Raw genomic sequence first — 144,179 nt, 5'->3', positions numbered from 1 at the left:
GTAACTAACTGCCAATATCACATTATCAGTATTGTTAAAGCCTACCTACACTGACATAAGCCATCTGTGTTTGTGTATACGTCTGATTTGGCCATCAGGCAACTGTAATTCCACTGTACTGTGTTGTCAGCTGCCTAAGTTATTTTATATCCGATTCAAGTGAATGTGTCACAGAGAAGGAAACCATGACATGCAAAGGATATGCATCTAAAAAATAACAAACAAGCTAGTTTATCAGTTCTTACAAATCTAATGATTAAGTTTTTTTGATCATTAACTTCCAGAGGAAAGCAACCCACTTCACTCCGGGCCAGAGTCGCCTCCGTCTGCTGAGGAGACTGAGGTCCTTCGGAGTGTGCAGGGCTCTCCTCTGGACCTTTTATGACTCTGTGGTGGCCTCAGCCATCTTTTATGCTGTGCTCTGCTGGAGAGGGGGCAGCAGGGACAGGGACAGGAGCAAGCTTTAGAGACTGATTAGGAGTGCGAGCTCTCTCTGTCCTAGACTGTCCTCTGGACTCAATAGAGGAAGTGGGGGAGAAAAGGATGTTATGGCATCCTTTCCACTAGCTCGCTTCGGCTCGGCGCGCTATTGCGTGTTTCCACTAGCACGCAGTACCTGCAACCGGGATGATTTTCGCCACTCAAAAAAGATTGGTGGAACTGATAGCTGGAGGGGTGTCAGTCCACCTCCTTGTCACGGCTGAGGTGCCCTTGAGCAAGGCACCGTACCCCCATGCTCCCTGGGGGCTTCATGGCTGCCCACCGCTCCAGGTTGGCATCTGTCTCTGAGTGTGTGACCATGTGCATGTGTGTGTCAACAGGTGCCAACCTGGATGGGTTAAAAGCAGAGGACAAATTTCGTGTGTATGCATGACCAATAAATCGGATCTTAATCTTAATCTGGTTCCAAGCGGGCCGAAGCGTTACTAAAACGTGACGTCAGCCGACTGCCTTCCACTGATTGGGCGATGAGTGTCGTCACTGGAAGCGTCATAACGCGGATAATAAAAGCTAGCGTGAAAAACTGCTTACACTCCTCTATTTGTGGCATCCCTGTTAAAGAAAATGTAACATACCTGGGTATTAGTATCACTAAGAATAGTAAAAACAGAAGTACGGTATTACCAATTTTATTCTCATTCTTGAAAAGTCAAAAAAAGATTTTTAATAGTTGGCTACAGAGGGACTTGTCCCTGAGAGGCAGAGTTCTGCTCACTAAAGCAGAAGGATTATCCCGGCTAGCCTACGCTGCCCAGTCTCTTTATGTTGAGAAATCAGTTTGTAAATCTGCTGACAGAATGCTTTCCAGCTTTTTATGGAAAAACAAAACACATTATTTACGCAAATCTGTTGTCCTTAACAACGATAAGTTTGGCGGTCTAAATTTTATTGATTTTGACTCCTTTAATAACACCTTTAAAATAAAATGGATCAAAAATTATCTTAAAAACCCAAACTCCACCTGGAACTTCGTTTCACAACATGTCTTTTCACATTTAGGGGGCCTAGAGTTTGTTCTCCTCTGCAATTATAGTATTCCAAAAATACCCACTAAGCTATCCAGTTTTCACCAACAGGTACTTTTAGCCTGGTCCCTTATTTATAAACATATTTTTTCTCCACAGAGATGTTATATCTGGAACAACTCTAACATACTATACAAAAACAGGTCATTATTTTTTCAGAGGTGGTTTAATTATGGCATTATTCAAGTTAGTCAGCTATTTAATAATAAAGGCCTTCCTTATCGCTATGAGGAATTTCTAACTCAGTATAAGGTTCCTTTCACTCCAAGAGAATATAGCATTGTCTTTGATGCTATCCCATCTGGTCTGCTCATGTTGTTCAGGCATGTTGACTTTTCTTACACCCAGCCTATGAGTCCTCTTGACCGCTGTTGGTAAGCTCTGTTTCTCAACTCAATTAAAAGCTGTTAATTCCAAAATCCGTTCTTTATTCCAAGAAAATCTGGTTTCATCCCCATCTTGTGTATCTTATTGGAACTCCTTTGTGCAGAATGTTAATTGGGGAAAAATTTGGTCTCCACAAGTTTTCTCTCACTAATAAAGTCAAAGAAGTCTCTTTTAAATTAATTCATAAATTTTATCCAACTAAGCACTTTCTTCAGAAATATAAAGCTGATATTGATATTTCCTGTTCTTTTTGTAAGCTTTACCCAGAAACATCTGTTCATCTGTTTTGGAACTGTATATGCTCAAAGAAGTTCTGAAAAGACATTGTTGCTCTGATATCCAACTATATTTCCTTCTTTTCTTTGAAATTTTTTTGTTTGGTATCACAGATTTCAAGGAGAAAGATTCCTCTCCCACATACCTTATCAATCTAATATTGTTGCTTGTTAAATTTCATATTCATAAAAGTAAAATAATGCACAGGAAACCACTTTTTGACCTCTTCGTAATACAGTAGATGTAAAATTGTATCTTGACTCAATCTCGAATTAAATTAACAAAAAGGCTATAAAAACAATAAGTATTTGGAAAGACTATAACTTATTTTTGTAACTCGCATTTACTTGTGTAATTTTTTTTCCTTTTTTTCTCTCTTCTGTTCTAACAGTTTTCTATCGTTGTATTTTTTAACTATGTTCTTCTTTCATTTTATGTCCTTTGTTCATTACTGTACACTATTTCTTTCATGACTACTGTTACTGTGATATTGTGAAGATAAATAAAGTTTATTAAAAATAAATAACGGAAAATAATTAACTTTAAAAAAATAAATAAAAACTAAAAGCTAGCGTTAGCAACCGTTAGCTTACCTCCAAACGTCGTCTTTTTGAAGCTCGTAACAAAACTCTTCGGTACTTTTCAATACTGTTTTGTCTGGCGGCCTGGGGCCCGTTGCACAAAACTAAGATAAGGGATTAAGCCGGGATATGTTGGCTATCCTGGCTCAATTTATCCGTGATCCAGTTGCACAAAAGTGGGATAGAGGGAAGTGGGATATGTTAGACGTAAGTTACCATGGAGATTTATTCTGTGAAGCTAGCCTGCTCCAGACCAGGCTAAGTTCCAGGATCTATTTAATCTCATTCCATATCTCAGTCAGCGGTCGCCACAAATGGAAACCAATATTTATTCCACTGCCTAGAACATATTGTTAAAACATTTAACTATACCCACTATCATTATTGAAACATTTGTGATCATTAATTGCAATCATTTTAGATAACTGATGATTTTAGATTAACTTTCAATAATTAGATAATTTAGTTTCCCACAGACTACACATAAAGTACATCACCATATAAATATAAATACACATTAGAGAGTACCATGATGTTCCTTGAAGGCATAACTCGCATCCCGCTGAAGTTTTTTTATTTCGAGGTCCAGTTTTGTCAATGTCCTCTTTTTGATTTCTGACTCCAGCATGAGGTCTTGAATTTTTTTCTCCTGTATTGAATGTCGACCTCTGCCAGCTGTATTTGGCGCCTTAGATGTGTGGCATAGAGCTGTCTGATAACTTGTGATTTCTGTAGACACAAAACAATTAGCAAAGTGGGAATTTTGCATAATGGGAATGTCTTTCTATTAATACTCACGATGTTGCCTGGCTGGCTTTCATCCTGTGCAGCATCTGGGTCCTGTTAACAGAAATTACATTTTGTGTGGGCACCACATGATGACTTCACACCATTGTAGACTGAATGAGTACTTCCACATGCTGCACATTATACCTCAGGCCTCCTTGAGCCCAGAGAGATAGTCTCCTCATCATCAAAGTCATTATCTGCTGCTGCTGCAGCAGCAGTACTACCTGCACTGGTGCCTTCACCCTATCACATTTAAATGGGATTCATAATAAAGTCAGTAGATGAGACATGCCAGGCCTACAGTATGCCTTTGATGGAGTAGCCTACTCACTGGAGCAGCATCTTCTGGTACTGGGGGCTCCAGCAGTGTGATGGTGTTTCCAGAGACTGCAAGGCAAACCAAAGTCAGATAGTCCAAAATGATTGAATATTAATGGTTGGTTATGTCTCACATAGAGATGGAAGAATGTACCATGTATGAAGAGGGTGGGATCTTGGGGGGGGACATATATTTGTGTCTGTCCCCCCAGGGATCCCCTCCAACACAGGCCTGCCCTTGTTGAGCTCCAGTGCCTTGTCCTCTGCTGGGGTTAGGTCAGGTGATGGTGACCCACCACCTGTGCCTTGTTTGTGTTTTTTTCTCACTGCTAAAACAGTACAGGCAATGTGTGGGCAGGCAAATTCTTAGTACACTTGTTAAGTATTTGTCAGGGGACTTACCATTCTGCAGGATGTTCTTATGTTTTACTTTGACTTGCTGCCATGTCCGTTTTGGCCCAGTCATGTTAAATCTACACACACAAAAACACGCGCACACACAAAATGAAACAGTGGAGGAGCATGGAGTTACATTTAGATAGTTTCACTCACATGCAGTCAATTTCAACTTATTCATAATCAAAGTAGGCTACAAATATCTTTTCAAATATGTTAATTAACATTTTATTTGGATTGTAGCCTAATTGTGATAGTTTCAGTGGAGTGGTGAGTGTGTATTTGTGCACTACTTACGCATCCAGGCGGTCAGCAATGGTTTGCCACGCTTGCTCCCTTTGTTTTTTAACCGTGGCAGTATTTCCTTTTTGTTTTATTTTCTCCTTCACCTCTTCATATGCTTCCATTAATAGTTCTTGCTCCGCTGGGGAGAAATACGCCGCCCTTGTTGCCATGGTGAATCAGTGAATCTATGATCGATCGTGGGGTCTATTTAAGCAAGCCGTGTGCAGCACTTATCCGGGATTGGTTTCACCTGGCTTGATGAATCCGTGTCTGCTCATCCTGGCTTGGCCTTTGTGCAACCAACTAAGCCTGGGCGCCCATGTTTTGTGCAATGGGCCCCAGGAGTCTTCTCTGGCTCTCTTCTCTTGCCTTCTGTGCGACAAAAAGCCACAGGGTGAGCAGCAACGCGCAGCCGTATTACGACGACCCCGCCCATGTCGAGGAGGCATGGAAACACAACCAAACCGAGCCGTGGCGAACTATTGGAAAAGCGCCATTAGTTAAGCGAACATCCATCATGGACAACACCTCTCACCCCCTACATGACACTGTGGGGTCCCTGAGAAGCTCCTTCAGCAGCAAACTGTTACACCCACGGTGTAAGAAGGAGAGGTTCCGCAGGTCCTTCATCCCGACCGCTGTCAGACTCTACAACACCTGCACCACCTGATAATGCTGTAGTTTCTGTCTCTACTCACTACTAACTCACCATGGCAGCATTTGTACTTTTGTTTGTTTCTTCTTGTCTATTTTAGATTACTTCTGTCTGTTCTTTGTATTTTTTTTCTTTTTTTGCCCTTTCGATTTCAATTCTCTAGTGTATATTACACTTTCTGCTGCTACTGTAACAAGTTAATTTCCCCGTTGTTGGATGAATAAAGTCAAATCTAAACTAATCTAATCTATCTTTAAATGCTACTAAATTTTCAGAACACAGGGGTTATTTTGTTTTGATTTATGAGAAAAAATATTAATGCCATACTATTTATTTAAATTAAGTCTACAACACAACAAAATGCTTTCATTTGAAAGCTCTATATACGTCTCAGGTGTACTGTATTTACACATGATTTACTTTACATATTTTGAATTTGAAAATGCTCAGTGGGACCTGAGAAAGCAGCAGGGCAAGCTGCCAGGTGTTGTCAAGGGGAAAGTAATTCTCATAGCAAGAACCCTGCGAAGTGAAATTTATTTTTGTGTTGGGGGATACAACTGCTAAAATGGATCAAATACCTGAAACTGGGTGAGAATTCCAAGCATCAATAAATCTTTGGATTCCGATGCTGGCTACCTGACAGGTCAGGTTTGACTAACAGTATCTGACTGTGGTGTCCTCTGTGTCCAGCTGCTCTTGGTCCACCAGATGAACCAAGGCAGCCTTCAATGGATAGGTGACTCGGTTGTTCACTTCAGGCCACACACGTTCGATCCTGTGGTTCTGTAAAAATGCAGGTTTTTTCTTATTTTTAGGTCAGCATTCAAGATTTTTATTATTATTATAGAATATCATTCCAAGATTATCTTTTTTTTGTACATGCCATTTAACTCAAAAATTGTGGGAAAGGAAATGCAAGTCATTTCACGACCACTGTGTGATATAATCTAGTAACATGTATAGATATAGAAACACAGGAGCTATATACACAACCACCCAGACACTGCACTGTCCAAGTGCTGAAAAATACATACCCCACACACATAATATATCATGTTGAGAGAAATAATGATAAGAAAAACTTTTAAATACCTTTGTTGATGGTGTCTGCTCATATGGTGCCCTGTCTTGCCGAAACCTGTACCCTGACAGTTTTTCCTGCATATGTAGAGAGACAAAATTCTGCTCCATGGTCCAACCTCAGTTGGTCCCAAAGGCCATAGGTCACAACAGCATTCCTGCTAAATCAATGAAAAGGGAAATAAAAGATAAAAAGAACTTAACCAGCTCATTCTGTCATGAGGCCGTGTCTCAAATTCCACATCCTATCACAAGTTAATAAGACATATTTCATATTTTAATGGATTCATCAACTGGCTGTAGCTTATTACAGTGCTGCTTTAGAGTATGTATCCTTTCATTTATAAGACCACCCAAATACATTCAACCTTTTTTTTTCTTATCCTTTAACTGTGTCATGGAGTGATGGAGTTGGAATTCATGAAGGTGGAGTCCAAGATGGCCTGCAGTAAATCTTACCTGACACTCTGAAGCATGGTCATGATGGTCAGAGATACTCACCCATGCACCCATTTAGATAGTTTCACTCACATGCAGTCAATTTCAACTTATTCATAATCAAAGTAGGCTACAAATATCTTTTCAAATATGTTATTAACATTTTATTTGGATTGTAGCCTAATTGTGATGGTTTCAGTGGAGTGGTGATTGTGTATTTGTGCACTACTTACGTATCCAGGCGGTCAGCAATGGTTTGCCACGCTTGCGCCCTTTGTTTTTTAACCGTGGCAGTATTTCCTTTTTGTTTTATTTAACTGTGTCATGGAGTGATGGAGTTGGAATTCATGAAGGTGGAGTCCAAGATGGCCTGCAGTAAATCTTACCTGACACTCTGAAGCATGGTCATGATGGTCAGAGATACTCACCCATGCCCATACACACCAAATGAGAACTTGCAAGAAACGATCGTTCAAAAATTGGCTGCTGTTCTTTTTTGTTTTCTGTTCTTGAGGTTTTTTCACATGTGCCATGTTCAGCAATTTTGATGGCTTGCTGGAGGAATTACATTTCATTTTGACCTCAACAGTGCTGCCTACATCACACAGCACAGCTTTTGACATTTTCGATAAGCATATTCTTCAGGTTGACCAGTTCATAGTTAACCAAATGTTTAAGTTATCTATAAAACCATTTTGGTTCAACAAATTGTTCACAATTGAACGAATGCCTGCTGCAACGTAGCTTTGCATATGGAAACTAGCAAACTTCTCTCTTGCTAGTGAGACAACCACCAGCCTGGATAGCGTGCTCGACTCGCAATCCTATGAGTTTGACCAAAGTTATGAGGTCGCTAAACTTCGTTATTCGTTACAAATGAGTTATTCTAATGGAAAGGATGAGTGGTAGCCTACTTCAGCACACAGTGTTGGTAGAGTAGGCTTTTGAAAGACTTTTTTTTTTTGCTTCGCTTGTTAATAATATCAGATGGATTCAGTGCCACAATGTCTTTAGGTAGCTCAATTCTTTTTAATTCTGTACTGTAGCTCATGTTGATTTTAACTACATTCAAGTTTGTGAGCCAGTGCATAGTGGACCATCCCCACATACATTGGTATTTAAGTTGATTTTACTGTTCAGACGCTGTAACTCTGACAATGAAGCGAACACTGAGGGACTTTTTCAGTGGGTATGTTGAGGTCATTTTGGCAAAAAAAACCAAAAAAAAACCAGCCATATTTAATGCATTGGATTATAAATTCCTAAAACCTGTGTTTATAATTGGTAACCATCATATTGTATGCATTTAACAGTACCACTGTCAGGAGCAGCAAAGGAGTAAGTGCAGGCCCAGCTTCTAAAAATGTCTATTTCTAGAAATTCAAAATGGTAGACATGGAGAAGATTATTTTTTTCATGTATGAAAAGTGCAATTTTCCCAGTCATAATAAATACTTAGAATCTGATGGTGGTGGTGGTAAGTATTTGTGAAAAAGGTAAAAATTGTGAAAGGGCAGCATGAATTCTGGAAAGAAACTGCTAAAAATATTACACGGTGCACCTTTAAAGTTATGTTATTGTTGTGATATGTGCATATGAGATAAATAACTAATAAGGAACACGTAATGTGAATTAACGGTGTGTTAGTAGCAGTGTATTCACATAGTAGAAATGTTTTGCGACATTGACCACTGCGAGTGAAGGGCTCCCCCACTTTACAAAAGCCAATTTAAACACTGATTGAGACCTAGTCTGAAGTTCACTTAAATTTAATTTTAGTAGAATGCTAATAAAAAAGATCTTTTACAAAAAAAAGCTCAACCTACAACACAAGCTGTAAAGACCAACCAAAGAAGAATAGAACAAATACAGATCACACAGCAACCCAGAAAACCCCCAGTAAAGCTTAACAGATGTTCAAGAAATCAGGACAACAAAATACAACCTCAAAAACTCAAAAATCTTTGTAACAACACTCTATTCCATAATTTTAGCTACACAGCTCTATTATACCAGTTTTCCACTAAATAAATCCTTCTTTAACCTCTGCACTTCAGCAGTCTGTCACTTTAAGGACAGCTTTAACTTTTGTCTCTCACAAATCTCAGGCCCACTCACCAGACTGAAAGAAACAACGTACACTTACCTTCGTTTTACCTACACAATCCTTCTTTTAAATTTCCATTCAGAACTAAACATACATTAAACAAGACCATTACAACAAACTATTTCACAATATTGGCACCCCAGCTCTGTTGACCCATTTTTCACGTACAAAATCCTTCTTTTAACTTTTCCACTGCTGCTTGAAGAACAAGTTTTTCTCCTCTCACCCACAAACCAAAAACACGTCTGCCTACAAAAGCTTTTCTGATCAAGTTGTGCGTAAAACGACACAACTTAAACATTTATCGTGTCAAGGTTGTTATTTTATCTTTGAACCTGTGGCTCCCAGTATAAAACAGGTTTTTGACAGTAGTTTTTTTGTTTGTTTTTTTACGCCGAGAGAATCAATAGCCCCTTTCACACTGCCGAATAACCCGCGTTTAATCCGCGAATTTAGCGTGTCCGCTGTTGCGTTCACACTGCCGACCCGGGCTGCCGCGTCAACTCGACTCGCCTTTCGACCCGCGTCGGACCCTAGTCTTTTTGCCGAGCCGAGTTTGGTGTGAACGCAATCGACGCGGGTCGGACGTGGGCGTGGCGTGACGTGAGGAGTTTAAAAGACAGAATGGACAGCTGATTCAGAACAACAGCGACAGGTGAGGACAAGTTTCACTCTGTTTTACATCAAGTTCGAGACATTTTTGAAGATGGCCAACTGGGGAGACAAGGAGGTCCGCGAGCTCCTCAGCCTCCGAGCAGAGGACGTTATTTACCGCCACATTTCGGGGACTATAGTGCTCTTGTATTCTCCGCATATGTTCTTCGGCGGCATCCCACGTTGTAACCATCCACACCCCGTAAAATAACATCTCCATGAACTGCATATGCAATTGCAAAAACAGTCCTCAAGGTGTATTTAACCCTACCTCCGACGCATGGCTTGTGCCTACGTCATTGTACACGCCCAGCATTTTCTGTGTTTCGTGTGACGCTCTGCCACTAGGCAACTCCCCCTGAACTTGGCTTCAGGCGACACGGGTCACCAACACGCCAAGTGTTCACATTGCTCGACGCGGGTCGAAGGTGCAGTTTGGACCCGCTAAGGTAGCGGGTCGCAGTGTGAAAGGGGCCATAGTCTTTTCCAACTTGAATCGTGTTCACTAAACGATAGTTTAACAAATGACAGTCACCCAAATACTGTATTCGAACACATCATGTTTATTTATCTTTATTGCTGATATAAAAGGCTGTGTTAAGGGATTCTGATTTATATACTCAAGTTGTAAATATATTTTGTGTATCATTGCTTAGTTATAAGCAGTATTTGATCTTCACCACTATGAGGCGCAAATTCTCAGGTCAGGGACGCATGACGCGTCATTACGTTCATGTTCAGTGAGTGCGCCCAAGCCACATGAGAGAAGATGTTCAGTACCATGTATTACAAATAAAGATGCCAAAGAGGCTAAAAGGCTTCATTGGCTCCGTCATATTATTCCTTCGAGTTCAGCGTTGGTGATGCTGCAGTGCTCAACAGGTTACGGGCCCAGGAGCAACTCGAAGAGGAGTTTGTTTTGCTCAAGGGCGGACTGGCCATCGGGAGTATCGGGACTTTTCCCGGTGGGCCGGTGGGTCAGTGGGCCGGTGCGGCCGGCAAAAAGAAAAAAAAGAAATAGAGTTTTAATGTAGTTGAGCTGGCCTTTAATGTAATAACCAATGTTAACAGTTCCTCTAGTGTCTGGCTAATCAACACTGGAGGGCCCAGGGCATAAGCCCAGACATCCCAAGTCTCCTGGAAGTTCCGGGAGTCTCCCTGATATTGATAGTTAATCACGGATGCCCGCGAGTCGAATAAAATAGCCCGGATTTTAGACTATGCGAGGGAGTGTTTTTTTTGTTCTTCCAATGCGAGTGAGAGCGTGCAGGCAATACAATAACTCGTGCACCATGCACGTTTCGACCGCGCAAGCACGAGAGGGAGAGGGGTGTGGGGAGAGGTGTGAAACCTGTGCGTGTCTGTCCAAAGCGATGCTCTGTTCAACCAGCGTTCAGGGCCACTGCTTGTCAGAGGGCGCGCTGATTGGTTTAGTCAGCAAAATAGGCCAATAACGTTCGGTGTGGGAGGGCTTCGATTTACTCTCTGACAGTTACCACTCAAAACTGTGCATCCTGCGAAATGGCAGAGGGTGAATCCTCGAGTAAAAAAACGAAAATATAAGACTCATTTTACAGCAGAATATACTAAAGTGTATCCATGTCTAGTGAAGGTGAAGAATGATGACACCGTGGCGAGGTGCACTGTGTACAATAGTGACGTCAGTATTGCCCACGGCGGACTTAATGACTGTAAAAGACATGTGGAGGTAGGCTGAACGCGCCATCATCTGCATTTTATTTCTGTAGGTTAAATGCTGTTATAAAATAAAGCAAAACGTATCAAATACTTATTTAAAGTATAGGCCTATATCTAACTATCTATATCCAGCCTGTCTAAGCCTTTTAAAAATCCCCAATTTAATATGTTGATAAATAGGCAAAATTAGAGACCCCCAAAATTAAATAGGTGTGTGTGTGTGGGGGGGGGGGTTTCAATAAGCATCTCCCTGAAATGAGTTTTTGGAACTTGGGATGTCTGCATAAGCCCCTCCTCCTCTTCATCTGTCAACTCATCAATCAATCAGCAGTGCAAAAATGGAGAAGAAATGTAAAGGAGGAGCAAAAATTGAGAGAAAAGAAAAGGCACTACAAGCAGATGCGGCCACGTGTCAGAAAATTACAAATATATTTTCTGCCGGTGCATCATCCTCATCCTCAGCAGCACCTACAGCTTTTGCGTCGACATCTGGAGGAGAACGTGACCGGGAGGAGGATGCTAGTCAGCTGTAATGTGATGAAATTATTTTCTAGCTTGCTAACTATTAGCACAACGCATTTAGGATAGTTTGGCTGTAAAAACGTCATTATCATGTGTGGACTAGGCCCAGGCGTGAAACATAGATATCAAACAACATGATGTAGGAAAATGTTCAACACATTTAAAGGCATGGTTGGTAATCCTGGAGAGCTAGCAAGATTTGAAAGTAGCACCTATGCGAAGAGGGATGGATCAGTGCTCCATGGAAAGCCACGCCCCCACAAACTTGAACGCGCATCCGACGGTGGGACTCATGTCTCATTCACCTGTACATATTTCATGAAAATAACAAATCCCCCCGAAGCAAAAAAATAATTACCTGTCCAACAGGTTCTTTGTCCTCGGCCCGAGGAGTTTGGATTGGTCAGTTTTTTGTAAGTCCTGCAGCTGTCTTCACACTATTAAGCAACTATTCCAGACTATTCTAAGTAACTATGAAAACTATTATATATTAATCCTCATCAAAGCCTCAGATGAAATTATGTGTCATTATCTCTTCAATAATGTTTACATGCATATTTTTTTTTCTCCTACAATCAACATATTTGTTCCACCACCATCATCCACCTCCAGTATTCGCCACCATCATCTGCCGCCCCGGCCCCTGAGTGGGCCAGTCTGGTAGTAAATTCCAAGGCCACTTTTTTTCCCTAGTCCGCCCCTGGTTTTGATGATTCATCGCCGGAAGAAAGTTGCGACCGACAGCATGCTAATGGCTAGATAGCATCATGGATCAACGAGGAACCAGCAGGTTGCCTTGACTTATGTTTGATGGAGATGAGAGCAAGTATGAACTTTGGGAATCTAAAGTGCTTGGACATTTGAACTTATTATAATTAAAGGAGATTGTCTGATCGAACCCAACGATGAAACTGAAGTAACGGCAGACGGAAAGAAAAATGCTGTGCTGATTCAACTTTTGGATGATAAAAGCCTCTCATTAATTATGAGAGATGCACCCGATAATGGAAGAAAGGGGCTGAAATTATTGAGCGACTACTATGCTGGAAAGGGGAAGCCCCACATCATCAACCTGTATGTCACGCTGACATCACTTGAGAAGCGGAGCAATGAGACGGTTACAGATTATATCATTAGGGCAGAGACCGCCATCACGGCGCAGAGACTTAGCAGGCCCAATAGCTACTGAGTCTATTGATGGATGCAAATATGTGCAGTCATTCACTAATGATTATAGAAACGCAGTATTTGCATATTTTCCGAAGACAAAAAAGTGATATGCTGCAGGCAACAGAGAAATTTCTGGCAGATGTTGCCCCTTTTGGGAAAGTAAAGTGTATCAGGTCTGATAATGGTACGGTATTAAGCACGAGACATCAGCCCCATGCTCCCCTCACCAAAACGGCACTGCCCAGAGGGGCTGGCGTACCCTTTTTGAGATGGGCAGGTGTATGCTAATTGAAAGTGAGGTACCCAAATGTCTCTGGAATTATGCTGTCCAAACGGCAGCCATAGTACGTAACAGATGCTTTAGTAAGCGAACAAGGAAGACCCCTTACCAAATGCTGACAGATAAAAACCTAGACTTATCAAAAATGCAAAAAATTGGGTATGTATGTTATACTTACAAACAGGATAAGGGAAAACTTGATTCCAAATGTGACCAAGGATTCTGTGTTGTTTATGATAAGAACAGCCTATTTGGTATAACATCCTGACACTGAGAAGGTTCAGAGACATAGACAAATTGCTAAATTTATTATCCACAGAACATTTATGGACCAGTTCAAAATGCTTTGAAACTTTTGAGTTTTTAAAAAAAGGTAAAATAATATATTTTCTCATGCCCCCATCTTATCACTGTTCAGCTTGGCTTGCCAGTCAGTTTTGTTGACTGAGAGCATTTTTACTGACAATTATTAGAAAGATTATTGACCAAGCACAGTAGCTGCTGCATCACCAGGCTTGTCCAACCACATATTTCTGTTGAGGCCAGACCTTACATGTTCATCATAGAATATATAGATTTTTTTGGTCTCATGTTTCTTTGTACAACTTGAGTGTTTGATTCAAGAAACACCTCAGTGGTTAGCATTTGAGCTCAATATAGAGCCATTTTTTGATGGGTTTGGGGACAGCTTGTATAGTATAGTATTCCCAAAAAGTTTTGACATTCTGTACAATCACACTGACTGCATGCTTGAGCAGATCAGGTGATAGCAACACTTTCAAAGACGAGCATAAAAGAGACTAACACCCCAAAGGTGATGCGATTTAAATAACCCATTTTAATAGACATTCTGCTCAGAGGAGTTTTCTGGTAATTATCACTTGTGACCCACAGCAATTATCTTGTGCTCCCAGCAGACAAAATTAATTGAGCACCAAGCCGCAGGTATTGCGAGAGCTTGACCTTTTATTGCTGGTTTGGAGACAGTGCTGGTACTTTATAAAGCTCAAAAAGCTATTTTGAAACTGTGACAATCTGCTTTAGTTTACTAAAAAGCCTGGGGATAGAAACAAAACGCCGTATCACGTGTTTTACCAGATCTAATGGTATCTTGGAATGCCTTTTGGTTTGGTGCAGTGTTTTAATGCTGTCTCAATCATTTGGTGATAGCACCAGGCTTTCATAATCTAAACTAAAAAAAAAAACAAGACGAAATTATTTTGCCCATCCTTTATTAGTTCTGAGTTCCTTTCACTTAACTGCCAAACAATCATTTTTACCCCTGGACTATTCTGTGATATTTGATTATCAGTTGAATGTTGTTCAGCATAATGCCTCAATGAAAATGTTAATTTCTTATTTATACTTTTTTGCAAACCCCATTACTATGTTCAGTTGTTTCAAGTTTCAGTTACTTTGGAGAAAAACTAATCTAGGAGCAATAGAATGTAATAGAATAGAAAAATACTTTATTTATCCCCCAGTGGGGGAAATTCAAATTAGTTAAGTAGCTCAAAAAATATTTACAATGATTAGACAACAACAACAATTATAACTAGAAATGCACTCAGAGAGTGCAGACCTCCGCCAAGGAAGCTTTGTTTTATAAGCGCATTTTTGTTTTTATCCACCCATATATTGTAGTGAATGGTCTGAAACGATTAACGTCGTAATCCACCACGTCCGAGAGAAAGCGATGCGTCTGCTTAAAATTGTGCATAGATTCAGCTGGCTCGTGTTCCGATTGAAAAGGTTTACAAAGTTAAGATGCTATCTTTCAGATGCGACTTCTCAGAAACGGCAAAGACGGCTTCCATTTGTGTTTACCTTCCCCCCTGCGCAGTTAGTGTAAGCTTTCCCCCTGCGCACCCCCTCCTACCCCTCCCTCAACGACAACGAAACAACCAAGCCCCGCCACCTTGTGGCAGGTCGCAAGATTGCAGCACGAACAGACAAACATCCAGACAAACCAACAGACTCGGGCGATCACATAACCTCCTTGGTGGAGGTAATAATAATGATTATACTAATAATACTACGACTACTACTAATAATAATATTTATTACTAAATAAATAAATTTGAGAAGAACATGTCAGCAGTCACTGTTAAAAAGCCTAATGGCTGTGGGAACATAGGACCTTCTGAACCTCTCAGTCCTGCAGCGCAGAGAGACGAGCCTCTCACTGCAGCTGCTCCTCTGTCCTGTCAGGATGCTGTGGAGAGGATGTTTATTATTCTCCAAAACAGAATATAATTTCCTCCTCAGCTGTTGCTCCACCAGCACCGAGAGGGTCCAGCCTGCTGTCAACAACAGAACTTTCCTTTTTTCACCAGTTTGTTCGGACGTCAACAGTTTTTGTCTGTAGTTCAACTCCCCCGGCAGACAACAGCATAGAACAGTGCACTCTCAATGATAGTGTGATAAAACATACACATCATTGTACTACAGACATTGAAGACTTGAGCCATCTCAGGAAGAAGAGACGGCTCTGGCCCTTCCTGTACACTGCTTCTATGTTGGCAGACCACTCCAGTTTATTATCCAGCACCACCCCCAGGTTTTTGCAGATCTGAACAGTCTATCTCCCCTCCATCAATGCAGACTGACTGGTATGGGGTTTTGGATCTCCTGAAGTCCACCACCAGTTCTTTGGTTTTGGTAGTGTTCAGGAGCAAACAGTTATTTTTGGTCCAGCCATAGAAGGACTCCACAAGGTCCCTGTACTCCTTCTCCTGTCCACCACGCACACATGCCACAACAGCCATATCATCAGAATACTTCTGTATGTGTTGTACTTGAAGTCTACAGGGTGAAAAGAAAAGGAGCCAAAACAGTACCCTGCGGAGCCCCAATACTGCATTCCAGTGTTCCAGAAACACATCTCCCCATCCTGACATACTGTGGTCTGGCTGTCAGATAGTCTATAATCCACGATGTCAGGGAGGGGGCCACACCCATACCTAGAAGCTTGTCATTCAGTATGGGAGGCCATATGGTGTTGAAGGCACTTTAGAAGTCAAAGAACATGATTCTCACATATGAACCAGGCACATCCAGATAAGCATATGCCAGATGCAGCATGTACAGAATCGCATCTTCCACTTCTATGTTTTTCTGGTAGGCAAACTGGAGGGGGTCAAGAGCCTCAGCAACCTGCAATCTCATGTGATGAACAAGGAGTCTCTCCAAGGTCTTCATGATATGAGATGTCAGAGCCACCGGTCTGTAGTCATTCAGCTCCACCGGTTGCCCTAATTTCTGACTACTTTTTACTTTTATCTGTTACATTTTACACTAATGACTGTTCATTCTTTTTACATCTTTAAAAAAAGAGGCTAATCATCGGTTAAATTGAGCCAGGGATCTCCAAATCAGTTTGCATATCTTCACTGATGTCAGGTTTGTGTTAGGATGGAGGACACGGATGCGGACTTAAAAAAAAAAAAAAAAAAAAAAATAGGCTTGGTTTATTAAAGCAAAAAACAAAGTTCAAACGAAAGGCGCGGCAAAGCCGGATTCAAAAAACTTAACTGTGGAAAGGCAAACAAAAAAATTGGCATGGCATAGCATGGAATAAACAAATAAATACTTAGCTTCACGAAATCAAGGAACATGGAGTGAGCAGGAATCGTGCATGGATGGCAAACAGGTCAGGTAGGGAGACCAAAACAAAGATCCGACCACAAGACAGGGGAGACTGAAAACTAAATAGAGGGCTGGGAGTGATTGGAGAGTGAGTGCAGCTGGAGACAATGGACAGATGAGGGGAATGAACTAATTACCTGAGTGAGGGAAGTGAGGGGAAAAACAATGGCAAAACTAAAAACCAAGACATGAACTGAACACAAAACCTAAAACATGAAACTAAAAATGAGTCCTTGGGCGTGACAGAGCCCCCCCCTCAAGGGGTGGATCCCAGACAACCCTTCAGTCTGAGGGTGGGAGTGAGGGGCTCGAAGCCGGTCAGGCAGGGGACCAGAAACGGGTATGTGGTACCGGCTTCGGGCAGCAGGAGGCAGTGGTCTGGCGGACGCCCAGACCTCTGACGGTGTGGCAGGAACAGGCGGTGGTCTGGCGGACGCCCAGACCGCAGACGGCGTGGCAGGAACAGGCGGTGGTCTGGCGGACGCCCAGACCCCCGATGACGCGGCAGCAGGCGGTGGTCTGGTTGGCACCCAGACTTCCGTTGGCGCGGCGGCGGTCCGGTGGACGCCCAGACCTCCGTCGGCGTGGCGGCAGGAGATGGTGGTCCGGCGGACGCCCAGACCCCCGACGACGTGGTAGCAGGCAGTGGTCTGGTTGGCACCCAGACTTCCGTTGGCGCGGCGGCAGGAGGCGGCGGTCCGGTGGACGCCCAGACCTCCGTCGGCGCGGCGGCAGCAGGCGGTGGTCCGGTTGGCACCCAGACTTCCGTCTGCGTGGCGGGAGGAGGAGCCGGGGACCGTCCGGCAGGGGGGGAGCCCCCCCTTCAAGGGATGGATCCCAGACATCCCCAACGTCTGGGGGTGGGAGGGAGGGGCACAAAGAGGTGAGTCCATGGGCCGGGGCCCCATGGGCTCTGAGGCTTTGTCGGGCCCTGCTGCCTCTTTGTCAGGCCCTGTGGCCTTTTGGTCGGGTCCCTGGTCAGGTTCCGGGTCAGGTTCTGGGTCAGACTCGTGGTCAGACTCGTGGTTAGGCCCTGTGGCCTCTTGGTCAGGTTCTGGGTCAGACTCGTGGTCAGGCTTGTGGTTAGGCCCTGTGGCCTCTTGGTCAGGTTCTGGGTCAGACTCGTGGTCAGGCTTGTGGTTAGGCCCTGTGGCCTCTTGGTCAGGTTCTGGTCAGACTCGTGGTCAGGCTCATGGTTAGGCCCTGTGGCTTCTGGGTCAGACTCGTGGTCAGGCTCGTGGTTAGGCCCTGTGACCTCTTGGTCAGGCTCGTGGTCAGGCCCTATGGCCTCTTGGTCAGGGCCTGTGGCCTCTTGGTCAGGCTCGGGGTCAGGCCCTGAGGCCTCTTGGTCAGGCTCGGGGTCAGGCCCTGAGGCCTCTTGGTCAGGCCCTGAGGCCTCTATGGCTGGGGCCAGCTCGGAGACGGCTGGGGCCAGCTCGGAGACGGCTGGGGCCAGCTCGGAGACGGCTGGGGCCAGCTCGGGGACGGCTGGGGCCAGCTCGGGGACGGCTGGGGCCAGCTCGGGGACGGCTGGGGCCAGCTCGGGGACGGCTGGGGCCAGATCGGAGACGGCTGGGGCCAGATCGGAGACGGCTGGGGCCAGCTCGGAGACGGCTGGGGCCAGCTCTGTGGCTGCTGGGTCGCTGGACAATGAACCTGTGGACTGAGGTGTTGAAGAGGTGAGGGGGGATGAGTACAGCGCAGCTACCTGGTGTGGCTCCAAGCCGAAAATGTCCAGCGTTGCTGCTAGCTGCACGCTCCTGACCTCCGCCCAGATGGATGTCACTCCTGACATGTGCTAGAGGACCTGCTTTTGTAAAAAAAAGTCAATCAGGTCATTAGCAGAGTTCAGTTTCTCCCAGGAGGTGCTGCTCGATCCTGAGCGGCACCAGAAGTCCCCAACCAGCTCCCAGAAGGCTGAGTAGTCCGCCGCGTCCATTTTCTGGACGGATCTTCTGTCAGGTTTGTGTGAGGATGGAGGACACGGATGCGGACTTCAAAAATTAGGCTTGGTTTATTAAAGCAAAAACAAACAAAGGCGCGGCAAAGCCGGATTCAAAAAACGTAACTGTGGAAAGGCAAACAAAAAAATTGGCATGGCATAGCATGGAATAAACAAATAAATACTTAGCTTCACGAAATCAAGGAACATGGAGTGAGCAGGAATCGTGCATGGATGGCAAACAGGTCAGGTAGGGAGACCAAAACAAAGATCCGACCACAAGACAAGGGAGACTGAAAACTAAATAGAGGGCTGGGAGTGATTGGAGAGTGAGTGCAGCTGGAGACAATGGACAGGTGAGGGGAATGAACTAATTACCTGAGTGAGGGAAGTGAGGGGAAAAACAATGGCAAAACTAAAAACCAAGACATAAACTGAACACAAAAACATAACCTAAAACATGAAACTAAAAATTAGTCCCTGGAAGTGAGAACTACATATATTTCAACACTGTGCTCAGGCCTACATATGCAAATGTATGATTTTCTGTGACTGTTTATGAACACAACACTCGATCCAACTCGGCCCCTTCCAGACTGCCAGTACAAGTGGTCTGTTTACACCAAGCGCTCACAGCAACTTTATTGATTCACAGTGGTTACGTTTCAAAGCTCATACAAACACACCCACACCTCCACACGTTCCAATTTCTCCCAATAAGCAGTCATTATCAAAGCTGATTGATTGTATAAAGGACTTTGAATCGATATCTGGATATAAGGACAACTTTGATTAGTCTGAAATAATGACATTAGGAGATGGAGGAAGTAGTAAACTGACATACATTAAATGTAAGCCAGACAATAGTCAGACCTGAGTATTTGACACAAAGAACATTTTATGCTCAACTAAGAATTACAATGGTGGGGTGGTCCGTGGCGTAGTGGGTACAACAGGCACCCCATGTACAAGAGGCTATGGTCCTGCAGCTGACTGGTTCGATCATATCAATGCGTACAGCCACCTGACAATAGCCGCACCTGGTACAGTGTTTACTGCTCGGAAGCAGGGGACTGCTCAGTCTGCACTTCGGTTTACACAGCCCGTAGTGATACGAAGGTAGAGAGAAATAGCGCCAAGCAATTGTGAGGTCTGACTTTTTCTGGACAGCGATTTTGTGATGCAAATGTATTACTCTTTTGAACGCATATTGTTTTGAGAAGCAAGATGCTTTATTTTTCCAACCCCAGCCAACTAGCCGGACTACCTTCGTCAACGCCAAAACGAGGCTGGAACTCGGCTCACAGTACGCAGTAAGTCAATGTTCATAAATGATATTGCTAATATGGGATGTCATACATCTTCATGTCAAAAGAGGTGAACTATCCCTTTAAAGGCATAAATGCCCCAAAAAATAATTGAAAAAAAAAAAAGTTACAATGGTGGTCATGATATGGCATGATACAATTTTAGACAAAGCCTAAATTGCAGCCTAAATTTGTTTCACTAAATATTTCGAAGCACAAAGGCACTAGAACACAGGGTGTTCTCAAACCTAATCATTTCCATAAACTGTGTCCCTGTTCTGTCATTTATTAGTCTTCCCCAAACAACTGCAGACCCAGCTGCTGGTTTGGGTGTAACAGACAAGTCGAAGAAAACACAAAAATGATCAGATAAAGCAACATCGACGACATCCACATTTGAGATAACAACACCCTTTGAAATGAGCACATCTAGAGTGTGCCCTCGGCTGTGGGTAGGCTCAGTCACATGCTGAGTTAGACCAAACATTTCAAGGACAGCAGTGAGCTCTTTAGCTTGCTTGTTATGGGCTACATCCACGTGCACATTCAAGTCCCCTGTTGACTAAACAGTCAAAAGCAGTGCACACAATTGAAAGTAGTTCAGTAAAATCATCAATAAAACAATTCTGTGGTGGTTTGTAAATGGTGATAGAAAGTATCGAAGATTGTTTTATCTCATTTTTTAATTACACATACTCAAATGATGAAAATACCCCAAATGACAACTTGTGGGTGGGTATATTGTCCCTGAACATGGCACAAACACCCCTACCCCTCTGGTTTTCTCGTGTTTCAGACACAAAATTGAAGTGAGGGGGACTAGACTCAATCAGGACTGCATTTGCTGTGCAAACCAGTCCTAGACAAGACTGAGCTGGTGTTTCTCCCGGGGAAGGGTTTCCCGTTCCGAGACCTGGCCATCACCATGGATGACTCCGTAGTAACGTCAACTCGGACTGCGAGGAATCTGGGTGTGACCCTGGACGACCAACTGTCGTCCTCGGCAAACATCGCATCAGTGACCCGTTCCTGCCGATTCCTCCTCTACAACATCCAGAGGATTCGCCCCATCCTCACCGACAAGGCAGCGCAGGTGCTCATCCAGGTTCTTGTCATCTCCCACCTGGACTACTGCAACTCGCTCCTTGCTGGCTCCCCGGCTTCTACCATCAGAGCTCTGGAGCTTTTTCAGAAAGCTGCTGCTCGTCTGGTGTTCAACCTCCCCAAGTTCTCTCACACGACTCCCCTTCTCTGGTGCTAGCCTACCTAACTTACTGCACTTACTCTAGCACTAGTTATGCTTTGGCTGTTTGGTTTTGGAAGGAAATGCACTTATGATTTCTTGTGACCTGAAGTTCTTTTGCCTACCGATGTGGAACCCACTTGTTGTAAGTCGCTTTGAATAAAAGCGTCTGCAAAATTACCGTAATGTTAATGTTAATGTCGTATACAGCTGAACATACCTTCCATCTAGAGCAGTGATACTCACTATTTTTTTTCACAAGAGCCACATTGGAAGAGCCACTTTTACGACAACATACCCTTTTGCAAATATGCATTTCTACATATAAAACATCCCACATAAAAGAAACAACACAGCCAATACATTTTCAATTAAGACCACATTTACCTTAATACTGGGATGAGCGGAAGCTGGCATGCATGTCCTTGACTTTCTTCATGTTGTATTTGTAGTTTGTTGTTGTAATCATAGTGAGACATTCAAGATGAGCATGGTTTTTGTGCTGGTTTTTGCCCTTTTTTAATTAAAAACTGATCCATTGTGCCTGCATCTCGCGCTGGCTAAAGGAGCTAGCGTGCTCTGCGGTCAAGTGTGACGGTGGTTTAAGCGGGCTGCGTTGCCAGGTTTAACAGTGCCCCCTTTTGGAAACACCATTAAGCCTTAATTAATACTTAATAAAAATATTTAATACTACAAAAACACAAAATTAATAAAAATACCTAATACTGTGCTGTATTCGCTGTATTTTATTTGAAAAAAAGTATTGTTATTGTTACCATATTGTTATAAGCTACTATGCGAGTGCGAGCCACCAATTAAAGCTCGAGGAGCCGCATGTGGCTCGCGAGCCGCGCATTGAGTATCTCTAATCGAGAGCATGGTTTGTTTCTGATGGCAAACAGGGATTTCATGTCTGCCCCTGACATTTTCACCCACTGTCTATTCCCCTGGTTTCAATCATCACTATTTGCAAGATTGGGGACTCAAACTGGAGTGAAAGTTATCAGATAAATATGTTTGCAATGTGGTAACGAGAATATACTTCTATTGCTCTAGTTGACCACTCAAAGCACTGTTACACTACAAGCCACATTCACCCTTTTACACACCCACTCATACAACACATTTTAGTCTATACAAATGTACAGGCTACATAGTGCTTTTAATCTTTTCCTTTACTCTGCTGTTGACCTCATCTAAAACCAACATTGCGGGACACAACAGCAAGAATCAAATCATTGGAATTTTTGGGGGAATTTTGTTTTTGTAACTGAGCTTTGATAATTCCTGTTTTATGATCATTCCAAATAGTACATTAAGTGCACTTGTTAAAAGAGTTTAACTTTGTTATTCATTGAGTGATTCAAGATGATACAATATTGGCATCCTGAATGTCTATCAGAAGTGCCAACAGTTGCTCTTGTGATGCTATGTTGCTCCTGCACAGTCGTGCATGAAAATTTAGGTCATGAAACTTTTATCAGTGGCTGGGCGACGAGGAGTTCTGAGTGTTTGAACTAAATTTCCCCCGGGTCATAAATACTTTATCAACAGCAGAGACCTCAGCAAAACACTTCTCTCTTTCTCACTCTGTATGTGCTTCTCTCCTGCATTCCATCCCTACATCCCTTCGCCTGCACATTCTCTCTGGCTTAACAAAACTGTACTCTATAATTTAATAGTTTAAAGCATTTCCCACCTATTGGTTATTCAGTAATCTTAACACACTCTTCACCCTATTTAAAATGTTATATCATAGTCCCATGCAGAATTGCTGCACGTCCAAGAGCGTTTGGGACTCTTCATATTCACAGTAGTACGTTCACCTAACATCAAAATAATTGCTATTGACCTCATGTCCTTAGTTACTGAGGAAAGAAACCTCACACAGAATAAAGGAGAAATGCACCAATACACCAAAGCTACACACACACACACACACACACATATATATATATATATATATATATACATACAGATATATATATTAAAGAGCTATCTTTGATATCCATCTCAGCAATTCAGTCCAGCCTTCTTAAACATTTGTGTTGTTAAAGCAATACTATGTAACATTTCTACAATTGTGCGGCTAGAGTGAGTTTTAATATTACGATTGGCCTGTCTCCTATGCCCTTCGGGGGTCTGAGTTGGAAAAACTGCGCTGTGTAACTTTGCTGGACCGGCCCGGGAGCTGAGCGGAAGTACTTCGACTTGCTTTCTGGCACACCTACCGCAAGAACAAATAGACCCCTCTCACGCTCCCAGGTACATTTGATTACTCTTACCTTCTCGGTCGACATAGCTTGCACCTTCTGACTCCTCGCCGGTTCGTCAACAAACGTGAAACGTGAAAGCGAAAGGGTGTTGTATTTACGACAGTGTCACTGTACATTACCTCCAAGCCTGTAGGGGGAGCTCCATACTGGGCTTTTTGAGAAGTTACATAACATTACTTTAATATAATCAATGCAGGTTTTGCAGCGATAACTTTTTTTACAATAGTACATTTACATACACAGTTGAGTCCAGCTCGAGAGAGAGATTGACTTGGCTATTTAATTAAACCACTGTCCTCCTGTCCCAGTGTACATGCAGGGGAATTGAGGTATTTACCACAATAACATGGAGAAAACATGGCAGAGATTCTGACACCTAATTTTCTCGATGGGAGATCATTGTACAACTAAAGAGAGCTAAAGTCACTGCACAGACATGGACTTTAAATGACTTAAATTCTACGTTTTCAGATTAGCGCAACGCAACTGTCAAGAAATGCTTTAAGTAACAGCAAGTAAACAAGTAGTCAAAATGGGTGGCTTATATCTGACACATTTGTAGTATTTGTGTGCAAGAATTATACACGGAGACAGAGGCCTGAAATATCGTTGCTTTTACAAGGGAAGTAGGAACTCTCTACGTAGGCGCAGAGCACAACAGTGTACAACACAGGTACCGTATTTACTCGGATAGCAAGCAACCCTTACTGTAGTAGATATAATAACTTCAACTACTACACTCCTTTCCCCTAGATTATAACCTAGATAACCAGACTACATACTACATTTCAATGACCATTCTTTGAACTTTATATGAAGGGCTCAGTTTATAGTAAAATATCCTAAACCTCATAACATAACAGCAAGCAGTCTGAACTCAATTACTAAATTTATAACTCACAATACACAACTTTATGTGTCTCTGTCACCGTTTATAAAAGCCTGCTGATGGTTTACAAATCCCAGAACGGTTTAGGCCCAAAATACATCTGTGATATGTTCAGAGAATATAAACCTAGCAGAGCTCTTAGATCCAAGGACTCAGGTCAGCTGGTCCAGTCCAGAGTCCAGACTAAACATGGAGAAGCAGCATTTAGCTGTTATGCTGCAAACAAGTGGAACAAACTGCCGGTGGAGATTAAACTTTCACCAAATGTAGACATTTTTAAATCCAGGTTAAAAACATTTCTGTTCTCATGTGTCCATGCATGAAATCTGCACGATATCTTTTAATTTATCTGGACTGTTGCTTGTTTTTAAATTCATTTAAATTATTTTATTTGTTTCTCTTTATATTCTTTTATATATTTTTAATGCTTTTTACACTCCCCGCTGCAATGCTTTTATTTTATGTGAGGCACTTTGAATTGTTTTGTACATGTCATATACAGATACATTTGATTTGATTTGATTTATCTCTACATGAACATTTAGAGATTCAGTCTTTTTGGTGCTGTTCGCTGCCTTTCAGGATAACGCCGCTCAGGTTGAGCTTCCTGGGATGGATGAGCAGCTGCATCTTCTTGCTCTGTGATTTCTGCTTGTTCCTCAGAACTTGCTGAGTAATCCAGGAAATCACTGTCATCCATTCTGCTGGGAGGCGTTGAAGCTTTAGTTGCACGAAGGTGATCCACATGCACCTTGACTTGACGTTGACCTATTTGCACATCATAGGTCAGAGGTCCTCTTTGTTGTAAAATTGTCCCTGCAATCCACAGTTTCTTAGGATGTCTGAAATCTTGAACCAACACCCTCTCTCCCAGATTAAACAGCCGGAGAGGCTTTGCCCGCTTGTTATGAGCCTTCTTCTGCTGCAGCTGATGCTTGACCACCACTTCAGACATGTCCGGCTTCAGTAATGACAGGTGAGTACGGGGTTGTCTTTTCAGGAACAATTCAGCTGGGGTGCGTTCGGTGACTGTGTGAAGGGTGTTCCTGTATGTGAACAGGAACCGAGCAAGCTGTCAACGAGGTGACACAGACGTCCAGTCGAGTCCGGACTTTCTCGAATGTCTGTACAGCTTGTTCTGCTGTCTCCCTCTTGAATCATCCTGCCGGTTGTAACGTGAACTTTGACCTTTCTTGTAATGGCGTCTGTCACTTGTAGAATTGAATACTTTGTTAACTGCACCTTTTTGCTTCTCAGTATGTTCTCTCAATTCTCTTGTGTCCCTGTAGGCCAATTCTAAAGCAAGTGCAATGTCACAGGCCTTTGTGAACGTCAGGTCTTTCTCAGATAGTAGTCTTTTGTGATACTGCTCCCCCGTGAGGCCACAAACAAACTGATCTCTGAGTGCATCATTCAGAAATTGTCCAAATTCACAAATGCAAGGATATATTCAGAGACTGTTTCATTTTGTTGTTGCTGTCTTTTGTAAAATCTGAAGCGTTCTGCAATCAGAATAGGCTTTGGCTTGAAATGCAGTGACAGAGCTTTCGTGAGGTCGACATAGTCCACTTCCGTCACTTTTTGCGGTGAAATCAAATTCCTCAGCAGTCCATACTCTGCTGGACCCAGCACACTTATGAATACATCTGCTGTCTTCTCTCCATCAATTTCATTTGCTGCCAGCCATCTTTCGAACCGCTCCAAATACGAATCAAAATCTTCTTTTGTTCTGTCAAATTCTGGAACTTTTCCAATATATGCCATTTCTACAGTTGTTCCCTTCAGTTGTTTTCCGTTTCTCTTTAGTTTTCTTTTTTCTTTTCGTTCACTTCCTTCGTCACAGTCACTCACCACAGAGGGTGCTCTTGCTCTTACAAAAACACAGTGCCTTGCTTGGCCTCGAGAGCCGTTTCAGCCGCCAGCACTTTCAGTTTCTTCCGAACCAAAAAAAAAACAGGTGAGAACTCACTTTTTAGGAGAAGTTACACTCATCCAACATGTGGATTCACTTTATCCTCGTCGCCACTGTAGTATTTGTGTGCAAGAATTATACATGGAGACAGAGGCCTGAAGTATTGTTGCTTTTACAAGGGAAGTAGGAACTCTCTACGCAGGCGCAGAGTACAACAGTGTACACCACAGGTACCGTATTTACTCGCAGAGCAAGCAACCCTTACTGTAGTAGATATAATAACTTCAACTACTACAGCATTAAGTTGCCAATCAAAAGAAATGCCGCTAACAGTTAACTGTTTTTATTTAAAAAAAAAAAAGGTGGATGCTAGTTCTTGTGGTTATTTGTTGTTACAGGCCTCTTTTCTGTTTACTGGATGGGGACTATGGAGTATGTATGGAGCGCCTAAGTCGATTTTGTGGGAGAGAGCAGGACCTTGCCACTGTTCTCACAGAGCTCGGGTTTTGTCCACGTACGCACAAGCTATTATCAGGATGGAAGTATAAGAGGATCTCTGCTTTCGTTTGGATATTCTGTGTAAGCTGCCATGTAATATGTTTCTATTTTTTTTGGGGGGGGGGGGCTTTTATGCCTTTAATGGACAGGACGGTTCAAGAGAGACAGGAAGCAAGGGACAGAGAGAGGGGAAAAGACACCCAGCAAAGGGCCGTCCGATGCGGGACTCGAACCGGGGCCAGCTGCAGTGAGGACTATAGCCTCTGTACATGGGGTGTCGGCTTAACCCACTACACCACCGACCACCCCATGTAATATGTTTCTATGTTGTTCCTGTTAATAATTTCTCATAAGAGGCTGCAAAGATGAGTCTGACTACTCTTTTCTCCACAACATAATGGCGACCCCGACTTTGACTTCTGGAACTCTGCTGTGAGTCCTCTGTGCCCCGGCAGCTGAGATCAGTTGTGAAAGCCGACTGGCAGGTATGTATTCTTCTCACCATATAGAGCGGCAGATGTATGCTTTATATTCAGTGTTCAGTGTGATAGCTTCTGGGGTTCATTCAAATTAAGAGCACAGGAGAAGGTGGTGAGCTCGACCTCGTAGCTTCTTCTATCCTCTGCGCAGGGGGGCTGCTGAAATTATTCAGAAAAATTGTTGTGCACAGAGTAGCCTAGTGTTTGAGTTTGGACAATAATTGGGCAAACTAAACAGCATCTTGTGAGATGTGTCACTACACACACACTAATGTGGAAATTATTTTCACTATTCAAGGGAGCAGACAGGTTATGATAATTTATTTGACCTAAGGGGAAAAAAGCTTGGAGATGGAATCAATAAAGTATCTCAAGAAAAAATAATTATTCCAGTTCTATATGGGAATGTATTAATATATGTGTTTGTATTATCATTATTTCTGCTTAAAACTTTTTGGAGTTATCTTAGACCTCAGTATAGAAAATATATCAAGAAGAAAATTTGCATCATTAATTGGCCACAGGAGATATTATAAGAGGTCACAGGTGAGGCTGATGAAGCGCACGTCAGCTTCAAATATTTTAAATTTCATATATCGTCTATGACGATATCTCCTGAAAAGTAAAAGAACAAATAAAAGGAACCAAATAATTGACAGTTAATCAATGGAGAAACGATCAAGACAAGTTGGATGGCATATTCCCTTAAAAACAACAGTTTATACTGCTTCTGTTGCAAGCTCTTCTTACAGAAAACATACAAACTAATCAGTGATGGACTAAATGACTGGAAAGATTGCAGCGACGTACTAAAAACTCATGAGAACAGTCCAGAACATTGGAAGCACATGGCCTCATGGAAGCTTGAAACTCGACATGACGAGGACCAAACAATAGACAGAGTTGAGATGGCACTAATAGAAGCTGAAAGGAGGCGGTGGCGTGAAGTCCTGACCAGGTTGGTTGCCATCATACAGTCACTGGCAGAGTGAAATATTGCTCTCAGGGGAACCAAAGAAAAACTTCATGAACCAGATAACGGAAACTTCCTGAAAGAAGTAGAGCTCGTGGCCAAGTTTGACACAGTACTGAAGCAGTATGTTGCTGATGTGGAAACACAAGTTAGCCATAACTATATAGCTACAGACTGCCTATATATACTGTCTAGCTATAGGCCTAGACTGTTCGGGGGCCTCCAATGTCACACCTTTCCTCACTCTGCTCTCCTTTTTCCCCTTTTTCCTTTTACTTCCTCACATTATATACATTTGGCATTATTTTTGTCATTAACTTGTGTTTCTCTGTCTCAAAAGGGATAATTTGAATGGTATTATGGTATTGTTGTGCCCTCTTTTCTGTCCTCTCAAATCCCAGCTGGTTGAGGCGGATGTCCACCTTTCCAGAGTCTGGTTCTGCCAGAGGTTTCGTCCATGCTCTCGACGGGAGATTGGACCAAAGAGATGTTTCAGTGCAATCTGTTGGTTTCCTTTGGTAAGAAATTGTTTTTTTGAATTGGCTTTGTATGTATGAATTGGACTAATTTTGAATTTTAATTAATTGGATTTGATTGGATTATGATTACAATGAATTAGACTCTAATTGGCCAGATTTTTTCCTGAGGGCCTATACTGTAGATATAATTCTGATGAGAACTAGCAGGAGAGATTATATTTCTCCAGTTTTAGCTTCTCTAAAATAAAATTCTGAATAAAATTTAAAATTATTCTCCTCGTATATAAAATTTTTAATGACCAAGCTCCATCTTAAAGACGTAATAGTTGGATATTTTACAAACAGAGCACTTTGCGCTTAGAATACAGGTTTACTCTTTGCTCCTAGAGTTCCTAAAAGTAGAATGGGAGGCAGAGCTATCAGTTATCTGGCCTCAATCTTGTCGAACCAGCTGCCAGTATGCATTCAGACAGGGACCTTATCTTCCTTTTACGATTAGGCTTAAAACATTCCTTATTGATTAAGTTTATAGTTATGGATGGTTCAGGTGACCCTGTAACATCCAATAGCTAAGCCCTAGAGTTATAGCCCTAGGGTGCTGAGGGACCCCTTGATGCATCTTTACTCACTCTGCTCTATTTTGCACACCATGCACACATGATATTATTCTTTACATTAACTTGCCAGGTGACTTTCTCAGCAAGTCACCTGGCTTGGTGTTATGATGGTTGTTGTCCCCTCTTTCCAACCCCCAACTGGTTGAGTCAGATGGCCGCCCTTCTTGAGTCTGGTTCTGCCAGAGGTTTCTTCCTTTGAAAAGGGACTTTCCACTTTTGCCTTGTGCACACCAAGGACAGGGGATTGAATCGAAGAGAAGTTTTGATGGAATCTTTTGGTTTCCTTACCTAGTCAACTTTTGTCAAATTTCATATGTATGAATTAGACTAATTTGGAATTCAGTGAATTTGATTTGTATAGATTATGATTGGATTTCAATTAGTTGGATTGTAACTGGCATGAATTGGACTGTATCTTTGAATTGATGACTGTATCTTTGTTGTATTTATGTGCTATATAAATAAAACTGAATTGAAATCTAAACTTTCTGCAGCTCTGTGTATGGTCTCTACCTGCCTCTGACGAAAATATCTCACTCTTAAGCTCTTAAATACCCAAACTCATTCACCAGAAATGTATTCTGTGTCATACCCATTGTCATTGTCAGTGGCCAACAGTGAAACAGTTCACTGAGACTAAATGTAAAGGAAACAAAAAAAAAGCTTTTTAAAAGTCAAAGGATGCTGATTGTTTTTTTTTGTTTTTTTTTTGCATTGCCATTTGATACATTGTAATTGAAATTGTTATTGTCTATTTTTAGTATTAAGTGAGCTCTTTATGCTTTGTTTGTCCTGTCAATTATACATCACAGCAGTTTTAAAATCTTTACACTGGCTTCCAGTCAGTCACAGAATAGATTATAAAAGCCTGCTGATGGTTTACAAATCCCAGAACGGTTTAGGCCCAAAATACATCTGTGATATGTTCAGAGAATATAAACCCAGCAGAGCTCTTAGATCCAAGGACTCAGGTCAGCTGGTCCAGTCCAGAGTCCAGACTAAACATGGAGAAGCAGCATTTAGCTGTTATGCTGCAAACAAGTGGAACAAACTGCCAAAGGAGATTAAACTCTCACCAAATGTAGACATTTTTAAATCCAGGTTAAAAACATTTGTTTTCTCATGTGTCTATGCATGAAATCTGCACGCTATCTTTTAACTTATCTTGACTGTTGCTTGTTTTTAAATTCATTTAAATGATTTTATTTGTTTCTCTTTATATTCTTTGATGTATTTTAATGCTTCTTGCACTCCCTGCTGCAATGCATTTATTTTATGTAAAGCACTTTGAATTGTTTGTGAATGAAATGTGCTATACAAATAAATTTGATTTGATTTGATCATTATATGATTGAACAAGTAAAATAAACGTCATAATACATGAGTAAGTGGAGCTTATCGTCTTATATGGTACAAGTTTTAGTGTCTGTGAGTTGTTACACTTCACATACTCTAAAACACATGGTGATTCACCATAGGTCAAATGCAGACATAAACGATGGATGTCTATTCCCGCTCAGGCAATAAAAATATAGCCTTATTATCACAGCCAAAAAATATAGCCTTATTATCACAGCCTCCATTTCTCTCTCTCTCTATCCGTGCGTGTGTGTATGTTTGCAAACAATGAGGCTTGTCCATGTTTGTTTCCAGCTCCATGAAGTTGAATCTCTAATCACATTAAACCTTGCTCTCTCTAGCAGTAAGTTTGATAGAGCAGTAGGTTCTTCGGTTTAATTTCCCTTGCAAGTACTCCAATATAGGCCATGTAGCAGGGCATAGACAGACTGGCATTTAAGGAACCGCAGCTACCTGTGTTTACTGACGGTTTGAGGTCTTCGCTGCGGCTAAATAAAGGCTGTTGCGTAACAAAGCAATACGAGTTTGCCACTGGAAAGCGGACCTCCGACTGAGGAAATGGCCGGTGGGGAATTTGATAAAAGCAGAGGTGGCGTGGCGAGTGAAGATGCTCCTTTAGGCTTTCAGCACCGCGGACAGCTCCTCCTCCATGTCATGTAGCATTTGTGTGCACATGTGAAGAAGGCTGTCATTGTACACCCAAAACAACCAACTAAGATCAAATCTTTAGGCTGAACAATTCATACTCTCCCCCCTTTTATGCTGAGTTTTTTCATCTGGGGTCTCCAGCAAATTAATCCCCCCACCCTCTCAGGAAACCATCGCAAGACCACTTGAATAGCCTCCTCCTCCCATATGTTCCCTTTTTTAGGCTATATCCTTCAAAATACCAGTGTTATTTACCGTAGACGGGGTGGAAACTATATCACTTCCTCAGCGTGTTGGACAAATGAGAACAATTCGGCTCTTTTGTGTCGTTAACGAGCGTGTCAGAAATCCTCCTCCCTTTCCCCGCAGGGTGTGATGTGAATGCACGGGGCTGCATTGGCTTCACGTCAGGCACTCACTTGCACCTCGCAGATATTCAGTCGTGACGGATTCATCCCTCAACCCCACCACTCTTGTTTAAGATTCCGCAGCTGAAAAGCTCTGGCTTTTTGCCGTCAGCCGCAGCCTCCCCACTCTGGTCTTTGGATTCATTTACGAAAACGGGGATCTTTCCGGTTTTTTCTATCGGATTTTTACCAAGTTTAATTGCACGAGGACTTTGCAATGACAGCCACCAAGGAACAGCCGAACCAGAGACCGAATCAACCGCAGCAAGATGAGGTGGGCAACTGGCTTTTTGTGTGTGTGTGTGTGTGTGTGTGAGTGTGTGTGTGTGTGTGTGGGAGGGGGGGGGGGGGGGGGGGGGGGGGTTGGGGGATTTGATTTTATACTCTTTGTGGTAACCTGTCATACAATAGCTGTCTTTTGATCAATTTAAAAGCCAGTTGCTCTGACTACTTCCATGACGTGAGATGTGTAAAAGGCCATTTGTGTGCTTGCCTGTGTTGCCTCTGGCTTCTTGTCTCCAGCATCAGTTTTCTGTATGGATAATCAGAGGCTGTGGCTGTTGTTATACGGGCTTGTTGAAGTTGGGTTGCAACGAACCACTCGAATCGTGGTCAGGTGTGCAGACAGGTTATTGCAATTTTTTTTAATTGTGGGGTTTCGAAATCTCCAACAATGGGCGCGCGTGTGTGTGCCTCCTGCCCAGCTATCCAGACACCTTGAAAGACAGCACACATGAAAATCACTTCGGGTGAAGGTAATGTAAGTGTATACAGACACGCAATATTTGTGTTGCTCCCAGCCAGACAAACGTTGCTGTTTCTGTTCTCGACTCATGATGTAAACCGTTCTGGGTTCAGGCACGTTTGCACAGATGGCGCACACTGCAATGTTTATTTATTTATTTATTTACATTTTCTTATGAGCTCGGTTTTTTTTTTTGGAATGTTTATTTTGACAATCATTCATATGTTTGTACAACAAACCACTGACTCAGTGTTTGGTTTTCTCTTTTATAAATGTTTTCAATTTTCCTTCGACAAATGATGCAGTTTTTGTGCTTGTCATTTTAGGCCTTCATCTGTCGGGGAGCCAAATTAAATGTGGGTGCTCTTAATTGAATTCAGCCATGTTATTCTAAGAAATCAAAACCTTGCCTTCATAATTGAGTTTCTGTATCAGAAGGCCTCGTGAGAAATGGTTGACATATGAGAGCTCACAGAGTTCAATTCCTCCAGCTCCAAAGCTTAGTGCATGCTACACGGCCGACCTCCTGTTGTTTTAAAGTTATGGGTTAATTTTGTGGGTGAGCAGCATTCATTGATTTAATTAGTTATGACACTGTCCATTATTAATACAGCAGTAAGGAGTTGCAAATGGAGCCTGCTTCTGTTGCAGAAATGTTTTGCATTTATAAAGGTTGTGTGCTTTAATGGGAACAGAAGCTAAAAGAAAAAAGAATAATTTTTGCAGCAGGTTGTTATGTTTGCAGGCTGAGAGGAGTGCCAAAGCTTTTAGTGTCCCAGACTACTGGAGTACTGTCAACCCACAGTGCGTAAGAATAGCTTTTTGGCAGGCTCCTAATCAGGTTACTTTATGTTAAAGTTGCATCACAATACTGAAGGAATTACAAAAGGGGAAAACATGCAGAGATCTTTCAAAATAGTGTTGATAGTTTTCTTTTCTTATGTGTATGAACCTCCATTTGCTACATTTAATTACATTGTTGTTGTTGCATGAATCATTTTTATTTATTTGTTTAATGTGTTTTACATTGAATATTCTACAAATTAAAGAACAGTGGTGGTAACTGTAAGGCTTAAATTCACAAATCTCTTATTTTTTTTATTTAGTCTTTTTGTCGAAAAGTATGATGGACAATTTGTTCTTTGTTTTGTAATTGCACCAGCATCTTGAAATACAAAGAACATACACCTTCAAATGTTTCCCTTAAAAATTCTTACTAGGAAATCCTCGATCAGTAGCCAAATGGCACCGTGGGTTATGAAAACGTTTCATTTTGAGAACATCTCTCTGTATAAAAGAGAATGGGCTGGACCTAAAATTTAGTTCTGCTAGGGCCACCACACTAATACAAGCAAAATAACAAAAAAACCCAGCTATTTTTGCCCATTAGGACATGAGCCACTGTTAAAGGGATAGTTCGCCTCTTTTGACATGAAGCTGTATGACATCCCATATTAGCAATATCATTTATGAACATTGACTTACCCCCCGCTGCATCCTGTGAGCCGAGTTCCAGCCGAGTTTTGGTGTTGACGAAGGTAGTCCTTCGTAGGTAGGCAATAGACTGCACACATTTACTCATCAAAGCAGCTGTGCCATTGTGGGGTGCACTATTGGTGTGCTGAAGGCCAGGTGGGTGTGTCTCGATACAGCGGGGGACAAACTGCTCTATAGCCCAGAGAAGGCATGCCAAATTATTCTGGCATGCTGCGTTTTGCACAATATTGCCATGAACGAGGGTCTCCCACTGCCCAGCCAGAGCCCAGCCAGACAACATGCCAGAAGACCCCCCTCATGGACAACAACTGATTGCACGTCTTTAGTTTCAGTCATCGAGCGCCTGGCCATGGCGATATGTTTTTTTTAAGCTATTTTCATATCAAACCATTTCTTCTTTATGTCGGTGACATTATGAACTACAGGTGACACGGAATTAACAGCACACGTATTTGCTTCCCATTTCTTCGCTTTAGCAGGTCCCGTAATTCCACTGCTAACACTGCTAAAAATGACAGATTTTCCTTTTTGGATCTCTGAAAGCAGAACTTCAATCTCAGAGCCCGTAAAATTGTTCTTTTTGCGCCTTGATGTAATTTTCATGACTCAACACTCAGCACTTCCTGGGACAGTCTAATGATATGTTTTCTTGCCCTAATTGTGGTTTTAACTCTTACGATTTACTAGTGACATGAAAGTAGAAAAAGTATCCAATATGTGTGAGGGAAATAATTCAGTTAAATTCAGTTAAGATCAATTTAATTCAAGTAAATTCAATTAAATATAATTCAAGTCAGTTCAATTCATTTATTTTGTGTCAATGCACAACAAAAGTGATCTTGATGCACTTTTAAGAGAAAAATTTAAAAATTATAAAAAATTACAATCCAACTAATTATAAACCAACTAATTGGACCCTTTAACATTGATGTGGTGACCTATAGACCTATGGAGCTGAGCTAAGGAACAGAGTAAGGAAACAGTTACAATTCTATGATTATGGATACTTTATTGTGGATCTGCATCATTCTACTCTAGAGGTAAGTTGTAGGAATAGTTGGCTAATTGTTTATTTCTTACTTATTATTTGAGTTTGAGTGCTTGAAATTTGTTGCAGCTCACTGTAAAGTGAGTGAAATAAATTATATAGATTTTTGGTTTTCGATAGTATGTTCTAAACTCTGTGGTAGTTCAACTGAGTAAAATTCAGCATTGTTTTGTTTTAAAGGATGTCAGGGTGGCTTATTTTTCCAAAGAAATTTAGAGAAGTATGAACCTAGACACTTAAACCAGTTAGGGGACAGTTTGATGTATATCATCGAGAAGAGGTAATTGATTTTTTTGGTAGGATCATCATTTTTATAGTGGCAACTCTCCCCATAAGTGATATGGGTAAGAAGTTCCAATGTGTGAGATCGTGTTCTATTGTCTTAAGAAGCTGAACATAGTTGAGTTTTGTTAGCTCTGAAATACTTGGTGAAATGTTTATGCCTAAATATTTATTTACATGTATTTATATTTCCTGACTGTAATGGAATAGTTGATGTAATCTTGAAATTAAAGTTAATTGACAGAACTGTGAACTTAGATCCAGTTCAGAAACCCTTTTGCTGTGAGATGACACTGATAACCACCGCACCACACATACAGCCCTGACTTGAAAATGCCTTGAAAATTTAAAGGTACTTTAGGCAGCATTCTCACAGCTTTAATTGCGGTGCTGGGCCTACAGATTGTTTTTGGACTGAACTAAAGAACTGCCTCCTAAACAACCATAGCAATAAATCCAAATAACCCAAACATCCTAACAGACATACTATCTCTGATGTAATCTCTTGTTTTCATGTTTTTTTTCTGATATTATTACACAGCAAGGGTATAAAGCATATTAGATGAGCCTTATATCTGTAGATTACTGTTATATCACATTTGTCAGACTTTTCAAAAAGTTTCCTCTTGATGCAACCATGAAAAATCTGTTCTATTAACTTTTTAAGGTTAGACAGTGATGCCATATATTTCGGGAGATTTACAACATGTCACTAGTACAGTTTCTTCCTAAACATGGAACAAAATAAATCATTAATTTATTTTATTTTATTAAATATTCTCATTTTTATTGACATTATGGCTCTTGCCAGGCTTGCACTCGTCACAAGTTCATCAGCTCACCTCAGTTGAAGTGCGGTAGTGTTTCTGGTAAACAAGGTTTTCTGCACTTACAGGATTTATGGTAAACTGAAGGTAGGCAGAGATCGATTTCACTCCTGAAGTAGATAATCAAAAGCTCGTCTGAGAGGGCAGTGACACTCATTGATCATAGTCCACTATCTTTTTATTGACTCTGTCAACTGTATATTCTCTGAACAGAGTAAAAGATACAGATGCAAGTTAAGTGTGGACAGTGTAGACAGAAATGTTTGAAAATAAAAAAAGCCCAATGAATTTAATTTAAGAAAATAAATAAGAAAAGAAGTATTAAAAAACTGGATTTGTAAAACAATTAACATACATGGTCAGACACTGACAAATGTAGAAATTATATGTATGACAGTGGGAGAAAACAGTATGAAAATATTTTTTATGTCTATTAATATTAATTGAAGAGCCAATTTACCACGATAGTGGATTGGGACAATCACCTGAAGGCAGAGACGATGCGAGGTCTGCCTACCAATCCATCTACAGAAGAGAAAACTGAAAAAAAACAGCCCAGCCTGCCCAGACCCTCTTATATAGTATACATTCGTTTTGATTCCAAATGTAATATGACCCAATAAATATAGCGATTTCTCTTGCAATAAAAAAAATCTATCTCTAAAAGAATAATATAATAATAACTAAAAAAACAAAAACAAACATGAATGGTGCTTATCTTTATTTCTCCAGTGAAAGAGAACATTAAAAAGAGGTTACTCTCAGTCACACTGTAAAATTGTAAATTTTTCACAATAAATTGGGCATTAGCTGTTGTAAGTACCTTTGACCTTGCCGGCTGAGGTTGGAAATATATATATATATATATATTATTTTAGCACTGGTTGTCTTTATTTGATAGTGAGTAGAAATGAAAGGGGCAGAGAGATTGCAGCAGAGGAAATTCAGCAAAGGGCCCCAGGACAGGACTCAAACCTGTGCTAGCTGCATCAAGGAGTTGCAACCTCTGTACATGGGACACCTGCTCAACCAACTTAATATCTTCAAACTTAATATCTGTCTCTTGTGGGTTCTTTGTGCTAGATATATTAGGTTCCATGGATTCACCATGATGATTTGCACGGTGGTGTGGTGGTTAGCACTGTTGCCTCATAGCGAGAGGGTTCCTGGGTTGAATCCCAGCTGGGGCCTTTCTGGGTGGAGTTTGCATGTTCTCTCTGTGTATGCATGGGTTCTCTCTGGGTACTTTGGCTTCCTCCCACAGCCCAAAAACATGCATGTTAGGTTAATTAGTGACCCTAAACTGACTAACAGTGAGTGTGAGCGTGGATGGTTGTTTGTCTCTGTGTGGCCCTACAATGGATTGACGACCTGTCCAGCATGTGCCCCACCTCCCGCCCAATGACAGCTGTGATAGGCTCCAGCCCCCATCCCCCTAAGTTGGATTAAGCGAGTATAGAAAATGGATGAATGGACTCACCAGGTGTGTGTTCTGATATGTTGTGCTACTGCTGTAAAAACCTTTGTCTAATGTTCTTTCCTTTTATCAAGGAATGTTGTTAGATCTTAGATGTGATTATGTATTGTAAATGAGGTCAGTGTCGGACATCGGACAAGTTGTAATTGCGTTTACCTCACAAGTTACAATTGTGGCCGTATATACTGCGATCACTGCTTATTCTGAGCGAGGTATTTAGCAGACAGACTATAATTCTGTCTAAATGATAATGGGACTCCTCTCATCCAGTGCATTGCCAATGTTTGCCAGTGCAGTAATGATATAGACTCATTCTGACCTTGATGCATAACTCAAGCTTTAACTTTTTGAAAGATCTTAAAATGTTTAATCTACCAATAAACATTTTTACAATTGACTTTTAACAGTTCACCTAAATACAGTCATGGGAGAGGGATGTCTCGCTGCTCCAAATCTGCTCTGAACACTTTTGTCTAGTTAACTGTCATCTATTAATATGATGATCACCAGTCAAGTCATTTACTAACTGTTATGTCTGCTATGTTTCTGTTTTCTTTTGCACATTTCATGTTATGACTTGTCTTTCCTGTTTTGTTTTGAAACCACTAACCCTTTGTCTCTGTTCTGAATTCACCTTCCTGCACGCCCTTCCCCCGTTTCATTACACCTGCTCCCTGATTGTTCCCTCGTTTCCTTTTGTATTTTACCTTCTGTGTCTCACAGTCTCGTCGCCAGTTCATTGCACTTCACGGTCCTCGTCTCAGCACTCTTAGTCATAGTCATAGCCTGTTTGTGTACGAGCTCGTCTGTTTTCTCGTCCCTGCCTTTTGCATCTTGCTTCTCGGATACCTCTGCCAGTATGACTGCCTACCCGTGTATCGAACCCTGCCTGGAAAAAATCTGCTTTAGTCTGTGTTGTGCATTTGTGTCCACCAGTTCTGCGCTCTGAGGAGTTCATGACAGAACGAACTGGCCAGAATGGACACAGCCGACATGGACCCGGTTAGTCATGCCCTTAGAGCTCAGGTTCAGAAGCTAGCTCAGCAGGAGCAACAGCTTGCTACCCTGTGCTCTGGTCTCAATGATGCTAGACCTGGGCTCACAGTTCAATAGGCTTCTGGAGAAGCTCGACAATGCTGTCCTCACTGTGGATGCACCGAACGTCGGGCCTGACCCTCCGCCTGTTGTGGCCGCCGCCACCCCGTTGCCTGATTTAGCCGCAGGGTCATGCCCACAGTTGTCTCGGCCCCAGAGATTCTCAGGTGAATCAGGTGATATCAAGCCATTTCTTACCCAATGTGAACTCCTTTTTGAACTGCAGGCCGTAGCCTTTCCTACTGAGCGCGTCAAGATTGCTTACATTATCTCCCACCTGTCTGGACGCGCTGAAGCCTGGGCTACCACTGAGTGGAGTCTCCGCGCCGCGTCATGTGCATCGCTTGCAGACTTCACCAGGGCGCTGACGCAGATCTTTCAGCACACCTCACCAGGCGAGAGGCTGCTCGGGCGCTCATCAGACTGAAGCAAGGCAAACGTAAGGTCACAGACTATGCCATAGACTTGAATGAATGGATGAATGGATGAATGGAATGCGGCCACATTAGCCGATGCATTTTCTCAGGGGCTGTCCGGAGACATTAAAGATCATCCGGTCTCCATGGACTTACCAGAGGAATTGGATTCGCTCATCGCGGTTGCCATCACAAGCATCAAGAGGCTCACGGAACGTGAGCAGGACCGGGGTCACCGTACGTCCCGCACGTCCTCACCGGAGTGGGAGGGGCGCTTCGCCGGACCGGCCGAATTGTCTTCGCCCGCCTTCCACCTTCTTCGCCCCGTCAGTCACGGAGGAGCCCCCGCCCCCTCCTGCCATGTCCCATTTGGCTATCCTCGGACACCCCTGGTTGACCAAACATAACCCCAATTTTGACTGGGTTAAGGGACAAGTTAGGTCATGGGACCAGGGCTGTTATCAGTCATGTTTCGTTCCTCAGCCAGCCTTAGTTCACAATGATCCTGACCTTTCAGGGGTACCTGCTTGTTACCATGAATTAGCTTTGGTTTTCAGTAAAATGAAGGCAAGAGCACTTCCTCCTCACCGCCCTTACGACTGCTGTATTGACTTGTTCCCAGAAGCTACTCCGCCTAGGGGTAGGCTGTTCTCTCTCTCCTCCCCAGAATGTCAAGCCATGGAGGAGTACATCCGGGAAAGAATAGTCCCTGCGCCCCTACATCGACTAATGGGGGCTCAACGATATAACAATTAAGAACAGGTACCCTCTCCTGCTCATCTCCACGCCGTTTGAGCTTCTGGACGGAGCCAAAATCTTCACAAAACTACTTACGCAATGTGTACCATCTCGTACACATTAAGCAGGGGGATGAATGGAAGACGGCGTTCAACACCCCCACAGGACATTATGAATATCTTGTCATGCCCTTTGGTTTAATGCTCCTGCTGTTTTTCAGAACCTTGTGAATGACGTCCTACGGGACATGCTCAATGTATCTGTTTTTGTGTACCTAGAAGACATCCTGGTATTCTCCCCCGATGAGGAAACTCACAAAGGCCAAGTCCGGAAAGTGTTACAGCGGTTGCTCGACAACCAGTTGTATGTCAAAGCGGAAAAGTGTGAGTTCCACAAGCCCTCAATGTCCTTCCTGGGGTTTGTGCTAGCTGAGGGGGAGATCCAGATGGACCCCGCCAAAGTTTCTGGAGTTGCAGAGTGGGCCACGCCTCGTTCTTGGAAGGAGGTTCAGAGTTTTCTTGGTTTCGCCAATTTCTATCGCAAATTTATCAGCAACTATAGTTCCATTGCTGCTCCATTGCATAACCTGACCTCTCCTAACCAAACCTTTGTCTGGTCCACAGAATGTGACACCTCTTTTAACCGCCTCAAGAAGAGCTTCACTTCAGCACCTATGCTCACATTCCCAGACCCTCGCCAGCAGTACATAGTTGAGGTTGATGCCTCCGATGTGGGTCTCGGGGCGATTCTCTCACAGATTAATCCGGGGAACGGTAAGCTGCACCCTTGTGCATTTCTTTCTAAGAAACTTCCAGCGCGGAACAAATTTATGATATCGGGGATAGAGAACTGCTGGCGGTTAAGGTGGTTCTGGAGGAGTGGAGGTACTGGCTCGAGGGGGCTCGACAGCCATTTCAGGTCTGGACTGACCACAAAAATCTTGAATATCTCAAATCTGCCAAATGATTAAACTCCAGACAGGCCAGATGGTCTATTTTCTTTAGCCGATTTGATTTTGTTCTCTCATTCCGTCCTGGCTCCAAAAACACTAAACCCAACTCTCTCTCACGCGTGTTCGACCTGGATAATTCCAATCAGGCTCCTAAAACCATCCTCCCAAAGTCCTGTTTTGATTCGGCTTTCTCATGGGAAGTGGAGGACAAGGTCAGAGCCGCTAGTGTCGGGGTCCAGGTCCCTCCAGAGTGCCCGGGGGACAAACTGTTTGTGGTCCCAGAACTCCGGGGGGGGACATTATCCATTGGGGACACACCAACAAGGTTGCTTGCCACCCAGGGATCCATAAGACCCTATCGTTGATTCAGCAGCGTTTTTGGTGGCCTAAGATGAAGAAAGATGTTACTGATTTTGTTAACGCTTGCACTCTTTGTGCCATGTTCAAAGTGTCCCATCAGAGACCACAAGGGGAGCTTCAGCCCCTCTCGGTACCTAAGCGCCCTTGGTCGCACATTTCCTTAGATTTTGTCACAGGGCCTCCTCTCTCTCGAGTGGAAACACTGTTGTTTTGACTGTTGTTGACAGACTGTCTAAGATGGCTCACTTCATCCCACTTCCCAAGCTTTCTTCGGCCAAGGAGACAGCCGAAGCATTAATTTATCATCTTTTCAGGATTTATGGCTTCCCTCAGGATGTGGTCTCCGACCAGGGCCCACAATTTGTCTCCAAGTTCTGCAAAGAGTTTTGTGGTCTGCTGGAGGTTTTCATCCGCAGTCCAATGGACAATCTGAACGTCTCAATCAGGAACTCGAAAAGGGTCTAAGGATCACTGCATCCCAACACCCCAACATCTGGTCATCACAACTGGTCTGGATCGAACTTGCTCATAACTCATTACCCTCTGCATCATCTAGTTTTTCTCCTTTTCATGTAGTCCATGGTCACCCACTCTCTCTCTTTCCTTCCTGTTTTCTTGACCCTGCCTTTTGCCTCTTGCTTCTCGGATACCTCTGACAGTATGACTGCCTACCCGTGTATCGAACCCTGCCTGGAAAAAAATCTGCTTTTCTTTTGTCCTAGTCTAGTCTGTGTTGTGCATTTGTGTCCACCAGTTCTGCACTCTGGGGAGTTCATGACACTAACAGAGACTTGAAAAGAAGATATCTAATATTCATCAAACCACATTTTAATAGTTTTATGTTTTTGTTCAGTTAAACTTTTTGTCTTCAACAAACTCTGAGTCTATTCCTGAACTCTGAGTTGATCTACTCTGAGATAAAAAACTGAGTTTTCGGTTCCAGAAACGCTGATTTGAGGGAGTTTAGTCAACTGAGTAGTTTCACCTTGAGTTTTGCATGTGCATCACAACTTTAAAAAGCCAGCATCAATGGAGCCCCGATTCGACTAGTCACCTTGGCAACGGGGAAGAGGCGGGCTACGTTTTTCACCAACCTCGAATTGGAAATCTTAATGCGCTCATAAGTTTCAACACGTTTTTAGAAATAAGTGCAACACCGCTGTAGCAACAAAAGCGTAAGTTTAACTGTAGTCCTTTGCAATCACAATAATATTACAGGGGAAAACTGCTTGAATGGTAGCCTATTCATTTATTTTATTCAGGTGCAATCCCGCGGGGGAGAAGCGCACTTGGCAGCAGTTTAAGATGACATAACATTGGGCCTCATGCAAGAACATTTTCGTATTTTATTCTAAAATTCTCTAACTTTTTTCATACGAAGGTCTCGTACGAACACGCCACGTCAGATTCAACAAACTCTCTTAACTTGGGGAAAAGGTGTGTAAACGACCTGCGTAAATGATGAATGCCACCCGTACGTATTTAAGGGCACGTGCACGAGAATAGTAGATTTGCATACTCCACGCCCAAAAATGATACCATATAAGGCTACGCTCCCTGTCTCCTGTGCCAGGACTTGTTGAGTGTTGAGTCATGAAAACGGCATCAAGGCACAAAAATAACTACTTTACGGGCTCTGAGATTGAATTTCTACTTTCAGAGATCCAAAAAGGAAAATAATTTTTAGCAGTGTCAGCAGTGGAATTACGAAACATGCTAAAGCGAATAAATGGGAAGCAATTACGAGTGCTGTTAATTCCGTGTTACCTGTAGTTTGTAATGTCACTGAAATAAAAAAGAAATGGTTTGATATGAAAATGGCTTACTAAAAAAAAAAAAAAAAACGTCTCGACATGGCCAGGTGCTCGCTGACTGCAACTAAAGCCGTGCAATCAGTTCCTGCCTCATCATAATGGCTCTTTGATGGGGCGGTCCATGAGGGGGGTCTTCTGGCATGTTGTCTGCCTGGGCTGGTTCAGGTAGTGGGAGACCCTTGTTCATGGCAATATTGTGCAAAACGCAGCATGCTAAAATAATCTGGCATGCCTTCTCTGGGCTATAGAGCAGTTTGCCCCCCCGCTGTATCCAGACACACCCACCTGGCCTTCTGCTCACCAGTGCGCTCCACAACGTCTATTGCTCTGATTATGTTTGGCAGTCCAGCCATGGCGTGAAAGATGAGCAAGGGGAGCGCACATAACAGTGAGAAATGAATAATTAAATTAGACTACAAACATTGTTCTTCTTGTTTTTTTTTTTATTAAGATGCTAGTGTTAAAACAATACCTTTTACACTATTTGGAGGTATGTTTTCAAGACTGTCCAGAGCTGTTAAAATGGTGCCTGTTAAATCTTCTTTTTTTTAACTGTTAAGCATAATCAAGTTTGAATAAGATATCAACAATGGGGAGAAAATTAAAGAAAAAACATTAGAAATGTAAGAATTCTTACTTTTGACTTGGCTAATTTAAAAGATGTATGCACTCAAACAGCATGGGAAAAAAAAAAAAAGGAGAAAAGAGCCGATGCCGCTTTAAAACCCTTTAAGTCAGGGGTCTTCAACGTTTTTCAGGCCAGGGACCCCCAAACTGATGGAGAGTTGGAGCAGGGACCCCCCTACTATTTATATGGCATACAATTGTGTTTTATATTTAACGGGGCCTAGTGCCGTGTATAAACATAACTACTCTGTTATTGTACATTCAATACTAAGCTATTCAAATAATACACAGGTTAATATATTCATGTTTTTATTTTAAACATGTGCAAGGTACAGGGTGGCCGTGCCACTGCCATTTATAAACATCTTGCATACAACACTGAGCTATTCAAATACTCCACAGATTTTAACTTTAAACATGCATGTAGATGGGACAATGAATCCTCAAAGCATCTGTGGATGGCACACGTTTGCACACAATTTATGAGAAAAAACTGTTTGAAAAAAAATTTATTTATTTATTTATTTTTAAATCGTCTAATCAACCAAAGATTTCGCGACCCCCCTGCAGTACCTCCGTGGACCCCTGGGGGTCGCGGACCCCCAGTTGAAGACCTCTGCTTTAAGTGAACTAACAAGTCCACACCAGAGCTGCTTATATGCACCCACATTAAGGCATATCCCTTTAGGGCAACCAACCCCCTTACCTACTACAAGCATTATCTTACTTTCGAACTGGCCACCACATATTGCCCCATTTTGAAAATCAACTGATTCATTTACAACAAATATATATATAATATATTTATAAATATCCCTCCGTTGTGCCACCCTCTTCAAGAGGCACTGCACAATGGACATACATAAATAGGGGAATTCATAAAACTGTGCTGCAATCAAGCTCAAAAATTCCCACAAATACCTCACTCCACAGACATTAAAGACACGGTGGCCTATAAAAATATACAATTAATTTTTAACGGAAGAAAACTTAATTTGGCTCTCCCTGCCAGCAAGACCCCCTCCAGGGTCCGTACTTGAGATGCCATACAACTTACATTCAGCACTCCATGCAGAGAGAAAAAAGGCAGTAACCACACCAGACTAAACCCCAACCCAAAAGTTGACCACATGTTTTGAGTGAAAACAGCACCCAAAACAACTCAATCTAATAACCCTCCATAGTTCTTTCAGCATACTTATTATACAGTGATAAGTCATGCACAGTAGAATTTCTACTCACAACACCAACCAACTTAGTTGGTCAAGTCAAGTCAAGTGAAATTTATTTGTGTAGCACATTTCATGTATGAAACAATTCAAAGTGCTTTACATAAAATAAAAGCATTGCAGCAGGGAGTGGAAGTGCCATGGCTTTGCCTACTTGTCTGACCCACATGCAGAAAAACTCTCAGGAATCTGACAGCAGTTTAAGAAGTTTATTTTCTTGGTTAAGTAAATGGCTCGTGGGGGGGTCCGACTGGAAAGTCTGGTGCAATGGCTCGAATTCTCGGCAGTCACTTTGAGAGAGAGAACACAGGGTTAGATGGTTGACTTTGGGTTGGAAATACTGCTCTGAAGTGAGAAGCGACTTACAGGGGAGATGGAGATGGAGATGGACGGGGAGGGGGAGGGGGTTCTTGAGATTCTGGGAAGGGGCTTGAACTCACAGGTGGCGATAGGCAATCCTCTTCTGGGAGCGCGGTGGAGAGCGGACAAGGTTCGACCAGGAACGGAGCATGGAAAGAGGTGGTAGCTGTCAGTTGTAGATCTGATCCGGGCGTGACTGAGTTTCTTTAGAGAGGATCCTAGGTACAGGAAATCAGGCTTGGTCCGATCGGGGAGCTGGAAAAACCTTGGAGAGGTAAAACACAGCAGGTCAAAAAACATGGAAGTTACTTTGGCTTAGCAGACTAAGGCTATAAATAAAAAAAAACTAAAAAAAAAAACTAGAAGGCTGGGAGTACCACGTGTGGTTAACAGTCCGGCGCTGAAGAACTGGCAGCGTGCTTCTTAATGCTCCCTGTAATCAGGTGTGATCGACCGCAGGTGTGCCTGGTAAACAACCGGCTCACTCCAGCATGCTCCCTGACGCCACCTGCTGGATCAAAAGTGAAGGCACCATCCCCAGAACCCCAACAGGAAGAAGCTTTAAAAATTCATAAAAGAATATAAAGTATAAATAAAATAATTTAAATTAATTTAAAAAAAAGCAACAGTACAGATAAATTAAAAGATAGCGCGCAGATTTCATGCATAGACACATGAGAAAACAAATGTTTTTAACCTGGATTTAAAAATGTCTACATTTGGTGAAAGTTTAATCTCCACTGGCAGTTTGTTCCACTTGTTGGCAGCATAACAGCTAAATGCTGCTTCTCCATGTTTAGTCTGGACTCTGGACTGGACCAGCTGACCTGAGTCTTTGGATCTAAGAGCTCTGCTGGGTTTATATTCTCTGAACATATCACAGATGTATTTTGGGCCTAAACCGTTCTGGGATTTGTAAACCATCAGCAGGCTTTTAAAATCTATTCTGTGACTGAGTGGAAGCCAGTGTAAAGATTTTAAAACTGGTGTGATGTGTTCAGATCTCTAAGTCCGGGTTAAAACTCTAGCAGCAGCGTTCTGGATGAGCTGCAGATGTTTAATGCTCTTTTTTGGGAAGTCCAGTTAAAAGAGCATTACAGTAATCGAGTCTACTGGAGATGAATGCATGGATGAGTTTCTCCTGGTCTTTTTGGGAGAGGAAACCTTTAATTCTGTTGATGTTTCTGAGATGGTAAAAAGCTGCCTTGGTGACAGCTTTGATGTGGCTGCTGAAAGTCAGATCTGAGTCTATCAACACTCCGAGGTTACCAACTTGGTCAGTGATTGTAAGGTCCGGAGTCTCAAGATATTTACCAATGCTGACCCTCTACTCTTTGCTCCCAAACAGAATGATCTCAGTTTTGTCTTCATTTAATTGTAGAAAATTCTCTCTCATCCAGATGTTTACTTCCTCTAGACACTGACACAGTACGTCTGCTGGGCTGCAGTCGTCCGGTGACAGAGACGCATAAAGTTGTGTATCGTCTGCATAACTGTGATAATTGATGTTAAAGTTCTGCAATATCTGACCCAAAGGGAGCATATACAAGTTAAACAGAAGAGGTCCAAGAATTGACCCCTGGGGAACTCCACAAGTCATGGCCACTCGCTCAGATTCATAGCTGCCAATTGTAACAAAATAACCCTTCTAAGTAGGACCTGAACCAGTTAAGGACCGCTCCAGAAAGTCCAACCCAGTTTTCCAGCCTGTGCAACAGGATTCTGTGATCTACAGTATTAAACGCAGCGCTGAGGTCCAACAGAACCAGGACTGAAACATTACCAGAATCAGTATTCAACCTAATGTCGTTTAACACTTTGACCAGAGCTGTTTCAGTGCTGTGATGACGTCTGAAGCCTGACTGAAAGTTATCAAGACTTCCACTTTCATTCAGAAAGTCGTTGAGCTGGTTAAATACAACTTTCTCAATAATATTAGATATAAAAGAGAGATTAGAGACAGGTCTGTAGTTGTTCATCATAGAGGCGCCTGGAGTTCTCTTCTTTAGGAGTGGCTTTATGGCAGCTGTCTTTAGTGACTTGGGAAAAATGCCTGATGCCAGTGAGCTGTTAACTATTCATAGGAGATCACTTTCTCCTACGAATAGTTAAAAACAGTTTTTAAAAAGTCGGATGGTATTATGTCCAGAGAACAAGTTGTTGATTTCAGCTGCCGAACTGTTTCCTCTAGGATTTTTAAATCAACATTATTAAATTGTGACATAACATCAGAGTTGTTTCTAGGTTTTAGACACAGATTAGTTTTCTTGTTTGTCTGTGTTGCATGAATGTTTTGTCTAATTGTTTAGATTTTTTGGCTAAAAAAGTTGGCAAATTCGTTGCATTTCTCTGTGGAGAGGAGGTCTGGGTTTGACTGTTTAGGAGGATTTGTGAGTTTTCCAACCATAGCAAACAGAGTTCGAGAATTGTTGACATTCTTATTAATCATTTCAGATACATGCAGCTGTCTGGCCTTGCACAGTTCATAGTTATAACTACGCAGGCTTTCTTTGTACAGCTCATAGTGAATCTGAAGCTTGGTTTTCCTCCACTTACGTTCAGCTTTCCTGCATTCTCTTTTCAGGTTTTTGACCGTAGTGGTGTGTCTCTATGGTGTTTTTTGTTTGCTCAAGGTGCTCTTGATTCTTATCGGTGCAACAGCTTCCATTACATTAAAATTTTCAAGTTGAAATGATCCAGCAGTCCTTCAACCGACTGCGCTCATTATTGGTAACATAGCTATGGCCTCCCTAAACAGAGCACTTGTTTTCTCATTAATGTACCTCTTCTTAACTGAGAAGCTGGTTGTTTGAATATTCTGAGTGATCAATAAATCAAATAAAATACAAAAATGGTCAGACAAGGCCAAATCAATAACCACAACAGAAGAAATATCAACACCTTTAGAAATAACCTAATACAAGAAAAAGTTTCCCAAATCATCTTAAGGTAGCTGTATAGAAAAAAAAAAGGAAAAGAAGAATCATTTTGAACCACTTGACTAATTTTGAATTTCCCGCACTGGGGGATGATAAAAGTATTTTTTATTTTTTATTTCTATTTCTATTTTCTTCTATATGGGAATAATCTTACAAACAGTGTACTCAATATATAATATAATAATAACTTAGATTAGTCTGACTGAGCCCTTGAATGCTGGTGCGTACTGTATTCATTGTCTGCCAAAGATAAAGGGACTCTGTTTAAGAGTCTTAAGCTAAGATGCAGAAAGGTTGATCCCTGGCACTGGTATGAAGAATGCTTTCCAAAAGTCAGAAGATGTACTTCGGAGGAAAGATTAGCCAAGAGTTGATTGAAGCCATGGAATTTATTTCCTGCTTTTCAGCAATGAATTGTATAACAGAAATGCTTAGTTTCATCTTTCAGGCTTTCAACTTCTCTCATGCAAAGCACTGCTTTGAAAATCTTTCCCAATGGAATGGAATGGAATGGATTGAAAATGGAAAGCTTTCATTGACCTATCTTAAGAGATGGTGGAAGCATGATCGTGTACAGTGTTTACAGTATGTGGGCATCAGGATTAAGTGCTATTGTCAAGCTTTAAATGATTTAGCTCTCTAAGGTTAAAGATTTAGTTCTTTTTGAAGATAGCTTCTTATAAAAAAAAGTTGTTGCTATCACTCAAATTTTTGTCTGGTTTACGGTGTATGCATTGAATCTTTCAAACTTTGTTAAATAAAAAGTACTAATTTACACAAAATCCCTGCTTTGGTCATTAGCACCGAACACTTAAGTATCTTTCCATGTTTCATCTGTTTTTTTCTCTCCCCCTTCTATCTACAGGATCTGAGTGGAGCAAATGCTTCTCAGAGGAACTGGAAGGGGATTGCCATTGCTTTACTGGTCATCCTGGTGGTCTGCTCCCTCATCACCATGTCTGTCATTCTCCTGACACCAGGTAACATTCGACGGGATCTTTGTACTTTAAACTACTCTCACAGAAATGAACAATTAAATAAATAAATAAGATTAGAAAGATACAGCATTCAAAATATGTACATGACCTGTTGTAGATTTAACTTACAGACTAAGAATGACGAAGCGAGACGTTTTCTTCAGTTCAAACGTACTTTAGTTATTAACAAAAGGAAAAAACATACAGCGTGCGGTTTTGGCAAGTTACAACATGGCGGACCACAACTACCAACAAAACTCTGACGTAATCACGTCACGTTCACCTTCCTGCTCCTAGAACATCTTGGGTAGTGAAGTCATTTAAACAACTACAAATAAATTAAATTCAGTCTCCTTTTAACCACATATTCATCACATGAACTGTTTTTTATAGATATTAATGTTAACTTATATTTCAACTTGTATGAACTTATTTATTCTTCTCAAATCACCTCTGCAACAAATAAATTCTCAACATCCTCCCCCCCGATAAACCCTCAGTTTATCTAAATTTCCAAAGGATATAACAGCTGGATTGGTCTCCGTAGAACAGTCCCTGAACTTGTGCGAACTGCACATGACCTCACAAGGCCATCTCGACCTGGAAACAGTTCCTCAATTCTTCCCAGCTTCCAGCTATGCCTCGGCGCGTTATCTTCACTGATGAGCGCACCGTCCCCAACTTTCAGGAGGGAAGGCTGTGGGGTGTCACAGCGATGGGCTGACTTTAGATCCAGCAGATATTCTCTGCGCCATCTGTTCCAGAAGTTTGTCATAAGTCTTTGTCTGTAGCGCCACCTCCTAGTCGTCTCCTCCTTGTTTGCTGTTGGATGGTTAGTATCAGCTGGAAATGGCTTAGGGGGTAAGCAAGTCAGTCCCTGTCCCACCAAGAAGTGAGCAGGTGTCAGCGGCGCTGGCTCATCCACACATTGTGCACGTAGGTAAGCGGCCTCGAGTTTATTATAGCTTCAGCTTCAGTCAGAATGGTGCACATCTCTTCAAAGTTGAGTTTAGCTCTGCCAAGCACTTTTCTGAGGATAATTTTGACTGACCTTAAAAGCCTTTCCCAGAATCTGCCCCACCAGGCTGCTCTTTCAGCAATGAACCGCCAGGTGATGCCCTTCTCTGAGAAGAACTGTGTAGCTGTGGATCTTTGATGCTTTCCCAGAGCTCCTTCAGATCCTGATCAGCTCTGTTGAAAGTCTTGCCGTTGTCCGAGTAGACCACCTTGCATAATCCTCTTCTTGAAATGAATCTTTTCAGGGCTAGCAGAAAGTTCTGCGTGGACAGATCTGAGACCAGCTCCAAGTGCACTGCTCTGGTTACAGTAGTCTGTTGTCCAGCCTTTGCCCTGAATTTTTTACAAAGTGCACACCTTGACACCACTTTCTTGACTACTTGTCGTGCCCTCAAAATCCAATATTCCTCTCTTGTCTGGACTAAAGTGTTTTGTACACCTGCATGCATTATCTTCTCATTTTGATACTGAACCAGCATTTCTGTGTATCTGTGATCGTTGGGCAAAATCCATGGGTGCTTCTCTCTGTAAGAGAGATCAGAATGCTGGAGTCTTCCTCCCACACTGAGCAGCTCATCTTCATCCAGAAATGGTTTTAGCTCTTTAGATTCTGTAGTCAGTGTTGGGGCATTTTCCTGCTTTCAGCAGATCAATCTCTGAACTGAAACTCTGGTTCTGAATCACTTTTATCCAATGTTTTCCTGCTTCATTCAGCTCTTCTGCTGTCAGTTCACCACCTAATTCTGTGTTTGAGCGGGTGTTGGTGACAATTAATTTTTGCTGGAAGTTCCCAGGTCAAAATACAAACACTGGGGTGACCGAGCCTTTTCCGTTGCTGCCCCCAGGCTCTGGAATAAGCTCCCCGTTGAGCTGCGTCTTTTTTCTGACCTGGGCCTCTTCAAATCTAGGCTAAAAACCTACTTATTTAGGATTGCTTTTAATACCCAGTAGTATGATGACACTTTTATCTTATTTTATCTTAATCGAATTTTGTTATATTTTATTGCTTTTGCTGTTCTTTTATTGTTTCTATTTGTTTTTACTTATTCTTCTCTTTATGTATTACCTGCTGTAAAGCACTTTGGTACATCGTAAGGATTGTTTGTAAAGGGCTGTATAAATAAAGTACATTTACATTTACATTTACAAACCTCTTCATCCAGGCTCTCACTCGAAGCACTTTCTTCAGTTTACTGTACTTCTCTAGACCGAAAACAGGTTTTAAGAAGTTCACATCTTGATTAACAAACTGTACAGAAATCTGGTATTTGGATCTGAGTTCAGATTTTACCTCATTTTCTTGAACATTTTCCCGAGTGCTGTCCAACTGATCAGGTGACATCAGAAAACAAGGTCCTGCACAGTTAGGCCTCTGGTGGGAAAGTCAGCTGGATTCATTTTACCTTTGCAGAGAGACCATGACTGTGGGTCGGTTAAACTCTATACGCTACAAACTGTTTCCACTTGTGATTAGAACTGCGAATCCAGTGTAGCACTATCATTGAGTCTGTCCATAGTCTCAGCTGTGTCTTGTCCAGCTGCAGTGCTTTCATGGGGGTTCTCCCCAGCCTGGCTGCTATTACAGCTCCCATCAGCTCCAGACGTGGCAGTGTCATCCTTTGGAGTGGAGCCACTCTTGACTTGGATGCAACCAGGCTTATGGTCAGTTCTCCATCCTTTGTTTCTCCCTGGAGATAAGCAGCTGCGCTGTAACCCCGTTCACTTGAGTCACAGAATACATGTAGCTTTAAGGCTTGCCCGTCCTGCTGCTGCATGTGTGTTTTGTACCACCGTGGGATTGTCAGCTGATGCAGTTGAGGACGCTCTGAACACCACTGTAGCCATTTCTTTGTCAAATCAGGTGGCAGTTCCTCGTCCCACTTGAGCCCTCTTTCCCACATCTCTTGGAACAAGCACTTTATGGTGAAGCAGCCCTCTGAGGTCGAACACAAAATCATCAGGGACTGGTCTCCACATCAAGCCCAAAACCTTCAGCACGGACCCGTGTGTCTCTGGCTGTGCAGTGCAATCCATCGAGCTCTCCTGCCATTTTTCTTTGAGCTCAGGAGAGTTCGTCACCCATTTACATAGTTCCATGCCTGCAGCAGACATAATGTTCCTGGCTGTTGTTGTCACTGTATGTGCGTCTGTCACCTCACTTGCACTTGAAATGAAGTCATCCACATAAAGCGAGGAACTGATGATTTCTACCACTTGTGGGTGTTCTTGCTCATATTGTCTCAGATGTTTCTGTATGGTGGCTGCGAGTAAGAATGGGCTTGATGAAGCTCCAAACACCCCAGATAGCAAACGGACTCCGGAACGGATCCGTCCAGATTTAGGGTAGACTCAGGAACGGATCCGCAAAACGGACCTGGATCACGGATCCGGGTCGGATCCGCACCGGACCCTATCCGGATCCACACATTAAGTGCTACATCCGGCCCGGATCCGTTCATAGATCACATCATCCGTTTCGGATCCGTTTATGATACTTATAATGGAGGTGGACTCATTTGGTCCAGAACCTTTATTTATTATGAAAATATTAACAAAAGTAGATACAGATAAAAACTTGCTAACCAACTAGAAATGACTCCACCAGTTTAGCCTTATACACCGGAAAATGACTTATTGTGAAGCTGCAAAAGACCTAAAATTGGGTTATTATTACGAGTAAATTTACAGTTTTGAGGCTGCACAGCGGTGCAGTTGGTAGCACTGTTGCAGGTGTGAGAATCCAGCCAGGGGTCTTTCTGTATGTGGTTTGCATGTTCTCCCTGTACATGCATGGGTTCTCTCTGGGTACTTCATCTCATCTGCTATCCGTTGTGCTGTACTGCTCTCCCTGCCTCCCTCATCCTCCATACCAGAACAGTAACCTCCACCAACCTCCCTGGAGATATATGGGACATTATAGTATGATCCTTGTGATCATATGATTGGTTGGATACAACCAATTAAGTGGAACTGAGTTCACTTAAAAGAGCTGGCACAAACACCAGATTGACCAACACATCACTACAAGTTGCTAATAAAAATAATGGACACAAAAAAACATGAAAACATGTGTTGGAAATTCTTAAATTTATTTATAAATACTCACATACTCATTTAAATGAAAAAAAAACTAATAAAAAAGAACTGGCATAACATGTGATGTGCTGTGCTTAGACATCGTCAGCAGGGGGAACCTCGTGTGTACTGCGTCTCCTTGAGGTTCCCCTATCTGCTGCCAAGTTGAACCACCGGATGGCATGCTTGCAGACATCATGTTCAGTGGAAGCACGAGGAACAGGATTTTTTCTGACAGAATCTGTAATGACAAAAGGAGATTTTCAATTAAGTTATCATCATCCGCCATCATAATCACAATTTGTAATGTGACGGATACACATAGTGATGCACTCCAAAATAGACAATCTGTCACATACTTCAGACATAGAATTTCTAAATATAGGAATGCAGTTTAAGACTAACAAAAATAACCTGTGTATAGTCAACTTAGATGAATAAGTGATGAGTGAATGATATAGTGACCAAAACTACCAGGGTTAACTCAAATCTACATTACCTACCGGTAATATGCTATATGAGCTAGCTAACCACGCTCGCTTTATAAATGATGAATTCAGTATGTATTAATGCTTATCTAATGCTACTTATTAATGAAGAGTAAAACATGTATAACTGTTTATAAATTACACACTCATGTTATTGATATATGAATAATGCTTTATAAATGTTATATTCAGTATTTATTGGTGCTTAACTAATGCTTAAAAGTGTGTAGTTATTATAAAGTGTTAACAATTTTTTTTTAATCATGTCTTGATACCTTAAACATTTGTAAAGCAAGAGAGTGCAATTTCTTTTAACACATGACCCAATTTTGAGGTCTAGAAAACAAACAAACAACAAAAACTGGAGAATATTAATGCCAGAGATCACACTGGGCTTATGGTCAAAAATTATTTGGCATTCTACACAAAGGTGATTATTAATAACCGCACAGAATCACACACCTATACAGTGTATATATTTTGTTTAAATTATTTTATACCAATAATTTAACTGAGCTATTTGTTGTTTGTTTTTGCAGCTGACAACCAAGGTGGAAGTGACACTAAACTAACCATAGAGGATTTGTTCAAGCCTGAGTTCAAGGTCTATGACCCGGAGGCCAAATGGATCAGCAGTGAGTAATCCATATAGACTGTACCTGCTAGAATTTTGAGTGGAAATGAGTCAGATGAGTGCAACTGCAGCTGGCATGTGTACAACAAGGTTTGCCAAAAAATGGTTATGATATACAGTATATTTGACACACAAGTGTTTCTCATTTTTAGCTATTCTGCGAATGAGCTGCAATGTAGTGGAATGCAATATCTGTTCCAAATACATTTTACATTTTGTCTGAGGCCCAGCTAGACCAAAGTACATTCTCTCAAGATACAGTGAATGATATTTAAGAAATACTTTAAACAAATGCATAAGGAGGTGTATGCTTGGGCAGTTTTATTGAGATAGCTCCCCCAAGTCACTCATATTGTTGTAGGTTGTTGTACACATAACCTATTGTGTATCGGCCATAATATTTTCAAATCTATTAAATCCATCCAATTAATGCACTTTTACACTGCGAGCCACACTCACCCATTCCCAGAGACTCATACAGCAGCTTTTAGTCTCAATGGTTTTCTCCATCATGCACATTAACACACAGATGAATGCACTTGAGGCAACGTGAGATTCAGTGTCTTTCCCAAAGACACTTTAACATTTGGCCAGGGTAACCCAAGAATCAAGCCACCAACCTTCTGACTGTCAGACAACCACTATTTCCCCCTAAGCAGTTATGGGATGGGTTTTGATTGATCATCCCACAGATGCCATCCTAATGTTACTTTACACGTCAGGTTTTATGTTGTGGCTGATTTGAGCATATATGAGATTACACATTGTTTAAAGTATGCAAGCTCAGCTTCCAAAACTGTTTGGGATATTGTAAACCTTGTCATAAATTTTAGCTGGAATACATGTCCAGCAGAAAAGAACAAGGGATAATGCTCCAACTATACTCTTCATTCAGTCAGAATATGTCTATATCCTTAATCCATTAATGTTTTGGGGATGTGTTTGGTCTGCTACTGTGATCATGGAACAACCGTGATTAGCTTCAGCTAGCAAAGAAGACATATTGTGATGTTCATTTGGGTCACACAAAAATCTGGGTACTTGCAAGTTTAAGGCCTATAACAACACTGTTTTGAGACAAAATGCCAAGCCATTCAAAAATATTTTGCCATGGAGAAGCAGATGGATGTACAAAAAGGTGATAATTGACAGAGACTGACTGTGTGAAACGGAGCATGATACTGTCTGAAAAACGTACCCAAAAAAGTGCAGGATGACATATTTGATTTATGTTTATGTTTACGTATTTAGCACACACTTTAATCCAAAGCCACCTACAAATGAGGATACAACATTAAAGCTAATATCAAAGCTAACAATAATCTATGTAGAAGGAAACCACTAGTCAGACACTGTCAGAGGTGACAGTGTAGAGACAGAGTGCAAGCATAGAGGGAAGTACAGAAATAGAAAGTGCAGTAGAGGGGGTAGGGAAGTGCTAGGATAGGAGATGCTCTCTGAAGAGTTGGGTCCAGTTGACCTCTTCACCACTAACAACAATAAACTCAGGTATTCGAGAAAGATGGCAAACGAAGAGCAAGATGAAGCTACGTCCCTCTACATTTCGTTTGTGATGAGCATGGTTATTGCAAAAACGCGATGCACAATGCCGCTCTTGGTTGTGTTGATTACGGAGAAAAGATGCCGATCGATACTTGAGAGTTTAATACGGACCAGCAGGTTGTTATTGACCTTTGACACTCTGCCGCAAAGGTCTCGATGAAAATTCTAGATGACGATCAGAAGCAAAGACAGGTGGGAGAGAGTGGTTTTGACTGAATACGACAACAAGGACGCAGGATTATGGAAGGAGTCATGAAGCCTGAGGAGGTGACCGTTCGTGCACCGATACCGCTCGAAATGAGGGTCGCCATTGTTCTGTACAAACTGGCCAGTTGTGCCAAATACAGAATTGTGGCCAACCAGTTCGGTCCACGACATTGTTTATACAATTACTGTACAGTTTACGCTTGTTTCATTCCACAAATAAACAAACACTATTGAAAGTTGTAGTTAAGTGTTTTATACAGCTGGTTCAGCATGAACCGAGTCTGCTCATCTGTCCAGAAGTTGCGTCTTACATTCTCCATTGCGTTGTTTGTTTCTTTATGACGGCGGCGACAACAACAGTAATATCATCTCCTTTGACTTCCGGGTCACGACCCCGGGAAAAATCTCCTGCAAGCCCAGAACGCAAAGGCCAATTGACCGTATACAAGCATGTTTAGTGCGACTATCAACTGAGTTATCTCGGGGTCTTAATCCGACTGCGAGAGACCCAATCAGGTCCAACTTTTGGTCAGACTAAGAACTTAATAACTCAGTCTTATTGTAATTTAGCCATTGATTCGATTCTTTACAGTACCATGTAACCGCACTGAATGACGCATGTATCAAGCTTTACGCTTTAAACCAGTCAAACTCAGTACAAAAACATATTTTACTGGATGTGTCACACAATGCTGTCTCTATTGACCCATGAAGTGCTATGTTACCTGCAAGATAAAAAAAAATCCACACCTTTTCCCTTGTGTTTGTCTGGCAGCTAAATTGTGCCTTTGATGCCCAAAATAAACACTGCATTGCTGTCGTTCAATATTGGGCTCTTTCACTCATCTACTGCATTTCTGCTTTTATCTAATGTGTCACATTTGTGATTTCAAGATGTTGTCTGTTATGGTGTCTTGAATCTACTGAATAGATTCAGGATGTTTGCATTACTCTGATACTGTATGTTTTGACAGCTTCCAGCATTCACAGATTTTTGTTTCCTTTCTTTCTATTTACAGACACTGAAGTCATCTATAGGAACAGTGGTGGCCACGTCATCAAATTCAACATTCTCACAAATGAAACTGAGATTGTCCTGACAAATACAACATTTGTAAGTGTAAAGTACTTGCTCTGTAATTAAACTCCAGTAGTTAAGGTTTTTGACATTGCTATTTTTTAGTTCCCTACTGAAACAAAACTAAAGTAAAGACAAAAGCATAAGTTATAAATTTAGATAAAACAAAATGTGTAAAGTTTTAAAGTAAAGTTTTTATAAAAATGTCAATATGTCACAAATTATTACTTGTACTGCATTGTAGCATAAGTAGTTACCATTGTACAATGTAAATGTATTAATTCTTTGTTCCTTATATGATTTCCACCAGATTCATTTCAACGTAGCCAGGTATTACGTGTCCCCTGACTTGAAATATGTACTCTTCGCATACGATGTGAAACAGGTAAGTTCCTTAAAAAACACCTGTCCTGATATTGTTGTATCATTCCGAGACTCAGAAAAACTGATTATTTTTGATAGTTGACTTTAATGTAGTTTCATTCTGTTTACTTAAAATTGCACCACTAAATCACATGTTGAAGTGTCCTTGGCCAATACACTTAACCCTACGTTGCCTACTGATGTGTCCATCAGTGTTTGAATGTGTGATATAGAGAAAAAAAACACTGTGTAGTCAGTAAAATTGTACAGAAAAAGACATGCTGTGTGGGTGTAAGTGGGTGCAAAAGGCTTGTAGTGTAAAAGTGCTTTGTGTGGTAGAGAAGCACTAGAGACTAGGCTAGAGAAGTGCTATATAAGTATTTACCATTTATAGGCTCCTTCATATGTGATTGGATCTTTCGAAGGTGGGCGCAGTTTACAGAATAAATTACATTATACTTGTAAAGCAGCCTCTGACCCTTGAAATTAAAAAAATAAAATGTGTCTACCTAGATTTCTGTTCTCAATGTTGACATGAGTATGGAAATGTTAAATCTAGAAAATGTGTACTTTTCTAACTCTAACTATGTTTATTTAGCATCTAGACCCAACCATTTACATCAATTCTAACCCTCTTACCATGTACTTTAAACTCTAAGTGTTTGCAGGTGAAAAGAAAATAGAAAAAGAAGGAATAGTGAATTGGTGGGAAAGTTGTTATACAGTACATTCTGTCACAAGATTGAGTTGGTGCAGTTTAGTTTTTGAGTTATTTACTTAGAAACACTTGTAAATAAGTGAGGGGGTAGAATAAAAATCCAATACCTTAAAAGCTTAGTTATTTCACTTGATCAATATCTTGACTGTGAATAAGTTCAATGCTCAACATGCAGTTAGACAAAGAAAAATACATTTATCAAGTGAAATTAGAGCCTAAAGTGCAACATGTAACGATAATAAAAATTCTAAATACAAAATAAGTTGGTGGAAAATTAAAGGATATATAATGTGCAGATGTTCAGATAAATGTAAATTCTAGAAGGGATTTTGAAGGATTGAAATTTTCAATATTAGAAAAAAGATATTTTAAGATTTCACTGCAACAATGATACAGCAATATTTTGTAATGTCTTTAAAAAAATATTATTAGGGGGTGGTTGGTGGCGTAGTGGGTACAGCAGGCGCCCCATGTGCAAGAGGCTACAGTCCTCACTGCAGCTGGCCCCCCTCTCTCTGCCCCTGCTTCCTGTCTCTCTTGAACTATCCTGTCCATTAAGCCGCAGAGAAGTGTGGAAGAGTACAACGTTGCATCCTGGTCTCAACCCTGTGTTTTTTCTTTTTTGATAACTAATAAATTTGTCCATATTTCTAGAAATGAGAGTCGCTCCTTCCAAAGTGGGATGCCCCATCAGACCAAGTTTTCTCCAGAAAGATTGCCAATTATCTATACCAATTATCTATGTAGCCCATGTTGTTTGATGTTGTATTGTATTTTTCATTTGTAACATTAAGGGACTATGCTTCTTGCTATAACATCTGAGGTAAAATGCTGCTCACAACTGTTTCTTAACACTTCTCTCTCTGTTCTCTCTTTTAAATCCATTTTCACCATAATATCTGAAAAAAGGAAAACAAAGATTGCACATCTTTCAGTGCAAGATGTCTGGTTCCATAGTAAGTTAACATAAGATAGGTTAACATATGATTTATGCATTGACATGTGTTTTCAACAGTAAAACACCATGTATGTAAACTAACTTAAAAAGTACTCTCAAAACATGAAAATCAAGTAAATGTCTTCGTTCTCATTTTTAGTCAGTTTTAGCACAGTATACTGTAGGGAACACAACAATTTGGCAGCGTTATCAGGGTTGAACTCATGTTGACTTGTCACTGCTATTATGGATAGAATTTAGCCATACTTTTTTGGCATTGTGTTTCCTTTCTTTCTATCCGATATTTCAGGGATGTCTCGCAGGCACAAAGATCAAAACAATGTTCTCTGTATTTTTTATGTTCTTATATGCTGATTGTTTAGGTAGTGTCATTTCCTTTTTCAGAACAACAATCCCATACAGAAGTCCTTCTCCGTTTACCATGCACCAGTATCAAACAATTCTGCAGTTCAGAGTTGATGTTCAATGGCAACCTGTAGAACCAATGTAGAAAGCAGCGTACCTATCTCATAATAATGTGGACAGTCAGTGTATGGAGGCTTTGGTGGTCAATGAATGTGTAAAGCAGCTGACTGTTGTACAATAAGGCGTTATTCAGACCTTATTGTATATTAGCCACTAATTTTTTTTTAAATGTAAAGACACTCATTCCTTGAGGTTGATTATACCTTAGAACAGCATATCTGATATTCACCATTCACTTTTTGTATACTTCACTTAAGGTTTCATTTCTTCATTGTTGAATTTAATGTTCTAAATCTAAATTCATATAAATAAAGTGTAATAAATAGAAAAACAGATCATTTAAGTTAACTAGGCTGATGTGAATGATCAGTGATTTGTAAAAGCCATTAAATGAACTTGAGAAAAAAATCTAATTACTTAAATATAGATTATATCATGCAGTAGCTATAACTTATTGGCATTGGCAGGAACATATCCTTTAACCCAAACCCTTACCTGAATGAGGAAGTGCTATGAGGCTGCAGTCTGCTCCAGAGGACTAGACTAGGCCCGGCGCCCACTCCTGCATCTCACCCAGAGTCCACAAGTGGCGTGGAAGGAAACAGAAGCAGGGAAAGCACAGAGGACAAGCGGCTAGCCCTCACAAGCCGGCCATCCCAACCACCGTGCTGGCCGACGTACGCTCCCTGGACAATAAAATGGACTATATACGGCTCTTAAGGAATACTCAGAGGAATGTGAGAGACTGTTGTGTCATTGTTTTTACATCAATGACGCCTGGTGTCGGGACGCTGTTGTAGTGAACAGGCACTGCTCACCACTAGTGGAGCTCATGATCATGAAGTGTCGGCCATTCTACCTGCAGAGGGAATTTACGGCTGTCATGATCGCTGCAGTGTACATTCCCCCGAACTGCAACAACAACAGCAGGAGTGAGGCACTGAATTAACTCTACCACCACATCAGTGAGCAGAAGACAAACCACCCTGATGATCTCCTCATCTTGGCCGGGGATATCAACCATGCTAACCCCAAGACTGTGTTTCCCAAACTGCAACAGCACATATACTTTTTAACTCAGGGTAACAACACTCTGGATCATGTTTTCACCTTCCAAAGAGGGGCTTAAGGCGGATTTACAGTTGACATGTCGCTCACGGCGCTGGCGGCACGTGACGTCAAAATGACGTTTCAGGCATGGCGCTTGCCTTGAAAAGACGGCGCAGCGCGTTGTCGTGCACCAGTCGATTCTTGTAACTTGGCTGCGCCGAGAATGACAAACTGGATGGACCAATTTGAGACCAGGCTCAGTCAGGAGGTGCGTTTGTACAGGCACCTGTACGAAACTGCAGTGAAACAGCACAGGGACCACGTAAACTCCCAAAACTGATGGACAGAGATTGGCAGAACTTTGGGGAAAGAGGGAGAGTTCTGTAAGAGTGTTTGGAAGAAGCTACGGGACAGATATGTGAAGGCAACGAAGAGGGCAGAGACTCGAAGTGGTGATGCCAGAGGCTTCAGACCTTCACCTCTTTTAACTGAATTAAAAAATTTTAATTATCCAGATACTGCAGCAGTATAATTGATGACAGTATTCCTGCTCTTGCCAGTGGCATTGTTTTTTTCTCGACCAAACCAGTTCGTAAAAGTGGTTTGAGTGTGGCCAGAGGGGTCTGTAGAGGCATTTCAGGACTTCTTTAAAAACATAGACTGGGAGGTGTTCAAGCAAGCTGCTTCCCACAACTCCAACACCGACCTCCAGGAGGTCGACCTCCATACACTAACTTCGTCATTGCATACATCACCGAATACATTGATGATGTAACAGTCCTCAAGACCGTCACTGTCCGGACCAATCAGAAGCCGTGGCTGACAGGGGAAGTTTACAGGCTTTTAGCTCAGAACGCTGCCTTCAAAGCAGGAGTCCAGGTCGGCCTGAGGACAGCAAGAGCAAATGTGTGACACGGCATCAGAGTGGCTTAGAGACAGTACTCCAGGAGAAAAGCCCACCGCTTAGGTTACAGCAGAGACTCACGCAGCCTGGGGCAAGAGCTACAGTCAATCACGGACTACAAGCCTCCGCCGCAGGCCTGTGACAGCTCCACCTCTCAGCTAAATGAGCTGAATGGGTTCTTCACTTTCTTTGAGACACAGAACACCATGCCTGCACAAAAGTCCCCCCCTCCTCCAGGCAACCAGTTGATTACACTGTCTACGGACAGTGTAATGCTGCGTGTACACCAAGAGCGACCTACGCTACCTGAGCGCCGGAAATCATTATTTCTCTATGGAGGGTGAGCTAACTGGGCGACCAGAGCGGATTCGCCAGTGGCGAAGAGAACTGAGCTACCTGAGCGGATTCCAGCGATTAAACTCAAGCTAACTTTATGGTAATGAGCTATGACGCGGTTCGGCGAAAACCAATGACAATCCACAGATTGTAGGGGTCCGACAATCCGCAGGGTTCGCAGAAACAGACGTGTAAACTTTGTTTCCTATCCAAACAATAGTCGTTTAATCCTGAGACTGTTGCAATTGCCGTGTCAAGTGCTTCAATACAATAGTGTAGTAACCCCACGCATACCTTTCTCACTGCAATTAAGTTTTATTTCGGATTTAATTTCAAATTTAGTTTATTTTTCCCAGTTGCCTCTGCTATTCCTGCTCTTCTCAGGTGTACCTAATGTAGTTTGACATAATTTGTAACGTGAAGTATATCTTGTATAACAAATTGTAAATAACAACACGTTTATTTGTGTCCCTGCCCTCTCTTTCCTCATGTTCTTTTTCGCGGGGGTGCTGCACAGCCGCGGGGCCTTTAAAAATTGAACATTCTAAATGTGACGTCACGAGCTACCAAAGCTACCAAAGCAAATTCTCAAGCGAAGCTTCTCCAGCGACCTCCGCTACCAGGTAGCGTAGGTCGCTCTTGGTGTACACGCAGCATAAGAAGAACACTCAGCAGGATCAACGCCCACAAAGCTTCTGGCCCTTACAACATACCTGGCTGCATACTGAAGGAGTGCGCAGTGGGACTTGCAGATGTCTTCACAGAAATCTTCAACACCTCGCTGAGTCAGACAGCTGTCCCCATGTGCCTCAAAGCCACCATCATCCCGGTACTGAAGAAGTCCTCACCCTCCGGCTTCAGTGACTACCGTCCAGTTACACTCACCCCCATCCTCATTAAGTGCTTCGAACGATTAGTCATGTAGCACATCAAGTCTGTTCTCCCCCCCTCCTTGGACCCCTCCCAGTTCACATATTCACAGTTCACATATCCAGGTCCAATTGCTCGACTGAGCATCCCATCGCCACCGCCCTCCACCCAGCCCTTACACAGCTGGACAATAAACACTCTTTTGTCAGAATGCTGTTCATTGTTCATTCTACACGATCATCCCCAAACAGTTGATCATCAAACTGGACCAGCTGGAACTGAACACCTCCCTGTGCAACTGGCTTCTGGACTTCCTGACAGGGAGACCACAGGCAGTGCGGGTCGGAAGCAGCACATCCAGCACTATCACCCTGAACACGGGGCCCCCCAGGGATGTGTGCTGAGCCCCCTCCTCTTCACCCTGCTGATCCATGACTGCACATCGCTGCACAACTCCAACCTCCTCATCAAGTTTGCGGACGACACAACCGTGGTGGTTCTCATCAGCAACAACGATGAGACAAACTACAGGAGTGAGGTGAGCCGTCTGACCTCATGGTGCGTGCACAACAATCTCTCCCTGAATGTGGAGAAGACAAAAGAGATTGTTGTGAACTTCAGGAGAGCGCACACCCAACACCCCCCTCTGACCATCAACAGTGCTGCTGTGGAGAGGGTGAGCACCACCAAGTTCCTGAGTGTGCAGGTCTCAGAGGACTTCTCCTGGACCACCAACACCTCATCACTGACCAAGAAGGCTCACCAACGCCTCCACTTCCTCCGCAAACTGAGAAGAGCTGGAGCTCCGCCTCCCATCATGTGCACCTTCTACACGGAGACGATCGAGAGCATCCTATCGAGCAGCTGTACCACGGTATGGTACGGCACCTGCACTGCCTCCTGCCGCAGGTCCCTTCAGCGTGTGAGGGGCCAGGACCAGCCGACTGAGGGACAGCTGCTTCCATCAGGCTGTCAGAGCACTCAACTCCCTCCGTGCTCTGCCCCCATTTCCCCCACTGCCCCCCTCACACACAAACTCTGGACTGTGACACCCCCTTTAATCTGCCAAACAGCCCTTAGAGCATGCAGGTGGAATGTCGGCCATTGCATGTTGAAGAAACCAAGTCGCTTGAAAACATTCTTGAATTTCTGATTGACCTTCAAAAGTTTTCAAGCAATCAGCAATTTCACCTCTGCAGTTTTTTGTGTTCCTTTTCAATTTTCCTCCCAATGTCATTATACTTTGCACTTCTACTTTCCTTGAGAAAATTCCAGACAGTTATCTTTTTTGTTGCAGGTTTACCGCCACTCCTACATGGCCTCCTACAGCCTCTACAATACTCACACGCGGTAAGCATTCTGTAGCGGCTGCTTTGAAGCAACCTGTGTGGTAGAAACACCTGTTATCAGTAGTATGGTTTGCAAATTTTTATATCATAATTAAAAGTTAAAACTGAATATGTTAAACATAGCTCATTACTATCTGTTTGGATGTGACTGAGATGTGCACAAAAAGGCTGATATTTGTTGGATTGTTCGTATTGTTCCAAATGTCAGCTAACTCGTGAATTTTCAGAATTACAGACTTGGTGGATTTCTGCAAGAATGTGTCTTGTTATAAAAGATTTGCCTACACATCTAGCACTGTGGACAGCACTACCTAAGGATAAAAGAAATTTGATGATACAAACGTTCCCCCCTCAGCAAGTGTCCACCCACTACTGAGTCTATCCTCCCCTACAAAACAAACCCATAAATAGTGCAAGTAGCTTACAATGGCAGTTTTACTTGCATCAAAAGAGATCTAGACAGGGAAAATTTATGTTACATTCTCATTTAAAACTGGTTTCTTTTGAGCATGACTGTTCCATAATATCAACCACAATTTTGTTGGTGTAACAAACTGATGTATACATCACCAATTTACAAAAAAACTTGATTTCTGATGACCCAATGAGTCAGTTACTTATTACAACCAAGAAGTTTCAGTGATTTGTACAGTTCTATATCAACACCTTAATCCACTGGATTATGGATGTTTCATGAAATGTTTCCTATTTTTTTTTTTTTTTTATTTTTTCAGTGAGGTTTGGGAGCTTGACCCCCCTGAGGTGGTAAACTCTGTTCTGCAGTACGCTGCCTGGGGAGTGCAAGGTCAACAGCTGGTGAGAACACACCAACAAAAATCTCAAACACTTTTTAGTCCTGCCTCACACAGCATATATTACTTTTAATACATTTCTGGGTTAGTTCTGATTCTGTAGGTTTTAGGTTTTTTAATAACACAACTGCTGAAGTTAACAGTAATGGAGTTTTACAAAAGAATGCTTCTTTTTTGTCATTTGATGGCAATAAATTAAATATTTTTCTACCTTCAGTTCCTGATGATTTTTGTAGTTTAGCATTAGTCTGACATCTAATCAGCAACAAATTCTCAAAAACACTGGTAAATACCATATTTTGAAAAACCTGTTGAAAAAATGACTGTCCCACAGAATAGGCACTTATTTTTGTCTCCAGCTGCAGACCACTTTATAACTTATGTGAGAAGATACAGTGTCACAATACTTTCTAAACTACTTGAAACAGTCTTTGCTGCCATTACTAATTCAGAATTTCCTACCCAATGCAATATGTGATCTGGTTCACATTTTTAGGGACCCTAATTAAATGCAAAATTTCTCCTGTACCTGCACCAGTCATCTGATGACAAAGCTTTTTATTGACAGCTATAGGCTTAAAGGGCATAGTAGAACTGTTATATCCATGTTTGCAAATTTCAACATGGAATATCTGCATGTATCAAACATATCTCCATTCGGAAGTCATTTAGGGATATACTAGGATGGCAGATGGAAACATGAGAAAGTTTTGTACCTCTTATTTGGCATACACAGTATCATAAGCTTAAAGTGCATCTTTTAAAACAGCAACATAACTTATGTTGTACTAGACTTAAAGCCTAAAAGGAAGGCGTTTCATTTAACTTTTTAAACAATGGGTCATTTCACAACTTCTAAAGTCAGCATAGACCAGAACGTTGTGGACTTACTGCCACAATAACTGCTAAAGGTCCACATAGTATAGTGTTCAGTACGAAAGTAAGTCTCACTTTATGAAAAACCTTTAGTGGTCGATGCTGGTTTGTGACCTGCACTGCTCTATATGATGTTTCATGCTGACATTGGAATAGACACTCAGTACATAAAGCTCCTAAATAAATGAAGTACAAAAAATACATCTTTCCACACAGTTACCACCACTTATTCTTATCATTAAAGCACTTTTAGTTTCAACCTTTATGCATCATTCTTATCTTTTAAAGTTACCTGAATTTCTTTAGTTAGAGCTATTACTCAAAGTTACATTAACATCAACAATGTTATTGCAGTGGGCTTAGCTGACTGCTACCAAAAAATCAGGGAAGATGTTGTAAGAGATGTAAACTTTTTAAAATTACTGTGTGGCAGGTTGACACCAAATGCTGGCACAGAAGCAGAGAACAACCTGAAATCCAAGGTTAATTACTTTAGAAACAGGATCAAAATATAGCCACAATCAGTAATTTGTGGATTCTAACCCCTTCAGATTTGTTGAATGAACCAGGTAATTTGGCCAAAATAACAGGGGAGAGAAGCCGTGTGCAACAAATTTGTTTAAATTAAGTCGTTTTTTTTAAGTACATGTTTGAGGCGATTCTAATGCCCCCTGTAATCTAAACTGTAATGGTTCGACTGGCTTATTTTCAGGAAGAACCCAAATATATTTACAATATTTGGACTACATTTAAGTTATGACAATTATGATTCATTTCGTACAAGGCTCTGCCCAATACAAGGACATTTTGGTCTATGACAGCCATGTTTTTTAAGTGATTTGGCTAATGTGTTATTGAGTTGTCGGGGTCAGTCCCAAAATGGGGTTTGCGAAATTTGACAATTCTAAGATCAATATACGAAAACTAGATATCCATCCCATCCATTTTCTATACCGCTGAATCTGTCGGTCGGGTCGCGGGGGGCTGGAGCCTATCCCAGCGGTCAATGACCGAGAGGCAGGATACACCCTGGACAGGCCGCCAGTGAAAACTGGATATATGTTATGCAATTTATATAGTGGCTGAGAGAGTTTCACCGCTCAACACTATGAAACTTCGTAAAACACATGCAAATTAAGAAAAAAAAATCTGCATCAGTATTACAGTGCATGTCCTGCAAATCATTACAACACTGAAATCAAAGTTATTGTAAATGCTCATTCCAGTGTCACAGTTCAAAATATTTTGGTTCCATGTGTTACACCATGAGAGATTGAAGTTATGACTGCATGTGCTTTGTCTCTACAGATCTACATATTTGAAAATAACATCTACTACCAAACTGATGTCAAGAGCAACTCCCTAAGGCTAACATCCTCAGGGAAGGAGGGAGTTATTTTTAATGGAATTGCTGACTGGCTCTATGAAGGTATTTACTTTTTAACACAATCCAAGAGCAAAACCAGTCAAGACTGCAAGTGTACCCTTTCGGCATATCTAAATAAATCATTCAGAGAAGCTTGATGACTGATAGAACTTACTATTAGGGCTAGGCGATATATCGATATTTAAGATATATTGATATATTTTTAAATAAGATATGGAATTAGACCATGTCGCATATATCGATATAGTTCAAATATCGGAGACAGGTAATCTCAAGCTGATGTTTAAAAACGTTTTTCTTAAACTGAGCACTTTATTATGTTATCTCTTTATATATAAATGCTGCCCATTTTATTTTATAGGCCAATTTTATTTAAGATATTTTTTTTATTTAAATGTGCACCTTACGGAGCTTTGTTATACAGTGTTTATGTTTACATTTTATAGTGAGTTTTCAATAAATCTACTCGTATTTGGCTTTGACTTTGACTGAGCATTTAATTTCACAGCTCTCACTTTGCGGAAAAAATATCGGGATATATATCGTATATTGATATTCAACCTAAATATATGACTTTTGGTCCATATCGCCCAGCCCTACTTACTATCAGATAATCATTTATTGAGAAACTGCCCCCCACAGGGTTTTAGATATAGTAAAGAACAAATAACAAAATCTACAATAGCTTCAAGTCCTCATTAAACTACAAATGCTGCTGTTTAGAATTATCATGGCAAAATTAGACAGCTATTTGTAATATTTGTTTTAGTGCAAATATATCTACAGTGGCTGTGAAGAAGACAACTTATGTCCTTATACTTATGTGCAAAAAAACATGAACAGCATATACTCAACCACTTTTGCCCATCTTTTGGGAGAAATCTAAAAAGGCAAGCCATTCTCATATTTTGTTGTCTGTTTCCTCTTAGTGTCATTTATAAGTATTTTTTAAGTATCATTACATAGCAATCTGAGATTGGCATACCCCAAATTAGAACCTAGTTGAGTCCCTTTTTTTGCACTGGAAGCTCTTTTTTGTATATTAGGGACTACAGAAGGCTGCATCTACAAGACTCCATATTTTAATACGTTTAAATCTTTTTCATCACTCTTACAAGATAAATTATATGATGTATGCTTTAGGTTACTGTGGCACTATTATTTTTATGAGAATATTTAACTGTTAAATTGGAACCGGTTATAACTTTACTGAATATTGTGCTCAGCTGAGGATAGGTTTTATTTAAAAATGCAAACAATATCAAAATAGACTCATAGTTACTTTAACTATTCTTTCATATGCTATTTATTTCGTAAAATTCTTGTTTTTTGATCTGTTAATCTAAAACTTTACTTAAGGAAGATTTAAGAGCTTAGTTTATTTTCAAACAGAGGAGATCCTTCAGACCCATGTTGCTCACTGGTGGTCTCCTGATGGAGAGAGGTTGGCCTTCCTTGTTCTCAATGACACTCTGGTGCCAAATATGGCTTTACCTCGCTTCACTGGCATGTCATACCCGAAAGGAAAACAGTACCCCTACCCCAAGGTAACTTATGGTTTCTTTGTAATATTTTTCGTAACATGTAGGATTTCATATATTTTTTAAATTATTGCATCTGTTTTTAATTACATTGTACAGAGCTTTAAATTTTTTTTTCATAAATAGGATTGTAGAGTTTAAAACATTTGATTCCCTTTGTGTCTTTCTCCGTGTGTGCATACAATATTTTACAACACTAGCTTTTTAAATGTGCTTCGTCTAGCTTCTTAATTTTTTTTTTTGTCATAGACTCTCAGATGCAGATTTGTCACTCTACCAGTGTTCAGTCATACTGTGAAGCAGGAAAGGAAGTTTACACTGGCAACAGGATTACCTGAAAAGAAGATCATGGTTGCTATGGTGTCTTGTGTATGTGTATATCCACACTCACTCTACTTGAGGGGCAGTCCTGCTTTCACACTTGGGATCTCTACCAGAGGCCTGGGACCTAGAGGGTTTTTACGCAGTATCTTAGCTGTTCCTAGAACTGCACTCTTCTGGAGAGAGATCTCTGATGTTGTTCTTGGGAAATGTTCGAGCCACTCTCCCAGCTTTTGTGTCATGGCCCAAAGTGCACTAAGTACCCTACGACCATTGCCTTCTCTTTCCACATCATTTAAACTTCCTCCTTTAACACTTGGTATTTTTTAAGCTTTTCGTATTTCTTCGTCTTGATGTTGCCTTCACTTGGAATTGCTACATCTATCACTACTAAATTCTGTAGTTTGTAGTTTCTTCTGTAGTTTGTCAACTACAACTATGGCTGGTTGGTTAGGCATCATCCGTTTATCAGTCCGGATCTGTAAGTCCCGCAGGATCTTAGCTGTCATTCTTCACCACCTTTGGAAGTAGGCTATCTCCCACTGTGAGTTTGGACCGGACTTCTGACCCATACCCGGCACAAATGATCCTATACACCATTCCTGCCACTTCGTTATGGTGTTCCATGTATGCCTGCATCTTATACACTGCTAGTATGTGCTGGACTGTCTCGGAAACCTCTATAAACCGCTTGCACCTATCTGATGTGGTGGTCTTGTGCTCAGGACTTGTTCTTGAGCTGAAGTGATTTACGCCACTGCAATGTCTTTCTGTACCAACCTTTTCTAGCCATTGATAGGACTTCGTGATTTCAGCCACTTCGTCAATCTTTTGGCAGTACATGCTGTACTGAGGCTTATTTTTCCATTATGCTTCCTCCTCTTCTTCCTCCCCCTGGGATTCAGCTGTCTAAGGTACTCACTTAGCAGGTCATTACTGGGGGTCATCTTCCTGATGTATTCCTAGTTTCTTTGCAAGTTGGCAGTGGTATTCTATATATATATGTATATATATATATATATATATATATATATATATATATATATATATATATATATATATATATATATACACACACACACACATTTTTTGTAGATTTATTTAAAATTAACATAAAATAAAATTACTTCAATATCACCTATGTTTAATTTTTTTAATCAACTTTCTTTCTTATGCCTGCACTAAAGTTTTTCAGACAGTCTCTGCATAACGACACATACATAATTACTTGAGTGTGCATTCAGAGGGTTTGTAAAGAGTTGCTCCGAATGAATTATTAATCTGAAATAATTTAATTATGAACAGTTTGAAAATTGAAAATTAACATGAAAAACATTACATCAGGGATTTCTGCAGCAATCAGGTGAGGTCTGCATCTTTGTTTCTACATTTAGGCTGGCCAACCCAACCCAGTGGTGAAGCTCTGCGTTGTCAATCTTTACGGGCCGACACACACGCTGGAGCTCATGCCTCCAGAGACACTCAAGCTGCGGTGAGAAGAGCTGCTTGTTTGACACAAACTTCAGCATCAGCTGCTGTCACTTAGTCATACTTTTGACTTTTTAAACTTTAGATGATTCTCACAAATAACTTGGCGCCTTTAATTGGAGAATCTTGCTTACTGTTTTGCTGTGCCCCTGCACTGCAGTTTCTGGAGCTCTATATGAAACAAAGTGCAAGATAGATAACAACCAACTAATCTCATTATGACTGTGGTCAGGGAAAATGTTTCTTTGTTGTTATTTGATTACAAATGATATATTCACGTTTTGACATCTTGCTACTATAAATCCTAAATTTAATGGAGTAACTGTAATTTGTAAGCTAAGATAAAAGTTAGAAAAGCCTATCTACTCTGACTTTCACTTTCTGTGGTTATTTCTTCCCGAAACATCTGCAAAGCCTAGTTTTGCATTTGCAAACTTGCTCCTGTGGCATTATTCCTGTCTACAATTTGTCATTTTCATTTTGCACACTATTTTTTGTAGCCTTGAACGTTTTACTTCAATAAATGTGTGTCATGCACTATTAAAAACCTGACTTTTAAAGTGTATAAAATATTTCTAGGATTTGGCATGTCAAATGAAATGACAATATTTTTCATAGTGAGCATTATGTGACCATGGTGAAGTGGATCAGCAAGACCAAGACATCGGTTAGGTGGTTGAACCGGGCCCAGAACATCTCCATCCTGACTGTGTGTGACACCACCACTGGAGCCTGTGTCACGGTTTGTTTGCATGCGTTTGTGTGTGTTTGTTTGTAAAGGATTAAGACAGTAAGAGAGAGATGTACTTGGGAGGTAAAGTAGAAAATCTTACCTCTCTTTGCTCTGTGTTGACGGTAAAATTGCATAATTTTATTTGGAAATATAATGCTTTCTTTCAAAACTCCATCTCATAGCAGAATGTGGAATAGCTTTGTTGGTTGAAGTGCACAATATTGTAGTTTCAGAATAAAGGGTAAAAATTGTACAACTGTTGTGAAGCTGTTCTCTACACATAAGTAGTTGTACACCTTGCTCCCTGAAATTTCATGAAGAAGATGGGGATGATGGAGGGTGTTAATCTAAAAACTGCATTGTGAGAGCTTACTAGTTTTATACTTGTCCTGCACAAGTACTGATGTTTTGGTGAGGAGCTGAAACGTGGTTAGAGGTTAGAATCTATCTCCATGGCTACCCTGAATCAGTCCAACAAATAGGTCAGTGCATGTAACTCTGGGATCTACTACCATGGGAATGAATAATGATTTTTGAGCTTTATGGAATTAGTATTGTGGAAATAACATATTGTCCAAGTTTAGGCTAGTTTAGGCTTTGTTCCAGATACATGGTTTTTGTGGTTGAACCAACATAAGTGAGGTATTGATTCTTTAGGGTAAAGGAGCAGACTTTTATAAAATTTCTGTGAAAACTCTTTCACAGAACTCTTTCTTGTGAAAACACTCTTCCCCAGGGAAGACCGTCTCAACGTTGATCAAGTCTTGGGTGTGTTCTATCGGCAATTTGAGTTGCATCTCTGGTAACAAGGGCTGAAATTGAGCAAGGAAGGTTGAGGCCATAATGCTGGTTTAGATTAAGGTCACGGAAGGTCTCAGGGTTAGGCTTTAGAGCATGAATTCAGCTTGGTTACATTTTACATTACAAATAGGTAATAAGATAGTAATAGTATGGTAATAGTGTGGTAATAAAGATGTAATAAATAGATAATATCATAAAATTACTAAAGGAATAACTAGATAATAGCTTAGAAATAAAAATGGATATATCATGGTACTAACAGAATATAATTAAAGTTACAGGGTATTAAGTATGTAAAATGTTAAGGTAAAAAACTTTGAACTATCTTTGAGTGGTAGTTTTCCATTCCGATGCAAATGTGTTATTTTTCTGCAGTTTTCTCTCTTTAAAATATTAAGAATTTGTCATTTAACATTGCTTCAACTACAGCAACAACTTATTTCCTTATTTTGAGTGGAGTTTTACCTGGTGTCCAGTTTGTGGTTCTTACACCCATATGGGAAAACTACAAATACACTGTATTGTAAAAATTGTAAGCAAATATATAATGAATAAGTTTTAGGCACAAGTGTTATGTATAACTTCCAGGGTTTATGAAAACGTGCCAATGTTGTTTTTGTTCTTGTTTATTCACTCTGCAAGGCTGTGGTATGTTATGTTCAATTAACACACTTGACTTCATATTTTATTGTCAATTAATCTGGTGTAATTTTAAGTTAAATTATTTTTAAGGTTAAGGAAATCTACTTGGAAAGGTTAGAATTGCATTGTATTTGCCTTGTTCAAAAAGAAAAAACATTTTTCACAGCTTTGTATTCCTGACTCATGTGCATTGCATGAACTTCTACTACTACTAAGTGTTTCCAGGTAATCATTATACCTCTTTATGTTTGGCTTAATCTAATAATAGCCTGAAAAGAAATAGACATAGGCAGCTTGAAGCCCTAATTCAGGGTTATTACATAGCAACTACCACACATTTCCAGGGTAATCCATTCGTCTCTAGATGTTTGGTGTATTGTTAAATTACCATGACATGAATGAGAAACAGGTGCTTCATCTCTTTACAGGTTTGTGATTATTATTTGAAAACTGTCACATATGTTTCCAGGTAAACATTATAACACCAGGTCTTTGAACTTCATAGGGGGAACTTCATAACTTTGCTCCCTGATTGATGGCTGTTACATAGAAACTACTAAAGGTGTTTCCAGGTAGCTGACTGCAGCAATAAACATTCAGTGTCTTCAGTTGCCTTAAACAAAAAATGTTTTCAGTCAAATTTCAGTCAAAGATGTAAGATGTAATTACAAGTTTGGAATTCTTTCATGCCATTTTGTAAGTAGGTTGACTCTAACCTAAATGGTATAGAAACATCAACCAAGATTACCTCATTATCATTAGGTTATTACTAGGGCTGGGCGAGTTAACTCGTTATACGTGTTAACTTGCTAATTATTTAATGTAGATAAATATTTTATTGCGCATTAACGCAGGTTTTATTATTGTAAAAATCTGTTGCTCACAGGCTTTTATTTTGTAAAAGTCTGTTGCTGTCTGCTGCGGAACCGTAAAAGAAAGTAATTGGCGGATCCACCAAACATGGAGAAGGGTACGGAACTTTTACTTGGCCATTATCATTTTAAAGTTCTTCCAGACAGTGGAGTCGACTGAACAAAAGTCATCTGTAAACACTGCCAATATGCCGCCCATTGATTGGATGCAAGACTCCGTTCTTTTCACAGATGTTTATTGTTTATTTATTTATTGTTTACTGTTGCTTATTTTACTTGTTTCAACATAAAAGCACGTATTTCAAAATAAATTGAAAAAAAACTCCTGCATTTACAGCCAAGTTGAATTTTCTTATCACCGTAGTAGTTCCAGTCTAAAATATCAATGAAAGGCAAAACACACAATTGATAGCAGCAAGTCATTCAAGGAAACAGACAGTGGAGCGAGAGTTCTACATAAAAACTACATAGAAATGCTGATGTTAAAAGTGTGTTTGCACAGATGTTATGGCCCTTTCATTCATATGGAAGTACATTTAAAATAAAACTAAATGTTAAAGACTATACACTACTTTTGAATTCATTTTTTAATTTTGCGTACAAATGCGATTAATTGTGATTAATCAGGGAAATCATGTGATTAATTAGATTAAACATTTGAATCTTTGCCCAGTCCTAGTTATTACAATATTTAATGATTCATATTACCATTTTTTGTATTAAAATATTGCATCTATATAACGTTTCTATTTTTAGCAGGTTATCATATTATTTCTACAATGTTATTATACTATTAATGTTGTTTTCATCTTTAACCCCCCTCATTAGTGCTCTTGGTTCCAGGTCCCTTATTACACTGTAAATTCACTTCTGCTGTTATTACCATGATTACCTATTGTTTTTACCAGGCTAATGTCTGGTTATAACCTTGCCAATTAGATGATATAACCTAGTTATTACTACCGTATTACAATCTCTCACCACACTATTACCATCTCATTACCTTGCTGTAATACAAAGTGTGCCCACCACTCACGGGAAGGAAATTTGAGGCAACTTGAGCCAGGTGGCATGCGAATCCTCAGCATTGCAAACAAGGTGGCTCTTGGTGACGTGGAACGTCACCTCACTGGCGGGGTAAAAGTCTGAGCTGGTGTGTGAGGTGGAGCGGTACTTATTAGATATAGTTGGGCTTAGCTCCACACACAACTTGGCAGTGTGAGTGGTGTCTTGGTTTTGGACTTCAGGATTGTCCATCACAAATACCATGTTTGAGCATAAGGTGACTCATAAGTGTACTTGGTACCAGGCCACCTAAGGCCAAAGGTTGATTATCAACTTTGTTGTTGAGTCATCAGACCTGTGGCCATACAGTATGTCACTCAGGTGAAGAGAAGGGCAGAGTTGTCAACTGATCACCACCTGGCGGTGAGCTGGAGCCGTGGGGACTGCCAGTGCATCATAGCACAGAAACAGCACTGGTGAAAGTTACCAATGATCTCCTCTTAGCCTCTGAAAGCGGACTTGTGTCTGTGTTTGTCCTGTTGGATCTCAATGCTGAATTTGATAGGGTGGATCACAGTATTTTATCAGAGACTTGAACATGTTATTGGGATTAAAGAAACTGCACTAGGCTGGTTTAAGTCATATTTATCTGAAAGATTTCAGTTTGTTCTTGTAAATGAAGAACCTTTCTCTTACACCAGAGTAAGTTATGGAGTTCCTCAGGGTTCTGTGCTTGGACCGATTCTTTTTACTTTACATATGCTTCCATTAGGTAACATTATTGCAGCATGGCATAAATTTCCACTGCTATGCTGATGATATTCAACTGTACTTATCTATGAAACCAATAGGTTGGATAGACTACAAGCATGTCTTAAAGACATAAAGACCTGGATGACTCAGAACTGTCTGCATCTAAACTCAGACAAAACTGAAGTCGTTATCTTTGGACATGAGCGCTTCAGGGAGAAATTGTCTAGTTATACAGTTACTCTAGATCAGTGATACTCACTATTTTTTTCACAAGAGCCACATTGGCAGAGCAAAATCAAGAGAAGAGCCACTTTTACGACAACATACTAAGCCCTTTTGCAAATATGCATTTCTACATATAAACAACCCACAAAAAAAGAAACAGCCAATACATTTTCAATTAAGACCACATTTAGAAGCTGGCTTTCTTCATGTTGTATTTGTAGTTTGTTGTTGTAATCATAGTGAGACATTCAAGATGAGCATGGTTTTTGAGCTGGTTTTTGCCCTTTTTTAATTAAAAACCGATCCATTGTCCCAGCATCTCGCGGTACACCCGACGTTTGCCTGCTCGTCCCCTCTCTGGCGTCTTCATGTTGATTTTAGTTTGGTTTTTGTGCTGGTTTTTGCCCTTTTTTAATTAAATACCGATCCATTGTGCCTGCATCTCGCGCTGGCTAAAGGAGCTAGCATGCACTGCAGTCAAGTGTGACGGTGGTTTAAGCGGGCTGCGTTGCCAGGTTTAACAGTGCCTCCTTTAGGAAACACCATTAAGCTTGAATTAATACTTAATGAAAATACTTAATAGTACAAAAACGCAAACTTAATAAATATACCTAATACTGTGCAGTATTCGTTGTATGTTATTTAAAAAAAAAAAAAAATGTTATTTTTACCATATTGTTATAAGCTACTATGCAAGTGCGAGCCAACAATTAAAGCTTGAAGAGCCGCAGGTGGCTCGCGAGCCGCACAATGAGTATCTCTGCTCTAGATGGTATTTCCTTTGCCTCTAGTTCTACAGTGAGGAACCTTGAAGATATTTTTGACCAGAATTTATCATTTGACATTCCCATAAAACAAGTTTCTAGGACTGCCTTCTTTCACTTTCGTAATATTGCCAAAATCAGGAACATCCTCTCTCAGAGTGATGCAGAAAAAATGGTCCATGCAGTTGTTACTTCAAGACTGTACAACTGTAATTCTTTATTATTGGGATGTTCCACAAATTCTCTGAAAAGCCTTCAGCTGATCCAAAATGCTGCAGCCAGAGTTCTGATGAGAACTAACAGGAGATATCATATTTCTCCAGTTTTAGCTTCTCTTCATTGGCTCCCTGTGAAATTCAGAATAGAATTTAAGATTCTTCTCCTCACATATAAAGCTCTTAATGACCGAGCTCCATCATATCTTAAAGATCTCATTATAAGATATTTTCCTAACAGAGCACATCGCTACCAAACTGCAGGTTTTCTTGTGGTTCCAAAAGTTTCTAAAAGTAGAATGGGAGGCAGAGCCTTCAGTTATCAGGCCCCTCACTTTACTCTCTTTTCCCCCCCGTTTAATTTCTCAAATGATATTATTTACATGTAACATTATTTTGGTCATTAACTTGTGTTTCCCTGTTCCAACAGGTATACTTTGAATGGTGTTACTGTGTTTGTTGTCCCCTCTTTTCTGTCCTCTTAAACACCAGCTGGTCGAAGCGGATAGCCACCCTTCCTGAGTCTGGTTCTGCCAGAGGTTTCTTCCTGTTAAAAGGGAGTCGTTCCTTTCCACAGTCACCTCAGGCCCGCTCAAGAGGGGAGATTGGACTGAAGAGAGGTTTTGGTGCAATCTGTTGGTTTCCTTAGCTAGGAAATTATTTTTGAATTGGCTCTATAAGAATGAATTGGATTATTTTTAAATGAATTAATTGGATTTCATTGGATTATGATTACAATGAATTGCACTCCAATTGGCTTGAACTGGACTATATTATTTAAGTGCCTTGAGATGACATTTGTTGTAATTTGTCGCTTTATAAATAAAACTGAATTGAATTTGAATTGAAGCGAGAGATGCATAGACAGATTGGGGCTTTGTCAGTGGTAATGGCCCTAATGGCTGCTCCGATTTGTGGTCTTGAAGAGGGAGCTGAGTTGGAAAGTGAAGCTTTTGATTTACTGGTCCATCTTTGTTCCAACCCTGGTCATGAGATCTGGATAGTGACCGAAAGAACGATATCACGGATATAAACAGCTGACATGGGCTTCCCTTGGAGGGTGGCTGGGCTCAGCCTTAGAGCTTGGCTGAGGAGCTTGGCCATCTGGGGAAGCTCGGAGTAGAGCCGCCGCTCCTCAAAAGGAGTCAGCTGAGGTGGTTCAAGGCATCATGTTAGGATGTCTCCTGCTCGTCCAACTTTGGAGGATTTCCAGGCACATGCTCATGGGAGAAGGCCTAGGCCAGACCCAGGAGTCACTGGAGGGATTATATGTCCATTCTGGCCTGGGAACGCATTGGGATTCCCCAGGAGGGGCTAGAGAGTGTCACTGGAGAGAGGGATTTCTGGGTTTCTCTGCTAGACCTGCTGCCCCCGAAACCTGACCTTGAATAAGTGGATGAAAATTCATGGATGGATGGATATTCTAAGGAAAGCTAATCGTACATGTGACAGGCAAAAATAATTCCTTTTTCCTTCTACTAGATCCTCCATATGGAAGATGTACATATACATGTTTCAGCATGTACCAGATGTTTTGAAAAGTGCTAGTTAGTTGTAGTTTTAGTACGAGAGCAACATTATGAATGAAGAATCTAAACATATGTATGATTTATAATAGCAAAGATAGATGCACAAGATGGATGAACAATAAAACACATAGATCTATACATCTACACAATAAGATGTATTCTCTATAGTAGTATTTTTTACATACATTCTATGCAGCAAAGGCGAAAACACACCAGTATTAAAGAGATCTGGATCAAAATAGCCACCACTGTTATGCAACACCCCCCCTTCACTTTTTTTCACAAGGTGGATTCATGCACTGTTGCCATCAAGTGATACATATGATCTTCCATTTCTCAAACGTATTCCAATCAAATTTAGAAAAGCTCATTTCTGCAGTCTTCTTCATCATCATCCCCTGAATAGTACTCTTCTTCTGAAACATTTGATTATGCTGATATGACCATTCTTCCATGTGAATATATATAAAAATGGTTAATTCTACCTAAGATTACAATTTATTTAGCAAAGTGATTTTTTATAAAAAAAACTGTTTCTGCTCATTTTTTGCTCATAAAGATCTTTGTCATTGTTACATGTACCCTCTATATCTTTTTCCAAACATAAAAATTAGTGCTATTATGTTGTAATCTTACAATTCTAACTCAATTCTCCAACTCAAAAAGCGGTTTGGATGCTGTGTAAAATGTAAATAAAAACAGAGTGCAGTAATTTGCAAACTGCTGTGAGATACAAGATGAGCTAACTCTCATTTTTAACATTTAATATTAGTTTATGAAATTGCATTCAGCTTTACACAATAATTGAACCTTTTTCATATTGGAGCTGTACGTTCGTGTGTTTCTGCTCCAACACAGTGTCAGTTCTACTACTGTACAGATGTAATGAGGAAAGAAGAAATGCAGGAAAAAGGTATAGCAGACATTATGTTAATATGATTCACCTGTTCATTCAAAACTAGCCAAAGGAAAGTAATTGAGTTGGATTACAATCTTAAAATGAGTTTTCTTAATATCCTTGGTGATAAATATGACTTGTGCACATCTGCTGGTGTAAAATCCCTCCATATTATCGCCATATTCGGAAAAGACAGAGCAGTTTTAACCCTGCAATTGAACGACAATTCAATTCAATTCAACGACTCATTAGGCAAATCTGCAGTTATTTTATCCTGATTTAGTGCACCTTCAATACCCCTGCTAAAAATCTGGCTTCTGCTCATATAAATTGGTATGAAACAAGGGCACAGACTGGAAATGCTGTTCCCAGTAGCATATTCAAATAACCAGCAACAATAAGGGGTCTATTATCCTAATTATACAGATGATTGTGCCAGGAAAATGAGCGACCGAAATGCTATTCCAAAATAAATCTCCTTAGTATGAAAAATACACCACTTCTGTTAATATATGATGAAATAAAAGATACATACTCAGAAAAATACTCAATGAAAATATGATTATATCTAGAATACTCCTCTAGTGTTTGCTATTCTAAAACCTTAGATTACAGGTTAACTAACAATAAAGAAAAGCTTTAACAGAAAAGGATTTTTATGATGTGTGTGTGAAGTAACACTAGTGTGATATTCTTACATGTTTTTTTTAGAGACATGAAGAAAGCTCTGAGCTGTGGCTTTCCAACCAGGTAAAGTTCTCTCAATTCCATTTGTCATGTTGTGTGCCCATCCTTTTTGAATGTGCCTTGTTGCTGCAGTTTTCTTTTGATGTTATGTTTGTCTCAATGCCTTTGTGATTAATATTAAAACAATTTCTTACCTTTTTGTTGCATATTCTAAGGAAGCACCTCCCAGAACTCTCTGTATTGTTAAGAAAGGCTACATTCATCCCCAAAATCCTGAAACTTGTGATGCAAACATGGGCTGAGCAGCAACAAGACAGATTCTTGAATCATCTTTCCTGCTGCTTGATCTGTAGTTTCATCATTACGTGTTGAATTCTAAAGGGTATGTGTTTAGAGTTGAAAATAAAAGGTGGCAGCCTTTTAAATCATTGACTTCATTCAAACTATACACCATATATAGATAATATTTCTGATGTTTCCCCTGTTTATAATTAGATGATTATTTTTTAGATAGACCTGTTTCCAGTATATAAATTCTATAAATATGAATAACAAGAATGCAATCATTTGCAAATAATTAAAACGCGACTGTTTGAATAATTAAAAACACACTGTTAAAAAGTGGTGTATTGTGTTCTGAGCTGCTCATTTTCTCATATTTAGTCAAGAAAATGGGAAATAGGCGCAGCGATTTATTAAAATATGCACAAATATGGATACAAATAGACTATACAGGGCAAAAAATTGTTTCTTCAACTGTATGAATACAGGAAGAACCCTCAAATACAAGCTTTCTAATGATTTCTTTCAGTAGTTTTCTGGATTAGATCTGCTGGCCTCTGGAAGAACATCCCAAAGCTTCCATTCTTTTCAAAATCATCCCACATTTTTTAATTATGTTGACGCTCAGGCTTTGGGAGTAATCAATACATAAAGGCCTGCCGTCACAGATTTTCAGTCCAGTTATTGTGACATTTGGCATATTTCAGCCTTATTTCCCTGTTTCCCTTCCTTTAGAATAGATGCTTGACAATCAGCATTCAATAAAGACCATTTGTAATAGCTTTGGAGAACATTTGAAGGATCAACTTAAGGGCAACATGCCCCCCTTGGATCTTGTGTCAAGCCTTCACTGGATCTTTTCTTATTTCTTAAGGACAGTCCTTTCAAATACTCTTCTTTTGGTGTGGTTAGTTTTTTAGGCCCACCACTTCTTCTTTTCCCTCCGGTTATGAACTTTTTTCAGATACAACGAAAGATATGGGAAGAAATTATGTGTCTTTGCAGCTGGCTGATAGTAACAAAGTACCAAATGATACAATTTAAAATTTAGTAAACTTAAAAAGATCAAATATATAGCTTTAGACACACCTACTCCAGAGAGAGAAAGACATTAGTACACCACAGTGTCATACATGGAGCTGTGGAACAGGTGCTTAGACTTCTTCTTGACAACATTAACAGCCTATGTGTTGTTACAGGCTGGCATGTTGTCAAATGCTAACATTAACTGAACTGAAACTGAAACTGAATTAGATAAACCTTGTCCCCTACCTTACAAATGGCTTACAAAAGGAAGCCCTATTATTGTTGATTAGCTGAAATTTCCATTTCAAACAAGAATGAGAAAAGTAATTTACTTTCAGAACTTCAATAATCTCTTTTCTTCAATCCCAAAACACTTGACAGAATGTTAAGAACATATGGTCCAATATAAACAAGCATAGATTTATTCAAACTGGTTGCGAGTATAAAACTGTAAATAAGCATAAATTTAAAATGAAATCAAATTTATTACATTTCTGTGTTTCAACATTCGCGTGAGCTGCTTTCTTTGTGAAATTTACCAGTAAATATACATGACTTGTCTATCATTGCGTGGAATTTTTGTTTTGAAATGTCCCAACATTTATGGAAACATTGTTGTAAGGAGAAAAGTATGATCTATGCTTAAGAATGCTATCACTTTCACACGTGAATTGTCAATTATGTAACAGCAATCATTTAGCTTGGTATTAAACTCTTGATTTAAGGTAGATAACATGCATTACTAACTGTAGGCAATACGTTTTGCAGGGAAACTAACATTCCATTTACCTATACACAGAAAAATCCTGTGAAATCATCACGGTTATAGATAATTGATTCTATTAGCTGCGTTACGTTTGAGAAAATGCATTGCACAATATGTTTTTGAGCTTCAGACAGAATAAAATGCTGTTCTTTCCTGGATACATTAACCATTGTATCTTTTCCATGAAATGTTAATTATTTAATTCAATAAGCAGTTACAACGGTAACAAAATGTGCGTTTTTAATGGAATATTGTTACAGATTGCTATGTGTAGACTAAAAAATAATTTTCTGGTGGAGACAATTACAGTACTTTTTATTATTATTTTGTTCATATTGTTATTACAAAAAATATAATGTGTGTTACTGTAACATTTTTTATTTCCCAGCTTCTGAAGAAATGAGAAACATGAAATGAAAAACTTTTCAGAGATTAATCCTTCATCTTTTATTTTACTGAATTTTCTCTTATGCTTTCTCTCAGTTATTTGAAAATTTGTAGAGTGTGTGCCTTGAAAATGTTGATGCAAATTGTTTGTCATTCCAGGCTTTAGAAGTAAAACTACACAAACGTTGCCCCAGGCCACGAAAAGGCAACTTTTTAAAACCATGAATTCATACTTGCCTTCCACAGAATCAAGAACCTGTGTTCTCCAAAGATGGCAACAGATTTTTTCTGACTGTCCCAGTAAAACAAGGAGGTCGAGGAGAATTTCATCACATCGCCATGTTCACGACACAGGTGAGGACTCACTCAAGGTCAATATGTATATATATATATATATATAAAGATAGATAGATAGACGACTTTAGTAATCGCTTTGGGAGGTTCCCTCAGGGAAATTGAAATCTCCATCTCACTCACGCTCAGCACTGTTATATACAGATATGAACAGAAAAGCCTGAGTGAGGCTGTAATGAATATCAACATAAAAATAATATGTTTGAATTATATAATGTTCCAGATTGATTCATATTGCAAATCTTTTGTCTGAAAATGCATTGTCTACATTGGATATATTCAAGTGCAAATACAAAATGTAGATTACTTTGCTCTTTGGGAGTTCAGACATAAATCAACAATTATTTTAATTTTTTTTTATTTAAAGAGTAGAAAGCTTAAAATATATGATGGCTTGGGTTTACGTATATGCAGCGTAGACATCTTGACAGGTGGACTGATTCAAATAAAAGGGAATCTTTTTCATCAGATGATTTAGAGTTGTTGTCAAAAATCCACCTTTCTAGATACTGTGTTAGTCTTAAGAGAAATGTTTTCTGACAAATTAGTAGTGGAAGAAAAACTCCCAATGCCCACTCTTGAACAAATCTTCTTCCACAAAATAAAAAGGAGCTTCACCCTGAGCAATGTGAGCTTGGATCACTGAACATAATTGTGTTTGAGTTTTTGAATTTTAACTGTGATTCCCACTGTTACTGTTGCCACGGTTCGGAGTGGTAGAGGTGAGGAAATATACAGATTGTGACAACTGTGTTGTGTTTTACAATAGTTTATTCAACCTTTATTTAGACATGCAATCTCACTAAGAAACAGAGTCTCATTCTCAAGAGAGACCTTATTCAAACAGATATGTAGACTGAAAATTTATTGATCAGCCATTGTGTTTGTTTTTATTTAATGGTCAGTGCTGGTTATGTAAATCATATGGCAGCTGATGGTCGATTAACAAAGCCAATATGATGGTATTATTTTTCTTTTTTCATATGATTAAATAAAACAACCTAATAACAGACACAACAATCTGACTTGTTAATTTGTGGTATATTGTAAATAATTGTTTGCTTAGAAAGATGGAAAATAGGTTCTGTATTTAGAAACACAGTGGCATGTTAATACTGTAATGAGAAAATACCAGATAGCATTATGAAACGGACCCTTTTCAAGAATTATTCATTGGTATCAAGAAAAGTCCAATTTTGTATGGAATAATTTGATAATAAATAATGTGCAATATGTTTACAAGGGTCACTGGGGCAAACAAATTCCTCCTGATTAAATCAAAAGAAGAAAGAAATTATGGACTTTTTTTGTTTGATCTTGGTGAACGATTGATTCAGCTGGATGATTTTGCAGTTTGTGGTGCTGCTGAATTGTATTTTGCTGTATTAGAATATTTTCCCACACCTTTCTAATTGATAAAGCAAATATAAAAAAGCAAAGAAAAAAAAAAGAAAAAGGCACATTGACAAATTCTTTAAAATTCAAAATGTACAATATTGATTCACATGTCACACTCATACAAAAATGAATCTCAATAAAAACAAAGAGCTACCTCAGTGTTCGCCTTTGCCATGCAAGTTTCTTACAAAGGCCTCCAATCACTTGACTAAATCAAGTTTGCTGCTTTTTACATGGTGTGTATAAATATGTTTTCTGGTGTGGTGTATATATACTATGTTGCCAAAAGTATTCGCTCATCTGCCTTTACACACATATGAACTTAAGTGGTCTGAATCCATAGGGTTTAATATGACGTCGGCCCACCCTTTGCAGCTATGACAGATTCAACTCTTCTGGGCAAGCTTTCCACAAAGTTTAGGAGTGTGTTTATGGAAATTTTTGACCATTCTTCCAGAGGGCACATTTGTGAGGTCAAACACTGATGTTGGACGAGAAGGCCTGGCTCGCAGTCTCCGCTCTAATTCATCCGAAAGGTGTTCTATCTATCGGGTTGAGATCAAGACTCTGTGCAGGCCAGTCAAGTTCTTCCATACCAAACTCGCTCATCCATGTCTTTATGGACGTTTGTAGCCTGGCTGATGTGTCCACATCTCGATGAGATGGTGGTCTGGGAACTAGGTGTGCATTTTCTTGTATTTGAGGCGTGGTTTACGAATGCCTAGAGCCATTTATTGGGCGCTACGAATGTCTATCAAATGGCGTCTGGTTCTTCCCATGCTGCTTTGCACGGGATTCATAGCCAATTGTATCACTTATACCAGATGACGTATGTAGAGCGACTTTTGCCAAAGCCTGTTGGTAGCAGAGCAAATACATCCTTCTTGGCAATGAAATCTTTCAACGCCAAACGTTGCTCTTTTTTAAAAGTAAACTTGCGTTCTAAGCTACTTAAAACACTTTCTAAGGCTGCATCGAACGGTAACGTTGTGTCCGCTGCCATGTTGGATTAACACTCTACAAGCTTCGGTGTCGCGCATAGACATCGTCATCGTCTTGCTTTACACTTTAAACTTTACACTAAGGACAATGCAGTCAGACGAGTACCGTTCTCCTGGCAACCGACAAACCTAGACTCGTCCAACAGATTGCCAGATGGAAAAGCGTGATTTATCACTCCAGAGAACGTGTCTCAACTGTGCTAGAGTCCAGTGATGGCGTGCTTTACACCACAGCATTACATTAATGCATTACACTTGGTGAAGTATGGCTTGGTTGCAGCTGTTCGGCCATGGAAACCCATTTCATGAAACTTTCTACACAGTGTTCTTGAGCTAATCTGAAGGTTGGAAGTTTGGAGGTCTGTAGCAATTTACTCTGCAGAAAGTTGACAACCTCTATGCGCTACAGCATTCCCTGAACCCGCTCTGTCATTTTACGTGGCCAACCACTTTGTGGCTGAGTTGCTGTCGTTCTCAATTGCTTCAACTTTGTTATAAAACCACTGACAGTTGACTGGAATATTTTGTACCAAGGAGATTTCACAACTGGACTTATTGCACTGGTGGCATCCTATCACGGTGCTATGCTGAAATTCACTGAGAGCGACCCATTCTTTCCCAAATGTTTGTACAAGCAGTATGCATGCCAAGGTGCTTGAATTTATACACCTGGGGCCATGGAAGTGATTGTAACACCTGAATTTAATTATTTGGATGGGTGAGTGAATACTTTTGGGAATATAGTTTATATATATATTTATGTCAATTTATATATATATTTTTTTTCCAGTTCAGAGCAGATCAAAGCGAAGTCCGACATTTAACATCAGGGAATTGGGAGGTGACCAAGATTATTGCCTACGATGATAACACTGATAATCTGTAAGTCTAACCAACTGTAATCAAAGCAGTTCAACAACACTAAGGGTTAAAATTTCACATTCACACTATATACAGAAAGTGGGTCCGTTATGCTACATGAGTTTAGAAATTTAACCCAAACCAAAATACAAAGGGACATGATGAAAAGAATTTGTTGTTGATTTTCTCTTATTTTCTCTTAACAGTTATTTTCTTAGTACAGAGGGCTCGCCACGAAGACGCCAACTTTTCAGGTTTGTGTTATAATTGTTGTGCTTCCAATAAAATGCTTCCAATTTCCTCTAAAGAAGTTTAATCCACCTTGTCTTACTTTTTCATTTTCTTCTCTCCCCAGTGTTAAAACCGTGGGTCTGTTCCCACGACGCTGTTTAACATGTGAACTAAATAAAGCTCATTGTCTGTACCTTGACGCTGACATCAGCCCCACAAACCAGCACGTTATTCTCCACTGTAAAGGTGAGACATCATTTATACTATTTTAAGGTTCTTCTACTACTCCTGCTGTTAAACTCATAATCAAATAGCACATAAAAATGTCTTTGGCTGTCATAATGCGACACATTTCCAAGTTAGGGGGTGCAATTATAGTATAATAGTATTGTGTTTTAAAATTAAAAAAATTTTAGTTGATTACAATTAAATTATGTTTTCTTATTTATACAGCACTTAAGAGTTTACAATGTAAGATATGCCACTATAAAGAAGATATTAAATTATATTAATTTTAATGAATCAACCAAACTCCCTATTTTATGAGAATAATAAACAAGAAGTAATAGAATAGAATAGAAAAATACTTTAATTATCCCCCAGAGGGGAAATTAAAAAAGCATGCACCTTACCATGAATGTCTGCAGTCAGCTAAACCAGATCAAATATGAAACTGTAACTTGGTTCCTTAAAAGAGTAAAACATTTCCTTCAGCTGATTTTCGAAGACCTCAACCCCCGTTTTCTGATCTCATAAATCCAATAAGCAAATACATTTGTATACATTTGTAAATGATGAGAGAGCTAATTGCAAAGTAAAAGCTACATTTATAGCTAGACCTTCAGTGCCAACTCCTGTTGTTAAAATGTTGGCAAATAACCTAACTATGACACATTTGGGCAAGGTATATGCTGTTGCCATTTAATGTAACGACCTCATGTTCACAATAACTTTTTAAAAAGTGGAATTAAGTGTTGTGATGGACTGGTGACCTGTCCAGGGTGTACCCTGCCACTCGCCCAATGATGGGATAGGCTCCAGCCTCCCCGCGATTCAACCGACGGATTTGAGCGGGTATAGAAAATGGATGGATGGATGAAATTAAGTGATTTGGCTAAACTCTTAACACCTGCAATAACAGTAACTAATTGGAGAGACATGAATATATAGAAGCACCAAGCAGTGAAGACCTCTATACAACCAAAAAGCTTCCCCATGGATTCAAGCCAGTCTGGTAGGTTTAAACGCACACTTCATCACATTAAGCATTTTAGGCCACAACCAGGTCACTGACTCTGAACATCATTTACACCTCAAGCAACAATCCAAACCGCCCAATCGTCAGATTAATATGCATTAGGATGCCCAGTACCAAAATAACCAGCATTTTCAAGACCCCTCATGGGTGGCAAAAATGCTTTTATGTTATAAAAAGCACTTTGAATTGTTTTGTACACGAAATGTGCTATACAAATAGCTGATTGGACAAAATCTCCACTTTAGTTTTGCTGTGCTGGAAGCAGTGAAAAGACTGGTTGGACACCAAGACTGGTTTGAATCGAGCTTTGTGAAATAAGTAAATATATAAATACATATATACATAGATATAGATATAGATATAGATATCCATGTCTCTATATATAAATATATAATGTAAATATATGTAAATTATATAAGATTCATTTTCTGTTTCTGACCATGTCAATCCATTCAGAGGTGTTGCTGGCCCCGGCAGACCACTGCTGGATATGTGGTTGAAACTAAAATTTTAAAAAAATAAATAGAATCAGACATTTTACAATTTTCCTTGAATAATGGCAAAGCCTCGCTCATATCAGAAGTGACTCACAATATCCAGATTCAAAGGAAATATTTTAAATATTTTATCTATGTAAAAGTGGCTGGTGGAAAATTCATCCCAACATCAACAGCAAATTTATTTATGTTTTTTTATTTTTAAGGAAGACCCAGTTGGCTTTTTGGATTGCATTGAGGGCTTTAATATTTTTGGCTTATCCTTGACAGACACTAAAAAAGGAGAAGAAGAAGAGAAGATTTCAAAACTGTGGAAGTCTTATGTTCTTGACTTATTCAGCATTTAGACATTCAATAATACCATATGTACAGGACTGGTCAATGTTACCCCTCTGAAAAGGAAGATAATCAGTTAGAAAAGGTTAGCTCTTTGGTTTAATTTGCAGTTGTGTGCTTAAAGCAGACTGCAAGAAAGCTGGAGAGACAATGGCGTTCCTCTAATTTGGAAGAGTATTGGAGTATACTCAGGTATTGGGAAAAAAACATGTAAATAAATCACAATGGAAAGCCTGCCTTAAGGCTGACCAAAGCGCTTTAAAAATGTATGGTATGGCTAACCCTAACCCATCCCGAAACCTGAGTATTTGGGATTTTATTTTTATTTATTTTAGTATGCCCTATCTATATATTCTGAGAGGGATTTGAAAACTTTATCATTGTTCATAGCTTTTTTGAGCACTTAGTTTTTATTATCATTATTGAATTCATTATATCATATCATTTATCAAATATATGTATTTGCTATCCACGTAATTATTTTCCCTAACTTATTGCAACACTCTGCTGTCTTTATTAGGCTACTAATTACTCTTGTTGAGTCCACCCACTTCCTAAGTCCTCTGTACCTTGCACTGGGTGACAGGAAGTATTTTCACTTCACTTGGTGTCACTCTGGAATCGCCTTTCAACCGTTGCTAACGTTGCTAATTCGAGTTGGCTAATTTGTCAACAAACACCACCGGAAGCTGTCACGAGCCTGAGATACGGTAGCCCATAAGTGATAAAAAAATATAAAACGCCCTGGGCAACTACTTGCGCAAAGACTCGGCAAACAGGTGCTTGTGAGAAAAACGTGCACTAGCACGTAACTTTGATGTCAAAGTCGCGGGCCACGAGTTTGAGACCCATGGATTAAAGTAAATGCACTAGCCTGTTTATATTCTGGTTATACAGTCATATTTATATGATAGATTCCAGTTTGTTCATATAAACAAAGAATCTTCTTTACACACCAGAGTAAGTCATGGAGTGCCACAAGGTTCTGTGCTTAGACCAATTCTTTTCACTATATATATGCTTCTATTAAGTAATCTTATTAGATAGCATGGCATACATTTCCATTGCTATGCTGATGATACTCAGCTGTACTTATCTATGACACCAAATGAAACCAATCAGTTGGTTAGACTACAGGTATATCTTAAATATGATATGACATAGATCACTCAGAACTCTCAAAAATTCCAAACAAACTGAAGTCATTGTCTTCGTTTCAGGAAAAAACTATCTACCTGGCTTCTAGTACTACAATGAGGAACTTTGGAGTTATTTTTTTACCAGAATTTATCATTTGAAGCACATATGAAATAGGTTTCTAGAGCAAAGATTGCCTATGATCTATGTAGCCCACATTGTTTGCTGGAAACCATCTAGACAACCAGCGCTCGAAGGATGACATGCGGCTAAACATGTCATTGGCGATGGGTGTATTATCGCTGACGTAAATTGCTATTTTACCGTATTTACATTTATCCTTAGCCAGCAGTTTCAAATAGGATTGTACATCGCCCGCTCTAGTCCCTGGAATACATTTGACTATGGTCGCCACGATTCTGACAATAGAGCTGCTAATTATCAAGGTTTTGACTACTGTGGGTGTATTGCTGAGTGGGGAAAATCTGTTTGAAACGTGGACAAGTTGATGGTGAACCACAGGCTCGACTTTCAGACTATGCCTCCTCTTCTAACCATTCATCCAGCATGCCTGTGGTCCTAGCTGCTTGGGGTCTGCTATGGTGAAATTGCAAAAAGCTTGTTGTTTTCAAAATGAAAAGGTCATATAATCTTGACACCTTTTTTTTTTATCAAGAGTAGCATAAACTTTTTAAGGGACCTTATACATGACTTGTGATAGGTTTACTCTTTTAAAGCAAGCAGATGACACCATGAAACCACTTGTTTGCGTAACACATGAAATGCAAAAGTCAAAGCTAGTGTAGCCTATAAATAGAGGTAAGACCTATGGTTTGTGTTCAAGCCTAAGGAAAGTAGAGCAGGAGTATTGTAATTGGGCTTTCAAAAGTTTTTTAGCTCATCAAGAAGCATTATAGTGGCAGCTGAGCTGTTGACAAAACATGCACTCTAACTAGATGTTTTACAAAAGGACAAAAAATAACTAACATGATATTACAGTCATAGGCTATTAGAGAGTCAGCAAGTTACCTTAAAGGATAAGACCGTTTTTTTTTACATTGGGCCCTTGATTTCACATTATAACATGATGTTCTACTCACCCCTGCTTGTTGTTGAACATTTGGAGCTGTTCCGAAGATATTCGCGAGGCGTCTGGCTGCTCTCTTGAGATATTCGGCCATGAAACGGTTTCCTATGGGCAAGCTTATACAGGCACAAACTATGCTGTTTATAATTTATTAATTACTGTACACTAGCACTGATAACGTGGAGATGCGTCGCTTACTTAAAAAAATCCGGGTTACTGTAATTTTGAAGTTTTGTCGTAAAGTGGGTGTTACTGACGTCCTCCTCGTGCTACTGCCACAGACAGCCCACAGACCTGCTGCCTATTTATTCATTCGGCTAAAATTCAAAATTAGTAACCCGGATTTTTTTAAGTAAGCGACGCACCTCCACGTTATCAGTGCTAGTGTACAGTAATTAATAAATTATAAACAGCATAGTTTGTGCCTGTATAAGCTTGCCCATAGGAAACCGTTTCATGGCCGAATATCTCAAGAGAGCAGCCAGACGCCTCTTGAATATCTTCGGAACAGCTCCAAATGACCAACAACAAGCAGGGGTGAGTAGAACATCATGTTATAATGTGAAATCAAGGGCCCAATGTAAAAAAAACGGTCTTATCCTTTAAGTCTGATTTATTTAGATAGGGAAGGTGAAAAGCAAAAGGAGAAAATGAAACCACTGACTGTATTTGTATTTGTATTTTTATGTAGAAGATCAAATTATATTCAAAAGTACTTAAAAGTAAAAATACTTCTCTTTCCCCAGGTCCAGGAGCACCGACTGTAATCCTACACAGCCTCAATAATTCAAGTAAGTAACAGACACACAGGGGATTTCTTCACCATCTCTCTGCCATTTATTTGTGACATAAATATTGCCACATTCCTTCATGGCTCACATGTGCCTCTTGTTTTTGTCTTTTATTATATGTTAATGTTTTTATTGCACTAAAAAAGTTAACAACAGTGCTGCAGAAAAGCCAGGAATTTGCTCTGGGTTATTTGAAAAGACTCTCCATCCACAACTGGTAACAAGACCCTCAGTTTCATTATAAGATGTCGATTGAGTTAGGGTTTTCTATTAAAAAATGCTGGATGAATTTAATTTAATTTAGCTGCCTCTGAGATGGCTTTAATGGAAGAATGACCAGATCAGGGAGTTGTATTTATCAAATGTGGAGATAATACTGAAGTTTCTATGTAAAAAATACAAGCTCCTGTGTAAAAATACTTTGCATGGATGGAAGATCAAAGTCACAAACTAATTCAAAAACTAAAAACACATTTAAGTTAAAGTAATTGTAATTCAGAGCCATTATCCTTTATATTCTCAGAATAGAAAAGTTGAAATCAAAGAATGTATCCAGACCATTTCAAAGACCATTTGAAAAGTGATCCCACGGACTCAGATTTTTCTGTGGTACCTACTCTTTGGATCTCATCTTATTATATGACTTGATCGAAATGCAATAACCCATATCATTATAGGTCATTTTTATGCAGTCACGTTGGGATTTTCTATATAGATTTTGGAATATATCATACTTTAAACACATCACCCTCATCTTCACAGATTACTACATCCTTGAGAATAACTCTTTGCTAAAGGCAGCCTTGAAGTACAAAAGGATCCAGCTGACTGACTTCAGAACTGTTCCAATGGAACATTTTGGTGAGAATAAATTATTGGGTTTCTGTAGTGATACTGTGAATCACAGTTGACTTGCAGGAGAGCTACATAATATATTTTCTTTAATTTTTCTTTACAGATTTACCTTTAAAGATCTCTTACCCACCAGACTTCTCTGATTCCCGTCATTATGGATTACTACTGGTAGTGTACGTAACAGAACATATGTGATGACACAGAGCATGTGTCCACTGTCGAACTACATGCATTTCATATAGTATGAATTTCTTTATCTCATGGGGTTAAAATATTTGGTCTGTGCTTTTTGTCTTGTAGCTTAGGAAAGCTTTTGAGGAAAACATCAGCTTTGGATTTAATTTCTTGTTATTTTTCTGTCAGTTAGCAATGTTTGGTCCATGTTCTCTATATAAAATGCTTGATTAAGCTGTAGTTCCATCTCTAGAAATCTCCATCTCAGCTTTTTCACAAACAAATACTTCTTTCAGGGAAAGTTAAATCCCTTTGTTGAACCAATTTACCTCAAGAAATAAAGCAGTTTAATAAAAATGCAAACATCTTGATATAAATTATTATTTATTTTAAGCCACATATTACCTCATTACATATTTCAGTATCACTTGAGATGATACATTTCACCTTTTAAGGTATTTACTATAAGTCCTATGTAACTAAGAGTTACATGATATGTATTGAAATGATAAAATCAGAATATTCATGTTCCTAATAATTGTGCATGCATTATTCTGTAAATGAGTGACAAAGCAGGTAATATTAAACATGTCAACAAAAGGTTATCTCATTTACAAGTATTGTGTGTGTATTCAAACTCTGCTACATCTTCTTCCGTTGTGCCGTAGTGCTTCATTGTTGTCCAAAAAAATTACCTAAATCAATTCAGTGAACCACACTGCTGCATTGGCCAACAACTATCATGAACACACACAGATGTTTTTTTTTTTTTGTTTGCTTGTTTTTTAATTAAACTTTGAATACACTGTTATGCTGTGTAAAACACTCAGTAGAGCACCAGCAGTGTGTTAATATATGCCTGAAAGTGTCCTATGTAACTGTGACTGTGATATTTACTAGTAACACTTGCCAATTAATACATATTATTGCTGTTTGGGTCATTTCTAAAACTTTTTTTTTTTTTTTTGTCAATTTTCAGTTTTTTGGAAATTTCCCATATTGTATTCTAATGATTTCTTTAAAACAAGTCTTGAGTGAAAAACAATAATGACTAATATACTTTATATCCTCTTTACAGTGATACAAGCCCTGGTGGTCAGGCTGTGAGTGACCGTTTCTCTCTCAGTTGGGAATCTGTCCTTGTTAGTTCATACAGTGTTATAGTGGCCCGTCTGGATGGTCGGGGCAGTGGCTTCCAGGGTCAGAGGATCTTGCATGAGGTTCATCAAAGACTTGGAACTGTTGATGTTCAGGACCAAATAGCAGCAGTAGAGTATGTTATCATATTCACTTATTCTGATTTGTACTATTTTCAAATTTAAAGTAACAAATTTCATGAAATGTTATTTAAAACATGAAAATTCCCTTTCAGTCAGTTTAGAGTTTATGATAAAATACTGTTTTTTTTGTAAATGTAATGTATCTTATTACACTATTTTGCTGAAAGTATTCGCTCATCTGCCTTTACACACATATGAGCTTAAAGGCGGGGTAGGGGATCTTTTTCTGGAACATTTTTTTACATATTGCTTGAAATACTCTTCACACCCCCATTGCAACCAATTAATTAAAAGTTTTGTCACAAATATGAAAAGTTTTAGTGGCCTCTAGAACGTACAATCTAGGAAAAACAGTATCCAATCATTGTGAACGAACCGTTCACAATGATTGGATACTGATGCCGTCGATCAAACTGCAATCTGCTCCTCCCTCCCCCTCCTCCCCCCCCTGTGCGCGTACCCTGCTCCGTGAACGAAGCTTGGCAGGAAGCTAAACTAGAGCCAGCTTGGCTAGCACCTAGCATTATTAAACGTATAGTTAGCATAAACTAAATACTAAATACTAAATACTAAATACGGCAACGATCGATGCTTGCTGTCAGAACAGCGCTCGTGCACCTTCGTGCTCGTGCGCGTTCATGTACTCTAGAGGCGTGGCTTCGGGGGGAAAGTGAAGAAAAGGGTTGGGACTTTTTACCTGTGTATTTTCACAATGCAGCTTCGCTGGACTCAAAATCCAGGATCTCCTACCCTACCTTTAAGTAACATCCCATTCTTAATCCATAGGGTTTAATATGATGACGGCCCACCCTTTGCAGCTCTAACAGCTTCAACTTTCCACAAGGTTTAGGAGTTTGTTTATGGGAATTTTTGACCATTCTTCCAGAAGCGCATTTGTGAGGTCAGACACTGATTTTGGATGAGAAGGCCTGGCTCACAGTCTCCACTCTAATTCATCCCAAAGGTGTTATTTCAGGTTGAGGTCAGGACTCTGTGCATGCCAGTCAAGTTTTTTCACACCAAACTTGCTCATCCATGTCTTTAATCAAATCAAATCAAACTTTATTTATAAAGCACTTTTAATACATTAAAATGTAGCACAAAGTGCTATACATGATTAAAGTGGAGCACTGCCGCAGACCCCCCCCCCCAAGACGATGTTCACCACGAGTCACAGACATCTCAGCCAGAGTCAATCACAGCCCCCAACACAGACGTCCCCCACCGAGGAAACACTGGGAATAAGGAATGAGAACATAAAACTACAAAGGCTTAGAACATAAAATAAATTAAGAAATGAAATAAAATAAAATAATAATATGAAATAGCATAAATGAACTCAGTCGTAAAAAGTAAAAAGAATTAAATAATAAAAGGGCTAAAAATATAAATTGACTAAAGTAATTAAATTAATGTATATATACGGCATTAGTTAAAAGCTAAATTCAATGGGTGAGTCTTGAGCCTGTTTTTAAAAATATCAACAGTCTCTGCAGCCCTCAGGTCCTCAGGCAGGCTATTCCACAGACGGGGGCCTTATGGCGCTTTTCCACTCGCTCGGCACGGCTCGGCATGACTCGGTTTGGTTGTGTTTCCATTACACGTCGTCCCTCCTCGACGTGGGCGGGGTCGTCGTAACACGGCTGCGCGACCAGAACAACAACAACAACATACGAGGAGGATAGCATGGAGGACAGCGAGGTGCTCAGGTTGCTGCTCACCCTGTGGCTTTTTGTCGCACAGAAGGCAAGAGAAGAGAGCCAGAGAAGACTCCTGGCCGCCAGACAAAACAGTATTGAAAAGTGATGACACTCATCAGCCAATCAGTGGAAGACAGTTGGCTGACGTCACGTTTTAGTAACGCTTCGGCTCGCTTGGAACCAGGGCTGAGGTGATACGGTTGCAGGTACGGCGTGCTAGTGGAAACACGCAATAGCGCGCTGAAGCAAGCTAGTGGAAAAGCGGCATTAGTGCTGAAATGATGCCTCACCGTAAGTTCGTGTTCTAGCTTTGGGTATTATTAAAAGGCCAGTGCCGGAGGATCTCAAGGTGCGTAAGAGTTCATATAGTAAAAGCAACTCGGCCGCTGCTCGGCCATGGAAAACCATTCCATGAAGCTCTCTACGCACTGTTCTTGAGTTAATCTGAAGGCCACATGAAGTTTGGAGGTACTGTAGGAACTGACTCTGCAGAAAGGTGGCGACCTCTGCGCACTATGTGGCCTACCACTTTGTGGCTGAGTTGCTGTTATTCCCAATCGCTTCCACTTTGGTATAATACCACTGACAATTGATTGTGGAATATTTAATTATTAATTTTAGGAAATTTCACGACTAGACTTGTTGCACAGGTGGCATCCTATCACATTACAATCCTCGATTTCACTGAGCTCCTGAGAGTGACCCATTCTTTCACAAATGTTTGTAGAAGCAGTCTGCAAGCCTAGGTATTTTAATTTACTGTGACCATGGAAGTGATTGGAACACCTGAATTTAATTAAATATATATATATATATATAATCTTGATCATTGAGTATTAATTGTCAAATTCCTTTTATCTAATGATGATACGGTGATGTACTACTCTGCATCTATTCCTAATCAAGATCTCTTTCAGCTACAGCAAGCTTTTAATATAATTTCAAACTTGTTTTAAATGCCAATAAAAAAAAACTCCCTATCTTCTTAAATTCTAGATTAAAGCTCCTTAATATTTCCCCTATTCTTACTATTCAGGGCCAAGAGATTGAGTATGTCCGCTAATACATTAGTTCTCTCTTTCAAACCTCACGTCCAACAGCTGGTTAAAACTGTTTTTTCCTTTAAAGTCAAGTCTGGCCATTCTTTCAATGTAGAGACTTGTTACTGCCACTTTTATGTCTGTACTTGAATAAGTTACATTACATTACGGTCATTTTGCAGACGCTTTTATCCAAAGCGACTTACAATAAGGTAGGCAAAAGAACTTCAGGTCACAAGAAATCATAAGTGCATTTCCTTCCTAAATGAAACAGCTAAGAGCATAGCTAGTGCTAGAGTAAGTGCAGTAAGTTAGGTACCTAGACAAATGGGAAGACAATTTAGAAAACAAAGACAATTTAGGAAACAAATAAGTGCGTAAGAAGCTAGGACGAAACAGGTGATGTCCTAAGAGGGCGGATCTTGGTAGTGTTTCCTGAAGAGACGGGTTTTCAGCCTGCGGCGAAAGATGGGCAGCGACTCAGCTATCCTGACATCAGTCGGGAGATCGTTCCACCATCGGGGTGCCAGAACAGAGAAAAGCTGTGACCGTGTCGATCGTGCGCAGGGACCGCTGAGTGACGGGGCAGCCAGCCGCCTGGAGGCCGCAGAGCGAAGTGGTCGGGCGGGGGTGTAGGGCTTGACCATAGCCTGGAGGTATGAAGGAGCTGTTCCTTCCACTGCCCTGTAGGCTAGCACCAGAGTCTTAAACTGGATGCGAGCAGCTACAGGGAGCTAGTGTAGAGAGCGGAGAAGGGGAGTTGTGTGAGAGAACTTGGGGAGGTTGAACACCAGACGAGCAGCAGCTTTCTGAACCAGCTCCAGAGGTCTGATGGCAGAAGCTGGGGTGCCAGCAAGGAGCGAGTTGCAGTAGTCCAGGAGGGAGATGACAAGAGCCTGGATGGACACCTGCGCTGCCTTGTCGGTGAGGTAGGGGTGAATCCTCTGGATGTTGTAGAGGAGGAATCGGCAGGAACGGATCACCGATGCGATGTTTGCCGAGAACGACAGTTGGTCGTCCAGGGTCACACCCAGTTGATGTCACCACGGAGTCATCCATAGTGATGGCCAGGTCTCGGAATGGGCAGCCCTTCCCCGGGAGAAACACCAGCTCAGTCTTGTCCAGGTTGAGCTTAAGGTTGTGCATTGACGTCCACCCCGAGATGTCTGCCAGGCACGCAGCAATGCGTGCCTCCACTTGGGTGTCAGAAGGGGGAAAAGACAGAATCACCTGGGTGTCATCTGCATAGCAGTGGTAGGGAAAGTTATGGGAGTGGATAATAGAACCAAGAGATGATGTGTAGAGGGAGAAAAGAAGAGGACCCAAGACCGAACCTTGCGGAACACCAGTGGTGAGCCTACGTGGCTTCGACACAGACCCTCTTAGTGTTACCTGGTAGGAGCAATCTGTCAGGTAGGATGATAACATGGAGAGTGCAGAGCCAGAGGCACCCATTCCCTCCAGAGTAGAGAGAAGGATGTGGTGGTTCACTGTGTCAAATGCTGCAGACAGGTCCAGGAGAATCAGGACAGAGGAGAGAGAATTAGTTTGAGCAGTTTGGAGTGACTCAGTTACTGCTAGGAGGGCCTTCTCAGTTGAGTGGCCCACCTTGAACCCGAACTGGTGGGGGTCCAAGAGGTTGTTCTCGTGGAGGTAAGAGGACAGTTGTTTAAAGACAGCACGTTCAAGAGTTTTGGACAGGAAGGGTAGAAGGGATACTTGATCTGTAGGGTCTGTAGTTCTTGATCTCTGAAGGTACAAGAGCTGGTTTCTTTAGAAGAGGAGTGACTCTGGCAGCCTTGAAAACAGAAGGAAAAGAGCCTGATGTCAAAGATGTGTTAATGAAGTGGGTCAGGTAAGGAAGAAGATTAGGTGCAGCAGAATTAAGGAGAGGGGAAGGGACTGGGTCAAGGGAACATGTGGTGGGCCAGCTAGACGTTACAAGGTGAAGGACCTCATTTGCAGAGAGGGGAGAGAAGTGGGACAGAGAGGGAGGTGGAGAGGGAGAAGGTGGTAGAAAGGGAGAGGTTGGAGAGCGACAAGTGTCGGTGGTGTGGACAGCTGGGGGGTGAGGGAAGGAAGATCGGATATCGTTGACCTTCTTGTCAGAGAAGTCGGCGAAATCGTCAGGGAGGAGGGAAGACGAGGGAAGCGGGTGGCGGTTGGAGGAGGGACGAGAAAGTTTGAAAGAGTTTTTTGGGGTTGGAAGCAGAAGTTTGAATTTTGTTACAGAAGAAGGCAGTTTTTGGAGCAGAGAGAGAGGAGGAGAAAGTGGAAAGCAAAGACTGGAAGGCAAGAAGGTCTTCAGGACGTTTACTTTTCCTCCATTTGCGCTCAGCCGCCCTCAAGCTCCGCCTCTCAGTAAGCACTGAGTCCGACAGCCAAGGGGCAGGTGGAGTTAAACGTGCAGGCCTGGAGGTGAGGGGACAGAGATTGTCCAGAGAGGAGGACAGGGTGGAGAGAAGAAGATCAGTAGCAGTGTCAGGGGATAGAAGAGAAAAAGATTCAGGGGCAGGGAGAGCAGAGAGAACAGAAGAGGAGAAGTGAGTGGGGGAGAGAGCGCGTAGATTGCGACGAGAAGATACCATGTGGGTGGGGGGAGGTCGAGAGGGAGGAGAGTAGGAGGGAGAGGGTGTAGGACATGAAGTAGTGGTCAGAGAGATGAAGAGGAGTGACAGAGAGGTTGGCGCTAGAACAGTGCCTGGTGAAGATAAGGTCCAGTATGTTGCCAGCCTTGTGGGTAGGAGGAGATGGGGAGAGAGCTAGGTCTGTTTGTATATAAGTTAATGTTATTTACATGCATACATCTCAGTAATGCATAAATGCTCTGTATACCACCTATGATTGACCACTAGCTGTTTGAAAGTAGCGGCAGACCATTGAGGAAACAACAATTGCCACTGCTGTCAGAACGGCCGTCCTGCTGAAGTTTTCTACAGACTAATATCCATCAAAAGAGTACCGGAACTTAACTATTCCTATTGTCTGTTTCCAATGTCTGTACCAAAGCATTTAAGTACGCTGCCCTCTATGCTCGGATTAAACTGAAAAATCACCTGAATCTTAAGGAACTGGTCTCGTTAAACAGATTCAAACAAGTTGTAAATATATTAGAAGAAGATACGTTGCATTGTAATGTTTGTGTTTGACCAATTCTGTCTCCATTTTGTCTTTTATGACTGTGGTGTTAAATTTTAAGAGGTTTTGGTGTCTTAATCTTGTGTTATTTTAATTTACGATGTTTTATATGTTCCGTTTTTTTATATCTACGTGTATATCTTATTTTGCTTCAGAATAGTCATGTGTTTATTTCTACTGACCTTAGTTGCTGCATATCTTGGCCATCAAACTCTTGGAAAAGAGATGTTGAATTTCAAGAGTTTTATTTTCTGGGTAAATAAAGGTTAAAAAGCTGACATCACTGTAAACTTGCTCTTCTTTATATAGTACAGTCAGTATAGTCAGTATAGACTGAATAGTCAGTCACACTTGCTGATGTTCATTTAATCAAGTGCATTCACTTAGACGCACCTGGTTGCAACTGACCAACTTACCCTTATTATTATGGAAACAGAGAGAGGGAACCTGGTTTTTGACACACTGCTTTAGCATTTTGGCATAGAATGTGATACCTTGTGTTTTGTTCTTGATCTGAGTAGAAACAAGACAATGTTTTTATGTCTTAGTAAGTAAAACTTTAAGAGTGTGGATTTTCTTTTTCACATGGCTGTATATTTATGTAGAATTGCAGTTTTGACTTGAGACTGACACGGAAGACAAAAAAAACAGAAATGAAACAAACATTTAATGAATATAACAAGCACGTGAACTTGTTATTGATCATATTTTCAAACCTTAGCACTGTGTTTTGAACCACATTTTATGTTTTGTTTGTATGTTTTTTTTTCCAGATACATGATGAAATTTCCATACATTGATCGGACACGAATAGCAGTGTTTGGAAAGGTGAGGCAATATTACTGTTTTATCAATCTTTTCATATGCTTAGTGCATGCTTTTTGGTAGATGTATGAATTTAAATAAAATGCAATTTTTGTTTAAAGAAATTGCTCAAATTTATCTATGTGTCTGCACCCGGGTGGTGAATGTCGCAAATAGGTTGAGCAAAGCATGTGTTTTCTTGCTCAGGGTTATGGAGCCTACTTAACTTTAATGATGCTCAAGTCTACTGACAGCCTATTCAAATGTGCCTGTGCAATGTCACCAGTGACAGACTGGAAGCTCTACGGTGAGTACAAAATTCCCTTCAAATGTCATGCCCCAGAGTGAATTTACATTTGTATGTAATGTCAAACAAATATATATTTCCTATATAAATGTTGAGTATGGGTAAATGTGGTGGAGGTTTCTGTTAACAAAGCACAGTGAATCTGCACCAACGTTTCATGAAGGAGAGTAACAGCGCTAGGCTCTGAAGAAGTCTGAACCTACATGAGAACTTATACATACTCAAAGGTGGGACATGTGCATGGGCCAGATAAGATTCTTACTTGCTGACTTAGCCACCTCAGCTGCGCAAGCAGCCGATGCAACCAGAAAACTTCACTTATAGAAAAACGTGTAAATCATGTGAAAAACACAGGATGAGGCACCCATTGTTTGTGAGAGAGAAAAACCAACATCCAGCACATTCCTATGGAGGGGCAATCCATTTTCCATCACAGTAAACACTGTGTGCAGGTATAGTTCAAGTAAAGATGTATTTTTCATTTTCAAGGACCAGTTTATTTCTGATACAAAGTGCTTAATGAAAGGCGACTCATGCTGTTAGCTGTAGAGCAGAGTAAAGAAACTCCCCTTACATAATGCGGTGAAAACTCTTTCACCCACCCAAGGCATTATTTCCACTCCACTGAAAGTACTGCATTTAACTTCAGAATGACAAGAACTCCACTTTGTTCAGGCACTTAGCTGTAGCTGAATCACTTGCAGTAGCTGCATCATTTACAATGTATGACTTCTCGTTTGCACAGCATCAGCAATCTCTGAACGATACCTTGGCATGCCATCGCAAGATGACAGCAGATATCAGGTGTGTTTCAGCTTACTTACACCTATTGGTCTTTGAAAGGAAAACATCACTCACACATGTACAGTTCAGCTCCTGCAGTGACTGAATGCTCCCCCTTGCAGAGTCAAAGGCAGTAATGCTTTGCTTTTTTCTGAATTGTTTTCATGCAATGATGTTGTTATTCATGTACACTATGTTGCCAAAAGTACTCCTGAGAGTGATCCATTCTTTTACAAATGTTTGTAGAAGCAGTCTGCATGCCTAGGTGCTTGAATTTATACACCTGTGGCCATGGAAGTGATTGGAACATCTGAATTTAATTATTTGGATAGGTGAGTGAATACTTTTGGCAATATAGTATCTATGACAACCATGTGCACTCCATTTTTTTTTAACTTTGCAATTGTGATGTCTGGCTCTCTCAGTGTTGAGAGAAGCTCAGTGTTCTCAGAAGCTGTAAAGATAAAACCCTTTTTTTTTTTAAAGCACAACCAAGCAACAAATCTGGGCAGAACAAGTAACTCACAGCTTCTGCTTTACTGGAGCTTTGCATATTCTACTGAATATTTAATGTCATACTTGAAGCATAGAAATTAACGACTGCTTGGAAATTATTTAATTTGAATTATTCTGTCTTTGTGCGTCTGCAATGCAAGAGATAATTTACCACAGTGCCATTAATTCTATTTTTTGTTGCACTTTTCAATGCCTCTTTGTTTATAATTGACTTTTCTTATTTCCTTGCAGTTTTCCAGTTTGCTGCAGAATGTTCAAGCTTTTAGGGAACAGACACTTATGTTGGTACATGGCACAGCAGATGGTAAGATAAAATTAATTATAGGTAAAGTAAAAATAGTCTATTTGTGTTGCATCACTACTGAGCATACAAACATACAATCTTAGAATGTAAAAAGGCAAAAGGTTTTTGATGAAAATGTTACGGGTCTCGGGTGAAGCGAGACCACATTAACAAAACAAATTGTATCTGTAAAATAAAGGTAGTCTTAGAGCAAGAACCACAGGAACACTCGTGTATTTCTCCAGATTGTATAAGGTCAAATAAGGTCAATTTACAGCAACATGCACACTTTCAATTGACTTACAAACTTGACTTTATAGACTACTTATGGTACATTTTAATATCACATTGACTTCAATGGACATGGTGCAAAACTCAGGATTACTCATCCGTGCGGTGAATTTACATTATTATTTCTGTATAGAAATGGAAATAGAAAAATACTTTATTTATCACCCAGTGGGGGAAATTCAAAATTAGTCAAGTAGCTCAATTTTTTTCAATATATTTAAAATGATCGTACATTAGAACAACAACAATACTACTACTACTACTACTAATAATAATAATAATAATAATAATAATGATAAATGAATACATAAATTAATAAATAAATTTGAGAAAAAACATGTCAGCAGTCACTGTTAAAAATCCTTATGGCTGGGGGGACAAAGGACCTCCTGAACCTCTCAGTTCTGCAGCGCAGTGAGATGAGTCTCTCACTGCATATACTGAACATATATTATATTGTGGGTTCATGAAATATATATAAAGTCACACCAGGAGTCTTCTAAAAGAATTAGGAGCAATATACAAAGTGCAAAAACCTAATACAGAGGTTACTGTAGCGCTAGCTGGCGATCTCCCGCGATAACAACGCAAACTCACGCAAGACTATGGGCGCAATGCCGCTCAGTTTTCCTGTGGCTCAATATGCTTTTACAAAACTGATCCCAAAGTTATACAAATCATCACAAAATTACTGTCTGTCACTTACAGTGGTAATATAAAGCTTAAGGCTCTCATTTATGGCCATTTTAACCAAGTAATGACCTGTAAAATAAAGGTAAAGTCTTAGGGCAAGAAGCACAAGGACACTCATATCTTTCTCCAGATTGCGTCTAGAGGGGGGCAGGAAGTCCTTCCGCAATAGGCAACCGAGGGTGGAGGATTACAGTGTCAAGGGTTCCGCTTACCATTTCTCTTCTTTACTCACCAATATTCACACAGGACTACATCTCATAACTGTAAAATAATAATTGTCTTAATTACCAACGTATATTTGCACACACTAAGTGCTTATAAGATAAAGTTCAGTCTATTTCTCAATACAATGATAATACCAAATGCGGTTGCACCACAAAAACAAAAGAATATTTATTTATTTTGTTTTCATTGAAAACCTTATCTAACGGGTTATCTCAATGCTGAGATTTCATGAGGCAAACATTACCTAGAAAATCATGCATGTCAAATTTGTTGAAATATTTCCATCCTCCAATAATCTGATTGTTGCCTCTTTTTTTCTGGTAATGATTCAGGTCAATCTTGCTGACATGAATATTTCTTTCTTCCTAGCAAACATCCACTTTCAGCATACTGCTGAGCTTGTCAAGAACCTTGTGAAAGTTGGAGCAAACTACTCGATGCAGGTGTGTCATGCACAGACAAGTCTTTGCATTTTGAAGAATAATGATTCAAAGTACATTCTGTGTAATATTGCTGCAGCATGAAAAAAAATTATGTAAATAATGAATCTAGAAATACACAAAAATGTCCAAATGTTTTGAATCAGGTATTGCAAAAAAAAAATGCTGCACAATGACAGTAATGTTCATATAATGTGCAGTCAAACACCAGAAATTTTGAATGCTTGATTAGTGATGTCATTGACAAAGAAAAACTCCCCATAATTAAATCTGGATACAGAGGTTTATATATTTTTAGATCAGGCGTGACTTATGGCGCATTTCCACTGGCTCGGCACGGCTCGGTTTGGTTGTGTTTCCATTACAACCGAGTATCACTTCGTGCCTCCTCGACGTGGGCGGGGTCGTCGTAACACGGCTGCGCGAAACCTCTGTGACATCATTTACACGGCGCCGAGCAACGTACAAATCCGGACCTCCTCGACCGACCAAGGAGTGGATTTCCTCTGCGAAGCCATCTCGTTCAAACTGAAGCAGTAAAATTTGGAGTTTTGTCTTGAGTCTTGTATTTATTTACATTCTAGTCGGTCATCGGCGGGTAAAGACGCTTCCAGTGACGACACTCATCGGCCAATCAGTGGAAGGCAGTCGGCTGATGTCACGTTTTAGTAACGCTTCGGCCCGCTTGGAACCAGGGCTGAGGTGATACGAAAAGTCTACCCGGTTGCAGGTACTGCGTGCTAGTGGAAACGCGCCATTACAGGCTTGCGTAAGAAGGGGAGAGGACAGGTGAGAATGATCAGCATTGATTACAAGAAGGGAGGTGAGGGAAGTTTAGACAGAGATGAGATGAACCAAATAAGGTCGGCACAGGAAGCTAGCTGGAGACTGTGACAGTAGCTGCTTTCGGACTGTAGGAACCATTGGCAGTTCTAATAACCTTTTAATCCGCGGGGCCGTTTTCTCCCGTGTTCGGACATACAGGAACTCGGGACCATGGCCCTCAGTTCCTGTAACCATTTCAGCTCCTTCTCCGAGGTCGGGTCTTTTCAGGGTTCTATAGAATGCATCTGACGTAGGTGTTTGGTGGTCGGTAGCTACGCCCCATGTCATGCTGTCACGGCTGAAATGTTTACTCATACTACATGAACATAACCGGCGCGTGTTTAATAAGTTAAACTTACACTGGTCTCCTTTTGCTGCGTGTACACCAAGAGCGACCTCCGCTACCTGGTAGCGGAGGTCGCTGGAGAAGCTTCGCTTAAGAATTTGCTTTGGTTGCTTTGGTAGCTTTGGTAGCTCGTGACGTCACATTTAGAATGTTCAATTCTTAAAGGCCCCGCGGCTGTGCAGCACCCCCGCGAAAAAGAACATGAGGAAAGAGAGGGCAGGGACACGAATAAACGTGTTGTTATTTACAATTTGTTATACAAGATATACATCACGTTACAAATTATGTAAAACTACATTAGGTACACCTGAGAAGAGCAGGAATAGCAGAGGCAGCTGTGAAAAAGAAACTAAATTCGAAATAAAACCGTTCATGATTAATATCACCATCATGCAGACCATGAACACGGTGGCCTCCCCGCTCTCCATATTAGCTTCTTTGTGGTGTTTTTTCTTCTCTCCTTACTTTTACCGGTTTTGTTTTGTTTTGTTTTGTTGTTGAATGTGGCGCTAAACGGCTAACGTAACACGTCACTGACGCAGACGGCTGCGCGCGGCCAAGGGTGTAACTTTGGCTTTGACATTGGTGGGGACAGGGACCTAATCCCCCCACCCCCACCCCCCAAAACTGCCACAAATGATATACCTTCAGTCGGTGTACAACCGAATCAATCAATGACACACATTGATAGTTTACATGTCTGTTTACTTCTGCCATGAAACGGGTCTCCATGAAACAAAACATTACAATAACAGAAAAAATGTAGGCCTACTTTATTTTCAACTATACAGCATTAAGCAGTTAGTCTAAGTGATTTATATTTAAACAATGAACTTTCCTTCTGCAATGGTGTAGGGCATGCTATATGAAAGGAGAACTAACTAAATAAATACTTACATCTTAACATCACTTTACATCTTAACATTACTTTACTCCTCAAGACTTAGTAAGTATTTCAGCCATACTGCAACTGTCATCTCAACTGATGAGCACAAAAATGGGTCTATGTGAAGGAGCCAAACACATGCCTACGTCGATCGTTAACTGCGACAAACTGTTGGCATATTTGTTTTATGTCTATATTATCCAGTATGTCCTGATGAACATGGCATACAGCTGCATTGTTCAATCTCACTTGGGTCATTGTTGACCGCAGCCATGTTTTCAGCCTTCTCAGGGCACTGAAGCTTCTCTCTGCTTCAGCTGATGAAACTGGCACAACTAAAAGCAGCCTGACAAGGCTTTCCACTTCATTAAACAGACCCCTCACCTCAACTGGCATCCCTCTGATAATAGTAGCCACCTCACTACTAGATGTGAATGTATATTTTGACCTGAACATGGCCAACTGAATCTCAAGAGTCTGCCTGTTAATTTCTGGGTACTGATCAACAATGCCATCCACCTTTCCAGACAGCAGAGTTTCTTCCAATTTCTGCAAGACACACAGATCAGGTTGGTTAAACCTATCCTCAAACTGAACAGCTACAGTATCCAGCACCTTGTAAAATTCTGGTCTGTAAGACTCCTCAGGTGTCTTGGGAGTGTGACTGCCTGCCTCACCAGTGTACCGTTTCGGTGGCCGTCTCTGGTGAGGAATCTGAATTGGCTCAAGTTCCAGGGAATCCACCATTTCCACAGCTTTATCGAACACTTTCTGGAATTTTTCCTCATTTCTTTTACCCTGTAGGGTGGATTTGACGCACTCTATTGCTTCCTTCATTCCAGCAATTGTTGCTGTTCTTTTCTGCAGGGACTTATTGAGGCATTCTAGCTCCTCAATGACCTCCAATGCCACTAGAAGCCCAAGCACTGTCTTTCCCTTTGAAAATCTGTCATGCAAACCATTTGCCTTAGCAGCTGAGCTTGACCCACTTGCTGCCATCTCCTCTAGGCTCACCAGCACACTCTCATATTGAGATAGCACGGCTTTGACAGCATTTCCCCTTACTGTCCACCTGGTTGGGCAGAGTGGTCTAAGAGACACATTTGGTCCCTCTGAATCTGCGGCTACAGCTGAAAACATGCCCTTGAATTTGCCTGACTGCTTGCTTAATGTCCCCAGATCATGCACCCACTCTAAGGCATCACGAATTAAAGGACTGGCCTGACATGCAGCCTGTGTTATCAGGTTCAGGCAGTGAGGCCCGCAGTGCACATACAATGCCAGTGGTTGCTGTTTTTTCATTTCTGCCTGTGCACCTGAATACGATCCTGACATGTTTGCTGCACCATCGTATGCCTGACCTCTCAAATATGCCAATGGGATATTCAGCCTCAAAAGCACATCCACCGCTGCTCTTGCTATCTCCACTCCAGTAGTTCTTGACACTTGATATAAGCCCACAAACACCTCATGTGGAACCAGATCCTCATCCACATACCTAAAACATATGGACTCTTGCTCAGTCCCTGAAATATCTTGAGTACCATCTATAATGATGGAGAACTGCTGCACAGACAGAGATCTGAGAGTTTGTGCAATATCTTTAACTATACAGGTGCCAAACAACTGTAAAATCTCATTTTGCACTGTTGGAGATGTATAATCATGGTGACGGGACAACCAGTCAGAGAGACAGGCGTCATCCTTGGCTTTATGTTTCAAGTGTTGAAACAGGTTACCATCTTCCTTTCCATGGCCACGCATTGCCAATCCCTGCCTGCTAAGGAACTGTACTGAACCAACAATACTTCTTAAGCAGTGTCTGGCATTTCCCTGCTGTTTTGACCAGGCACTTGAGAGTTGTGAATCTATGGGGGCTGCTTGTTGAGCATGCACTGTGACTGCATGATGATGGGCCTGAGAATTTTGGTGCCGTTCAAATCTTTCAAGCGCATTCTTCCAGTTTGTATACCCCTTGGAGGAGAATGCAGGGTCTGCTTTTTTTGACATAGCACTTTTCTGTACAGTATATGCCTTCACACAGTAAAAACAGAGAACTCCCTTTACTGCAGGGCTATAATGAAGCCATGGGTACTGTTTATACCACCTTTCTTGAAAATGGAGGACCCTACTGGTCAATGTTTGATCTGGGATGGATTTTGGGTCAGGCTGGTTTGGCTTATTGCCAATGTCCAGACTATCACCACCACTACACTGCTCTTCATCACTGCCGGTGTCACTCTCACTGCTGCTCTCCCTGATGCTCACTACAGGTGTGCCAGTTTCCTTAGAAATAGACCACATGATACCATTAGCCATACTGTAACATTATGTGATGATAATTACATGTGACCTCATGATATCACCACCCACATAATTAACTGCATACTTTTTATCCTCACATTAAAAAACATGGTTGTTCTTAATTGACCTCACCTTTGACCCTGACTCTTCTCCTGTATCTTCCCCTGTATCATGTGTCATGATTGCCACCTGATAAAATAATACATTGATACGACGTACAAAAAAACCATAACATGTCAATTCATTTTTTTGCCAAGCATACACCAATTAATCACTTTACATCATTAACCAACATTCATCTACCAACATGAATTGTGTTAAAAATTACTAGTAGTATCAATCAATAATCAACAATAAAATTCACCTGTGCTCCTGTCTCTTCGCCTTTGTCTGAGCTATTACAACATGGCTGAGCTGTCACCTGTTAAATAGCAGTGACATCCCATGAGCATTCACTTAATGCACTCAAAGACAGTAATGAACCATCATCAGCCTATCATTGGTTATGTAACCCATGGTAAATTACAGGACAACTTCGCCAACTAATCATCATTCAACTTCACCTGTGACTCTTTCTCTCCATCGCCGTCTGCCTGTGTTGTAGTGTGGCGTTGTGATGTTGGATCTGTCACCTGGACAATAAAATGGGCCATGAATGCCATTTCATTGAAAAATGTTAGCTAAGGATAGCTTTTTTTTGTTTGTCATTATGCTAAGGTGCCCGCCGACGTTTTACAAAGGCGCCCTCGTGATAAATCTGTCTCGTGTTATATTGACGAGGAGTTATTGTGTCACTGTCACAAACATTCTATCATTTGCAGGACATAATGCAACATTAACATATTGACAGCCATTGGATATTCAACTGCACAACAGTCTCTGCAGTTAGTTGTGCCATCGTAGACAACTTGATTCATAGATAACGAGTTTGCCCTGCTAACGGGCTGTGTTCCAAACGTCATTTCATTAGCGAGTGATAGTGTGACTTACAGATTTCTTTGAAAAGTAGCTCCGTATGTCCACTTTTTTTCTTTTGCCTGCCATCTCACTTGGCAGTCATGTGCCCGTGTCACCCACGTTGCACCAAAGATTCTGGAACGTTAGCCTGCCAGAGTAATTTAATAACGTACCGTGTGGTAACACCACTGATTAGCGCAGTGATAGAACCTACCGAAAAGACCTCAGCTTATTTTTTTTTTGGCGCTCCTGCCTCCTAGCAACCATACACAACCTAGAGTCTCACGTGAAAGAAGGGGAAGGCACAGCCAATCAGATTGGTCGTCAGCCTTTGGCAAAGGACTTTTGGTTAACCCTTTCTTCGCCGCAATGCGAATGAGACGGGAGACCGTTTTTTTCCCCCCAGCCCCAGTGATCAAATTGGTGCGGACAAAACGATAATCGCTGGATATTGGTGGGGACGCGTCCCTTATATCCATGCCGAAATTACGCCCATGCGCGCGGCGCATTAGTCCCGACTCATGTGCGAATGCAGACTGAAACAGTTCCGCTGGGGAAGGACAGTTATCAGAACGAAATTCGAGTAGGACAGTTCTAAAACTGCGTTCTTAGAACGGCTCTGTCCGAAAGAGGCTATTAACATGGACACTAAATAAACTAAGCCTTAAGTTGTTTGTTTATGTGTCTTAAAACATTTAATCAGAATGAAACTTTGGTGACATGTGAGAGGTGGATATGCTAGCAATCTGTGAAAAACTATTGCAAGAATAAAATAACTTGTTTTTTTTCCACAATATTATAAAATTCTTTTCATTTCGTAGAAAAAGAGAACTTTGGAGACATATTGTTTCTGCAAGTTATTTTTGCTTTTCTGCTGCTCCTAATGAAGCAGCTAACATGATAGCATGTAGACCTTCTACTGCTGTCTCATAAGAAGATGGTGTGAAAATTACATTACATTACATTACATAAATAATGGACCTTATAAATGGAAAATGGACCTTTACAGCACAGTTCCTGGATCAGACCAGAAGCAAATGAGAGAAGGAGCTGTCTATGATTGCCATTAAGGAATTAAGCACTGTCAGAAAATTTCATTGAGCTGTTAAACAGTCCTTAACTCTTCTAAGGTCTACAACAAAAATGCTGTGTCTGTCACAGACCCAGTTTATTTTACTGTTAATACTTTGTCTTTACTACTGATACCTTGTTTTTATCCCTTGAAAGCTCATCACAACATCTTACCCCACGTTTAGTATGTTCAAAAAAGTGCATAACAGTTTTCCCAAAAAGAAATATTCAGAATAAGAGCATAGCTTGCATTCCAACATAATGTTTGGCCACACAGGGCAGTTGAAGTGGGCATAGATCAAAACATTGACAAATTATCACCATTTAAGTTGGCAAAGGTGACTTATTAGCAAAAGCTCACAATCAACAGATATACAGGAACATTACCAATGTGTATAAAGAAGAATTTATGTAAAATATTTCACTAATTTTTTTTAGCTCATTTACCGGTCTTTGCCACCTCCTAAAAGGTTTTGCTTTTCAGGTGCTAATGGCTCAGCTATGTCAACAATTTGTCTGTCTGCTATTTGATGGGGTTTTAGGGCATTTTGCTGAAAAAAGGATGCCTACAGCTTCTTCTGCTGGAGGCAAGACAATGAACCAAAATCTTAAAGTTGTTTTAAGTTAAAACAATGAGTTGAAAGATAAAAAATGCTCAATAGAGGTGAGACCAACGGCCCAAATTTTATAAGCAGAATGATCTGAGGGATATGCTACACCCTGATACTCTACACCCTTTAGATCTACCCAGATGAGGGCCACTTCCTGTCTCGGCAGAGTTGCCAGCACCTCTATGCTACACTGGCCAGCTTCTATAGAGAGTGTCTGAAGGAGGAGTTGCTACCGCTGCCTGATGAGGATGAGGAAGAGGAGGAGTAAGCAAGAGGCTTTGAGGTTCAGAACTTTGACAAACCTTGAAGAATTTTACTAAAATCCATCAGGGCCTTTTGCGCTTGGACCAAGTGTTTATCCAGATCTGGACACTGGGGATGGAGCTGCTAATGCTCTTAAAGTTTCTGAGAGTGTATATGTTTGTGTGTCTGAGCACTCCGTTGCGTGACTGTGTATGTATGTGTAAATGTGTTGAAAAGACAACTGAAGAACGCAACAGCGACACTTGCATTGCCGGGAGCTCCCCTCTAGCATAAGGTCACAATAGTTTGGGATGCTCAGTTTCTTGGCAAAGAACATGGAAGACTGATCCCGTCATTTGTAGGCTCTCTGGACTGCAGTCATCCACACTTTTCCAAGTGCATGGTCCCAACCCACCTTTTGACCTCATTTTTTTCACGTTAGTCCCCTGTGTGGTAGCACTTGGGAAGACAATAACACAGATGTAACATTTTGATATCACATTTCCTTTGGTTGTTGTATCTTTGCACATGTAAGTAATTCACCACAACCCAAGTTGATCATGAGAAAGTGCAATTTCCAGCTGAAACCTGTAAACAAGCTTTAGAGGTTGCACACAATTATTATAGCCTGGACTAGACATGTACAATGCCTTATGCATTTTAACATACTGTAATATTACTTGGTGGCAGCAGTATTCGTTCATTAGGTCTGTCAAGTTAACCTGTGTTCACTCAGTCCCTCCAGAGGCAGTACTGCAGTCAGTTTAGAAACCCTCATAATACTTCAGCTGAATGGCTCAGAATAAATTAGTTCAAGATTAAAGGGATAGTTCGCCTCTTTTGACATGAAGCTGTATGAAATCCCATACTAGCAATATCGTTTATGAACACTGACTTACCCCCATTGCGTACTGTGGGCCGAGTTCCGGCCTCGTTTTGGCATTGACGAAAGTAGGCTCGTTGGCTGGGGTTTAAAAAGTAAAGCGTTTTGCTTCTCAAAACAATATGCGTTCAAAAGAGTAAAATAAAATAGTTTTCCAGGAAAAAGTCAGACCTCACAATCGCATGGTGCTATTTTCTCTCCCTTCGTATCACTGCCTGCTGTGTAGACCGTGCAGACCGAGCAGCCCCCTGCTTCCCGAGCAGCAAACACCGTAACAGGCGCGGCTGTCATGTCAAAAGAGGCGAACTATCCCTTTAAGATTATGGATACTGGCAATGTAGCAATTTCAGTCTGGGTTCACACTGTTTTCCATCTTAATATCTGATTTAAATGTGTTCTCTTAAATTAAGTGATGAACTCTCTGTCGTGAGATCATTTTACAGTGCATCTCTGCCAGATTTCCTTCTGTTCTCTGAACAATGATTCAAGAAAATACAACAGTTTTACAGTGTCAGTAAAGTCGTTGCATGTCTACAACACTGACTGAGTCAAGTGTTATCCTATTTTGTACAATACAATACAGCAGAGTGTGTACATAAATATATTTTTAAGATGTATGATCTCGTAGAAAGTTTAGTCTATGGGAATGGATTGATTTTACCTGGATGTCTTGTTAATTTCTATTTTTTTGCTGTTTCTGTTATTTCTTTTTTGTTTTCTCCTTAAGCTTTTGATTTTCCTCGTAGAATAGATTTTGTAATGTTTTTTCTTTTCTGAGTTTTAAAGGGGATAAGGTCAAGGTTTTGGGATTATTGTGAATGTCTTCTAGTGATGATTAGAAATGAATAAATAAAATATTGAAACACTGTGTTCGGGTTTGTGTTTTTTTGTTTTTCATGTCTTTGGTTTTCTGGATTTTGCTTCTATTCTGTTTTCTTGTTTAGTCACTTGTTTTTATTAGGTATTTTATAGTCTGTATCATCTTGTCTTTAGCTTGAGCTTTGTCATTTACTTGGGTCAGTAGTAGGGTTGCCAACCGTCCCTTGAAAAACGGAATCGTCCCGTATTTAGAAACAACAGCACCTGTCCCGTATTGAGCTGAAAAGGGACGCATTTTGTCCCGTATTACTGTGAGAGTATAAAAATAGTCAGTATCATGCCAATGGAAATGAATAACGGGGCTTTATCTGAAAATGTACAGTAAACTTGTTCCTAGGCCCTGTCCTGCTCTATGACCAATGAGCTGACAGCATATTCACACTCGAGAATAAGCTGTCAGCTCATTGGTCGAGGAGGTCCTGTTGCTCCCGGAGAAGATAGCGGAAGACAACAAGGCAGCATGCATGGGTGACAGTAAGCAGACACTGCTTTAAGCAGTGGTGGACAAAGTACTCAACTCCAGTACTTGAGTTAAAGTATTGATACTCATGGTCAAATCATACTCAACTACAAGTTCAAAATTTTACTCAAGTTAAAATACTGAAGAACTTACTTTTAAAAATACTTAAGTATTCAAAAGTACCAAGTATGTTTTCTAATATCAGTACATTGCTGTATTGTTTTATGAATGCTTTTACAGAACCATATAACTCTCTGAAACCACATAATGTAGACTTTTTCACCACTCTGCTACAAAATAACAACAACACGGCAGCTCTGAGCTAACATCGCAATAGTACGCGTTCATTCATTCATTGGTCGTAAAATATTGGTGAAATAAAGACAGATAATGCCTTATTTAGAGGCTGTATTGTCTCTGCCCTGTTCTCTCTGTTATATGGATATACGCCGATCTCCAGTGATTTAAATATCTTCCGAAGGACGCCGACTTTCACCAAACTGTTATCGGTGAGTAGATGAATGGATTTTATGCCAAAAATAAGGTCCAGGTTTAAAAAAAACGAACTTCTCCTTTAAGAAAGATACTTGTTTTATTTAGTTAATTTTGGTATTTTGTATTAAAGTGAATTGCTGGATAATAATTTGTTTCCCATGTGTTCATGTCACTCAAAAAATATGCATCTAATTCAATTCAGGTTCGAGTCAAATAGTTAAAAAATCGTTTCACTCACAAAAAAAGGGGCTAAAAAATTCACCTGGCCAGTACGAATTCACCAAATGTGGTTCTAATGAGGTGTCCCTTATTTATTTTTCAGGGAGTTGGCAACCCTAGTCAGTAGTCTTATCTTGGTTTAGTCATGTTAGTTTCTTGTTTCACATTCTCACTTATAGCTTTCTCAGTTTCCATGTTCTAGTTCTATGTTATTTAATCTCTTGCTGCTGTAACATAAAAATGTCCTCACTGTGGGATGAATAAAGGTATTCGTATTCGTAGTCATCAACTCCACACTCTAACCTGTGTTCAAGCTTCTCAGCTGCATCCATTCACGAATCTCTTCCTCCAAAGTATTTAAGCTCCCTGTTTCCCCTCGGTCATTGTCAGCATGCTGATGCTTTACTGTGGGACTGTTCCTAAAAGTGCTAATTGCAAAAGTCAGCACGGTCATTGATGGCAATGCACTGATATCTGGCAGATAACCATATTTACTTCTCACTTCAGTGTGTTTGCATGAAAATAGTACAAGTAAATGGAGGGTTATACACGTGACAACAAAAGAATAAATTATATGTTCAGGGATTATTATAGTTCAATTGACTCTTGTCCCACGTTTAACATTTTTTTTTCAAAATTTGAACATGCCCACTATAAGCGAAGAGTCCAAGAAGATTTTAGAAAATCCTATTACTGCTGAAGAACTGAATGTGGCTATTAAATAGCTTCAGTGGCAAGAGTCTGGGGCCGGATGGGTTCCCATCTGAGTTCTTTAAGACTTTCTCCACCTACCTAATCCCTCACATGCTGAACATGTATAATGAGTCCCTTGAATTGGGTGTACAGTGGAAACCGCTTACAAATGCTGTTTATAGTAATCAAGAAATCTGCTTATAATGTTAATTTTGGGCCATTTTATAAAACTACGTGTAGCTATTTTATTTTTTACTCCCTTGATTCCTTTCTGGACGTCTGTTTCTGCCCTATGCTTCTGCCTCGCTAGCTAACGTAACGAGTTGACACCGGGCAACAACGCTGGCGGGTAGAATAAATGCCATAAAAATGAATGTCTTGCCCAAATTTAGCTATCTTTTTCAATGTCTTCCAGTGTACATTCCCATGTCATTTTTTAAACGCCTGTACACTCTTATATCCAGCTTCATCTGGAATAATAAGAGTCCACGATTGTAGCCTATCTACAATGTCCGAAGGTGTTGGGTGGTATGGCTCTGCCCAACTTTCAGATGTATTATTGGGCTGCTAATATTCGACCTATTCTCCATTGGCTATAGGATCCAGGTGCCGATGCTTCCTCATGGTGCACTCTTGAAGCTAGATCCTCTGCCCATCCTCATTAGCCCAATTCGCACGGGATAAGTATTACCTATGGACCCCCCGTAATTCGGAATAATTGCGGAGAATGTCTGAGTTCTTAGTCCTGTGCGAATGCGCCATGTCCGTGATTTGTGGGGTAATAATTCCGCCGCGAATTACCTACTGTGTTTCGGTGAAACACAGACGTCCTGTGGTAATTTAAGTCCCGTCTGAACGCACACCTGTGTGTTCAACCTATGTGTACAACCATGTACAACGGGGCAAAACAGGAAGTTACGACAATTACGGAATATCCGCTCATGATGTCTGTGATTTCAGTAAATTACAGACTTTTGCTTGTCCCGTCCGAATCCACAAAAAATTACAGAGGTGCGGGGGTAGTTGCGAATTACCAGTGATCCATAGGTAATACTTATCACGTGCGAATTGGGCTATTGTCAGCATTAATCTATGCACCTCTAGCCTCAGACTCCACCCCGTACACAAGAAATGTCCTAGTCCAAACAACACTTAGAATATGGAAACAGGTTCGTCGGTCCCTTGGCACTACGGATGGCACCATTTCTCACTGAAATCCCCAATTCATGCAAATCACATGTTTCCCCCCTCTCTTCAGGACAGTGTGTTTCTGCAGTGGCAAAATAGGGGTTTACGCAAACAGCGGGACCTCTTCATAGATGGTTCCTTTGCCTCCTTTCAACAATTGCGCACTAAATTTCTTATTCCACATACACACTTCGATACTTACAGTTGCGTGATTTCCTTCGAAAGCAGCTGCCTCATTTTCCAGACTATCCTCCTAGCTCTGATATTGACTACATTGGCACCTGTGCAGTCATTTAAAGGCATAATATCTAACCTATATAGTGCACTTTCAATCCAACAATCCCTGTCCCTTGACACCATTAAACATAGATGGGAGAAGAACTTAAATGAAAACATACCTGATGAAACCTGGTACGCAATATTAAAAAGAGTCCACACATCCTCTATCTGTGCAAGGCATGGACTAATGCAGTGCAAAATCTTGCACCGAGCTCACTGGACCAAAGAAAAAATTATCAAATTGATTCCCAGATATAGATCCAGCGTGCAACCGTTGTAAAATGACCCCATCCTCATATTTACATACGTTTTGGAGCCGTTCCAAACTGTTGACCTATTGGACTTCGGTGTTTAAAACACTTTCTGAGGTTCTGGAGGTGTCTCTAGCCCCCTGCCCAATCATAGCTCTTTTTGGAAAACCGTCCGTTGTTTACGGTTTGAACAAATCCCAGTGTGACTTTCTGTACCTTGCTCGCCCGTCGCCTAATCCTTCTAAAATGGAAGGATGCCATCCCTCCATCCCACACACTTTGGATCAGAAGTATTTTATATCATATGAAAAATTAAATACACACTTAGAGGTTCAGCTGGTAAATTCAAAAAGATTTGGCAACCTTTTCTGAGATATGTGGAAGAGAAATCAGAGCTGCATGAATCAAGTTAACTAGGACAACCACTGATTTCATTGTGTTTAGATGACAACCCGCTTAAATACTATTCTGTATGTACTGTATCTCTCTGTTTTTTTGCTTGCTTGTTTGTTTTTGATTTTTCTGTAACATTCTCTCCTTTTTATATTCATGTCTTCTTTTACAACATTCTTGACATACATTGTCTTAGATTCACTCATCTATTTATACATTTTTTTTATTGTGATTTATCTATGCATTTTTTTTTAATTGTATTTTTAAATTTTTTTTTCTTTACTTCATGGGGATGGGATTCTGTTCTGAGTGTTCCTGTATGTCTGTGTTCTATTGTGAAAAAAGCTTAATAAACAAAGTTAAAAGAAAATAGTACAAGTAATAGAAGTAAAAAAAAAAAAGTGTCAATTCAATTTTTTTAGGAAAGAAAACGAGAGTTGAAATCCACAGACTTCCATTTAACGATTCTGAGGACTTCTCAGGATTGTTCAACTGTAAGTAAACAGCCTTAATACTGAACATATATGTATGTTTATTAAAACAGTAAAACAAAACACCAAAATAAAATGCCTACAATAGCACCATAAAATTGAAAAAAGAAATAAAATTGGATTGTAAGTCACAATTAAAAAAGGTAATATAATCCAAGGGGTGGGGGGCCCCACGTCCGTCCGTTCACTTGCTCCGGCGCGACAGCTCCGCACTGATTCCTCTTCAAGCGGTTATCGTTCTGTAGGCATTGAACAGAGTCTTCTTCGGCCTCCTGGCTCGTCCTCCCATGCTCGTCTGGTCTCTCATTGTGGCCTTGCTAAGCCCGCCCGTGTGCTGTGACGGCTTTATGGAACAATGCGTACGTCCGTTCCCTTGCTCCGGCACTGCAGCTCTGCACTGATTCTTCTTCAAGGGGTTGCTGTGGGGGACAGAGAGCATACACTCAACGGGTGAAACCGGGAGGTGACAGACCACACACGCACCCAGTGGTGGGGAAATGCTTGGTTCACTTTCCTCTACTTATCGTTCTGTAGGCATCGAACCAAGTCTTCTGCGTTTTCCTAGCTTGCCCAGCTGAGTGAAGCTGACACCCCACCCACGTGAAAAATTCAAGCAAACAGATTGATCGGAGCTCCGTTTGTGCTGGTTTGTGCCGTTAAAATTTTAATTTTTTCTGCTTTGGTTTCTGAGATATTAAAGATTATTTTTTAGGTCATCCAAAGGTCCCCACCTTGCTCCAAAACAAACCAGAGTGGTTTACTTTTTTAGTGCTCCGTTTGTGCTGGTTTGTGCCGTTAAAACGGGCGTTTGTGCTGCTTTCGTCTCTGAGATATTATGAATTATAATTTCGGACGATTCAGACCACTCTGGTCTGTTTTGGAGCAAGATGGGGTGATGGTGACGTCATCGGCCGAAATTATAAAAATGAGGAAACATATTGCCACCCTCTCTCCTATATTGAACCTCAAGACCACAGAACTTGATCAGTTGGAAGACTTCCTCGGGCATAATATCGCTGAAGCACTACCGCCTCCTAGAGGGCACCCTCCAGGTGGCCAAAATCAGCAAAGTGCTACTGGCCATGGAGCAGGGATGCCTAGGAGAATATGGGAAACGTCTGGATGAAATTCAAGTTGATGTGAATGGTACTAACTGTTATTATTGTATTTTAAAAGTGCAATATATGAAGTTTATTTTTAAGCTTCCAGTAAGTAAGTGTATACCTTGTAAAACATAGGGGAGTAAATAGTGACTGGATGAGAATGACAGTAGTGTCATCCCATGTCTATAGTTTACTTTTACACAGACGCACACATACGGATAAAGAGCATGTTTTATAGTTCTGTATTGTATTTCGACTGTATGTTTGACTGTTTAGTCTTAATTGCCATATTTTCTACAGTTTCAGCTTTCCAACTCAATAATATTATATCAGTTAACATTTTAGAGACCATTGGCATGGAGGGGCCTTCAGAAGAGGACATTGAAGGTATGCTGTGATTGTTTTTAAATTGGTTATAAACCAGCCATCATCGGTCATCATTGAGGGTGCAAGTCTGATTTAGCAAGATGGGGATCTGGGATTCAAAAGTGCTTTGATATGCTGTATTGTCAAAGTACAGTGACAATATTACATTTCTCTGAACTGTCATTCATTTGTAAAACCAAGCTCACACCAAAGATTCAGAAGAAGACAAAATCATTATAAAATGTTGCAGCAGTGTGAATAGGTAGCTGTTTCAAATACTTTGTAAAGATCTGGCTTGAGAGAGAGTTGGCAAGACTCTTGACAAATCTCTAAGTGCAGCTTCATAAATTATGAATGTCACCGTGTTTCTTTTGCCAATTAAGAGAGACAGCACAGAACATGGTGGTGATGTTATTTACATTATGGCTACATATTAATGATAGGTAATTGTAACCAGATTCTGTCGATCAACGCAAGACAATGAAGAGTCAAGTGTCCAAAGGTTTACAATTTATTTAGAACCAAGCTCATGAGAGGAAGGAGGAGTCAGAGGTTGCCACCCACCACTGGGACCTTAAATAGATAAAACACCAAGTCAGTAACAGGGAATAAATAAACTCCAAACGGAGAGTGCAAACCACAAAGTTCAAAGTACATAGATATTTCAGGTTCACAAATGACACCACTGCAAGCATTACACCTAAATTCAAACATGGGGCTCAATACGTACTAATGGCTACCCACAAGTCAATTGTCACACAAAAAGGCCCAGTAGTAGGTGCACACAGTGGCTACAGCCTGCAGTTCCCGGTAACTGGTAAAGTTCATTAACATTAACATTAAAACAGTTAAGAAGCATTATTACTTTATTAAGTTTAACCTAGTACTATGTTAAAAAGGCAAAGGCCACCACAAATCACCATGAAGCAGAAACTACAACTACTGGACCTCGGGCTGAGCCACTCAGGGAAGGCAGAAGGTGTGCAGCATTCCAGCACAGGTCGGTCGCCCTGGCCTGGACAAACAAACAAAACTAACACAAAGCAAACCAAATAAACACAGCAAAGATCATATGGAAAGAGACCGGAGCTTAAGGCTGTTCTGGCTCCATGACGGTACTCAACTAACCACTACACTTAGCTCTTGTTAAAGCAAATGCAACGCAAACCACTCTATCATCACCGCACAATCACAGAAGGCAATATCAAACACAAAAGCACATGAATTACTCAAAGCAAACCAGAAAACTAGTGATGTTACCTCCAACACCGAAGCTTCGAAGCACGCTTCAAACTCGACAGGGTAGTTATAGTGAAGCAGTGGGCCGGAGCTTGCTTCATGTGACGTCACTGATAACGTTTGAACCACTTCACTGCTTCATTCAGACCGAGTCAGCTGACTGCTTCGAGTTGATAGCCGAGCTTTGAACATTTGCCGCGATTCAGTGTATTCAAGATGGCTGAAGCCCCGGTTCTTGTCCCCGTTCTACACGTATAATACGTTACGAACAGCTCTCGTTTTTTGATATTCGGAGTTTTGGATTATTCTCTCATGGAGCAACCATCGAGGAAGCGTTCTAAAGTGTGGGAATATTTCGACCCAAACAGTTCCTTCAGCACACCAGCCTCCTCTGTTCCCTGTGACAGAGTATTTTCCAAAGCTGGAGAAATTGACTAAAAAAAAAAAAAAACGTTTGAGCCCTTCTACTGAGCAAAAACTGTTTTTCTTGAATTAAAACACCTGAAGTAACACAAGCACCCTCTTTATTACACCAAGCACACTCCCAAAGAAAATGTGAATGACAAACCAAAGATTTTCACATTGTTTTTAAATTATTATTCCATCCATCCATCCATCATCTTCTGCTCTCTGGGGATCGGGTCGCGGGGGCAGCAGCTTAAGCAGAGAAACCCAGACGTCCCTGTCCCCGGCCACTTCCTCCAGCTCTTCTGGGGGGACCCCGAGGCGTTCCCCTGCCAGAGAGCCAACGTGTCCGGGGTCTTCCCCGGGGTCTCCTCCCAGTGGGACGTGTCTCACCAGGCGTCCAGGAGGCATCCTAACCAGATGCCCGAGCCACCTCATCTGACTCCTCTGGATGCGGAGGAGCAGCGGTTCTACTCCGAGCCCCTCCCGGATGACCGAGCTTCTCACCCTATCCACCTACTGTCCTGGCGGTGAATCGCCACGCAGCACACGCAACCGCCGGCAAAGCAAAATGAAGCATAAACGTCTCGAGCCATTAACACAAGCGCAAGACACAAGCGCAAGGGCAGTTAAAAGAGGTATAACTCAGCCTCAAAGGGAGAGCCCAGACACCCTGCGGAGGAAACTCATTTCGGCTGCTTGTATTGGCGATCTCATTCTCTCGGTCTCTACCCACAGCTCCTGACCATAGGTGAGGGTAGGAACATAGATTGACCAGTAAATCGAGAGCTCCTCCTTCTGGCTCAGCTGATGGCGCACCGATCCGCCTGTCAACCTCCCGCTCCATTTGTCCCTCACTCGTGAACAAGACCCCGAGATACTTGAACTCCTCCACTTGGGAAAGGATCTCATTCCCGACCCGGAGAGGGCAAATTATTGTTTCATGGGTAAATTAATCAATCTTTAATGAGGTACTACAAACCCATATGTACAACACACATACGTAAGTGTTATTATCGTGTTATTATATGCATCACATTCGCAGGGCTTCATATGGTGCAACAATCGCTACGCCAGTAGATGTCACCCAAGGGAATTGAATGAAGCTTCGAGTAGTGAACCACTTTATGACACAATGGTTCAAAATGATTCAATGCTTCAAAAAGCCTCGTTTTGCCATCACTACAGAAAACTCAACTGCACACCATCCACCTTACCCACTGCTGACACAAAGGAGACCAAGGCCGCGGGCTCTCAACAGGCCCAGCTTTTAAAGGTTCCTCTTCTTCTCCCCATGAACCCAGTATTTCACAGCAGCAAATCCCATAGCTCCCCCCATTGTCCTGTCCCCATTATTGCACCCTTGCTCCCATCCAGTCCATCCGGTTACATAATAATCATTATATATGTTCTAGATTAAAATGGAGAGGATGAATAAAGAACCAGCACTGACATAGAATCATATGGTAAACAGGACAGATATTTGGACAGAGGAGAGGGACAATAAGCTGACCAGCTGTCTGAAGTCTTTATTAGTTATGAATAATTTTTATAACAAGCAGCAAGCAAGTTGATGTCAGGCTTTGTCTCGATATATTCATTCCCTGACCTGCCTAACAGATGTTACAGGGAATGAATGGCAAAGGGAAGCTTGGGTAAGCAGGGAGGTTTGAATAGCCTGTCCTCTCTCTCTCTCTATTTCGGTTTTTATATTGGCGGTTGGCAAACAACTTATAGTAGCATTACCGCCACCTACTGATATGGAGTGTGGATCGCATGACAATTATCTATATCCCTATATTTATATATACCCATGCAATATATATTTCTATATATATTCATATACATAAACACTCATCTATACACCCATATATCTACTTATGCCAACACTTTTACATATTCCCTACTCATATACCCTAATTTATATACTTTATATATACTAAATTCTATTATATAACCTACACTGTTTTAAATAATAAAAAATTACCTGATAACCTCTGTTTCCTGATTCTTTTTGCAATAAATCTACTATATCTAATTTCATTTTCATCCTACTAAGATTTCTAATTAAATTATTTTTCTGAGCCTGATAATACCTACAATATATCATAACATGTTCAATTGTCTCATCTTCCCCACACTCACATTTCCCTGACTGATGTTTTCCTATCATATATAGGTTTTTATTCAATCCATTATGTCCAATTCTAAGTCTTGTTATAATGATCTCCTCTCTCCTACTTCTTTCTGATCTTCTCATTTTCCCTATTTTCCTTTGTATTTTAAACAACCAACGTCCTTTTCTTTCTTCCTCCCATAACTTTGGCCGTCTCTCTTCCATTTTTTGTTTTATAATACCCTTTACCTCTTTTACACTCATTCTTACATTAATATCAATCATTACTCGTTTTACACTCTGTTTTGCCATTCTATCTGCCATTTCATTTCCCTCAACTCCATAATGCGCTGGTACCCATATAAAATGAACTATAAGCCCCATCATATTAATTCTATATAGCGTTTGTTCTATTTCTATTAATACATCTGGTCTACTTTCTCACTTACTATTTTGAATACTAAATAATGAAGAACTTGAATCTGAACATATAATTGATTTTAATGGTTTAACCTCTTCTATCCATTGAACTGCTAAAAGTACCGCAATCATTTCTCCAGTATATACTGATACTCCATCACTTACCGTTTTCCCCACTTTAATATTAAATTGCGGTACAATCAGACCTATCCCTATCCTATCTAAAGTTTTAGATGCATCAGTATATATATGTACATAAGTATAATATTGATTTATATGTTCCTGTACAATATATTTATTCAAACTAAAATTATTTCTATTCTTCCTTTTTAATAATGATAAATCTACTTTTGCTTCAGGTATTATCCATGGTGGAACTGTATGTAATGGAATCGTTTGACTTATATCTATTTTATCTAAATATTTTTCCCTAATTTTAGCATTTACTATTGTTCCATAACTTTTAATTTTTTCTTTTTCCCACCCTGTTTCTAATACTTTTACTGTTGGATTATCTTTTTTCTGTCCTTGTAATTTTGACCAGTAGTTTAAAGATAACTGTTCCCTTCTCATTTTTAGAGGCATTTCACCCATTTCACCTGTAATGCTGCTATAGGAGATGTTTTAAAGGCACCTGTACATATTCTTAAAGCCTGATATTGAATAGTATTTAACTTTTGTAGATTTGTATCTGCAGCTGAATTATATACTATGCTCCCATAATCCAATAATAGGGCTGCCGTGCCATCTACGTGCCATAGCGATTCACAAAACATTTGCGCAAGGTACCACGGGCGTAAGTAAGGCCACACCCCCACTAAACAGCTCATTCTGAGGATCCTAAGGAAAGCTCATTTTTGGGACTGGCTGTAATTCTGCACCAAGGCAGAATTTTGGGGAAAAAAACTCAGATACAGTATTAGGGGACCACTAAAACCTATAAAAATATATAAAAGCCTCAATTTATTTTCATGCCATAGGACCTTTAACAGAACATGATATAGATGAGAAGACATAGTTTATGTGTGTGAAAACAGCATTATGTTGGGGATAAAACAACTGCACAGTGAAATAGCCACTTAGGCTGCGGCTACACGGAAACGTTTTTCACTGTAAACAATACTTTTTCTTATCGTTTCGCTGTCGCGGCCACACGGAGCCGGCGTTCCCACTACCCCAAAATGATAGTTTTTGAGAACGGGTTCCAGAGTGGGAAAGTTTGAAAACGGCCTCGTTTCGTTTCCATTGTTACAGCTAAAACGTTTTTGCGTCAGTCAAACGTTGACGCTGTGAGCCAATTTTAACACTTCTCTATTGTCTCACAGCGTGGCGTGACACAGTGGCGTGTGTACTGCATCGTTTCATCGTTTTCATCCGTTTTCGTCTGGACCTGATTCTTTACAGCAGCGCGTTTCCGTGTGGTCGCAAGAATTTTCGTACCCGTTTTCAAAAAAAACCTCGTTTCGTTTTCGTGTAGCCGTAGCCTTAATATTTACTTTACAGTGTAAACACTTACTTTACAGGTCTCACCTGTTAGAACAATAGCCACATTCAGACAGAACTGCTCTGTCTGACTGCGGTCCTCCTCGAATTTCGTTCTGATAACTGCCCTTCCCCAGGGGAACTGTTTCAGTTTGCATTCGCACATGAGTCGGGATAGAGACTGATGGGACACAACCGTCTGCGACAGTGACGTGTTACTTTAGCGCCACATTCAACAACAAAACAAAACCTGCGAAAAGTAAGGAGAGAAGAAAAACCACCACAAAGAAGCTATTAAGGAGAGCGGGGAGGCCACCGTGTTCATGGTCTGCATGATGGTGACATTAATCATGGACGATCACATCGAGGCTGGAAGAGCTCACAGAGAGTCAGGATCGAGCGCAGGCGATACTTCTTGGTTTCATGAAGGAAGAAAGGAGAGCAGAGTGCTGCAGACAAAGGAGACAACGTGTAAGTTTAACTTCTTAAACACGCGCAGGTTGTGTTCCTACAGAACCCAGAAAAGACCCAGCTGAGGAGAAGGAGCTAAAATGGTTATAGGAACTGAGGGCGATGGTCCAGAGTTCCTGTATGTGGGAAAAAACGGCCCCATTCCTTAAAAGGTTATAAGAACTGCCAAAGGTTCCTACAGTGCGAATGCGGCTATTGTTGCCAATTGGTGCCAAGTGCGCTTCTCCCCCGTGGGATTGCACCTAAATGAAATAAATGAATGGGTTACCATTCAAGCAGTTTCCCTGTAATATTATTGGGATTGCAAAGGACTACATTTAAACTTACGCTTTTGCAGCTGCAGCGGTGTTGCTCTTATTTCTAAAAACATGTTGAAACTCGCCGTATGAGCGCATTAAGATTTCCAATTCGAGGTTGGTGAAAAACGTAGCTCCTCCTTTTCCCCGTTGCCATGGTGACTCGTGAAATCGGGGCTCCATTGATGCTGGCTTTTGAATAGACTCAGAGTTTGTTGAACTTGCTTTGTGAAACGGACCCCTGGAATAGTTGTGTGGCAGGCAGACAGGCAGGCAGGCTGTTTTGGATGGTCAAATATTACTTCATGTCCGATTACTGTTCATTTTAATAATAGATACATTGTTTCATCTATTATTCACAGTTTGCCTCTGGAGTTTGACACATCACCATCCAGTGTCAACACTATAAGAGAAGAAATAGCTGTCTCTCTTTTCATGAATACAAGTTTTTTTCTAATTTACTTTTCTAATTAATATACCATTACTCTAGCCTGGGAATTCCCATGCTGCTTTGCGCTCGATTTCATTCTCACTGCAAAGTCAGCCTGGAAACCACCGCCCTTATTTTTGCCAGAGTTTGGGAACCAATCAGAGAACGGGGGGGGGGGGCAGCAGCAAGACGATGACGACGTTTATGCGCTACACCGAAGCTTGTAGAGCGTTAATCCAACATGACAGCGGACACAACGTTACCGTTCAATGCAGCCTTAGAAAGTGTTTCGGAGTAGATTCACCCTAGGGTCATTTGAACCGTGACATCCAGCCAAGTAGCCCAGCCGAAGTTTTTCCTATATTGGCTGAACATCAGCTGAGTTACTGAGTTATCCCGAATAGCTTAGTACAACCGCTAACGGACCCTGGCAGTATCTCCAAAATTACCACTCTAAAATCACATGTCATGACACCAAACTTCTACAGTTGTACAAATATGGTCTGTACTCACAAAACGATGCATTTGGAAGTTTGCACATAGTCCAGGAGTTTATTATTATCATCAACACAAGCCTGATAGCTTCTCTGCAGCTAAAGCTGCGTTGACGTCACTTCTGGGAGCTGGGAGCTTCAAAGTAAGATGAGGGTTGATCTGCTACTGTAGACAACAAAGCAAGGCTGCTCAATTTCTCCATTATTAAAATAAATTCACAACTCTACAACATAAAAAATCATGTAGAATATAGCATATAGGCCTACTTTGTTGTCAATTTAAGTAGCTTAGAGCGCAAGTTTACTTTTATTTTCCATTTTTTTCTTCTTCCTCGTCGAATTTCTGTCGTCATCTGGTATAATTGATACAATTGGCTATGAATCGCGCGCAAAGCAGCATGGGAAGAACCTGACGTCATTTGATAGACATTCGTAGCGCCCAATAAACGGCTCCAGGCATTCCTAAACCACGCCTCAAATACGAGAAAATGCACACCTAGTTCCCAGACCACCATCTCATCGAGATTGTGGACGCGTCAGCCAGGCTACCATTACTCTGACAAACATTACTGACTGACCCTTGTTCTTTGTATTGCAAGGTGACCTGACAAACCTATGCCATATCTGTGGAGATCACACGGGGGACACTTTGTGGGCTAGTGTTTTACCTGTGCTTCCTAAATTGGCCTTTGATTAATAAAAAAATGCCTAAATATCACAAATTCCTAACAATTTAATAATCATTCACATTCTTTTTTAGATCGGGTGTGACAGGTGCCCACGGTTGTACCACAAGAGCTGTGCCGAGTACCCCCAAAAAGGAAGGGGATCATATGTGTGTGCAGCATGCTGGTAGCATGCATACTATGTAGTTGTTCCAGTATATTATTGTTTGATAATTAATGTGTGTGTGTGTGTGTGAGTCTCTGTCTGTCTGTCTGTCTTTCAGTTTGTCTGTACGACTGCCAGTTCAAAAGAAATAAATTTTTTCTCAAAACTTATGAATTAAATAATTATGTATCACAAGTGGACATAGGTCAGAACATGTTCATATTAAGATGTCAAACGAGGTCTTGTCATTACATTCTGATGATTACGTTTCCTTACAGGGTAAAGTACTTTCTTCAACATGTGGGCTAACTCTGCTGAGTGATATGACGTCATTTTGGGGAAGAAAACCCTTTACAGTATCAGATTAATGGCAGGAATCAATTTTTGGTGAGTGAAAAAGCACATTTTCTGTTGTAATGGTCCTTTAAAAGAATTCCAAGCTGTCCTCTGACCTCAGTTCTTTATATTATGAAGGTTATGAATGACATCAAGTCATATTTAGGCAGAAATAACCTCTCAGTAACTATACTATGCCTTTAATCAGTTTTTGACAGGTGAAAACTGATTGAAAACTGCAAAACACATCCAAACCTGAGAAGCAAATACTATGAAGGGCCCAGACCGCCCCTTCGCCCGACAACCCCCAGAACAAGAGGGGCCCGAGGCCGTATACCCCAGAAATAGCCACGGGCGAGCCCACCAAGGGAAGACCAGTGTTCCAGTACAATTCCAGTTTAAGCTCATTGACTTATTCCCGGCCGGGGCTGAGTGACTAGTCCTTCACAATTACTACAATATACAGTGCACTCACAATACAGCACGGCTGGCTTCCTTCACAACCACCTACTTCACAAACGCATCACTCACAAGCTGCTGTTTGCCCAATTATTGTCCAAATTCAAACCCTCAGCACTTCTATGCTCAACAGTTTTCCTGAATAATTTCAGCAGCCCCCCTGCGCAGAGGAAAAATAAGAGGCTACAAGGGCGAGCCCACCACCTTCTCCTGTGTTCTTAATTTGAAGGAACCCCTGAAGCTGTCACACTGTACCTCTACAGCAAACATCTGCCGCTTTAAATAGTTGTAAGAAAACATACCCGCCAGCTGGCTTTCTCGACTGATTTTAAAAAAAAATTCAAAAACAATTTCCTAGCTAAGGAAACCAACAGATTGCACCGAAACGTGTCTTCATTCCAATCTCCCGTCCTGAGCGTGTCTGAGGCGACTGTGGAGAGAAACGACTCCCTTTTAACAGAAAGAAACCTCTGGCAGAACCAGACTCAGGAAGGGTGGCCATCCGCCTCAACCAGCTGGAGTTTGAGAAGACAGAAAAGAGGGGGGAAAAAACACTGTAACACCATTCAAAGTATATCTGTTGGAACAGGGAAACACAAGTTAATGACCACAATAATGTCACATGTACATAATATAATTTGAGAAATTAAATGGGGGAAAAGAGAGTAAAGTGAGGAAAGGTGTGACAGATAAGGCCCCAGCAGTCTAGGCCTATAGCAACTTAACTATGGGATGTTTCAGGATTGAATATGTGGTTCGAGCAGTGTCAAGGCCCTGCTACTCCCTACACCAGGTGTGTATATCAACCCGAAGTCATACCTTTGCATTTTCATGACTTTTCTTGATGATCAACACAAGAGGACGGTGATCTGTTTCAACTGTGAAAGTGGGAGGCCCATATGTACATAACAATGAAAGATATCCATTCCATAAGTCAGTCCAAGACACTCTTTTTCAATTTGAGCATATCTGATTTCAGACTTAGTCTTATGGATCTGGAAGCATATGCTACTGGCTTCCAGCCTTCTCCTTCTGCCTGTAGCAAGACAGCACCAAATAATAAGCCAACACAGGAACAGTTGTCAGTGTAATCTTTAATGCATTCCACTCTCTCTCATTCCTCTCTGTCCACTCAAATTCTGTGGAATCATGAAGGAGCTCTCTAAATGCTGACGTTCTCACTGACAAGTTTGGTATGTACTTTCCAATAAAGTTTATCATGCCCATTACTCTAAGCACATCTTTCTTGTCAGTGGGGCGTGGCATGCCTAGGATAGCTTTTATCTTTCTTTCATCAGGCTCAATGCCCCCAGCAGACAGTTTGTCACCCAAAAATGTTATCTCTTGTACACCAAATTGACACTTTGCATGGTTTAGTCTCAGTACATTTTCACGTACTCTTTGGAGCACTTTGGTCAGTCTTTCATCATTATTTTGAAGAGTGGACCCCCAGACATCCGCGTCATCGACATAACAACAGATCCCTTCTAGACCCTTCAAAATGTTGTCCATGGTACGATGAAAACTCTCAGAAGCTGAGATTATGCCCTTTGGCATTCTGAGAAACCTGTATCTGCCATAAGGTGTGTTGAAAGTGCAGAATGTTGAACTTTCCTCATCCAACTTGATTTGCCAGAATCCCTGCGCTGCATCAAGTTTTGAGAAATATTTGGCTTCTGTCATTTCAATTGCAATTTCCTCACACTTTGGTATCTGGTAGTGCTCACGGTTTATGTTCTTATTTAAATCTCAAGGATCGTTGCATATTGGGATGACTTGCAGCTGAAACATCCTGTCCAGTTCCTTTTGAGACGCTCTCGAAGTGGAGCTGGAACTCTGCGTGGCGCAAGAATTACTGGTTTTGCATCTTCTTTTAGTTGGATTTTGTGGATGGCAGCCATCCCAATCCTTTGAAGACATCATCATAACGCTGCACAATTGAGTCAACTGTGCATGAGTGACTAATTGCTTCTGAACAGTTAATGTGGTACGCTCTCCTCACCAGCTTCAATGTCTTTGATGCAACTCCGCCGGCAGTGACTCACGGCCCTCAGGTACGACTGAAAACAGTAAATTGTAAGTTTTATTCTTCACTGTTACTTTTAGTCTGCACTGACTTTTGCTTTCAATGTTTTTTCCATTGTAGTCCTTCAGTGGCACTATTTTCTTGATTATTTTGGGCTTTTCTTTCATAGCACGGATTTCTGTCAAGCTGATCAGGTTCACCTGTGCACCTATATCAATCCTTAGTGCTACTATAGATCCATTTATTTGAAGTGACACAAGCCATGTGTCTCCTTTTTCTGAGCACTTATCATTTTCCTCTGTGTCCTCCTTCTCTGTTTTATCACATGACATCATCCAGACAAAGAAAGTCTCACTCAGGTCAGTCTGTTCCACTAACCGCACTGATTTGGGCTTACTTTTAGAAAGACACTGTTTTGCAAAATTATTTTTTCCATTGCATTTTGAACACTTTTTGCCACACGCGGGACACTGCCGGGGCTCGTGCCTGCCACCACAGCGCTTGCGGAAGTAGCTCGCATCATCTGTGCTTTTCTTTTGTGGCGTGATTCTTTTCATTTTATTTTTAACCACAGCTACTTTTACACTGTGATACCCGTTTCACTGCATGTCTTTGTATGCTGCTAACTCACTTGCGTGGCACTGTCTCTCCGCCTCCTCAAGAGTTAGCTGAGCATCCCGTAGCAGCCGTTCCCTGGTCGTCTTATCATCGATCCCGTACACAATTTGATCACTGATCATGGAGTCTTTCAGATCCCCGAAATCGCATGATTTCGTCACAAAGCAATCAAAAGTCTCTTCAGGCTGTTGCATCCGTGACCGGAACTCTCATACATTATTATCCTTTATGTGATAATCTGGAATTCTTTGGACCTGCCACTTATTAGTCCAACCGTAAAACATCACAAATGTTTCAAAAGCATTAACATCAGCACCTCTCTGACAGCCTGGTGGGAATTTCTTAAAATTACAAAGTCCTCACTTTTCCCGTGTAAACTTACACCTGTCTGGAACAATCCTGACATCCTGCAAAACAAAAAAATGCTAAACTTTACTCTATGGAAGAACAAATGAATAAAACATCTGGAACATATTATCCAAAATCACAGAATAAATGAAAATTAGCAGTTCAAGGTGAGTGTGTAATTTACAGACTGGCATGACTTTTAAAATATCCATGACCCCCCTCTCCTGCCTCATAAAATTGGGCTTGCAAAATCACTATCATCAAAATCACTGTGTTTTTTCTTGGGGAGCAATGTGCCTGGAACTTTTCAGTTACCATGTCGTATTTACCTCTGTCTTCAGGCGCCGCAAACTCGAACGTATTGAAAACTTCAATGGCTTGAGGACCCGCTACTGTGAGCAGCAGCATGATTTTCCGGGTGTGGGGTTTTGAGTCCAGTCCAATGGCAGCCATGTACAGCTCAAAGTGCTGCTTGAAACACTGCCAGTTGCTGTTGACATTTTTCACCAGTTTCAGTCACTCCGGTGGCCTCTAAGTCTCCATCTCGAGTCCAAAGTTATACTTGACCTGCCTTTCTTTGAGCTAACTAGCTTCAACGTTTATTTATTTCTTCATACACGTTCTGAATCACTTCTCCCAGGAAGTGCATCTGTCATTCACAATTACCAGCCCCCTCCATTGGTCACCACTGGTAATGACACATTAATATCAACACAGTCTGATCTCTTCCCGGTCCCTATGTGGCCCTGTGATGGAATGGCGACCTACTCTCCCTCTCACCCAATGAAAGCTGGGATAGGCTTCACCTCCATACCTGATTTACTTTTACAGATGTCATAAGCCAAAAAGAACCCAAAACATCAGTTGTCCTCAAGACTGTTAAACAGAGTTAATCAGTCAAATACAAAACTACAAGTAACCAACGAACTGAACAGTTGGTTCTAAAGTCCTATCAATTTGGTTTACAAGGTGCTAAGTACATGACTATAATTATTGAATTAATTTAGAATTTAATTAATTTGATTTGAATTTAACTATATTATTTCAGTGCCTTGAGATTACATTTGTTGTAATTTGGCGGTACATAAATAAAACTGAATTGAACTGAATTTAATTATCTTCAAGGATAAACTCATCAGCCAGATGATGAAATAAGACAGTTTCATAGACTTATGTGCCTCTGAAAAAAAATAAAGTTGTCACTCTGAGAACTACACAAGACTGCAAATATGTTGGTGTCAACTTACAACAAAAACTTCCGACAAAAACTATTGGCTTTGGTTTTAATCACCATCTTTGCAAAGGCAGCCACTGTTACACAAACACATGTTGGCAGGCAGACTTGATGAGCTTCGATACATGGTTGAGAAGGTAGTTTGTACAAGTGAAAACGTTATTGATATTTTCTGTCCTTAATCATTCCAAACTTTCAACTGAAAAAGGCTCTTTGAATTTTTTGTTGTTTAGAAATGAGAAACAAAAGTTTCTCTCACAAGTTATCTCAAGATTACTGAAGACTACAAACAATTGTGTCTTTGCTACTCACAAGCTGCAGAGACCTGTCAGAGGACATGAACCGAAAAGAGATAAGAAGTGAACAGCAAATGTCCCAACAGTAGACACCAGATGGCAGTCTTTAATAAGCAGTGAAGGGTGATGTATGGATGTATTTAAACAGATTTTACAGGAGGCAATAGGCACTTGCTCAGTTATGAAACTACACATTTAGACAACTTCTAATTGCTTTTTTATGAACAAATAATAAAATGTAACTTCATGAGTAATTACATTTTTTAAAACTATTTTTTCTGTTTATTTCATGTTTAAACTAGTACTATTACAATTTTCAACCTCCTGCTTAGTCACATGACCTGCTGATGGCTATAAAGAAGTTAAGTTTAGAATGGAAATGCATCAGTGATAATTTTGTTCTCCGAATCAGAGGACCTCTTTAAATCCTGGAGGGCTAAAAAATGTATTAACCTTCTTTTAACAACATGAATAAAGTTCAAATCTAAATATTAAGTCTAAATCTATATATTGAATTTAAATCTAAATGTTAAATTTAAACGTTAAATCTAAATATATCTAAATCTAAATGTTAAATCCAAATGCTAAATAGAAATAGAAATGTTTAGAAAATATGGTAATTACGGCAGGTGTACGGGCTGCACTTCAGAGTAGACTTCCACCGGTACCAGTCACACCAATTATGGTAAGATAAATACATTTTATTTGAACTTCTTAATATATTTTGGGGCTAGTTATTGTTAGCTAGCCTAATTAGCGAGCTACGTTAAACCTCTGAAAAAAAACCCATCTATGCTATGAGCTCTTCACCAGTGAGGAAGATACTACTATATCTGAAACAGGCAAAAGGTGTTGTGAATACAGGGTTTGTACATTCTAATTGTGACCTTAATTTTTTCTGGCGAATTAATAATTTTAATTAATTTGAAATCAGTCCTTTAGAATTAATCAGCATTAACGGTGTTTGGTTATTCCAGTTTAATATGTGGGAGATTGTGAAGACATAATGTGGTGTATTTTACTGTCACAGAGGAGTGAAATTTATTACATGTGGAGAGACTATTGGTTATCACAAATGATAGGCTTAAAAAAGAAAGTGAATGCTACTCCGTCAGAACCAAGTCAAAACTCTTCTCTTGTGCTTTCTTCATACTTCCAGTGAAACCCATATTGTGTGGGTCAAATTTTGGCCAGTTCTCAGATATCTGAAATGATATTTTGAGCCATAAAATTTGAAAAAGAGGGGCTTTGTAGTAATATCTAATATCCAATAAGTTTGCACAATTGAAAGGTGGGCTTTTGTTTCAGATCTCCAGACCACAGGAAAACCCACAGGTGCTTACCACAGGCCCAGCCCACGTCTCATCACAAAGATAAGTAAGTCAAGTAGGAATACCTTTTTTAATGCGTGACCGAGTTAACACAGTAGAATCAAATTTCGACTCCATTAAATCATTAGATAAGCTAAATTATGTTCAACTCTTAAAGGTGGGGTCTGAGATCTTGGAAAAACGGTTCCTGCAAGCTATATTTTTGAAAATACACAACCTTGCCTCTCCCTTCAGCCCACCCCTCGAAACCACGCCTTCAAAACACATGAACGAGTCACGAGTCTGTGAACGCGCAGGGGGGAGGGGTGAGGGGGGCTGACTGATGATTGGCATGTCAGAATCCAATGGAAGTAACTCTCATCATTACTTCTATTGGTCAGACATTTCCTCTTGCTACACCCTCTACAATGGACTAAAATATTTTTTTTTTCCAAACATTCTATTTTAGTGAAGAAAAACTTCCCTGATCCGCCCTCTTAGGACAGCACCTGCGCCGTCCTAGTTCCTTACGCACTTATTGTTTCCTCCACCACTGGCACCCTCTATATTTTCATTACCCCCTACCCGAACCAGGGTTTGCATCCCATTCCTGCTTTTTCTACCTCTTTTATTTCTTCCCCTACCCGAACCAGGGTTTGCATCCCCACCCCGCTGTGACTGGTGTGCAGTTGGTGAGAGGCTGGTTGGTTATCGCACTTACTCTAGCACTAGTTTTGCTCTTAGCTGTTTGGTAGTGGAAGGAAATGCACTTATGATTTCTTGTGACCTGAAGTTCTTTTGCCTACCAATGTTGAACGCACTTATTGTAAGTCGCTTTGGTTAAAAGCGTCTGCAAAATGACCGTAATGTAATGTAATGTAATGTAGTGGGTGCAATGGGGTCGTGAGGAGGTTTTCAGACAATACGATAAAAAATACTCCAGAAAACATTTCATACCCCACCTTTAAAGACAGTAGAGGATGATCTCACTCGTTGGAAGTCATTACCCATATTACTTATGGGGAGAGTCGCTACCATTAAAATTATGGTATTACCAAAAGTTAACTATTTGTTTTCAATGATCCCTATAAAATCATCCGCTACTTGGTTTAAGTCACTAGATTCATGCATCTCCAAATTTTTGTGGAAAAACAAACCACCACGTATTAGTTTAAAAACTCTACAGAAGACCAAGGACAGTGGTGGATTAGATTTACCTAATTTTCAGCACTATTTCTTAGCCAATAGGTTACAATATATATCAAAATGGTTTAAACCTAGCCCACTAGATGAACCATGGATAAATATAGATCAAGCATTATGTGATAATCTTGAATTCTCGGACCTGCCACTTATTAGTCCAAACGAAAAACATCACAAATGTTTCAAAAGCATTAACATCCGCACCTCTCTGACAGCCTGGTGGGTATTTCTTAAAATTACAAAGTCCTCACTTTTCCCGTGTAAACTTACACCTCTCTGGAACAATCCTGACATCCTGCAAAACAAAAAAATGCTAAACTTTACTCTATGGAAGAACAAAGGAAAAAAACATCTGGAACATATTATCCAAAATCACAGAATAAATGGAGATTAGCAGTTCAACGTGACTTTTAAAATATCCATGACCCCCCTCTCCTGCCTCATAAAATTGGGCTTTCAAAATCACTATCATCAGACACTTCAGCGTGCCCATTCTGTACAAAAGAAAGGTGTGGACTGTTAAATAGATAACTTTAAAAGAAAATTCCAAAGTAATTTGTACATTAAGGTACAATGATAAATGTATTTGATTCACAATTGACCTGTTAAAGCCAGAAGAAAAAGGGGACCAGATTGTGGTGAAGTAAGGTTTGGGGACTGTGATTGGTACAGAAATGCTAAACTTTGGAATACCAGGTTAAAAGTGTATCCTGTCCTGTATTTATTGAATGTGGGTATTGTGGACAAATATTTGTCAAACTGTACTGGGTGAAAAGCCATGGATAAGAATGTAAGAGTGTAAGAATATACACAGCAAAAATTGGAGTATTGAAATTTCAGGTTTAAACATGTCTGAGTTGATTTCCACTCTCGAAGTAGCCTAGGAATTCCCATGCTGCTTTGCGCGCGATTGCATTCACACTGCAAAGGCAGCCTGGAAACCACCGCCCTTATTTTTGCCTGAGATAGGAAACAATCACAGAACGGGGGGGGGAAGAAAGACGATGACGACGTCTATGCGCGACACCGAAGCTTGTAGAGTGTTAATCCAACATGGCAGCGGACACAACGTTACAGTTCGATGCAGCCTTAGAAAGTGTTTTAAGTAGCTTAGAACGCAAGTTTACTTTTAAAAAAGAGCAACGCTCCTCTTCCTCGTCGAATTTCTGTCGCTCTACATTCGTCATCTGGTATAAGTGATACAATTGGCTATGAATCGCGCGCAAAGCAGCATGGGAAGAACCAGACGCCATTTGATAGACATTCGTAGCGCCCAATAAACGGCTCTAGGCATTCGTAAACCACGCCTCAAATACGAGAAAATGCACACCTAGTTCCCAGACCACCATCTCATCGAGATGTCAGCCAGGCTACTATCGAAGTGCAATTTTAACACATTCTGATTCAAACAGTGTTCATTGTTGGAGTTCTTTAACAGTGTTAGTCAAGCCCAAGAAAATTAACTCTGTAGAGATGTAAAGAACAGATTAATTACATCTCTACAGAGTTAACTTGCTTGATAGGCCCCTGGGCTTCAGTCCAGGTAAACCCGTGTGATGAACCCCTGGGCTTCAGCCCAGGTGAACCCATGCATCAATTAATTGTCGATTGTGCTGCACGTCTTCCATGTGCTGCTACTGGTCTCAGGAATGGGTGCAGAGTTCGGCAGAGAGTTTTACACATGTGGTAAGTACAAATTCAATTACGGGAGCAATATCAAAAGAAACGCAATGTATTGAATGAAATATCTGCTGAAAATATATAGGCAACTTTGCTAAGCTTTTCTGTGGTTGGTAACGTTACTGAACAGCTAATGTTTTTATTTTTTTAATGTAACCATTGGCTAACAATTAAACATTGACAAGCTGAAAAAACATTATCCATTGCATTTTTACCAAGTCTCATGCAGGCCTCAAGTGGTGTAAATTAAAAACAAAGCTTCATGTTTAATTTTGGGCTAAAGTTAGCACAGCGTTAACAACCTAACGTGAAGTTCACGGTCTTAAGCCCTATTCGGACGGGACTAGTTCAATGGGAGGGCGTATGGTAATGTTGGTTAACCAGACGACGCCAGGGAGAAGAAATGACCAATTCGGACGGGACAAGAAATCCCTGTACTATTCATCTAACATGGGAGGAGTTGTTGCTTACGCACAACCGTCACATCCTGGATGCCATGCACGTCTTCATTTCACTTCCGTAAACCCCATCTGTAAACAGACATGGCGCCGACCAGGTCGAAGCAAGCCAAAGTCCAAAATTGGACGAGAGGGCTTCATCCAGAACCTCCATGTTTGCAAACAGACACACCTAATTGTTTCTCTCTTTAAAAGGATGTGACGACATATTCCGTACTTATTACCGAAGGTCGCGTTCGCACGGGATTAGTATTACCTATGGTAGATACTCCGGACCGTTTCACAGGAGGTAGAATTCTCGGCAAAGTTTACCAACATACTCCGCTATCTTTACTGACATGGCACGTTTGGACGGGACTAGATTTCCCGGTTATTATTACTTTACCCCAGGTCCCCCCATTAAACTAGTCCCGTCCGAATAGGGCTTTACACAGGTAACTTTACTGTGTAGTGTTTGGCCAACACCAATGGCATATTCGGTCGCTAAAAAAGGAGCTTTTAACAGAGGGGAAGGTGTTTCAACAATACTGTTTTGCCTAATGCTAATGTAATGTTAAACGTTTGTAAGAGCAGTGTTTTTGGGTCTTCTTTTCCACTAGACGTGAATGATGCTTTTTCAGGCATAATTTTGAATGTGCAAGTTTTGTTTGATACTGAAGGTTCATTTAGGGAAATGGAGCACAATGACTTTAACTTTAGCATGGCAATAGTTGTGTTTTTTGGAGTTGGGAGCATGCCCGCTACGGGTTTGTTTGGTTCACTTAACATTACTGTTAAGTTCAAAGCTTTACTGATTCTCACTACACCACTGTATGATGTGGTGCGATACTGACATACCATGTTAATGTGAGTGTTTTAACGTTAACAATTTTTGCTTGAATTGCTTTTGTTTTATTTTGTTTTTTTGCATGTCTCAGCAAAATGCTGGTCCAGGTTTGGTACTGTCAACAGCAGAAGTATGTGAAGTTGGATGAGGTTGATGGACAGTTTGATTTTGTGCGGTTCCATGAAAAAGGTTTGTTTTTATCTTGCTTCCGCTTGGTTTAATAAAAGGGGTGAAGAACCATCCACTTTTTAAAATTTTGTACTGAAAAGGGAATGTATTCTGTGCAGGGGATTCTCTCCAAGTCTGTTTAATCATACTGTGGTGGATTAATTTATTGAATGTGAAATAATTTGTGAGGCAAGAACAGTGCTCGCTTAAAATGTGTAGTCTGTATCGGATGTATCTTATCTTTTTCAGTCAGAGATTTTGCCTTCCACCTGATGCAAAAGTAGTGTACAAAGATGCAACAGGGACAGAAGTTGACGAAGACATTTTCAGTGACCTTGTCAGCCAAGGCAATGTAGTTCTAACTGTTTTTTCAAATGACGGTGAGAAATTTAAAGGGATCAGTGACATGATGCAACCCAATGTCAAATGGTGTAACCTGTATTTTTTTTCACAGACACTGACATACAACTGACATAATAATAAAAATGCAGTTTAATTTGAAATAAATGTAATTTACTCTTGCAATGCAACAATGATTTTTAACAACTTTTAGTACACTTAAACTCACTTTAAGTGGATCAAATATTCAACATTTATCATTTGTGGGTACACTTGATATTTTCAGGGACATTTAGTCTGACTTGTTAAAATGTGGCTGGAGGTTTTTGTTCCGATCAAAAAACGAAGTTTGACCATTCAACTCTCAAGACTGATAGCAGTTGATTAAATGAGTTAAGTCTGGTATGCAGTTGTTGCCATGACTTTTTTTTTTTAGAATTTTCTGATTGCTCCTTTTCCTCTCCATCTTGTTGTTTGCAGTTCAGTGGAGGAAGAAATGCCAGTCTTTTGTCAAATAGTTGATGTACTTCTGGTTGAAGATGACATTTTTGACATTTTGACACAGAAGCTATTTACAGACAAGTTTGATGAACATCACCATGCCTTCAAAGTATTACCAACTGAATAAAGGTGTGTCTTAAAAATAACTGAAGTAAAATGTCACAAACCGTTTGATATTCAAAGCTCATATGGTGCTGCAGATGAAAGTTTGTACATTGTACCTTCATTTATTATGTTTTAATTGACTGCATGGGGGAAAAAAGGCCTTAAAATAAATGGTGTTTTTGAAAATTATTCACACTATGTTGTGTTAATTTAACCCAGTTTTGTGAGTTAAAAATCATCTCTGATATAATGTTAAAGTAAAACACTCGGTGTCAATTTAACCCAGTTTAGTGAGTTAAAATCAACTCTGATATAGTGTTAAAGGTGCCATGGCATGAAAACAAATGGAGGCAGGGCTTAATTTGAGGGGGAGCAAGCCGGAGCGTGCTCCGGAACCTCTGACGTTGGCTCGGCAAGCTATTTATATAATTAAACAAATAAATTAAAGTTCGTTTAGTGTCAATGTCTGGTTTTGATATCCGTCTTGTTGGTGATTTCTGTCATGAAACAAGATACTGAAAATATCTATATTACGGGAAAGGAGGGTGCACACTTCCTTTCTATTGGACAGTTAGCCAGAGAGTTTGTAAAGCGGCGGTGGTGTTTTAGTGTAGCGAAAAAATGCAAAAGAAGCAAGGAAGTTTGTTGATGTTTTTCAAACGACCTAAGCTTGCGGTGGACAGTGGTGGTCACGGAGAATGTAGCAGCTCAGTCAGCGGGATTGTCGAGGATCGGGGAGATAACAGTGAGACGGCTAAGGATGACAGCGAAGCTAGTGCACCAGTCAGAGGGAATAATGAGCGGGAAGGTCTCGTCGTTACTGATGGAGGTGAGGCAGCATGTGGGGAAATTTGGACCAAAGAACAGTTTAAAAAAAAAAAAAAAAAACTATCCATGGCTGACTATGAGCAAAACGTGACTGGGGTGTGCTACGTGCAAAAAAGTGGGATCGCTGGGTACGGACAAATCTGCTGGTATGCGGCTTGCCAAAGAATGGGTTTTGGGCACAGTTAAATCGTCTACGCCTGACATTGTAAAACAGCAAAGAGCCTTAAGAAAAAAAATTTGTGAGCATGGGAGTACAAAGGCACATGAAATGGCATCTGATATTGTTGAGAAGGCAAAAGAAGACACGCTGTTGAACATAATAATAAATAACGAATCTGACCATATCCAAACAACTGCCAGAATTTTCCGTACTGCTTACAAGGAAGCTAAGCGCCATAGGCCAGCCTACGGATTTGAACAGGAAATAGACTGCCAGGAGATGAACGGCGTAAACATGGGAAGGATTCTCCACTCCAACGTGGCGTGTTCACACATACAGCAGCACATCGCTACCGACATGAAAAAAGAAACTGCTGGAGAAGATTGTCACTTGTGCTCCAAAAATCAGACTGATGCTGGATGAGGCCACAGGCCTAAATAGAAAGAGTGCATTGATTGTGTATCTACGCGTGCAGTTGCCAGAGATGGAATCGCCTGAAAACCTTTTCTTTGAGCTCATCGAACTGGATGATTTGAGCGCTGAAGGCATTGTCCGCGAGCTGTTGGAATCCTTACATCGCGCAAACTTCAACTAGGACTTCCTCTCAAAAACACTGGTTGCCCTTACCTGTGACGGTGCGTCAGTGATGCTTGGACGCAAGAGCGGGGTGGCAGTCTGACTTCAAAGTCTCTTCCCAAGCCTTGTGGTGTGGCACTGTGCCGCGCATCGGCTGGAACTTGCAGTAGGTGACGTGGTGAAAGAAATGGCAGCTGTCAATCCTTTCAAAATGTTCATGGATAAACTGTACTCATTGTACAGCACATCAAACAAAAACAGAGTTGAGCTCAAAGAATGCGCAGACGCACTGAACGTTCAAGCTGTGTAAAATTGGCCGGGTGTTGGACAGAAGATGGGTGTCATCCAGTCTCAGAGCTGTCGAAGCAGTGTGGAAAAGTTATCCTGCCCTCCACAGGCATTTTACGCAGGCAGCACAGGATCCTAGCCGCGCCTGTCGTCTCATGCATTTGTAGCCAACTTAGGCCTTATGTACAATGCATTGCAGGAGCTGTCAGAGCTATCCCTCGAGCTCCAAAAACGAGAGTGCAACATCATGATGTCACACAAAGCCATTTCCAGACAGATCCGGGTGTTCGAGGCCATGTCTACGCGGCCCGGTCGACACAGCCAACAGAGCCAGAGTGGGGTCGAGGAGGACTCCTTCTTTGGAGTACCCCTGCACGCAGGACGAGTGACCGACAGAACGTTGGACAGCAGGGTATTTTTTTGGAAGCCTGGCAAGAAATTTGGAGAAATGCCTGTTATCACATGGAAAAGACCAATCCGGATATAACAAGCTAATCAATGATGTAAAGGTAGTTTATCCACAGTACTGGCCGCAGGAGGAAGACGAGCTGTTCGGGGAAAAAGAAGTGGAAGCGCTCTGCCAGCAGTTTTCCATACATGACCCACGACAAGTCATCAGGGCATTGACGGAATTCAGGGAAAGTAATGGAGAATTCATCCCAGACGAACTGAAGGGTCTCTTGGCCGCGATCAACACTGTCCCCATCTCAAGTGCTGAGTGTGAGCGGGGTTTTTCGCAGATTGACTTAATTTGCAGTGCAAATAGAGCATCTCTTCTCCCATCTACACATTACTCTTTCTTTGCCTTGTCGGCCTGCCGCTTACCCGCTTCAATCCCATTCCGTACGTGACGTCGTGGATTATCCAAGGACACAGGTCTGTGCACGGGACCAGAGGAGTAGAGAGAGATGCAGGGAAAGGGAGGCCACTGGATCTATGGATGCTGTATGGGCTGTTTTGAACAACTGAGATATGTGTAAGTAAGATTAACTTCATTATTCTCTGCTGTGCTGGTTGCAGTTTGCAAGTCATTGAATGTTTGTTTTCATGCCACGGGAATATCTATTTTTCAAGGACTTGGTGTATATTGTTAACTATTTTATCCGGGCACATCCCCATTCCCTGGCTTTAGTTATACTGTATTGTCTTGCTTTGTTGACTAAATACAGCATTGAACATAGGAATTTGTACTCTATCCCGATTTGATGTGACTATCGTTATTAGGCCTACAATACATGCCCAGATTATTTTCGGTGTGGCGCACAGGGTTGCTCGAAAGCGCCCCATTCCCCCGCGCTTTTTTTTTTCGCACTGGAGCCACTCATCCTCTGCGCTCCGGGACCTCCCACTTTACAAATTAAGCACTAAATGGAGGCTTTTATATATTTTTATAGGCTTTAGTGGTCCCCTAATACTGTATCTGAGTTTTTTCCCCCAAAATTCTGCCTTGGTGCAGAATTACAGCCAGTCCCAAAAATTAGCTTTCCTTAGGATCTTCAGAATGAGCTGTTTAGGGTCTGCAACTTTCGGATTCATTGTTCTTCAGGAAGCTTGAAGTAGGGGGTTTTGGTCTAAAATGAGCAAGCTAACCATCTCATGGGCATGCAAACACCTCCAACAGCCCAGTTGGCAGAGATAAGAGCTTGCTAACATGACACACCCATACCTGATGCTATTAGCTGCATAGCAAACGATACAGACACTTTCTTGTGGTAACAAGCTATGTAACTATACTGTACATACAGGAAAGCAACACAATTATAGAGCGTTAAATTACTTACTTGTCCGAGGTCTGTAGTTGGGCCAAAGAGAGTTGGTACTGATCCAGGGTTAATTTTCAGACGTTCGGGAAGGCCAGCTCGGTATTGGGCCAAGTTCTGGAAACATTTGTCGGTGAAATATTTGGCGCACACATACACAAATCTCTTCGGATCTGTCGTCACTTTCCCAGAAAAAACAAAATCTGTCCACTGGCTCTTTAGAGGTTCTGATGCAGGAGCTCTAAACAGATTTTTTTACATCCATGTACAGCGCAATGAGCTGGCCAAAGAGCTGTGGTCGGGGAAAGGCAGTTTTGGCATAGTCATATATGGGCTCTGGGGGGGGGGACAACCTCGAGGTCATATGAGGCACCACGTCATAAGAGGCAGCTTTCCCGATCAGGCCATCTGCATGGTCACATTACCAAAGGCGGAGAATAATTTCCAGTGCATGGTTTAGGTCTATCGTCATTTTTAGCCACTGGGGGACCGCAGGCAGGCTAGAGGAACTCATATTAATGTTAAACAACCTTAAAAAGTGAAAATTTCATGCCATGGCTCCTTTAATGTAAATCGCTCAGTGTTAATTCAACCCAGTTTAGTGAGTTAAAAATCAACTCTGATATAGTGTTAATGTAAATTGCTCAGTGTTAATTTAACCCAGTTTAGTGAGTTAAAAATCAACTCAGACAGGGTGGCCGCGGGTCCTTAAAAAGTCGTAAATCAATTTTCCTTAAAATAAGACCTTAAAAAGTATTAAATTGTCTTAAATTCAGATTGCATGGGTCTTAAATATTTGTGTTTCGTGTCACCGCGAAAATGCGGGCAATGTTTTGTTAGGTCGAATATTTTTTCCCGGTGCTGCGTTGTCTATGGTTAGGTCAGAGCGTAGTCTACTGCGCAGCTCGCATTGCGCAGCTCTTGATGGCGTAGGATAAAGCATCTACAGGTGGGCCTAATTCAGCCCTGATAGCCACTCGACTTAAACATGGGGAAATGCAAGTTCAATCACAAATGGCTAGAAAGGACTGAATATTCTTGGTTACGGTCGGTGCCTGGCAGTGTGTATGAAGCTAGATGCATTGTATGTCGCAAGGATTTCAAACTTGGAACAATGGGTATCAGAGCAGTTGACTCTCACGTGCAGAGTAAAAAACATCAAGACTATATTAAGGCCAATTGCTAATTTTTGCTCCACCGTTACCACCACTAGCAACGATGGCAACGCTTCAACGCTGAATGTTAACGTTACAATAGGAAATCCACAGCCTGCAACGAGAGAATCTGCTGCAACAAGCGTGCCATCTGACCTCCGAGCAATTTGTGGCTCTACGCCAACACTCAGAGCAGAGGTGATTTGGGTGCTGAGGACCATGACAAGCCATCATTCATGCTGGTCTAATGACGGAATTGAACTGTTCAAGGCAATGTTTCCGGATTCGGGGCTTGTACAGTCTTTTACACGTGGAAAAGACAAAACCAGATACGTAGCAAAGTTCGGATTGGCGCCGTATATAAAGAAAGCGCTCATTACCGAAGTACAAAAATGCGGTGTGTTTGTGCTCATGTTTTTTTTTTTTTTTTTTTTTTTTTTTTAAATATATTTACTTGATTTTTATAAGCATTTGTTCATGGGACTTAAATGTTCTGAAAATATTGTCCTAAATTTAATTTAGGACAGTGATGACATTTTTGTGATCTTTTCGCATGACACACATTTAGCCGATGTTCTTAAACTCAACC

General features: G+C 40.7%; 1 protein-coding gene and 2 pseudogenes across 4 annotated transcripts; 1 reads left to right on the top strand and 2 right to left on the bottom strand.

Annotated features, from left to right (window-relative positions):
• LOC142395951 (uncharacterized) overlaps nucleotides 1-6,778 on the bottom strand; it is a 7,152-nt pseudogene extending 374 nt beyond the window's left edge.
• A 24,843-nt stretch (nucleotides 6,779-31,621) lies between these two features.
• dpp10 (dipeptidyl peptidase like 10) lies at nucleotides 31,622-112,784 on the top strand. Of its 4 annotated transcripts, XM_075479110.1 has the most exons (28): nucleotides 32,039-32,116; nucleotides 40,246-40,472; nucleotides 40,591-40,740; nucleotides 49,114-49,228; nucleotides 54,345-54,440; nucleotides 57,229-57,323; nucleotides 57,598-57,672; nucleotides 64,249-64,301; nucleotides 65,035-65,116; nucleotides 67,297-67,417; nucleotides 68,768-68,922; nucleotides 70,632-70,729; nucleotides 71,344-71,467; nucleotides 79,874-79,912; nucleotides 82,557-82,664; nucleotides 85,854-85,945; nucleotides 86,131-86,178; nucleotides 86,280-86,401; nucleotides 91,217-91,261; nucleotides 92,024-92,122; nucleotides 92,220-92,289; nucleotides 93,369-93,563; nucleotides 100,222-100,276; nucleotides 100,460-100,559; nucleotides 101,305-101,363; nucleotides 102,090-102,162; nucleotides 103,720-103,793; nucleotides 110,921-112,784. In XM_075479110.1, the coding sequence occupies exons 3-28, from the start codon at nucleotides 40,687-40,689 to the stop codon at nucleotides 111,056-111,058; spliced, it is 2,385 nt and encodes a 794-aa protein (XP_075335225.1). In that variant the 5' UTR covers nucleotides 32,039-32,116; nucleotides 40,246-40,472; nucleotides 40,591-40,686; the 3' UTR covers nucleotides 111,059-112,784. The 4 variants fall into 4 exon arrangements, with proteins under 4 accessions (XP_075335224.1, XP_075335225.1, XP_075335227.1 ...); XM_075479109.1 differs by lacking the exons at nucleotides 40,246-40,472; nucleotides 40,591-40,740 and having other exon boundaries at nucleotides 31,622-32,116; XM_075479112.1 differs by lacking the exons at nucleotides 32,039-32,116; nucleotides 40,246-40,472; nucleotides 40,591-40,740 and adding an exon at nucleotides 32,322-32,597.
• Nucleotides 96,718-99,922, bottom strand: LOC142396064 (uncharacterized; annotated as a pseudogene).
• Nucleotides 112,785-144,179: the final 31,395 nt, after the last annotated feature.

Source organism: Odontesthes bonariensis, chromosome 12 (assembly GCF_027942865.1).
Source record: "Odontesthes bonariensis isolate fOdoBon6 chromosome 12, fOdoBon6.hap1, whole genome shotgun sequence".
NCBI lineage: Eukaryota > Metazoa > Chordata > Actinopteri > Atheriniformes > Atherinopsidae > Odontesthes > Odontesthes bonariensis.
This window is presented reverse-complemented; position numbering and strand designations above follow the sequence as displayed.

Coding starts and splice junctions, on each gene's coding strand:
- dpp10 (XM_075479109.1), top strand. CDS start 32,060: ATGACAGCCACCAAGGAACAGCCGAACCAGAGACCGAATCAACCGCAG. Junction 57,324..57,597: donor TCCTGACAAATACAACATTT/GTAAGTGTAAAG, acceptor GATTTCCACCAG/ATTCATTTCAACGTAGCCAG. Junction 86,402..91,216: donor CGTTATTCTCCACTGTAAAG/GTGAGACATCAT, acceptor CTCTTTCCCCAG/GTCCAGGAGCACCGACTGTA.